At 42.8% G+C, this 138,492-nt stretch overlaps 6 protein-coding genes across 6 annotated transcripts; 4 read left to right on the forward strand and 2 right to left on the reverse strand.

The window, feature by feature from the left end:
* Positions 1-3,102: 3,102 nt before the first annotated feature.
* LOC111967896 (protein NYNRIN-like) lies at positions 3,103-5,939 on the reverse strand. The gene is made up of 2 exons (XM_023993332.3): positions 5,888-5,939; positions 3,103-5,849 (listed from the first exon to the last, which is right to left on the reverse strand). Exon 2 carries the CDS (start codon positions 5,272-5,274, stop codon positions 3,202-3,204), a length of 2,073 nt encoding a protein of 690 aa, XP_023849100.1. The 5' UTR covers positions 5,275-5,849; positions 5,888-5,939; the 3' UTR covers positions 3,103-3,201.
* A 34,997-nt stretch (positions 5,940-40,936) lies between these two features.
* LOC111967899 (zinc finger CCCH domain-containing protein 7B-like) lies at positions 40,937-54,006 on the forward strand. The gene is given in 16 exon segments (XM_070444934.1): positions 40,937-41,060; positions 41,686-41,727; positions 41,879-42,118; positions 43,034-43,322; positions 43,586-43,657; positions 43,953-44,039; positions 44,232-44,393; positions 45,148-45,177; positions 45,180-45,346; positions 45,423-45,523; positions 45,739-45,920; positions 46,054-46,130; positions 46,362-47,397; positions 47,526-47,659; positions 49,091-49,128; positions 49,624-54,006. Coding segments are annotated over 10 exon segments (993 nt in total). The 5' UTR covers positions 40,937-41,060; positions 41,686-41,727; positions 41,879-42,118; positions 43,034-43,312; the 3' UTR covers positions 46,467-47,397; positions 47,526-47,659; positions 49,091-49,128; positions 49,624-54,006.
* A 4,293-nt stretch (positions 54,007-58,299) lies between these two features.
* Positions 58,300-83,570, forward strand: LOC111967898 (thyrotroph embryonic factor-like). The gene is made up of 5 exons (XM_023993334.2): positions 58,300-58,556; positions 67,376-67,735; positions 68,917-69,137; positions 79,391-79,602; positions 80,079-83,570. Exons 1-5 carry the CDS (start codon positions 58,481-58,483, stop codon positions 80,098-80,100), a joined length of 891 nt encoding a protein of 296 aa, XP_023849102.1. The 5' UTR covers positions 58,300-58,480; the 3' UTR covers positions 80,101-83,570.
* Positions 83,571-84,116: 546 nt separating this feature from the next.
* On the reverse strand, positions 84,117-94,221 carry phf5a (PHD finger protein 5A). Its single transcript, XM_023993337.2, has 4 exons — positions 93,962-94,221; positions 93,544-93,567; positions 86,076-86,242; positions 84,117-84,307 (listed from the first exon to the last, which is right to left on the reverse strand). Exons 1-4 carry the CDS (start codon positions 94,011-94,013, stop codon positions 84,218-84,220), a joined length of 333 nt encoding a protein of 110 aa, XP_023849105.1. The 5' UTR covers positions 94,014-94,221; the 3' UTR covers positions 84,117-84,217.
* A 186-nt stretch (positions 94,222-94,407) lies between these two features.
* Positions 94,408-111,162, forward strand: LOC111967901 (aconitate hydratase, mitochondrial). Its single transcript, XM_023993336.2, has 17 exons — positions 94,408-94,507; positions 95,738-95,880; positions 96,072-96,330; positions 97,899-97,991; positions 98,219-98,377; positions 98,510-98,660; positions 98,911-99,015; positions 99,254-99,345; positions 99,431-99,536; positions 99,753-99,910; positions 100,174-100,247; positions 106,100-106,211; positions 106,332-106,613; positions 106,785-106,976; positions 107,260-107,392; positions 108,918-109,039; positions 109,215-111,162. Exons 1-17 carry the CDS (start codon positions 94,472-94,474, stop codon positions 109,344-109,346), a joined length of 2,349 nt encoding a protein of 782 aa, XP_023849104.1. The 5' UTR covers positions 94,408-94,471; the 3' UTR covers positions 109,347-111,162.
* Positions 111,163-128,639: 17,477 nt separating this feature from the next.
* On the forward strand, positions 128,640-137,482 carry csdc2a (cold shock domain containing C2, RNA binding a). The gene is made up of 4 exons (XM_023993338.3): positions 128,640-128,867; positions 135,456-135,828; positions 135,997-136,119; positions 136,323-137,482. Exons 2-4 carry the CDS (start codon positions 135,638-135,640, stop codon positions 136,483-136,485), a joined length of 477 nt encoding a protein of 158 aa, XP_023849106.1. The 5' UTR covers positions 128,640-128,867; positions 135,456-135,637; the 3' UTR covers positions 136,486-137,482.
* Positions 137,483-138,492: the final 1,010 nt, after the last annotated feature.

Here is a 138,492-nt window from a genome sequence, read left to right on the forward strand (position 1 = left end):
CACAGACGTTGTGAATTTTGAGTGAGAGAAATAGATTTGTAAGAGAGGGGGAGAAATAAGAGGCAAGAAGTATTATTTCATAGGGCAAAGCCTGTGTGTGTCAATGTCCCCCCCCGGGGATCAGTCATTCAGACTGCAGGAACGCCGGCTGCGCACAAAGTGTATTCACGCCTGGGCATCATTGCCGAACTCATGGCTGCCGATTATCTCCTGTAAATAAACCAGGAGGAATGGTGGAACACAGGCCCTGTAGCGGTTTCCTACCGTTAGCTGTCTAATCCACGAAACATTACCCACGTCTGTGTTTGCTGACAGAAAAGCACGACACTGTCCCACAGCGGCGTAGCTACGGGTAGGCCGGCCTACCCAGTTTGATCTCAGGCCTACCCCCAAAAAGTTATTATTAAATATACATTTTAATTTATTTTATTACATTTTTAAAAGAAATGCATGTGGGATTTATTTTCTATGGGTAATTTTAATATAATGTAACAAAGAAATAGTCCGCGACAATCAAGTTGGCTTCCGACTATTGGTTACATTGTTTTAAAAATCATACGGTGGTTTACCTGAACAACGTAACGTGGATAAACTTTMTAGCGCATAAACTAGCAAACTCTACCACGCTAGTTTACTCGAATTGACTCACCAGCTAAAGTAATTTAGTAGTTCTAGCAATGGCAAACCAAATGTCGATCACTATGTTTTTCAAAAAAAGACGTCTGGAGGAAAAAGAGTGTGTGCCAGAAATAATTTGGATCAATCCACCGATCGCTTCCAGAATGAGACATTAACAGGTGGCGCCAGGATAGAAACAACCGCCAATGCCACATTGAGCCAGGCATGCTTGCCTACCCCACCGTCTCCTCTCGTTCTTGATGCGGCGGGCGGGGGTGAACCTGCAGTAGGTCCACCGACAGATTTGTCTGCCGTTGATGAACCAGCCTGTCAACCAAAGCTAGCAAAGTTCCCTTCAAGTATGATAAATGGCAAATCACGCTGCTTCTCTTCAAGGTGGTATGACCAGTTCGTGTGGATTGAGTATAGTAAAGCAAAAGATGCAATTTATTGTATGTTTTGTAGGCACTTTCTTGGGGCAAATGTCGAATTCAGATTTGTACGAGATGGATTTAAAAACTGGAAACTCACAAGAAATGCTTGCTGCAAACACGAGAATAGCAAATTACATGCTAGTGCCCTTCCAAAATGTGAATCATATGGACCTAGAAGTCGTGGGACTGTGTTGAATCAAATACATGGTGATGCAAACATGGATTTTATAGAAGGAACCCGTGCACATGTTAAAGTGGTCATAGATATTGTTCTGTGTGCAAAGCAGGATACTCCACTCAGAGGGCATAAAGAAACCCAAGAAGCAATCAACAAAGGTAACTTTTTAGAAATCTTCAATTTCATCTCCAATTATGACTCAGAAATACAAAACAGGGTTACCTCGCAATGCCACGCTTATGAGCCGCGAAATTCAGAAGGAGTTGCTGGAGTGTGCAGCATCATTGTTACTGTGCAGGATACAAGATGGAAGTTCATTCTGCGCCTTCCACGTATTTTGCCATACTAGCAGATGCAACCTCTGGAGTTGAATCACACTGCGTTTTTGTTTCGATGGCGCTTCAGTCATGTCAGGGAAAAGGGGTACATGTCCTACTAAAGCAAACATTTAAGCAAGCGGTATAGGTGCATTGCAACACCCACCGTGTCACGCCCTGGCCATAGAGAGGGTTTTAGTCTCTATTTTGGTTAGGTCAGGGTGTGATTAGGGTGGGCATTCTATGTGTTATATTTCTTTGTTTTTGGCCGAGTGTGGTTCCCAGAGGCAGCTGTCTATCATTGTCTCTGATTGGGAATCATACTTKGGCAGCCTTTTCCCACCTGTGTTTCGTGGGTAGTTGTTTTCTGTTTTGTGTCTGTACCAGACAGAACTGTTTCGTTTTTGTTCTACTTTGTTATTTTGTTTCAGTGTTCAGTTTTAATAAATTATCATGAACACGTTCCACGCTGCACTTTGGTCCTCTTCTTCAGACGAGCGTGACACACCGTTTGAATTTGGTTCTGTGCACCGCGGCAAAAGTGTCGGGACATGTAAGTACTTTTTTTGACACAGTAAACCAGCTACACACAGTTATGAGTGGATCCCACAGACATGCTCGATTCATAGAAGTACAGAGTTGCAGCCCGGTTGACCATGTATCGAGAAAGATCCACAGATGTATGTTGGAGTTCAAAATCAGGGTCGGTGAGTCAAATCAAATTTTATTTGTCACATACACATGGTTAGCAGATGTTAATGCGAGTGTAGCGAAATGCTTGTGCTTCTAGTTCCGCCAATGCAGTAATAACCAACGAGTAATCTAACCTAACAATTCCACAACTACTACCTTATACACACAAGTGTAAAGGGATAAAGAATATGTACATAAAGATATATGAATGCGTGATGGTACAGAACGGCATAGGCAAGATGCAGTAGATGGTATCGAGTACAGTATATACATATGAGATGAGTAATGTAGGGTATGTAAACATAAAAGGGCATAGTTTAAAGTGGCTAGTGAATACATGTATTACATAAAGATGGCAAGATGCAGTAGATGATATAGAGTACAGTATATACATATGTAACAGATGTATAATGTACTCTCCATGCGTTGTGTTTTCTCAAAATAAATCACTTCGGCCAGTGGTCCAGTTGAGCATCATTTATTTCTGTTGTTAAATGGGAAACAGCACGTTAGTTGTGCAGGGCTTAACGGTATTGATGGCTGTCGATGGCAAAATCCCTTGCATCACATTTTCCTACTGGGAAGACCTGACGTTCGATCTCCCCCTATCTGCAAGCGGGGCCAATCACAACACACCTTATTGTCATCAGAGTTGAACTAACCAATAACAATGCTTGAACATTAAATACACATTTCTTTAGAGGCAAGTGGAAACATAACCAACCCTGTTACATTCTCCCCTGCTGAATTACACTTGAATACTACAAATAAACTAAATGAGGTATGCAATACCTTGCAATACATATGTCACCAAATATTCCAGTGCAAAGACTATTCTCTAAAAGAGAATTAGGGGAATTCAAAGACCCCGTAGGAAAACATCCCTGTTACATGTTCAGTACACTCAGTGACAATAAGAACCTCAGACAGAAAAACCTTGGCCTACATGACCCCTGACCCATTACCTCCATGGGGTCAATGGAAAGTTAAAAGTAATAAAAGAAATGTGGCTACAGACTTGGATTCTAATCCTACACCCACACAGGTACTCTAATGAATTCTGTATGCAAAACCCTCTGTGTCTGCATAGTCTCACTGGGCGTTTCCTAACCCGACCAGCCCCCGACCTGACAGTCCTAACAGAGTTATCATTACGTTTAACCTGTTCAACTACAACCACCATTGGTGGGTCACTGTCCACAGTCGATGGGTAGTCAAGGTCAAGGGTTCTGTGACTGTTGCTGGAACTTGTGCCACCAGTGGCATCTTCAGAATGCCTTTCTTCCTCAGAGGGTRCGGACWTTTCRTCTCCAAAGGTTACCTCTGACATGCTTGTGCCACCAGTGGCACCCTCAGAATGTGGTGAGTTCTGAGGGTCCCTCGCCAGTGGCCCATCTTCCAGCACATCTGGGGTCTCTTTTTCAGAGGGCTCCGACTGTGTTTCCTCCGAGGTCTGTTCTGATACCCACACACTAGTCCTCTCACCGATGTCCATTTCTGGTATATCGTTCATGGATGAGTCCTCCATCTCCTCACGGTCTACCGTATTAGGTGTCTCTAAGGCAGTGTCAGGGAGAGGCAAGAAGTTTACAGGCATTATCAGATTACGGTGGACCGTTTTCTCCTGGCCAGTCGACATGTTCTGTATCTTGAAGATGTGGATGTCACTATTCTTCTCCGTAACAATATAGAAGTTGTTCTCCCAGCGATCCGCCAGCTTCCTCTTTCCACGTTCACCCTTATTCGCCAGCAGCACCCGATCACCGACCTCCACTGGAGCTCCTCTGATCTTCCTGTTGTAGAGGCCCGCATGCCTCTTCAGCTGTTTGGTTGACGACACCTGTACAGTCTCCATGGCCTCCCTCAGGTCTCTCGTCAGGGACTTGATGTACTCGTCATAGTCTACAACATCTGAGTCTTGTAGCACCGTACCAAACATCATGTCGACAGGCAGACGTGGGGTTCTCCCAAACATCAACTGGAAAGGGGCGTGGCCCGTGGTTTCATGGACTGTACAGTTGTAGGCGAAGGTCAACGACTTCAGCTTCTGGGGCCACCTGTGCTTCGCTCTCGTAGGTAAAGCCCTGGTCATGTTTCCCAGCGTTCTATTGAACCTTTCGACTCCCCCGTTCCCCATCGGATGGTAGGGAGTTGTGTGCGACTTCTGGACTCCTGCAGCACTCAACAACTCCGCAACCAATTTACTTTCAAAGTTGGCCCCTTGGTCGGAGTGGATACGACGAGGAAAACCATACACACAYAAGATGTTGTTCCACAGCTGAAGGGCCACTGCTTTAGCTGATTGGTTCGGACACAAGAAGGCATGGGCCATCTTAGTAAAATGATCAGTGACGACCAGAACATCCAAGGACTTGTTGTTGGAGTCTTCAGCAGACCAGAAGTCCACACACACCAACTCGAGGGGCTCAGTCGTGATGATGTTCTCCAGTGGAGCTCTGGCCTCTGGCTCGGGGGCCTTACTGAACACACACCTCTTGCAGGTCTTGACATACTCTCTCACATCCGACACCAGACCATGCCAGAAGAACCTCTGTCTCGTCAAGTACAACYTCCGCTGTTGCCCCTGATGACCGGCTTCATCGTGGACACCCTTCAAAACTGTCGCCCTCATTGAGGTGGGTACTACATACTGGTACGTCTTCCTCTTTGACAGCAAACTTTTGGTAACGCGATATAGTACACCCACTTTCAGAGTGAGCTTCTCCCAGGTCTTCAGAATCCGCAGAGCCTCGATTGGTTCATGGCCACGTTCCCTCCTAGAAGGTCTACGGCCCCTGTCCACGTAGAAGACAACTCTGGCGAGTGCATCATCCTGGCGCTGCTTTGATATCAGGTCGTCACGGGACAGCACTCTCACATCTGACATCTCAGATGGCACCAGTGACTGAGTGAGCTGAGGCAGTAGCAGCGCACAGTTCTGTAGACCAGCCTCCTCTTGCGACCTCAGGACTGCTGACACCGCTTCCTTTGACAGAGAACCAGGAGAAGGATAGGAGGTAGTTTGGCAGTCCATGACAATTTCACAGGCATCTGCCTCAATTGACGATGAGCAGCTTTCGAGGTCGAATGTTTCGACCAGCGGAACACATCTTGCACCTTCTCAGCATGTACTCCCGCAGCTTCTTCCAGCAAGGCCTTGTACGGAACCCTTGTGATACGGTGGAGAGCGCTCGGCTGCACAAATGGCTGTCTACTGAGTGCATCAGCAATGACATTTTTGGGACCGGGGATGTACTTCATGTCAAACTCGAATGGAGCGAGTTTAGCAACCCATCTCTGTTCACAGGTGTCCAATTTGGGCTTGGACAGGATGTATGTTAATGGGTTGTTGTCTGTCCATACAGTAAAAGGCTTGCCCCTTAGCCAATGACTAAACTTCTCACAGACTGCCCAGCGTAAAGCAAAAAACTCTAACCTATGGGCAGGATACTTTGACTGTGCATAAGTAAGAGATTTGCTAGCGAATGCTACGGGCCTGGCTGCAGAACCATCCTCTGGCACTTGGGAGAGAACAGCACCTAATCCATTACTAGATGCGTCTACAGACAGCAAGAAAGGTCTACTAATATCAGGGTGGGCTAGCATGACCTGATCGAGGAGAGCTTGTTTCAACTGACTAGCATGACCTGATCGAGGAGAGCTTGTTTCAACTGACTAAAGGCCTGTTTGCACTCACCAGTCCAGTCTGCTGCTGTGAGTTTCCTATGTATTCCTCTTTTCCTCTTTCCTTTCCCATGGCGTGGTGCCTTCGTCCCAGTTGTCAGCCCATGCAGCGGCTTAGCGATGGTGGAGCACCCCTCAATGAACTGCTGGTAATAGACTATCATTCCGAGAAAGGACCGAATCTTCCCCTGGGAGGACACGTCCATGTTATCCTCCATGAGATCCTTCTGTCATCCCTGCAATAGCCTTCACTTTTTCTGGGTCTGTGGCCACACCTCCTTCACTGATGACATGCCCCAAGAACCGCACTGACCTCTTCATGAAATGGCATTTCTTTGGAGACAATTTCAGATTATGGGCCTTGAGACGCTCAAAACTGACTCCAAGCGTTGCAATCCAAGTTCTTCAGTCGGGGCAAAAACCAGCACATCGTCCAGGTAGCATAGAAGGCTAGAAAAATGTTGATCCCCAAAAATACTCAACATCATCCTCATGAATGTAGCTGGGCTGTTGCATAGTCCTTGTGGAAGACGGTTATATTCATATAACCCAAAAGGAGAAGTGAAGGCTGTAAACTTCTTGTCGTCTTCATGCACCTCCACATTGTAGTAGCCTGAGGTCAAATCCATTGTAGAGAAGAAGGCATTGCCACCCAGGGCCGCCAGAGCATCAGCTTGGTGAGGTAGAGGGTGAGCATCCTTTACGGTGCGAGCATTGAGCCATCGGAAGTCTGTACAGTCTCAGATCGCCAGACTTCTTCCAGACCAGCACGAGCGGGAAGGCATACTCACTGCTGGATTTCCTGATTTATCTCTCGCTCTTCCATCTCATCCAAGGCCTGCCTGAGCTTGTCATAATGGTTAGGGGAGAGCCTACGGTAAGGTAGCCTAAAAGGCTTAGTGTCACTGAGTCTGATGCGATGGACATATCCAGTAGCCTTCCCGCAATATAGTTTGTTCCGGGAGAAGATACACTCATAGCGGGCTATTAGCTGAACTAGCCGGGCCTTACACTGTTGCGACAACTGAGTGGACTCAATGTCAATGTCACCTAGCCCTAACTCGTGCAACACCTCTCTTGTCACTCTGTGCGGTTTTACGGCACTGTCAACAGTCAAGCTATCTCCACTACCATTGTCAAAGTCTTGATTGTCATCCATTTTGTGTGTCTGCTGCATCAGGGGGGCCGGTTCGACAGTGGGCCCATCTATGTAGTCAGTGTCAAAGTCCTCTAGTGCCATGCAAGGGAAAACGTCCGCTATCTTGGCATTGCGTCTCACTGTTACTGGCTTTGGTGAGGGATTGATAACTTTGACAGGGACCCAGCCATCGCTCCACAATATCGCTACTGTTCTTCCCACTAGAATGTTTTTTGGTCTTGAGCGTGCCCTCGTAGGCTCAATAACGACAGCACTGCCCGCAGATACATTTTGAGGCGTACACAACCGGCCCCAGACTAAATGTTCCTGCATGGGCTCCAATGTGACCGCTCTCTTCAGCCTTACCGTGCCCACTCTTTCCGGCACTTCTGTCCCTTTCCATCTCTCTACATTAGCCAGCAGACGGAACAGTTTGTCATCTCCATTGTGTTCAGATGATGACAGTTTGCAACAGCCGACACTGGCCTACTTACTTCCTGCGTCAGTGTGGTGACCAGTGGGGCCAGCCGCAAGGGACGTGGAGCCTTACACTTCCTCTAGTACTCCTCCAGCCTGCCATGGACCTCCGCAGCCGTCCACTCATGCAATGGTTTGCACATGAATATCAATGACAGCTCTGGGTTCGGACAGTGCTTGATGAACATGACAGTCAGAACACGTGATGGATTGTCTAGCTCCTTGTTCTGCCTCTTCAAACAGTCCTCTGCCACCTCTATGGCTCTGTTCAGTCTGATCCAGTAATCAAATGGAGTCTCACCTTCCATTGGCAACATAGAATAAACATCAGCTAGGGGCATGTCAGAGTTGATTGTGTCGCTAAAGTGATGCTTCAGAATGTCAAAAACCGGTCTAGGGCCCTGGCTTAAGTCAACTGGGTTACTGCGTAGGCATACTCTTACCACGTCACGTGCCCGCCCTGTCAGCTTACCCAAAACTTCACCTGACCACCATAGCCCTTCTTTTGCATGTACACTAACATGGTCTCCTCCCACTCATGCACTGTGCATTCCTCTGGACCATCCCCCCTGAAACACACTGGTTCCCTGACAATTTTTCACCACTACATTTAGACTAGAGCTGGCCCCAACCTTGGTACCACCAACATAATCAACCTTCTGTCCCACCCCATCTCCCATAGCCTTTGATTCCAAACAAGAGACAATATTTTCACCTATGAGGAACCTATCTGCTTAACAATGCCCGCCAGGAAATCCACAGACACATCCTCCTTCCTAGGATTAGGTGAAACTGGCTCGAATGCACTGAGTTGAGGTAGCTCTAAATCATGTGGAAGGTGCACACTTGCCTGCGTAGTTGGCCTGGCCAGAGGTGTGGAAGTAACTGGAGAAATAGCTGCCCCCTACCCACTGGCAGTGAAGGGTTAAACATGAAAACTCCCCTACCTCTCCCAAAACTTTCAATTTTTTAAATAAAAAAATATATATTTTTGTTAATATTAAGTCCAATTTTTATTTTTTATTATCACAATCAATATGAACACTTCTATAAAATCAGCTTGAACATAATGCACTCAAAATAAAAGTTAACAAGACCAAGAATCAACACAGAAAAGTAACAAGAAACGCCTTAATAATAGTTGTCGCCACTGTGTGGTAGAAAATGGCATCACCATCACGTTAATTGGCTTCCGAAGGTTACTACGTAACAGCACAATTACATCACTAAATAATCATAACATCACCACATACAACTAATAAACAGTATATTATATTCCCCACTCACTCATGCTACCAGGAGCTCCCTGAGAATTCACTTGTGCAGAATGCGAAACCTAGGCCTCTGGCGTGCATCAGCAACCACAGTACTTCTTGAAGCCGGGTCTCCGATCTCCGATCCGATCCGATCCGGACGTGACGTCCGGCGAAGACAAGTCACGGCACCAGTGTAACAGATGTATAATGTACTCTCCATGCGTTGTGTTTTCTCAAATAAAGCACTTCGGCCAGTGGTCCCAGTTGAGCATCATTTATTTATGTTGTTAAATGGGAAACAGCACGTTAGTTGTGCAGGGCTTAACGGTATTGACGGCAAAATCCCTTGCATCACATTTTCCTACTGGGAAGACCTGACGTTCGATCTCCCCCTATCTGCAAGCGGGGCCAATCACAACACACCTTATTGTCATCAGAGTTGAACTAACCAATAAGAATGCTTGAACATTAAATACACATTTCTTTAGAGGCAAGTGGAAACATAACCAACCCTGATACACATATACATATTATTAAGTGGCATTGTTTTAAAGTGGCTAGTGATAATTTTTTTTATTAATTTCCATTATTAAAGTGACCTGGAGTTGAGTCACTATGTTGGCAGCAGCCACTCGATGTTAGTGGTGGCTGTTTAACAGTCTGATGGCCTTGAGATAGAAGCTGTTTTTCAGTCTCCCGGTCCCTGCTTTGATGCACCTGTACTGACCTCGCCTTCTGGATGATAGCGGGGTGAACAGGCAGTGGCTCGGGTAGTTGTTGTCCTTGATGATCTTTATGGCCTTCCTGTGACATCGGGTGGTGTAGGTGTCCTGGAGGGCAGGTAGTTTGCCCCCAGTGATGCGTTGTGCAGACCTCACTACCCTCTGGATAGCCTTACGGTTGTGGGCGGAGCAGTTGTCGTACCAGGCGGTGATACAGCCCGACGGGATGCTCTCGATTGTGCATCTGTAGAAGTTTGTGAGTGCTTTTGGTGACAAGCCGAATTTCTTCAGCCTCCTGAGGTTGAAGAGGCGCTGCTGCGCCTTCTTCACAACACTGTCTGTGTGGGTGGACCAATTCAGTTTGTCCGTGATGTGTACGCCGAGGAACTTAAAACGTATTAAAGTGCTGTTACTGCTAMATGTCATTTTAGAGGTTCTTGCAGATTTTTCAGAGGCTTGTGGACAAACCAAATTAGAAGCCCGATGCCCTCTTACAACAAATCCAGAACAATACTATAATGAAACAGCAGGGGGCAGATCTCGAACCCGCAACCTTCTAGCCCGAGGTCCGGCGCGCTATCGACTGTGCCGCAAAAGCATGCTCGTGRGGTAATTTCCGCGCTTATAAACGCAGGGTCGTTACAATACGTTTTTTTTCCTGTTAGTCACYTTTAGTAAATTGTTTGACACTAGTGATTTTGCTACGAAGGATTTACAAAGCTCTACAGTATCTGTGACGGACTGTATTGGTTTAATTGAAATGCTCAAAAGCAACTTTTCTACTTTCAGAGATCTCAGGGGGAGACGTTGATAAAGTTCTCAAGCTAATTGAAGAGATGATGCTTAAGCATGATATTAGTAATTGTCCTATCACAGCCATTGTAACTGTTTATAAGTCACCATTGGCCTCATGGTGAAATCCCTGAGCAGTTTCCTTCCTCACCGGCAACTGGGTTAAGAAGGACGCCTGTATCTTTGTCGTGACTGGGTGTATTGATACACCATCCAAAGTGTAATTAATAACTTCACCATGCTGAAAGGGAAATTCAGTGTCTTTTTATTATTTTTTTTACCCATAGTTGCACTTTTTTGTGAGGCATTGGAAAACCCCCCTGGCCTTTGTGGTTGAATCCTTTTACATTTTAGTCATTTAGCAGACGCTCTTATCCAGATCAACTTACAGGAGCAATTAAGGTTAAGCGCCTTGCTCAAGGGCACATTGACTCGCCCGTAAGACTCACAGCTGTAATTGCTGCCAAAGATGCTTCTTAKAAAGTATTGACTCAGGGGTGTTAATACTTAGGTACATTTGATATTTCTGTATTTCTTTTTCAATAGATTTGCCAGAACTCCGAAACACATGTTCTCACTTTGTCATTATGGGGTATTGTGTGTAGATGGCTGAGAGAAAAAAAATATTTAAACCATTTTGAATTCAGGCTGTAACACAACAAAATGTGAAATAAGTCAAGGGGTATGAATACTTTCTGAAATCACTATCTGATCCTGTCTGGTCAAAAATAGTATGATATTGTTGGCGCCCGTAGCATTGAATGCAAGGGAAGCCAGTGAGCATTTGGTGTCCCTTGATATAATAATAATAATAAATAGCCAATCAGCATTGAGAAACTGAGCGAGCTCAACTGTGAATGATCCTCACGCATCAAAAAAAAGTTTATTTGGCTTCACACCAATCACATCACTTCAAAAACCAAACGTCATTGACAGAAAAAAGGTTAATTGTTGCATCTCGGGGCCTCCCGGGTGGCGCAGTGGTCTAGGGCACTGCATCGCAGCGCTAGCTGCGCCACCAGAGGCTCTGGGTTCGCGCCCAGGCTCTGTCGCAGCCGGCTGCGACCGGGAGGTCCGTGGGGCAACGCACAATTGGCCTAGCGTCGTCCGGGTTAGGGAGGGTTTGGCCGGTAGGGATATCCTTGTCTCATCGCGCACCAGCGAGTCCTGTGGCGGGATGGGCGCAGTGCGCACTAATCAAGGGAGCCAGGTGCACTGTGTTTCCTCCGACACATTGGTGCGGCTGGCTTCCGGGTTGGAGGCGCGCTGTGTTAAGAAGCAGTGCGGATTGGTTGGGTTGTGTTTCAGAGGACGCATGGCTTTCGACCTTCGTCTCTCCCGAGCCCGTACGGGAGTTGTAGCGATGAGACAAGATAGTAATTACTAACAATTGGATACCACGAAATTGGTGAGAAAAGGGGGTAAAAAAAWWAAAAWAWAAAAWAAATTGTTGCATCTCGTTGTGTTGTCCTCCGGTGGCTAGCTAGCCCTTTTCCTAAATTAGCCATGGATGGAGATAGCGATTTGGACTCGTGGATTTACGTAATTATCCATACTGGCCAATGATTATAACGTTGATTCTGATCCAACCATAAATTCATACATTGCCTGAGAGTATGGAAGTTCAATATGTAGCTAGATGTAGTAGGCTAACATTAACTAGCTGGCTCATTYTTGCCTATGAAAGGGAGTTAGACTAACGAGCAAGCCAAGTAGGCTAGGACAAACTACAAGCGTTTACTGTATAACAGAGTTATAGACCGTTTCGGCAACATAAAATACAGCAGGACAAGTAGGGTGAGTCAACATGTTTTTTCTACTTGTGCACACACACAAACACAGAGAAAGAAATCAGTACCATAGCCACGTCATACTGTATTTACATACAGTTGATTGGACTAAATAGTTTTGGGGATTTTTTAGTTGCCACTGTATTAGACTAAGTATAGGTGATTTGATGATGAAATGGATATCAGTCAGCTAACCATTTTTACAGTAACAGCAGTTAAGTCAATACACACTGAATGGTTTGCAGAAAGAGAAATCCTACTTATCTTGGCACGGTATGGGCAGCTATTAATCGATTCATTAATAGAATGAAGTAAGAAGAGTGAACTCCTACTTTGAAAGAATAAGAAGTGTTGGCTGTGCACTTAACCAATAACAGGCATTCCAGATTTAACCTTTTCATGTGTGAGTTCCAAATATCTCTTATGTCGCCCCAGCTGAGTTTTTTATGAGTGTGATGTCAGAATGCACTTACTGTTGCAAAATGTGATTGTTACGCAACAGGACAGAACTTCTTATGGCTGAGATCCCGCTAAAGGGATCGATATGACAACAGCCAGTGAAAGTGCAGGGCGCCAAATTCAAACAACAGAAATCTAATACTTACAATTCCTCAAGCATACAAATATTTCACACCATTTTAAAGATACACTTCTTGTTAATCCCACCACAGTGTACGATTTCAAATAGGCTTTTCGGCGAAGCACCACAAACAATTGTTAGGTCAGAGCCAAGTCACAGAAAAACAGCAATTTTTCCAGCCAAAGAGAGGAGTCACAAAAATCAGAAATAGAGCGAATGAATCACTAACCTTTGATCTTCATCAGATGACACTCATAGGACTTCATGTTACACAATACATGTATGTTTTGTTCGATAAAGTTCATATTTATATCCAAAAATCTCAGTATACATTGGCGCGTTATGTTTAGTAGTTCCAAAAACATCCGGTGATTTTGCAGAGAGCCACATCAATTTACAGAAATACTCATAAATGTTGATGAAAATACAAGTGTTATGCATGGAACTTTAGATATACTTCTCCTTAATGCAACCYCTGTGTCAGATTTCAAAAAAGCTTTACGGAAAAAGCAAACCATGCAATAATCTGAGTACGGCGCTCAGAGCCCAAACAAGACAAAAAGATATCCGCCATATTGTGCAGTCAACAGAAGTCAGAAATTTCATTATAAACATTCACTTACCTTTGATGATCTTCATCAGAATGCACTCCCAGGAATCCCAGTTTCACAATAAATGTTTGTTTTGTTCGATAATGTCCATTTATGTCCAAATAACTCCTTTTTGTTCGTGCGTTCAGTACACAATCTAAACTCAAGACGCGCGGGCAGGTCCAGGCAAAAGTTCAGACAAAGTCATATTACAGTCCGTAGAAACATGTCAAACGAAGTATAGAATCAATCTACAATAATGTTCCAACTGGAGAATTCCTTTGTCTTCAGAAATGCGATGGAACAGAGCTCGCTCTCACGTGAACGTGCATGTTCAGCTCATGGCAGACCTTACTCAATCCCCTCTCATTCGGCCCCACTTCACAGTAGAAGCATCAAACAAGGTTCTAAAGACTGTTGACATCTAGTGGAAGCCTTAGGAAGTGTATCTTCAATCGGGAATGAGTTGAAAAACGACCAACCTCAGATTTCCCACTTCCTGGTTGAATTTTTTGTCAGGTTTTTGCCTGCCATATGAGTTCTGTTATACTCACAGACATCATTCAAACAGTTTTATAAACTTCAGAGTGTTTTCTATCCAAATATCCAAATAATATCATATTCACAACTGGGACTAAGGAGCAGGCAGTTTACTCTGGGCACCTCTGGGCACCTCTGGGCACCTCTGGGCACCTTATTCATCCAAGCTACTCAATACTGCCCCCAGCCATAAGAAGTTAACTCACGCTGCCCTCAAACCAAGGCACACTGCCTGCTAATTATCTATAGGCTATGTTTCAACTTCAATTTATTTTCTAACAGTTTGAATTGAGGTGTGTTCCACCTCATTAATTAACATAGAAGTAGGCCATTTCACTGTTGCGGACAATTTACATTTGAGGCATTACTGAGAGGGAAAACCAAGGAGAGCTCAAGCACAAACTTTTCCTCCCTGGTACATTTTCTGGCTGGTGCCCGTATTGCCTTCACTATTAATAATAACTTTTGACATGTGTGCCTTATTGTTTTATCATAGTTTCTGTATATCGTGCTGTCGTTTCTACTGTAGCACACATATGTATGTATGGAGCATAATGTATTTACTGTTTAATTCACGGTTTCAAGTACTGGTGACAAATCATTCTGATTCTTACATAGATTGTAATGGACACATGATGTGTGTAAAATACTTTTTTTGAAGGTTGTACTGATTATGATGAGATAATGCTAAGCTAATTGCCAGCAATGTGTGGTGCCATGTTTGTTGACATCATACAATGCATTCTGGTTGTCACGTAAACGTCTGTCAGACCAAAGATGTTACAACAAAACGAGGTGAAGGGATGGTTCACTCGTCTTTCGAGTAAACCTCCGGAAGTGAATGATGGTAGACGACATACCCCCTTCAATATGCATACTACAAACAGACTCAACTCATCTTGTAACCAATTATCTTTGGTTGACGATTTTTCTTTTGTGGCAAAGTGCATTTTTAGAAAGTGTTTTACTCAATAATTTTTTATCACTGGTGAGGTCACCCGTGATGTGATGAATTGTAAATAGTAATTGCTATTAGCTAATTCATATTATGGTTTCTGTCAGCCGAGAAATGTGTTATATTGTCGCTACTTCTGTGAATGTCTGAACATTTCATCCAAAAATAATCTGCTCACATAACGTTGCAAAGACTGTGTTTGTGCAACATTTTTCTGTGAAAAGAGGCCAGCCCAAATGCCGACTGTTGCATCAATCGAAACTGGACGTTCTAAATAAGTGTTATAATCACATCTACAGGGACCACTGTAGAACGATCACAACCGTGTGTTCGTACGTGTCAAAGGGTTAATGGCCATGTACCTGGCACAGCCAGAAGAGGACTGGCCACCCATCAGAGCCTGGTTCCTCTAGGTTTCTTCCTAGGTTCCTGCCCTTCGAGGAAGTTTTTCCTAGCCACCTTGCTTCTACACCTGCATTGCTTGCTGTTTTGGGTTTTAGTCTGGGTTTCTGTATAAGCACTTTGCAAGGAGTCATCATGCCAGGTAGTCCTGAGGCATGGTCCTAGGGCTCAGGTCCTCCGAGAGAAAGAAAAAGAAAATTAGAGAGAGCATACTTAAATTCACACAGGACACCGGATAAGACAGGAGAAGTACTCCAGATATAACAAACTGACCCTAGCCCCCCGACACAAACTACTGCAGCATAAATACTGGAGGCTGAGACAGGAGGGGTCAGAAGACACTGTGGCCCCATCCGATGATACCCCCGGACAGGGCCAAACAGGAAGGATATAACCCCACCCACTTTGCCAAAGCACAGCCCCCACACCACTACAGGGATATCTTCAACACCAACTTACCATCCTGAGACAAGGCCGAGTATAGCCCACAAAGATCTCCGCACGGCACAACCCAAGGGGGGCGCCAACCCAGAGGAAGACCACGTCAGTGACTCAACCCACTCAAGTGACGCACCCCTCCTAGGTACGGCATGAAAGAGCACCAGTAAGCCAGTGACTCAGCCCCTGTAATAGGGTTAGAGGCAGAGAATCACAGTGGAGAGAGGGGAACGGCCAGGCAGGAGACAGCAAGGGCGGTTCGTTGCTCCAGAGCCTTTCCGTTCACCTTCACATCCTGGGCCAGACTACACTCAATCATATGACCCACTGAAGAGATGAGTCTTCAGTAAAGACTTAAAGGTTGAGACCGAGTCTGCGTCTCTCACATGGGTAGAGGCAGACCATTCCATAAAAATGGAGCTCTATAGGAGAAAGCCCTGCCTCCAGCTGTTTGCTTAGAAATTCTAGGAACAATTAGGAGGCCTGCGTCTTGTGACCGTAGCGTACGTGTAGGTATGTACGGCAGGACAAATCGGAAAAATAGGTAGGAGCAAGCCCATGTAATGCTTTGTAGGTTAGGAGTAAAACCTTAATCAGCCCTTGCCTTAACAGGAAGCCAGTGTAGGGAGGCTAGCACTGGAGTTAATATGATATTTTTTTTTGGTTCTAATCAGGATTCTAGCAGCCGTATTTAGCACTAACTGAAGTATATTTAGTGCTTTATCCCGGTAGCCGGAAAGTAGAGCATTGCAGTAATCTAACCTAGAAGTAACAAAAGCATGGATATATTTTTTCTGCATAATTTTGGACAAAAGTTTCTGGTTTTTGCATGTTACGTAGATGGAAAAAAGCTGTCCTTGAAACAGTCTTGATATGTTGTCAAAAGAGAGATCAGGGTCCAGAGTAAGCCGAGGTCCTTCACAGTTTTATTTGAGACGACTGTACAACCATCAAGATTAATTGTCAGATTCAACAGAAAGAGCTTTGTTTTTTGGGACCTAGAACAAGCATCTCTGTTTTGTCCGAGTTTAAAAGTAGAAAGTTTGCAGCCATCCACTTCCTTATGTCTGAAACAACAGGCTTCTAGCGAGGGCAATTCTGGGGTTCACCATGTTTCATTGAAATGTACAGCTGTGTGTCATCCGCATAGCAGTGAAAGTTAACATTATGTTTTCGAATGACATCCCCAAGAGGTAAAATATAGTGAAAAAATAGTGGTCCTAAAACGGAACCTTGAGGAACACCGAAATTTACAGTTGATTTGTCAGAGGACAAACCATTCACAGAGACAAAATGATATCTTTCCGACAGATAAGATCTAAACCAGGCCAGAACTTGTCCGTGTAGACCAATTTGGGTTTCCAATCTCTCCAAAAGAATGTGGTGATCGATGGTATCAAAGGCAGCACTAAGGTCTAGTAGCACGAGGACAGATGCAGAGCCTCGGTCTGACGCCATTAAAAGGTAATTTACCACCTTCACAAGTGCAGTCTCAGTGCTATGATGGGGTCTAAAACCAGACTGAAGCGTTTCGTATACATTGTTTGTCTTCAGGAAGGCAGTGAGTTGCTGCCCAACAGCTTTTTCTAAAATGTTTGAGAGGAATGGAAGATTCGATATAGGCCGATAGTTTTTTAGATTTTCTGGGTCAAGGTTTGGCTTTTACAAGAGAGGCTTTATTACTGCCACTTTTAGTGAGTTTGGTACACATCCGGTGGATAGAGAGCCYTTTATTATGTTCAACATAGGAGGGCCAAGCACAGGAAGCAGCTCTTTCAGTAGTTTAATTGGAATAGGGTCCAGTATGCAGCTTGAAGGTTTAGAGGCCATGATTATTTTCAWCATTGTGTCAAGAGATATAGTACTAAAACACTTGATTGTCTCTCTTGATCCTAGGTTCTGGCAGAGTTGTGCAGACTCAGGACAGCTGAGCTTTGGAGGAATACGCAGATTTAAAGAGGAGTCCATAATTTGCTTTCTAATGATCATGATCTTTTCCTCAAAGAAGTTCATGAATTTATTACTGCTGAAGTGAAAGCCATCCTCACTTGGGGAATGCTGCTTTTTAGTTAGCTTTGCGACAGTATCAAATTTTGTTTTTGGATTGTTCTTATTTTCCTCAATTAAGTTGGAAAAATAGGATGATCAAGCAGCAGTGAGGGCTCTTCGATAATGCACAGCACTGTCTTTCCAAGCTAGTCGGAAGACTTCCAGTTTGGTGTGGCGCTATTTCCGTTCCAATTTTCTGGAAGCTTGCTTCAGAGCTCGAGTATTTTCTGTTATCCAGGGAGCTAGTTTCTTATGACAAATGTTTTTAGTTTTTAGGGTTGCAACTGCATCTAGGGTACTGCGCAAGGTTAAATTGAGTTCCTCAGTTAGGTGGTTAACTGATTTTTGTCCTCTGACGTCCTTGGGTAGGCAGAAGGAGTCTGGAAGGGCATCAAGGAATCTTTGTGTTGTCTGAGAATTTATAGCACGACRTTTGATGCTCCTTGGTTGGGGTCTGAGCAGATTATTTGTTGCGATTGCAAACGTAATAAAATGGTGGTCCGATAGTCCAGGATTATGAGGAAAACATTAAGATCCACAACATTTATTCCATGGGACAAAACTAGGTCCAGAGACATGTTGGACAACACCCACTGAGTCGATGATGGCTCCGAAAGKCTTTTGGAGTGGGTCTGTGGACTTTTCCATGTGAATATTAAAATCACCAAAAATTTGAATATTATCTGCTATGACTACAAGGTCCGATAGGAATTCAGGGAACTCAGTGAGGAACGCTGTGTATGGCCCAGGAGGCCTGTAAACAGTAGCTGTAAAAATTGATTGAGTAGGCTGCATAGATTTCATGACTAGAAGCTCAAAAGACGAAAACGTCTTTTTTTTTGTAAATTGAAATTTGCTATCGTAAATGTTAGCAACACCTCCGCCTTTGCGGGATGCACGGGGGATATGGTCACTAGTGTAACCAGGAGGTGAGGCCTCATTTAACACAGTAAATTCGTCAGGCTTAAGCCATGTTTCAATCAGGCCAATCACATCAAGATTATGATCAGTGATTAGTTCATTGACTATAACTGCCTTTGAAGTGAGGGATCTAACATTAAGTAGCCCTATTTTGAGATGTAGCCCTATTTTGAGGTATCACGATCTCTTTCAATAATGACAGGAATGGAGGAGGACTTTATCCTAGTGAGATTGCTAAGGCGAACACCGCCATGTTTAGTTTTGCCCAACCTAGGTCGAGGCACAGACACMGTCTCAATGGGGATAGCTGAGSTGACTACACTGACTYTYCTAGTGGCAGACTRCACTAAGCTGGCAGGCTGGCTAARAGCCTGCTGCCTGGCCTGCAKCCTATTTCATTGTGGAGCTAGAGGAGTTAGAGCCCTATCTATGTTGGTAGATAAGATGAGAGCACCCCTCCAGCTAGGATGGAGTCCGTCACTCCTCAGCAGGCCAGGCTTGGTCTTGTTTGTGGGTGAGTCCCAGAAAGAGGGCCAATTATCTACAAATTCTATATTTTGGGAGGGGCAGAACACAGTTTTCAACCAGCGATTGAGTTGTGAGACTCTGCTGTAGAGCTCATCACTCCCCCTAACTGGGAGGGGGCCAGAGACAATTACTCGATGCCGACATCTTTCTAGCTGATTTACACGCTGAAGCATGTTGCGCTTGGTGACCTCTGACTGTTTCATCCTAACATCGTTGGTGCCGACGTGGATAACAATATCTCTATACTRGCCAGTTTTAGCTTTAGCCAGCACCATCTTCAGATTAGCCTTAACGTCGGTAGCCCTGCCCCCTGGTAAACCGTGTATGATCGCTGGATGATTCGTTTTAAGTCTAATACTGCGGGTAATGGAGTCGCCAATGACTAGGGTTTTCAATTTGTCAGAGCTAATGGTGGGAAGCTTCGGCGTCTCAGACCCCGTAACGGGAGGAGTAGAGACAAGAGAAGGCTCAGACTCCGACTCGCTGCTTAATGGGGAAAACCGGTTGAAAGTTTCTGTCGGCTGAATGAGCGACACCGGTTGAGCATTCCTACAGCATTTCCCTCCAGAAGCCATGAGAAAGTTGTCCTGCTGCGGGGACTGTGCGAGGGGATTTATACTACTATCTGTACTTACTGGTGGCACAGACGCTGTTTCATCCTTTCCTACACTGAAATTACCCTTGCCTAACGATTGCGTCTGGAACTGGGCTTGCAGCACAGCTATCCTCGCCGTAAGGCGATCGTTCTCATGTATATTATGAGTACAGCGACTGCAATTAGAAGGCATCATGTTAATGTTACTACTTAGCTTCGGCTTTTGGAGGTCCTGACGAACCATGTCCAGATAAAGCGCCCGGAGTGAAAAAATAGAAGAGAAAAAAAAGTTGAGGGAAAAACTAAAAATATAAACGATAATTAAAAAGTAAAAACCGTAAAGTTGTCAGGTAGCAAAGTAAGGTATTCACAGACAGTGTCACCACAAAGCACCATCACACCTCCTCCTCCATGCTTCACAGTGGGAACCACACATGCGGAGATCATCCGTTCACCTACTCTGCGTCTCACAAAGACACAGTGGTTGGAACCAAAGAATCTCAAATTTGGACTCATCAGACCAAAGGACAGATTTCCACCGGTCTAAATGTTCATTGCTCAAGCAAGTCTTCTTATTGGTGTTCTTTAGTAGTGGATTCTTTGCAGCATTTCGACCATGAAGGCCTGATTCAGGCAGTCTCCTCTGAACAGTTGATATCGAGATGTGTCTTACTTGAACTCTGTGAAGCATTTATTTGGGCTGCAATCAGAGGTGCAGTTAACTCTAACGAACTTATCCTCTTCCTTTCCAGTGGCAGTACTCATGAGAGCCAGTTTCATCATAGCACTTGATGGTTTTTGGGACTGCACTTGAAGAAACTTTCAAAGTATATGACATTTTCTGTATTGACTGACCTTCATGTCTTAAAGTAATGATGGACTGTCATTTCGCTTTGCTTATTTGAGCTGTTCTTGCCATAATATGGACTTGGTCTTTTACCAAATAGGGCTATCTTCTGTATACCACCCCTACCTTGTCACAACACAACTGATTGGCTCATACACATTAAGGAAATAAATTACACAAATTAACAAGGCACACCTGTTAATTGAAATGCATTCCAGGTGACTACCTAATGAAGCTGGTTGAGAGAATGCCAAGAGTGTGCAAAGCGGTCATCAAGGCAAAGGGTGGCTACTTTGAAGACTATAAAATATAAAATCCATTTTGATTTGTTTAACTCTTTTTTGGTTACTACATGATCCCATATGTGTTATTTCATAGTTTATGTCTTCACAATTATTCTACAATGTATAAAATAGTAATAATAAAGGGAAAACCCTAGAATGAGTAGGTGTGTCCAAACTTTTGACTGGTACTGTACACATGTTAACTAACCATTTTAACATTGTTAAGCTTGTGTGTGTCTTACAAACAAAGTGTGCCGCTGCCCTGTTGATGTAGAGGTTCTCCAGAAGCTCAGGGGGATGACCAGTGCCTCTGCCTGAGCATAGCGGGCCACTTTGACCCCCCCACTGTCATGCTGCGCTGCATGCCTCCTTTCCCTATCCCAAAACACTGTTTCCCTCATCCAGCAAGTTACACACCAACTGGGTCAAAAAAGCCTGCGAAGAATAGGAGATGGTCTGAGGGAGAGAGATTGTGAGGATGATAACTCATAACTGAGAAAGTGCAGATTTGTGGACCGATACATTTGATGACAGGCAGGTGGCTTCATAAATTTGGGTAAGGCAAGAGAATAAACATTTTATGAAACAAATTGGTACCTCATAACCCTCAGAGTCCGGGAAAGGCAAACAGGGGCCTGTTGCACAAAACTAGGATAAGGGATTAAGCCAGGATATCTTGGTGATCCTGGCTCAATTGATCCGTAATCCGGTTGCACTAAAGATGGATAGGGGGCAGGAGGATATGTTATGGTATAAATTACCATGGAGATTTATTCTGTGGAGCTAGCCTGCTCCAGACCAGGCTAAATTCCAGGATCTATTTAATCTCATCCCTAATGTCAGTCAGCAGTCACCACAAATGGAAACCAATAGTTATTTCACTGCTCACTATACATTGTTATCACATATAACTAGACCCACCTGTTTTAATTTAAACGTTTTGTGATCATTAATTTCAATGATTTTGGATAAAAATGATTTTTAGATGATGTTGCTATCATTAGATAATTTAACAGTTTCCCATAGACTATAAGGCTATATAAAAATGATAGAATATTAGGGCCAAGAGGGGAAAAAAACACAAGTCATAATATTGTAACCAGTTGTTTTAAAGGAGGACAGTTGTTAAAATGACAGATGTGGGGCATTTCGTGAAATTGTACTTCAGTATGGTTTCATAAAAAAGACATGCTGATGTGCCAGAATATTAAGTATCACATTGTCATAAGTATCAAACTGTAAAAACAATATGTAGCTTTTCTGCAGAAAGAACCAGCCTCATAAATTTATGACTTTATCCTTTTTCTTCAGTGTGGGCCTAGTACTCTGTCATATAACAAATACACATTCCATATGAATATAAAAACACAATGTGTAACATTATGTTCCTTTATTGAATAAGGACAAAACAAAGCAGGTAAACCATCAGCTCCTTTCGAAACTGAAGTCACAGTGACTCTACAAGATGGAAAGCACAGAATCCAAGCATATTATACAAAATGATACATACACATTCAAAGGTCTGTATATAACCCACCCTGCATGTCTGCACACTAAAATAAATGCAGAACAAATCCATACACATCAACTGACACAGACAAATGAATGGATGCAGTAGCCTCCCTGCAGCCTTGTATTACACCACAGTATACCGCACAAACATCATAAGAGGCCAAATTCGTCAAAAAACGAACCCAAAAAAACCGAAATTCCTCTGCCACCGCAGGACATATTTAACCAAAATTGAAAGCACACATACTAACTAAAATAATTCAACACATATTGGTCCTCAGCAGCCGACCACTGTCGTCATCAGGGAGATTGCCGGATTGTCCCAGTCCATGGCTGGTGCACTCTGGGGGCCCTCTCCTTCCTCAGGCAGGCACATTGTGGAGGACAGCACAAGCCACAGTAATATCACATGCCTCAAGGGCTGACCCTTAATTTGTGAAGGCAGGTGAAAGCGTGCCTTCAGGAGGCCAAAGGTCATTTCAACCTCTGGCCCTGGTCCTGGCATGGGCATGGTTGTAGGCCTGCTGTGCTTCCTGGGGGTCTGTGAAAGGTGTCAGGAGAAAGGCTGGCAGCATACCCCCTGTCTCCCAGCAACACACCAGAGAATTCACCTGTCAACACAAAATCTCATCATTACTACCTCATAAACACAGTGATATTCTTGACACAGCCATGATGGTTATAAATAGGGGTTGTGTGGCTTACCTTGTGATAGGCACTGATAGTTTTCAGAGGCCCGAAAGATTCTGGAGTCATGGACTGAGCAGGCCATTTTGCCACAACATTGCTGATCAACACAGTCAGCATTGCAGACCATCTGAAATCATAAGATGAGGAATATTACACCAATCAAATGCACATCACTGGCAATGCAGAGTGTTCGTCAATGGACAATATCAAAAAGTTATGTTCACCTGAACATTAATGCTGTGAAAGGATTTCCTATTCACAAAATCGGCCTCATGGGCACCTGAGGGGGCTTTTATCCTTATGTGTGTGCAGTCCACTGCACCAATGACATTGGGGAAACCTGTCACACAAAGTAATGAGTATCCTACTATGTGTTAACAGTTGTCCTGTAATTTGTAGATCCTCTTACCTGCAATCCTATAGAACTCCTCTTTGATGTCACAGAGTCTTCTGTGCCAGGGAAGGAGATGAAGACATCTGCTAATGCTTTGATAGCCAGACACACACTCCTTATTGTGCGGCAAATTGTGGCCTTGTTCAGCTGTTCTGCATCCCCCACTGAGTACAGGAAGGCTCCACTAGCAAAAAAGCGCAAGGCCACACACAACCATTTGCTCCACACTCAGTGCATGGCTCCGTGCAGTGCGGTGCTTAATCCTGGGACCCAGTAGTCTGCATAGATACCTGATGCCATCTGCAGAAAACCTGTATCTTTCATATAGATGGTCATCAGGGAAGGCCAGTGGGTCCACCGGTCCCTGAAGACCCTTTCTCGCTTGAAGGCTCTCCTCAGCACAAGTGCTTCTTCATCCACCAATCTCGCACGAATGGGCAGCCATTGTCAGAGCAGAAAGGAACACACAATTTTGGGCCTTCATATAGGCTAGTGGCCACACCTGGTGCTGGGGGGGTGGGCAAAAGAGGGCGATGCCTTATAACGATGACTTGGTTGTACTGATTGCTGGGAAAATAAAAAAAAAACTTAGAAGATGCCACCGTCCTGTGTGCTCACAATAAGAGCTCATATGTCATGGCTCACTTGACTTTACGAGAATATACCTAATTTTTATTTTGAGCTGTGTCATCTTCTTGGAGCTGGGGGAGGAAAGAAAATTATGATTAATACATTTGTGTTACAGTTAGCATACAGTGTACATTGAAGGCATATCTCACCTCCCTCTCAAGTTTTTTTATTTCAAGGTCCAGTTTCCTAATTGTCCTCTTTTTTATTTCGGACTCCAGTGCAAGATTTTCCATCTTTTTCTTCTTGTACTGAATGTCTATGTCTGCCAGTTCTATTTGGCGCCGGAGGTGGTTGCCATACAACTTTCTGATAGCTTGTGAGCTCTGTGAACACAATACAATTAGCGCAGCTGGAATTTGGCAGGATGTGGTGTCCTTTTTTAATACGCACTATGTTGCCAGGCTGGTTTTCCCACTGTATAGCATCTGGGTCCTGTAAAATAAATTAGATTTTTTGATTTTGATGAGGACTCCTCACCATTGTAGAGTAAATAGTCCTTTCACAGTCTTAACATGATACCTCATGCCTTCTGGAATCCAGAGAGATGGTCTCCTCCTCATCATCGTCTCCATCATGTGCTGTTGCTGCTGCACTGGGGCCTTCACCCTATCACATTTAATCGGATTCATTTGAGCTAGTAGACAGACATGCCAGGCCTACAGTATGCCTTTGATGGAGTACTCACTGGATCAGCATCGTCTGGTGCTTGTGCTGGTGGCTCTAACAGGAACACAGTGCTGCCAGACACTGCAAGGCAATAGGTAAACCAAGTCAGACAGTCCAAATTGATTCAATATGAATGTGGTTGTATCCCATGTAGAGATGGAAGGACATACCTTGAATGAGGCGGGTGGCATCTTGGGAGGAACCTATGCTCGTCTCTTTCCCCCCAGGGATCCCCTCTAAGACGGGCCTGCCTTTATTTAGCTCCAAGGCCATTGCCTCTGCTGGGTAAGGTCAGCCTTTGGTGACCCACCACCCGTGCCTTGTCTGTGGGTATTCTTTTTCACTGCTAAAACAGTACGACAATGTGTGAGCAGGCACCTTCTGGGTACAATATATGCTTGTGCTTTGTTAAATTTAGTCAGGGACCATACCATTCTGCAGAATGTTCTTGTATTTGATTTTGACCTGCTGCCATGTCCGTTTTGGCCCGTTCATGTTTAATCTCACACACACACACATTTAATGGAGTCACACTGCAAAAAATTACTTGGTATTTTTGTCTTGTTTTCAGTAAAAATATCAAAAAATTTATCATAGCTTTATACAGTGTGATGGAGTTACTTTACACAATTTCACTCATATCTGCAGTGCATTTCAATTAAAATTTAACCGTTTCATAATTACAGTACAACTGCATTTTTGGAGATGTGAATTAAATATTTGAATTTGTAATTGTGGATGTTCTCGCGGAGCGGTGAGTGTGTAATTGTGCACTACTTCCGCATTCAGGCGGTCTGGCAATACTTTGCCACGCTTTTTGTCTTTGCTTTATCACTGTGGCGGTGCTTGCCTTTCTTCTTAATTATATATTTTACCTCCTCGTATGCCTCCATGAGGATTTGTGCTTCCGACGGGGAAAAGTACGCGGCTCTAGTTGCCATGGTAAATCAGTTAATCTGTGATCTGTGGCGGGGTCTATTTGAGTGAGCCGTGAGCGCGCACCTATCCAGGATTGGTTTCACCTGGCTTAATGAATCCGTGTCTGCTCATCCTGGCTTGGTCTTTGTGCAACCAATTAAGCCTGGACGCACATGTTTTGGCTTCATTGAGCTCAGCTGAGTCATTTATCCCGGATGTCTTAATTCTACTTTTGTGCAACAGGCCCCTGGACCTGTATAGAAAATGTGAGATATATTAAATCAGTGCAACCACATTTACTTTCTGTGTGCTTATACATGTACTGAGAAAAAGAGAAAAATCTCAGATGCCTTACTGAATAAAGCCTATAGCTTTCTGGATTTCCTCCGTTTCTGTCGTTCCATATCCATTGCTAAAAAAAGGAGAAGGTAACAATAAAAAAATAACAATCATAAACGTGCAATATTGACAAACACAAAGGATGCTGTTGTCAGACCTAAAAGCCACAACCAACCAAAGCAGTGTATTATACAGACACGACGAGAACCCAAAGCTTTCTTCCATTTTGAGGCCTACTAGTTAATAACAACAACAACAACCTGCAGGTCTAAGTATCCCCGCGTTCGCCTAAAAATAACTCGGATCAGAGTAAGGTTAGCTGCAAATACAGCAGAATAAGCATGATTTAGCGAATCAAAATAACTATTTGGGTATCTGAGCTAAGCATAAATAATATAAATGAATTGTTCAAATGTCATTTTTAGATAGCAAAAAGTAATACCAAAGATTTCGGATGAAAGTTACAGGATAACTCCGAGTGACTAACGTTAACGTTATCTACCCAGCTAGCTTTAGCTTGTATCTAACGTTAGTTACTCTTTGGTCTGTTTACCTACGTCTGATCTGACTTCAACCAGCAGTGACACTACTTTATGTCACTGCTGGTTGAAGTCATATATATATATATATAGCCGTTAAATAAATAAAATACATAACAGTAGCTAGCTATATCAGCTGGCAATTCAGTTTACAGAACATATTTTTGATTAACGTTATTTATGGAGAGCCCATTTGCCTGCACCAGGGACAGTATCGTAACACCGGGGCTAACTAGGTAGCCCAGAGTTAGTTAGCTGGCTAGGTCAGTTCAAAATAACAGTGACAACTGACTAACAGATATACAGCTTCATAACTGTTATTTTGGAAATTCGTAAGGTACCTAAACTGACTGTACATTAACATGCTAGCTAAAGTTAGCTACTCACCGAAAACAACACCTCATCCCGACCTTGTTCTTCTCCAAAAACTGCTTACGGCAATAAATACACTTGCATTAAAGTGTTATCTAAATAACTTATAAAATATTAATCATCCAGACACATATGTGTCCAGGGTAAATGGTTGCTGTATCTGAACGGAACATGTGAGAGTTTTTACTCAAAATTCTACACAGTTCTTCCCCAATTAAGTTGCGCTCAAATCAAGAGATTATGAGACGCTTGGTCCTGTAGAACTGCGGGTTGGTTGATAGTGGCTATTTTCAATGTGACCACTAGGTGGCAGTTGCATTGATGAGCAAGCAGAGTCAGAGTTGACAAGAGTTTGTAAATAAATGTTTATCATGTTCATAAATTCCTTTTTGATTGATGAACACGTTTTGAAGTAACCTGTGGGAAAAGTATTGATATTACGCAAAAAGAGATGATGTAGGCTGGAAGCTGTTTACCGAACCAGGGCGGAGGAACCAGTGTCTTGCTCTGTACCTGTTTTACTGAGCTTCCTTCAGAAACTATTGCACTCAGGTCGCTCTGCCTCAACCTTGAAGGTGTATGCCTCAGCCATATCGGCTAACCATTTACTCATCGATGGAAAATCGTCAGGGGCCCACTTCCTCATCTGACAATTCGTACAAGGTGTCCGCCAGCTGCATCCCCCCCGGGCTTGTATTGGCGGCAATGACGAAATCGTATTTCGAGCATACGGAGGAGCCGCACATAAAATGGTTCTCGGAAATTGCTTTCCTCTTGGCTATTTCGTCAGCAAAACGTGTAAATTAACTGCACATGCTCTCTATGAGCCCTATCTGCATACGATGGAAGACAGACGACCTTGGCGTGACTTTATGGCCCAACCAGCCTTTTTGCCTAATGTTTTATCACTCCTTGACATCAATCAAGCCATCAAACTGGCAGCCTACTGCCCCCCTCCTTTACAGAATGTGGAGGAGCAAGCAAATCTGCCATTTTTCCAGTGGCACTGGTGCAATAATCAGAGATTAGTAGTGCTATTCCTCGTGACCTTGTTGGTACTGTATGAGTCAGCCAAAGGTTAAACCGCAGTGACGGTGTGAAGTAACTATGGTTCTACGAAGACCGTCAGTACTTTCCTGTCACTCGGAATCTTTAAGGGCAAGAAGCAGTGTTGCCAACTCCTCAGTAAGGAAAGTAGTTATTGGCTGTCCTAAAAGTCGCTAAATGACATCATCATCTAATTTGCATAACTGGCCATGTGCATGTAATTGTGATGTACGCTGTAGGAGAGAGGAATAACGTCGTGGGAGAGACAAAAAGTGAGTAAAAAACACCCTAAATATGTTTAGAACTACAAATTAACGTTCTTCTGTCGATTCTTGTTTTTTTTTTATGTCACATTTCCAACCCTCCTCCTTTATCCGGGTTTGGGACCGGAAAAAGTGACCCAAAAGAGACACTCTGGCGGAGTTACTTAGTATTTTTTTCATTTTATTTTCATTTATTTTTTCTTAATTTGGTTTGGTTTTTGTAAGAAATGCTGTCTTCATTGACCTTAACACATAGCTATAATACTGTTATAATGCCTTCCTTATTAAAGCAGACTTTGTTGCAAATATCTTGCTACACCCCACATTTAAACACCATCTGCCCGTAACAGATACAAACCTCACTCCCCCACGCAGGGGAGGATGGCTGACTCAGACCTTTTATTACCACTGATAAGGGAGGCATGCCATTATACGAGCACGCACACGCACACGCACATGCACACACACACACACACACACCCTTGCTTTAGGCTGGGTTTCCAGGAACAAAGAACAGTGCCAGGAACCAATGAGGCATGGGCACCAGCGTGGAGGGAACGGGCCTCCACTTACAGCGACCAGTCAGGAGCACGAACTACAAGAATCTACCTACGTCATTTACTGTATAACTTGAACTGCGCAATATGTTTCTCTTCCGATAGTTCCCTAAGAACTAGACGAACGGGGCCGTGCAGCACGCTTTGCCAGATATTTTTACCTTTGAATAAACTGTCTTACTATACAGTAATCCCTCGTTTATCGCGGGGGTTACGTTCCGAAAATGACCCGCGATAAGTGAAATCCGCGAAATAGAAAACTTTTTTTTTTTTTTACAATTAGCAACTATTACATGTATACAAATACAGTGACTCACGTGTAGGCCGTTTCGTCGACATTATGGGTTTAGGAGATGTTCGAAATTACAAGATAATTTGGCCAACTTAATGTAAATTTGCCAAGCTGTTTTATGTACGTACACATAACTGCACGAGACGACAAAATGATAGCACAATTCGTAGCATGTTTTGATACAAGAAGCGGGAGTGAGTTTTTAGCGAATCAGAATGCAGAGCACAATGCACCAAAAAAAAAAAAAAAATGCATTATGAAAATCCGCGAAATAGCGAATCCGCGATAAGTGAACCGCAAAGTGGCGAGGGATCACTGTATACCGATCCACCCTGGCCAGCGTCTTGACTTGGTCTCATTTCTCTAGTAACGAATCATCAACATTTTTAACCTTATGGTCCACCTAGGAGCCTACAACAAGTCACAGTAAAACATGAACATTTTTAACCATAACATAAAAATAAAAACATTTGTATACAATCTAAATGGACCAAAAAGAGACAATAGAAATAAACTGTCAATGGCAATGTGAGAAAATTATGGTAACTAGGCTGGCCCTAATTCAGGTTAATTTTTTATTTTTTTTTCAGATCCCCCTCCACCAACACACAGGCTGTGCTGGCTCACAGAAAGAGTGGGTCATTGTCATTTTGGTCAAGGCTCTCTATGGCAGGTTCAGCAACTGAGGGAGCTGACTTAAATGAGTAAGCAGCTGATGTGCCAAAAAGCTGCAAAACATTATCAGGCAGCTGGTGCTCATCTTGCTACCAAGATAGCGTAGCAGTGAAGACGTGTTTTTGTTCGTCCTCTCGTGTACTTTCGTATTTTTCTTATTTTTTGTATATATTTCAATTTTATTTTCACTCTTTTCCATTTTAATTCGATTATACCTTCCGGTAACCTGCCTCACCCAATGTGATACGGAATCGCTATTATTTTTAATTTTAGAACACATTCAAGAACCACCAGAAGCTAACAAGCTAATTAGCTACAAGCTATTTAGTCATTGTTAGCCACTGCTAGCGGCTTTTACCTTTTACCTTCTGCACAGATACCAGCCCTGTTTTTAGCCTGGATAATACTCGCCAATCTACCAGTATTGGACTGTCTCTCCACTACAACGCCGGATTCCTGCCGTAATCCCTGGACCACTACTTCTGATCTTCACAGCTAGCTAGTGGCTAACGCCCCTGCCATGAAGCTAGCACCAGTTAGCCGTGAGCCAGGCGCATCTCCCGGCTAGCAAACTAAATTCTACAATACCTCTTTCGCCATCTGGCTTGGATCCTTTGTCGACACGGCGCCCCGCCGCACCACCACGACTGGTCTGCCGACGAATACTCCATCTGCTGTGCCTTCAACCGGCCTCCGTCGTAGCAGACGCTCCTACTAGCCCTGGGCTACTAACTTTAAACGCTGTGTCGCTAGCGTAGTGGCGACTACTCCGCGGCTTCCCTGTTCCACCTACTGCTGCCCCCTGGACACTATGATCACTTGGCTACATAGCTGATGCCTGCTGGACTGTCCATTAATCACGGTACTCCATTCTGTTTATTTATTTTGTCAGCCCCAGCCGCGAACTCAGGCTCTGGGTGTAGTCAATCCAACCCTCTCTGCCTAGTCATCGCCATTTTACCCGCTGTTGTTGTGTTAGCTGATTAGCTGTTGTCTCACCTGTTGTCTTAGCTAGCTCCCCCAATCAATACCTGCGATTACTTTATGCCGTCGCTGTATGTCTCTCTCAATGTCAATATGCCCTGTATACTGTTGTTCAGGTTAGTTATCATTGTTTTTAGTTTACAATGGAGCCCCTAGTTCTACTCTTCATACCTCTGACACCTCCTTTGTCCCATCTCCCCACACATGCGGTGACCTCACCCATTATAACCAGATGTCCAGAGATACAATCTCTCTTATCATCACCTGGTGCCTGGGCTTACCTCCGCTGTACCCGCACCCCACCATACCACTGTCTGCACATTATGCCCTGAATCTATTCTACCACGCCCAGAAATCTGCTCTTTTATTCTTTGTCCCAACGCTCTAGGCGACCAGTTTTTGATAGCCTTTAGCCGACCCTCATCCCTACTCCTCCTCTGTTCCTCGGTGATGTGGAGTAAACCCAGGCCCTGCATGTCCCCAGGCACCCTCATTTGTTGACTTCTGTGATCTAAAAAAGCCTTGGTTTCATGCATGTCAACATCAGAAAGCCTCCTCCCTAAGTTTGATTTACTCACTGCTTTAGCACACTCTGCCAACCCTGATGTCCTCGCTGTGTCTGAATCCTGGCTTAGGAAGGCCACCAAAAATTCTGAGATTTCCATACCAACTATAAACATTTTCCGTCAAGATAGAACTGCCAAAGGGGGAGGAGTTGCAATCTATGCAGAGATAGCCTGCAAAAGTAATGTCATACTTTCCAGGTCATACCCAAACAGTTGCGAACTTCTAATTTTTAAAAATTAATCTCTCCAGAAATAAGTCTCTCACTGTTGGCCGCCTGCTACCGACCCCCCTCAGCTCCCAGCTGTGCCCTGGACACCATTTGTGAATTGATCGCCCCCCCATCTAGCTTCAGAGTTTGTTCTGTTAGGTGACCTAAACTGGGATATGCTTAACACCCCGGCAGTCCTACAATCCTAAGCTAGAATGCCCTCAATCCTCACAAATCATCAAGGAACCCACCAGGTACAACCCTAAATCCGTAAACATGGGCACCCTCATAGACATTATCCTGACAACTTGCCCTCCAAATACACCTCTGCTGTCTTCAATCACGATCTCAGCGATCACTGCCTCATTGCCTGTATCCGCTACGGGTCCGAGGTCAAACGACCACCCCTCATCACTGTCAAATGCTCCCTGAAAACACTTCTGCGAGCAGGCCTTTCTAATTGACCTGGCCCGTGTATCCTGGAAGGATATTGACCTCATCCGTCAGTTGAGGATGCCTGGTCATTCTTTAAAATAACTTCCTCACCAATCTTAGATAAGCATGCCCCGTTCAAAAAAATGCAGAACTAAGAACAGATATAGCCCTTGGTTCACTCAGACCTAACTGCCCTCGACCAGCACAAAAAACATCCTGTGGCGGACTGCAATAGCATCGAATAGTCCCCGCGATATGCAACTGTTCAGGGAAGTCAGGAACCAATACACGCAGTCAGTCAGGAAAGCAAAGGCTAGCTTTTTCAAGCAGGAAATTTGCATCCTGTAGCTCTAACTCCAAAAAGTTCTGGGACACTGTAAAGTCCATTGAGAACAAGAGCACCTCCTCCCAGCTGCCCACTGCACTGAGGCTAGGTAACACGTTCACCACCGTAAATCCATGATAATCGAAAACTTCAACAAGCATTTCTCAACGGCTGGCCATGCCTTCCACCTGGCTACTCCAACCTCGGCCAACAGCTCCGCCCCCCCTGCAGCTACTCGCCCAAGCGTCCCCAGCTTCTCCTTTACCCAAATCCAGATAGCAGATGTTTTGAAAGAGCTGCAAAACCTGGACCCATAAATCAGCTGGGCTTGACAATCTAGACCCTCTATTTCTGAAACTATCCGCCGCCATTGTCGCAACACCCATTACCAGCCTGTTCAACCTCTCTTTCATATCGTCTGAGATCCCCAAGGATTGGAAAGCTGCCGCGGTCATTCCCTCTTCAAAAGGGGAGACACCTGGACCCAAACTGTTACAGACCTATATCCATTCTGCCTGCCTATCTAAGGTCTTCGAAAGCCAAGTTAATAAACAGATCACTGACCATCTCAAATTCCACCGTACCTTCTCCGCTGTGCAATCCAGTTTCCGAGCCGGTCACGGGTGCACCTCAGCCACGCTCAAGGTACTAAATGATATCATAACCGCCATCAATAAAAGACAGTACTGTGCAGCCGTCTTCAATCGACCTGGCCAAGGCTTTCGGCTCTGTCAATCACCATATTCTTATCGGCAGACTCAGTAGCCTCGGTTTTTCTGATGACTGCCTTGCCTGGTTCACCAACTACTTTGCAGACAGAGTTCAGTGTGTCAAATCGGAGGGCATGTTGTACAGTCCTCTGGCAGTCTCTATGGGGGTACCACAGGGTTCAATTCTCGGGCCGACTCTTTTCTCTGTATATACAATGATGTTGCTCTTGCTGCGGGCGATTCCCTGATCCACCTCTACGGCAGACGACACCATTCTGTATACTTCTGGCCCTTCCTTGGACACTGTGCTATCTAACCTCCCAAACGAGCTTCAATGCCATACAACACTCCTTCCGTGGCCTCCAACTGCTCTTAAACGCTAGTAAACCCAAATGCATGCTTTTCCAGGGTGGTGACTAGCATACCACCCTGGACGGTTCGACCTAGAATATGTGGACATCTATAAATACAGTGGGGCAAAAAAGTATTTAGTCAGCCACCAATTGTGCAAGTTTCTCCCACTTAAAAAGATGAGAGAGACCTGTAATTTTCATCATAGGTACACTTCAACGATGACAGACAAAATGAGGGCAAAAAATCCAGAAAATCACATTGTAGGATTTTTAATGAATTTATTTGCAAATTATGGTGGAAAAATAGTATTTGTCACCTACAAACAGCAAGATTTTCTGGCTCTCACAGACCTGTAACTTCTTCTTAAGAGGCTCCTCTGTCCTCCACTCGTTACCTGTTTAATGGCACGTTTTGAACTTGTTATCAGTATAAAAGAACACCTGTCCACAACCTCAAACAGTCACACTCCAAACTCCACTATGGCCAAGACCAAAGAGCTGTCAAAGGACACCAGAAACAAAATTGTAGACCACCAGGCTGGGAAGACTGAATCTGCAATAGGTAAGCAGCTTGGTTTGAAGAAATCAACTTGGGAGCAATTATTAGGAATGGAAGACATACAAGACCACTGATAATCTCCCTCGATCTGGGGCTCCACGCAAGATCTCACCCCTGGGGTCAAAATGATCACAAGAACGGTGAGCAAAAATCCCAGAACACACGGGGGGACTAGTGAATGACCTGCAGAAGAGCTGGACCAAAGTAAACAAGCCTACCATCAGTACACACTACGCCGCCAGGACTCAAATCCTGCAGTGCCAGACGTGTCCCCCTGCTTAAGCCAGTACATGTCCAGGCCCGTCTGAAGTTGCTAGAGAGCATTTGGATGATCCAGAAGAAGATTGGGAGAATGTCATATGGTCAGATGAAACCAAAATAGAACTTTTGGTAAAAACTCAACTCGTCGTGTTTGGAGGACAAAGAATGCTGAGTTGCATCCAAAGAACACTATACCTACTGTGAAGCATGGGGGTGGAAACATCATGCTTTGGGGCTGTTTTTCTGCAAAGGGACCAGGACGACTGATCCGTGTAAAGGACAGAATGAATGGGCAATGTATCGTGAGAGTTTGAGTGAAAACCTCCTTCCATCAGCAAGGGCATTGAAGATGAAACGTGGCTGGGTCTTTCAGCATGACAATGATCCCAAACACACCCCCGGGCAACGAAGGAGTGGCTTCGTAAGAAAGCATTTCAAGGTCCTGGAGTGGCCTAGCCAGTCTCCAGATCTCAACCCCATAGAAAATCTTTGGAGGGAGTTGAAAGTCCGTGTTGCCCAGCAACAGCCCAAAAACACTGCTCTAGAGGAGATCTGACAGGAGGAATGGGCCAAAATACCAGCAACAGTGTGTGAAAACCTTGTGAAGACTACAGAAAACGTTTGACCTCTGTCATGCCAACAAAGGGTATATAACAAAGTATTGAGATAACTTTTGTTATTGACCAAATACTTATTTTCCACCATATATTTGCAAATAAAATCATTAAAAATCCTACAATGTGATTTTCTGGATTTTTCTTCCTCATTTTGTCTGTCATAGTTGAAGTGTACCTATGATGAAAATTACAGGCCTCTCTCATCTTTTAAGTGGGAGAACTTGCACAATTGGTGGCTGACAAACTACTTTTTTGCCCCACTGTACCTAGGTGTCTGGCTAGACTGTAAACTCTCCTTCCAGACTCATATTAAACATCTCCAATCCAAAATCAAATCAAGAATCGGCTTTCTATTTCGCAACAGCCTCCTTCACTCACGCCGCCAAACTTACCCTAGTAAAACTGACTATCCTACCGATCCTCGACTTCGGCGATGTCATCTACAAAATAGCTTCCAATACTCTACTCAGCAAACTAGATGCAGTTTATCATAGTGCCATCCGTTTTCTTACTAAAACACCTTATACCACTGCGACCTGTATGCTCTAGTCGGCTGGCCCTCGCTACATATTCGTCGCCAGACCCACTGGCTCCAGGTCATCTAAGTCCATGCTAGGTAAAGCTCCGCCTTATCTCAGTTCACTGGTCACGATAACAACACCCATATACGCCCATATACGCGCTCCAGCAGGTATATCTCACTGATCATCCCAAAAGCCAACACCTCATTTGGCCACCTTTCCTTCCAGTTCTCTGCTGCCAGTGACTGGAACGAATTGCAAAAATCGCTGAAGTTGGAGACTTATTTCCCTCACCAACTTTAAACATCTGCTATCTGAGCAGCTAACCGATCGCTGCAGCTGTACATAGTCCATCTGTAAACAGCCCACCCAATTTACCTACCTCATCCCCTTACTGTTTTTATTTATTTACTTTTCTGCTCTTTTGCACACCAGTATCTCTACTTGCACATGATCATCTGATGATTTATCACTCCAGTGTTAATCTGCTAAATTGTAATTATTCGCTCCTATGGCCTATTTATTGCCTACCTCCTCATGCCTTTTGCACACAATGTATATAGACTCATTTTTCCCCTACTGTGTTATTGACTTGTTTACTCCATGTGTAACTCTGTGTTGTTGTCTGTTCACACTGCTATGCTTTATCTTGGCCAGGTCGCAGTTGTAAATGAGAACTTGTTCTCAACTAGCCTACCTGGTTAAATAAAGGTGAAATAATTTTTTTTTTTTTTTACAAACAAAAAAAATTGCAAGCCTCACCAGTCAGCTTCAGTCCATATCGAATGTACAGGATGGAGTTAAGGGTCTGCAAGGACATCTGATTTCTAAGTTTGATTTTTACCACACTCATCTGGCTGAATACTCTCTCGACTTCAGCATCCTTTGACTCAAAAAGGTAAGCAAGGTACGGTTTGGGACTGATGTGTATCCATCTATTGGCCCTTTGAGTACATCAACATTTGCCAGTGGATTCAGCACCCTGCTGCTCACAGACTTGATCAGGCTAACCAAGCTGTCAAGTAGCTTAAGAGGATCTCCCTCAAAAGCCTTGATTGCCAACTGTACCTCACCCAGCACTGACTTCAAAAAGTCAGATACAATATGTTTTGAGGATCACTGTACATGGAGTATAAAACCTCAGCCTTGTAGCAGTGTTCACTGGACTTGGGGACTGCGAAATGCAGCCTAAGCTCCTCCCACTGGTCCAAAATGCGTGAAACCGCAGGTTCAATAGAGAGCCAACTTGTGGCACACACCTTGGTTATCTGTAAAGGTTTCTCCCCACAGTTGATGGTCTCATATATATGGCCTTGTAGGCCTCCCTGCGCTTTGGAGACACTGAAAACCAGTTATAAGTCTCTCGTACCAAGTACTCCACACTACGGGGGATGGTGTCATTAGAAGCATGACTTACAGCAAGCTGCAGAGAGTGGCACACAGCGAATAAGAACCAGATATTTGAGGCCATACTCCTCCTTCAGCACTTTATGGACCCCATTGTTAATCCCCGTCATAGTAGAGGCATTGTCAGTCCCTATCCCCAGGAGTTTCTCTTTTTTAAGACAACACTTCGAGGAAAGCCTCAACAGCACGGGCTATAGATTTGGCATTTCCTCCCTCCAACTCAACAAGCCCCAGAAATGTTGATACAATTGTCTGCTTGGTGTCACTAAAGTACCTTATCACAACCCCCAGGTACTTAGAAACACTTACATCCGTGGACTCGAGGAGGAGGCTGAAACACTGGTCACCCACATCTGCGACCAACTTTTTCAGAAAGTATGGTGCTAGAACACCATTAATAATTTCTGTGCACTTTGTCCTGTGCATTTTGAAGTGGGTAGCAGCAGTGGAGTCTGAGAAAGCAGCTCTACATGCTTCTCCAATGTGATCACATGCCAGCATGGAACAGTGTTCAGCGATAGCTAATGCCAAGGTGGCCTCAGACTTTTTTGCAGAGTAAAWWTTTTTTACCATAAATGGCAGCTTGTTTTGGGTGGAACCGTTATAAGGCTTTGCCTTTTGAGTGTGTTTTTGAGTTGTCATGTGTTTTTTTTTACATCACTAAGTTTGGTGTAGAAATCAGCTTTACAATACAGGCAGTATGCCCATGTATTATCTGCAAAAAACATCTTCAACCAGCCTTTGAATTCAGGGTTTGATTCCCACTCCTTTCTGTATTTTTGAGTGTACAGTTTAGACAGACATGATGAGCTAGCCAGCTAGATGTTTAGCTTATGTCACAGAGAGGCACACACACAGTGGACAAGGTGAGTAAGTGACTGAGGCTGTGTGAGTCAAATGCAGTGATTTATTTTTGTGCAGCGATTTATTTTAGACAAAGAACATTTTATATTTACATCCCGCCCTAAATGTAAGCCAGTGCGGGATCAGCCAGTGGCGGCTTCCCGCATGCGCAATTCATTTGTGGTCTGGACATGGAGGAGTGAACAGCTCCTGCTCTGACTGCAGCTGGGAGGGACTGCTGCGCGAGGACTGTGAGTGCTTTGGGATGGGGCCCACGGCAGCACGTTGAGAAGAGTAAGAACGTGCTTTCACGTCAGTCTCCAATAACACTAGATATGACGCTAGTCTTTTTTTTTTTTTATGTGTCGCTAGAGAGGCCTGAATACTCGCTAAATATAGTGACAAAGTCGCTAAATTGGCAACACTGGCAAGAAGGTTCTCTGAGACAGTGCGTGGTCTGACGTACGGTTTTATATGAACCGCGGGCACATCATCCCATGCTGTCACGTCACCGGCGTTACTTTGTTGTTAATATTACTCGAACTGCGCGGATCTCAAGGGATATAATCCGCACTTTCAACCGTACTGACGGTCTTCCAGGAATTCGTAGAACCATAGTTGCAGCGCATTCGGAAAGTATTCAGACCCCTTCACTTTTTCCACGTTTTGTTACATTACAGCCTTATTAAATTATTTTGTTCCCTTGTCAATCTACACACAATAACCCATAATGACAAAGCGAAAACAGGTTTAGACATTTCTGCTGATTTATTAAAAACTAAAAACAAATAACTTATTTACATAAGTATTCAGACCATTTGCTGTGAGACTCGAAATTGAGCTCAGGTGCATCCTTCTTCCATTGATCATCCTTGAGATATTTCTAAAACTTCATTGGAGTCCACCTGTGGTAAATTCAATTTATTGGACATGATTTTGAAAAGGCACACAAAATATAACTTGGCACAGTTTGACAGTTCATGTCAGAGCAAAAACCAAGCCATGAGATTGAAGGAATTGTCCGTAGAGCTCCGAGACAGGATTGTGTCGAGGCACAGATCTGGGGAAGAGTACCATGAAATTTCTGCAGCATTGAAGGTCCACAAGAATACAGTGACTTCCATTCTTAAATGGAAGATTTGAACCACCAAGACTCTTCCTAGAGCTGGCCACTCGGCCAAACTGAGCAATCGGGGGAGAAGGGCCTTGGTCACGCAGACAGAGCTCCAGAGTTCCTCTGTGGAGATGGGAGAACCTTCCAGAAGGACAACCATCTCTGCAGCACTCCACCAATCAGGCCGTTATGGTAGAGTGTCCAGACAGAAGGCACTCCTCAGTAAAAGGCACATGACAGCCCGCTTGAAGTTTTCCAAAAGGCACCGAAAGGACTCTGACCATGAGAAACAAGGTTCTCTGGTCCGATGAAACCAAGATTGAACTCTTTGGCCTGAATGCCAAGCTTCACATTTGGAAGAAGCCTTGTACCATCCCTACGGTGAAGCATGGTGGTGGCAGCATCATGCTGTGGGCATGTTTTTCGGCGGCAGGGACTGAGAAACTTGTCAGGATCGAGGAAAAAATGAACGGCGCAAAGTACAGAGAGATCCTTGATGAAAACCTGCTCCAGAGCGCTCAGGACCTCAGACTGGGGCCGACGGTTCACCTTCCAACAGGACAACAACCCTAAGCACACAGCCAAGACAACGCAGGAGTGGCTTTGGGACAAGTCTCTGAATGTCCTTGAGTGGCCCACCCAGAGCCAGGACTTGAACCCGATCTAACGTCTCTGGAGAGACCTGAAAATATCTGTGTTGCAAAGCTCCCATTCAACCTGACAGAGCTTGAGATGATCTGCAGAGAAGAATGGGAGAAACTCCCCAAATACAGGTTTGCCAAGCTTGTAGCATCATACCCAAGAATATTCAAGCCTGTAATCGCTGCTAAAGGTGCTTCAACTAAGTACTGCGTTAAGGGTCTGAATACTTAGATAAATGTGATGTTTTTTTGCAGAAATGTCTAAAAACGTATTTTTACTTCGTCATTATGGGGTGTTGTGTGTAGATTGATGAGGGGGAAAAAACAATTTAATCCGCTTTAGAATAAGGCTGAAACGTAACAAAATTTGGATAAGGTCAAGGGGTCTGAATACATTCCGAATGCACTGTATTCCAAAGATGGTATGGTTTGAAACTTTGGAATCAAGCTCGAGTTGACAGTGTAGCACTGTTAGCGTCTGGACTTGTTGAAATATCTTCACGCCTAGAAGAACCTCCAGGCCTCCGTCAACTGTAAATCTTTATTGGGAATCAATTATGAATTACTGGGCAGTTTGGAAAAAATGAATCCAGTCCGAATCGTCCTCTGGAATAAGGACATTCTGGGGTAATTATTACATAACCAACATTCTCTAATAATACTAGTCCCATGCAATAGGGCTTAGCCTAAATGTCTAAGAAAATTGAGGAGAGAGCAAACCACAATTTATTTAAGTCTATAATCAATAGCCTAACTGTTAAATGTGCCTGGCCTTTATAAATCATCCATATATATCTGCAGAAATAAGACAGATCCTGCTTCTGTTGCCTGTTTGACTTTGTTTAATAGCCTACTAATTCCGTGAGCAACAAGCCTCATGCAACGGCAAAATGTCATATAAAGCAATTTCACAGATTTGGCTGTTTTTAATCTTTGCAATGCTGTCATTAAGCCTTTATTTTCTTTGTTACAACAGACTGGTATTACTTATTTAATGTTGTTTGCACTGTTCCAAACAGGRAGAAAAATAATATTGTAATGTAACAGCACCTGTTTTTTACACATAATATGCATGCAGTTCTTGATCCCGTACCCTCCTTTTTCTTGGTCTCGTTGTTGTTATTATTATTTTGATCATTATAATAAATAGTGCCGTTATCATTAGTAGGAGTTGTATAACCACCATCGAGCAGTAGGCCTAAGAGCMTGTTTTGTTAAGTCTTAATACCTCAACTCATTATGCCTATACTTCAATATATAGGCTACTGTATCAATCATTAATTCGTTCCTGCCATCACACAGCATACAAGACATTCATGCTTTGAAATGGAATCAAGCATTTTTGTCTTAAAATTAAAGGGAGCTTTGAATAATTAGCCTGAACAATAATAAACCACAATTCACGAATACATACAACGGTTTTTAGTCTGGTGTAATAAAGGCTTTATAAATATTTTTTCCCCATTGGAACAGACTCTCTGGTACACTTATTTATTTAGTGTTTAGTCAGAAAACAATTATATTGTAATCTATCAGCAGCTGTTTGGCACACATAATACTAATACTGTTTGGCACACGTAATACCCTCCTTTGCTGGATCTCCAGTAGTTTCCACAACTAAGMCAAAGGTCTTCCACCGATCTGACTTCCCCTTTTCCTCCGGAGCAACCAATATATTTTTTTGCACGTTTCCTGTTTCTTTTTCACGTCCTCCGCATCCATTTTGCTGTTGACATTACTGTGTTCGGAGTTTGTTATAACCAATTTATTGATGTGATTAGGATCGGCTAAAGGTCAGGCCCTGTTGGTTGCATGCAATGCGTACATGATTCACGTAAAGAGTGCAAGGGTTGAGGCAATGGGGAATGTTTTTCTTAAACAAATTAGGGATTTCAGGAACAACTTTTCAGTCAGAAACAAGTAAACTAAATGGCTCAAATAATGTTGCAAGGACAGCACAATAAACACTTGACTGCCGTTTTGCGTCTATCATGTCACCAGAATAAGAGCCTCAATATTTATTGGAAAGGAGCATCAAGGGCGCTTTAACCACCCTGTGAAGTTCATCATAACTTATTTAATATGTAGCCTAACTGCATGGTTTCCCGAGTCGTAMTGGGAGGACTTCAAGTTTACTTCTATATTATGGTTATTATATCAARATTTTTGCATAAAAGCGTTTCCACCGCCATTTCGCATTCATTTTACCGACACAAAAAGATCACGAATMAACAAATTATCTTKATTTATAACATTTTACCAAAACATTCTGTTTCCATCACAGCTGTCTTGATTTTTATTTATACGGTATGACTTTATTCGCATAAAAACTGTAGGTGAAAACGTGGTTATTGGTATTTTCTTATTACAGGTGAATGGTTAATGTTTTGATTAACCAAGCCTRGTCTCTTATTTTAGATGTCCTCCAATGGGCAGAATCTTTGACTGACATTGCATCAGGTATGTCAGCTCATCAGAAAAACATAACATTTAACTTTAACAATTTATTTGGCATTGTCATTAGCGTTTCTCTCAAATTCCCTTCTCTACATTCTCTCCATGGCTTGATCTCATCTTCCTCGTTTTTCTTTATCCCTCTCCTCCCTCCCAGTTGATCTATCCAACGCCCAGTGTATCCCTGCCCCTCTGGCCACACCCATCCCTGTCAGCGATGACCCCTCGAGCCCAGTGGCCACYCCCTGTGCTGACCTATCAGATAGCCCCAGTACGGGCCTGCCCCCCATGCCCTACTCTGTCCCCGTGTCGGAGCACATGGAGGAGTGCAGCGTGATCCCCAACGATCTGGACAGCCTGCTTGGGGGATGACTGCATCTCCGAGAAAGTCAGCGAGGTGAGAGGGTCGCTACAAAGGTCACGTCAAGGAAGGATGCTGACCGTGCTGTACCGTCCCTCTGTTGACCAGTAGACATTTGATGAGAGAGGATGTACAGACATTAGTAAGTAGAATATAGGTAGTAGACATTTGATGAGAGAAGAGGTACAGACATTAGTCATTAGAATATAGGAACATTTAAGAAAGTATTTCCGGGAGTTGCATGACAGCAGTGGTGTAAAGTACTTAAGTAAAAATTCTTTGAAGTACTACATAAGTCGTTTTTTGGGGTGTTTGTAGTTTACTATTTATATTTTTGCCAACTTTTACTTACTACATTCCTAAAGAAAATAATGTATTTTTTACTCCATACATTTTCCCTGACACCCAAAAGTACTTGTTACAGTTTGGCAGGAAAAAGCTCAAATTCACCCCCTTTCAAGAAAACATTTCTGGTCATCCCTACTGCCTCTGATCTGGCGCACTCACTAAACACAAATGCTTAGTTTGTAAATTTAATATCTGAGTGTTGGAGTGTGCCCCTGGCTATCCGGGAAAAAAATAAAACCACAAGAAAATATGCCGTCTGGTTTGCATAATATAAGGAATTAGAAATTAACTTTTACTTTTGACACTTAAGTATATTTTAGCAATTCCATTTACTTTTGATACGTAAGTATATTTAAAACCAAATACTTTTAGACTTTTACTCAAGTAGTATTTTAATGAGTGACTTTTTTACTTGAGTCATTTTATATTAAGGTATCTTTACTTTTACTCGTGTATGACATTTGCATACTTTTTCCACTACTGCCTGACGGGTTGCACATTTTAGTAGTTTAATTTCCACCACTGAAGTACCTTACATGGAGCACAGAGCTATGCATTTCTGGTCTAGAAGGAGATCTACAATAATATGTCTCTCTCCCTCAGTCACAGAGCCCAGTCCAAGGCGCTATCCCCACCATCCTCCCCGACACAGCTGTGGGCCTGCACCCTCCATACTCCTCCAGCCTCTCCGCCCCCTCGCTCCAGCTACCCACMGACTTTTTCAGCTTCACCAGACCTCCACACAGGCGCTGGATGCCCTGGGGGCCTTTTCCCAGGAGGCTAGGGACACAGAGGGCAAATGAGGATCTGGAATTGGAGGGCTGGACTCCCTCGCTGAGTACACCTTGCCTGGTGAGTGGATGAGACATATGAACAAGGTGTATGCGTCCGGGTGTGTGTTTGGTGATGTCAATTATATTTAAAACAGCAAAGCCATTGTAGCAGGCTTCTTTTTTTTCTTTTCTTTTTTGCCACTATCCAGTCTTATTTTGCAACCATACAGTTTAAACCTGCGTCAGCTGTTACTTAAACCTTCCCGGAACTGCCCAGTGACCCTGAACAGTCCTTGGGGAATGCGTTAGTTGTTGTTGAAGCTAGTCCGTGTCAGCGGCACTGCTGTATGGCCACATGGTGTCTGATATCCTTGTGTTGCAGTTCTGTTCTCCAGGGGGAAGAATTTCTCACAGCTTCATCCCTGGGATCTACAAACACAGCTCCCCTCACACAGTAAGACAGCGGCATAACGCCTGAACACTCCGATCGATACTCTCAACTTCTTTCTCCTGTCTTCTGAGTTTATCACAACATGGATGTCTCTATACATTATACTCTATACTTTATACTCCATACTATACTTGTTTTTTTTTTAAATCCCAGGTTGCATTTATTCTATTGTTGTTATTTATGCTTTTGGGATATTCCTTGTTCTGATAACACCATGTAAATTGTGGTTTTTCATAACGAAGACAATGTATTTTTAAATCTGGTGATAGATTGGTTTGTCTTTGTATTCACCCCTCAGAACCAGCAGGTACTCTGCTCTCCCGAAACCCACTGGCTGCCACCTACGAGTTCAGACAGGCTTGCAATGCCTGTTTCAACCGAATAGGTACAAGGCTACCTTGACCATTCTCTTACCCCTCSAGAATATGTTACGTTGAGGATTTATTTTATACTAAGCAGTTTTAAGTCAATGTTGTCTGTTAAGTCAATGTCTGCATAATTGCACCTTGTGGGATGAATAAAGTATTTTGAATAAAAATGAATTGAATGGTAAGTCCCCCTACTCTTCTCTCTGCAGGTTTGCGGGATATGGACTACCAGTACCAGGCGGAAGCGGCTCACCGCTGTAAGAGGGACCTGCTGCTGTCTCGCTTCAAGAACAAAGAAGATCCCACCTGGAACAGGGTCAGCCCTCGCCCCACCAGAAATAACTTCCTGGGGGCCTTTGTGCTCTGCAAAGGTACGTACAGTACAGGTCTCAAAAGTTTTAGAACACCTACTCATTGCAGGGTTTTTCTTTATTTGTACTATTTTCTACATAGTAGAATAATAGTGAAGACATCAAAACAATGAAATAACACATATGGAATCATGTAGTAACAAAAAAATTGTGAAAGAAATCAAAATACATTTTAAATTTGAGATTCTTCAAAGTAGCCACCCTTTGCCTTGATGACAGTTTTGCACACTCTTGGCATTCTCTCAACCAGCTTCACCTGGAATGCTTTTCCAACAGTCTTGAAGGAGTTCCCACATGCTGAGCACTTGTTGGCTGCTTTTTCTTCACTCTGCCGTTCAACTCATTACAAACCATCTCAATTGGTTTGGGTTGAGGTCGGATGATTGTGGAGGCCAGGTCATCTGATGCAGCACTCCAGCCCTCTCCTTGGTCAAATAACCCTTACACAGCCTGGAGGTGTGTTTTGGGTCATTGTTCTGTTGAAAAACAAATGATAGTCCCACTAAACGCAAACCAGATGGGATGGCGTATCGCTGCAGAATGCTGTGGTAGCCATGCTGGTGAAGTGTGCCTTGAATTCTAAATAAATCAGAGACAGTGTCACCAGCACATGCATGTTCTCTTACTAAAATAATCACAGAAGTGCTGGCAGTAGTTTTAATGTTGCTTAAACAGAATTTGCCATCAGTGATAGTAAATATTATGTACTCTCTACCTCATACCTCTTTCCTGCTCCTCCTCTGTCTCCCTGAAGAGGTCCAGGAGGGCAAGGAATGCCAGTACGGGAGAACTGCACGTTTGCCTACTGCCAGGAGGAAATAGACCTGTGGACCGAGGAGAGGAAGGGAGCTCTGAGAAGGAAGCTGCTGTTTGACCCGCTGGGCAGCACCGAGAGACGGCCACTTAGCGTCACACGCCTGCTGCACATGGGCATGTTCATGTTCCTCTGTGAGGTAGGGTGTGATGCACATAGACCTCCACATGGTGAACTTTGCAGTATTCTGTATGTACACACACACTCCGTTTCGCTCTCGTTTTGACAGTAAGCCTCGCATCATCAGCAAGCGCAGCAAAGAGAACTTGGCTGTCTGCTCAAACCCCACTGCCAGGCATCCCTTTGATGATAACAAGTGAGTCTCCTAGACCTTTCTGTACTTTTCCGTCGTCCTCTTTCTGTCCTTCATTGTATCAGATCCAAGTAAGCACTTTGTCTTGGTATAATGGATTCTAAATCCAATTTCCCTCAGACAATATTCAAGTCAGCTATTTGCACCCTGTCCCCTTCTGCCCTCTCCTTCTCTCTCCTCCTCCATCTCTCCCCCCTCTCTCATCCCTGTTTTCTCAGGTGCCTAGTGCATGTGGTGTGTTCTGCCAACGTGCGCTATAGTAAGGTGCGCCCGCTGCACCCCCTCTGCCAGTTTGACATATGTCGCCACGAGGTGCGTTACGGCTGCCAGCGCGAGGACAGCTGCTCCTTTGCCCACTCCGTCATAGAACTCAAGTACTGGATGCAGCAGCAGGACACCGGTACAGAAGTACTCATTTGTTTGCAAGCATGGCTGCACACACAGACACACTCCATGAAGGATTGCAGCAAAATAACCAAAGTTCACGCTATCATCTGTTACTTTGTGTGTCTTAACTTCCCTCTCTCTCCCAGGTATCACCCATGAAGAGATGGTACAGAAGTCCAAGAGGCAATGGTACAGGCTAGAGCAAAATGCTCAGAAACAGAAGGTGAGCATGAGATGGGCACGATGCCCTTGTCTCCTAAAACAATACATAATTTGGGTTATTGTTTTAAGGGCCTGATTTACAAAATCTCTCTCACTCATGCTCTCAGCCTGTGCACGTCACACACCAGAGCTATAGTGGAGGGGTGGGGGAATAGGGGGAGTGGGAGACAACCTCAGGGGTGGAGGGGATGGCAGGGGGTTAAAACTGAAGATGAAGTTTGTTTGTGGCCAGTGCTGGAGGGATGGACAGGTCCACGAACCAGACAAGGCCCTCAAGTACTGCACGACAGGTGAGAGACTATATCAAACTGACATCTGCACTCATGGTAAGTGCTGAAGTTCTCGTGTCAATATGAGGCTGCAGGGGCTACCATCTGTTTCATGACCAGGCCTGAACTGATAATTAATAGGATAAAAGGAATGTTAAAGAAATAGGCCCATTAAAGGATTAACTCTATAGAAATGCATAATACCTTGTTCTGAATGGTCAATTTCACTAACTTGATGATTGTAGTCCATAGTCATGTTCTTTTCTCCCTCTTTCTCCCGCCCATCTCTCATCTCTCTTCCTCATCTGTCATCCCCTTTCCCCCTCTCTCCAGCTGGACTAAGGAGCGTTGGCTATTGCTGATGAAGTCTTTTGAGAAAAATAAGTGGGTCGTTGTGCGGCCGCTTCCCTTCTCCCGTGCATACCCACAGCAGTATGACGTAAGTCCATCCCCCTTCTCTATCCCTCCATCACTCACTCTCTATCTCCCTTCCCCTCTCTCATACACAGTCACACCCACATAAGTATGAACTGAGCCACCCCTCTCTACTAATTTTCTCCATCCCTCCCTCCCCTCGGGGTCTGTTTTAATCTCTCCAATCAGGCAATCATTTCCAGCAGACCTCTCACATGCTGAATACAGCTGATGTTGTTTACAGCTCTCCTCCTCTCGTCTATACATCTATAGGCAGCTTGGCCTTTGTTCCACAGTAGGTTAGCTATCTGTCTTGCTTCTACTTGTGAAGGAAAAGGGTTTCTGTAAAGAAGGGCCAGTATGTCAGCATCCGTTTCAATTGTGTTTTGACATCCGATTATAAGGATTGTCAAATAAAATCACAGGAAAATATACAATCAGGACATGCAGTGCAGTAATAAAGCAGTCTCCCTAGATGTGTGTCCATGTGATGAAGCAGAAGAAGTGCCACTGACATCGGGAACTGTTCCTTCGCCCACAGTTGGGAAGAGAGGGACGTCTGGACGTACATGAAGAACAACAGCTGTAAGATTCTGTCTTTGTTGCTTTTCCTCTCATTATTTTCCTCTATTTGTGTGTGTCATGGCCAAACAAATAATGTATTTACAGTGTATTTGTTTGCGACGCTAATCCCTGTCCCCTCCTGTCCACAGTGAGGGACATGCAGCAGATGTATGACATGTGGCTCAGGCTGACCAGTCAGAATAGACTCACTGATGCAAGCCTTATGGCCCCGCCTCTGGAGGAGAAATTGGTTTCCATGACGACAGATTACACTGAGTCATTGGTGAGTGGCTTAAGTCATAGGGGGGGGGGGGGGTACTAAGGTAACATGGAACTGTTTTAAGATGGTCATTAGCTATTTGATTTGGAATTTTACGACCCCTTTAGGGATCCCCCAAAAATAAAAATACAGGATTTTATCAAATATAGAATTTGGCCTTTACTACTATAGCCCATATAAACACATTGAGTAACACATTCATAAATGGCAAAAAAGACAGTCAAAAAATAAATCATAAGGTTTTGAAGTGCATGTCCTATATCTAGGAGATATGAGAAAGCTCAGGAAATATTTAAGTTTTTTGGGACACATTTAATCCCTTATTTTTGTTGGCACAACTACCTCCTTTCTTCCATTCCTTTTTGTATGGGTTACCGTCAGACGACACTTGTGAGAGTCTCCCCTTTCCATAGAGTGGAATAATAGTTTCTAGGCCAAACCGTTCGGACGCTACATAGGTTTTTGTGAGATTCCTCATGGTCTGATAAACAAGGCTATAGCTCGGCCATCTTCTGCAGATGCTCAAGGCCGACATGGGCGGATACAGTGGATTGAGACGCAGCCCGTGCAAAAAAACTGATAGCTCTAGCTTAAACTGATGGATTTTGATGGATTTTTTAATGATACTTAGATTTGATTCACGGCTGTGTCAGTAGACTCCTTAAGGATTAAAAACAAGTGGTATATTTCTATACTAGCCTTTTCTGATGTTGGATGTGGAGAGACSATTTTGTGTGTGTCAGTCTGGGCGGAGGTTGTCAGAAGGAGGAGATATGTGAGTGTTGTCAGGCTGAGGAGGAGCTGGCCCTGGAGCTGTGGATAAGTGACCCTGCTCCCACTACACCAGAGACCAGCTACAGTACCTACCACCTGTGACGAGAGTCTGAATGCAAACACACACACTCCCCTTACAGTACGACAAACTGCTGATGCAACAGGCACCGCCTTGTGCGACGCACACACAGAAAGTAATGTATAAGAWAATGCGCGTCCATAATCTGAGGGGTTTGACTAAGGTTTGGCTGTTATTAACTTCAATCTGAACCTCATTGCATTTCTAGCACGCTGCAGATGTCACTGTACTGGACGTGTCTGCCCTTCCCCTATATTACAGCCCTCAAAGTCGCCCCTTTACAAATACGGAGTGGCTGCATGGGCGAATTCTCTTGATGCCTCTTCGCGATCGCTAAACAAATTAGGCTACAAAATATATATATTTTTGAAATGTTCTTTCAAATCGCTGCGGGGTTTTTATTTCAGCTGTTCAGAAATGAGGTAGAGAAATGCACAGAACGTGTTCAGGTTGTTTAGCTCTGGGGAAGAGGTGTCTAAGGGGGTGAAACTGGGCAGTCACTCAGCCTTACAAATAAGCCCCCTATATATCTTGCTAGGGACAAACTTCTTCAACCAAATCCTACCCTCCTTTCCTTGTAGGAACGTAGAAAGATGGAGAGTGAAATAGGACAGAAATTGTGAGTACGCCATTTTGTTTGTCCATGGTAGTTAGTGCTTCACTCTATTTGTCTGCCATATTGGTAGAGGACTATGAATGTAAAGCCAGTCAATGCCATAATGAGAAAGCCATCAAATGATATATGGTTGTGGAATGTATTCGGAATACACAAGACAAATCTTATATAACATTTAAAATGAACCCCTACCCCACCTATCCTCCCCTTTATTGATAGAAGTTGAATATGCAGTCTTTTGGTTACATAAGCAAGCCAGGCAGCCCAACCTGTGTTCAGCACTGACATGTACACGCATTCACATACGTATGCACTGAGCAGGCTCATAATGGAACAGTGTTTCATAATATGGCATTGACATTGGAGGACTATAGAGGACCATGTAATAAGGGCATTAGATATAGTTAGAATAATCTGGGTTTTATTAACCGAACTGCAGTAAATATGGTAACATATAAAAACACATCAGGCATTAGTGTAATTAATCATATTCAACAGGTTTCATCAGAAAAGTTCAGCGTGCCATCAAACTGTAGGAACATTTTCCAAGTGGATTTTCCAACATTTTCCCACACTGGATTTCATCCACAGGTTGTGGATTTTCCTCATTGGCTGGCTGTTCTGGAGCAGCCAGGACCTTCTGCCTGAAACTGAAGTGCTGTGTGTTAAACCATGCACAGTTTAGGTCCTTCTTTGTTGAACAAGGGTGATGACCTGGTGTATTCTCATGGTGGAGGGCACCGCTTTTATCGAGCTTGGCATCATCTCCATCGCATGTTCAACATCTGGACTTTGTGGAGGAGTGGTCAAGTTCCTCAGTGCTCCTTTCCTCTCCTTGCTTCTTTTGTATACTGTTCTCCACTGTTTACGCTTCTGACGCTGGTCTCTCACTTAAATCACTGATATTTTTATTTTTCCCTGCTTCAACATTTATTTTCCTTTGATGCTTTTTCTCAAGGTATTGTTCCCTTTTTTCGACACTGCCTTTGTCTTTCTGCTGCTGATGTGGGTGCCARCATTCCCTAGATGTTTCAATGGATAACGTTAAATCAAAGATTCTTAGAATATATACATGTCTACACTATAATCCTTGAGTAATTTAGGCTCTAGAGCGACTTAAAGGAACAACTGAAGTTGAGAGTCTTGCCCAACTCTCCTACCACTAGGATACCTGCCTCACATTGAACACATTACAGCATGTTTTATAAGTGAATATAAACCATGTATAATATATTGATTAATTCATTTGTTTAGATGCAGTAAGTTACTCAACCCTGTCACAGGTTTACAACCCCGTTACAATGAAACGTGATGGTTTTTGGCTCAAAATGGCCTCTGCTTCTCATGTGAAGGACAGGAGACCACATTGTGTGCATGAAATTAATAGATTGTATATTTTTATGGGTTCAAATATAATTTTGATAGGTACTAGTTTTCCATGTTTGTTTAATGTAACGGGGTTGAGTTGTTCAGGTTGACGATCCCCACCTGACTTAAAAAAAATAAAAWAAATAAATACAGATATAAAAGGATGTGATTACTTGCCTGTTTCTGTACCATGCAGTCGAAAATTGTTGAATGATGTCAGTTCCTGTTAATGATGGCACATAAGGGTGGACTGACCATTTTTTTATAGGCAGAGTTTGGTAGGCGTGACGGGGTTGAGTGTAGACTGACGGACAGACCTAAATTGTGTGATTTGAATCAATAATCATGCATTTATTTGATAAATACTTACTCAACAAAAGAACACATGTTTGCATTAATGGCAAAAGTGATTAATTATGTGCACATTTTAATATTCATTTCCCAAGTAAAAATTAAGTGAAATGCCTGGGGTACATGGCACAATTCTTAATTATTTAAAAAATCTTATTTTTTAACTGACTAAGTTAAAATMWATGCTATATTTATTTCAATTCATTATACTGGACATTTTCAATTTATATACAAAATCTTTTAACATTTTTATTTTGGTGACCCAATACTTGAAATATAATATAAAAAGTCAGAGGGGCTGCAATATTACCCGAGCCCAAGAATGTCCCATATAAACTAAGCAAAAAAAAAAGAAACGTCCTCTCACTGTCAACTGCGTTTATTTTCAGCAAACTTAACGTGTAAATATTTGTATGAACATAAGTTTCAACAACTGAGATGTAAACTGAACAAGTTCCACAGACATGTGACTAACAGAAATTGAATAATGTGTCCCTGAAAAAAGGGGGGGTCAAAATCAAAAGTAACAGTGTATCTGGTGTGGCCACCAGCTGCATTAAGTACTGCAGTGCATCTCCTCCTCATGGACTGCACCAGATTTGCCAGTTCTTGCTGTGAGATGTTACCCCACTCTTCCACCAAGGCACCTGGAAGTTCCCGGACATTTCTGGGGGGAATGGCCCTAGCCCTCACCTCCGATCCAACAGGTCCCAGACGTGCTTAATGGGATTGAGATCCGGGCTCTTCGCTGGCCATGGCAGAACACTGACATTCCTGTCTTGCAGGAAATCACGCACAGAACGAGCAGTATGGCTGGTGGCATTGTCATGCTGGAGGGTCATGTCAGGATGAGCCTGCAGGAAGGGTACCACATGAGGGAGGAGGATGTCTTCCCTGTAACGCACAGCATTGAGATTGCCTGCAATGACAACAAGCTCAGTCCGATGATGCTGTGGCACACTGCCCCAGACCATGACGGACCCTCCACCTCCAAATCGATCCCACTCCAGAGTACAGGCCTCGGTGTAACGCTCATTCCTTCGATGATAAACACAAATCCGACCATCACCCCTGGTGAGACAAAACCGCGACTCGTCAGTGAAGAGCACTTTTTGCCAGTCCTGTCTGGTCCAGCAACGGTTGGTTTGTGCCCATAGGCAACGTTGTTGCCTGTGATGTCTGGTGAGGACCTGCCTTACAACAGGCCTACAAGCCCTCAGTCCAGCCTCTCAACCTATTGCGGACAGTCTGAGCACTGATGGAGGGATTGTGCGTTCCTGGTGTAACCTTGGCAGTTTCCATCCTGTACCTGTCCCGCAGGTGTGATATTTGGATGTACCGATCCTGTGCAGGTGTTGTTACACGTGGTCTGCCACTGCGAGGACGATCAAAAAGGGATGGTTCTTTTTTTGCTGAGTTTATTTCAAAAGTTTGGGGTCACTTAGTTATGTCCTTGTTTTTGAAAGAAAAACACTTTTTTTGGTCCATTTTTAAAATAACATCAAATTGACCAGAAATACAGTGTAGACATTGTTAATATTGTAAATGACTATTGTAGTTGGAAACGTCAGATTTTTTTTAATGGAATATCTACATAGGTGTACAGAGGCCCATTATCAGCAACCATCACTCCTGTGTTCTAATGTCACGTTGTTAGCTAATCCAAGTTTGTCATTTTAAAAGGCTCATTGAACATTAGAAAACTCTTTTGCAATTATGTTAGCAGAGCTGAAAACTGTTGTTCTGATTAAATAAGCAATAAAACTGGCCTTCTTTAGACTAGTTGAGTATCTGGAGCATCAGCATTTGTGGGTTCTATTACAGGCTCAAAGTGGTACATGCATACATACAGTAGCAGTCAAAAGTTTGGACACACCTACTTATTACAGGGTTTTTCTTTTATTCTTACTATTTTCTACATTGTAGAATAGTAGTGAAGACCTCACAACTATGAAATGTTGTGATATCCAGGAATGTGGGTTTGTGTTACTATAAATGTTGGCTTTCAATTAAAATCACAAGGTTCAATTAAAAACAGGACACATCCAAGGTCACTTGCTCGATGAATGGTTATGTAGTAACCAAAAAAGTGTTAAACAAATCAGAATATATTTGAGATTCTTCAGTAGCCACCCTTTGCCTTGATGACAGCTTTGCACACTCTTGGCATTCTCTCATCTGGAGTGCATTTCAATTAACAGGTGTGCATTGTGAAAAGTAAATTTGTGGAATTTCTTTCCTCAATGCGTTTGAGCCAATCATATTGTGACAAGGTAGGGGGGGTATACAGAAGATAGCTCTATTTGGTAAAAGACCAAGTCCATATTATGACAAGAACAGCTCAAATAGGCAAAGAGAAACGACAGTCCATCATTACTTTAAGACATGAAGGTCAGTCAATCTGGAAAATTTGAAGACCTTTGAAAGTTTCTTCAAGTGCAGTCGCAAAAACCAAGTGCTATGATTGAACTGGCTCTCATGAGGACCGCCACAGGAAAGGAAGACCCATAGTTACCTCTGCTGCAGAAGACAAGTGGCTTGTCACCTCTGACCGCTATCTTTAGAAGTGTTCAATAAACAGCCATAATACATTTWAAAAAACTCATGTTTGTAAACAAATGGTTATATCAGAATGGTTAATAATAATGTGTCTGGCCTTGTGCTTAGAGAGGATTGGAGGAATAGAACAGTGGTCTGACCTGACAGTATCAATACCCACCAGAGAGAACTGCATTTGATCATGACTGACTCATTTGTTTTGGTTTAAGAAGTGGCTTTGACCCCAAAAAGCAGTCAGATGTTTTTTTGTTTTTTCCTGTTAATCTTTTCAAGTAGAAGTCCAAATACGTGCTTGTAAGCCTCAGTTCACACCATTTTCCCTGTATTAAAAGAAGAAAAATAAATGTGAATTGACATGCACACCCATATCCACACACACAATTTGCTGATATCAGTTATGGATTATTTTCAACAACATGGAATAGGAACCAGGATTATAAGAAGTGAAAAAAACAAGGCCTCTTTTTGTACTGTATTTTTACATTTGTTGTTTTGTTTGTCTTAGTTTTGACCTTTTCTCACCCTGGTTTGAAGTGAATTATGACCACAAGTGGACCAAATCTCTCAAGTGTTTAACAATAAACAGAGACTGTTTTAGAGAAATGGTGTGACTTTGATTTTCTTATTCACCCCACCCCATAAATTAATTTAAAGGTGTAGTATGCAGAATTCTCTCCGCCATTTATTGGTTGCTAAAATTATAATAGTTAGCCTAATTTCATTTTGTGACCATCTAAACCACTGTGAAATATCTTTTCAATATCAACAAAAATTATATTTTCAGCTGTTTTAAGCTGTTTTAAAAAACAAAGTAAAGAACGGGAAGCATAGAAATTATACACACAGAACAGATCTGATGCTTATTTTAGACCTGCTTTCAATGATAATGACAGATCTATAACTCACATTTCTATGTGAATTTGGTTGGGACGCTCACAAAGTTACATATTGCAGCTTTAACAGTATATTGAAAGTATGAATTGGAATATTTAAGTTTGGACACAGCAAGAATATTTACCTAAATGATAATTCGAAATGTGTCTTTACTTCTCTGTTTGATTTGTTTTATTGGACTCAATAGGCTCCCAGTGGTTCTATGAGATTCTAATGGCGAACGTGCATAAAGATGGTAGAATTCAGATATTACTTGATTTTCTTTTAGCATTATCGACTGAGTATGAACCATGTCTCGCGCCATAGTTTACAATGTGCAAATAAATCAGCACAATCTACCCTTTTGGTTTTTAAAATTGGGATCATTTATACTGTGCTTAAAAAATAAAGTAGCGCAATGTAGGCTACAATACCTTAGCAATGTACCTCAGCAAAACGAGGAATTTGTGGTAAGTGCATGGGGGCCGCTATCTTTATGCACCTCTGCTATTACTGGTGGGCAACGTAAACGCTGAAACAAAAAAAAAACTGATGTACTGGATCTACAATGATCCTAGGATTCTAACCCACTCAGATCCCAGCCTAGAAGTATGACCTTGCAAGAGGTCTCCATGGTTATGACTACTCCTATAACGTGGCTGATGTTGACTGAAGTGAAAAGTGTTTTACATGTGCCCAAGATAGGACAGTGTGCCAGCCGAAAGAGATGCACGAGATCTAGCGTGCCCAATTTGACTGGAGCGAGATTCCCAAAGGCTGGAGCATCAGGCTTTTCGCCCGCTCATATTTCGCTTCATTAGCGCTCCACGGTCTCAGGGCATGCCCGCCCCAGCATGCATTTGTAGTCTACTTGTGTGCTGCTAATAGACTCTTCCTTTAGCTGCTGTCTTGGAGTTAGCTATATGTTTTCATAAAGAAACTGATAAACACATGTTATGAATCAAGTTGACTTACAGAGATGAGGACCAAGAGCAAGGGAGGGAGTGCAGTGATATCCACAACTAAAGAATCATTGTGGAATCTGAAAAGACTCTTATACCAAAATGATGATGGTTTACTTGGCTACTATGTGGACATGCTKAAAGAAATGAATGAGGTGGGTAGATAACTAAGTGTCATTGTAGCAAAGTATTTATAAACTAAGTATCAGATATTTTAAACGTTTAGTTCATTTTCGTTCTAGTATCTATACAATAGGCCATTGATTTTTGGCCCAATAGACCTGGCATATTCCCACGTCAAAGGAGTTTTCTGTTTTGATTTCGTTTTTTTGCCAAAAAATCTTTTACCTTACCAATAGAAAAATCAGAAAACAACTCTGCATCTCTGCCCAGCCTGGCACGAGTGGCCAAAAGGGTGTTTAGCATCCTGGCTCTGCAAGTGTGGAGAGGATATTCTCCGCTACTGGCCGGCTATCCAGGCACCATCGCACTAATAAGTCATTTTTCGTTTAATTTGTATTTAATTCTAAGTCACAGCCTATTTGCGCAATTTATAGACTATAATGATTTAATACATTAATACAACATATGTGTTTAAATGCTGCGCGCTTTATGTCCTTACAAGCCTATTGTGTCGCACTCGCAAATGCTTCACAATGTATTTATTTGTAGGCTATAGCCTTGAAATAATTTAAATTAATATAGCCGAAATTAATTTTCGTTCCTTCTTAGGCTCCCTATTTAGTGTTTATGTTCTGTTTAATATGACATGTAGCCTATTTGAAATGATGTTCGCTTCTTACAGTACATTCACCTTTTCATGTTTATTCAAAACTTTTCATTCAAATCCACGTGGTTTGGTTTCAATACTTGAAAACCAATTAGTAGGTCCAGGTAGTCACAAAATAGATTCCCTGTGAGAATGGAGCGGTTTTTAGCGTAGCAAAAGGAAAGGACATAGAGCGCCGCAACGGTGAGCGTGATTTCCAACCGCTCAAATCCGCTCACATACTCTGATGGGTCTGGACCAGTGGCGATTTTAGCATGTAAATCTTATCTTGGAGGGGCAAAAAAAATACAAGTGGGATGCATGCCAGCAAAGCCACAACACAAAAATATACATTAATTGAACTATTAATGGTGACAAACGGTGCCCACAAACTGTTAGGGCCTACATAAAGCTGGCTATCAGCAGCGCCTTGTCTGGCAGCGAAACAGTTAATTCGGCCTCATTTAAGGCCTTTAAAAAAAAACATAGCTGATATGGCTGACTCGCTTAAACAAATGTGGTTTCTACTGACAATTGAGATGTACAAACTATGGCATAAGGGAACGGCGAGCGGATAAGAGGCAATCCGTAATTTCGATTAAGACATTAATGAGGAGCTAGGACTTTTGCAATGTACAGCGACAGAATTCAGAACATGGGCAGTTCTTAGTGTTCTCCCTGTACACCAAGTCAGAACCGTAGGATAAGTAAAGGGGCCATATAAGCAGACAATGAAAGCTCTTACAATATTCGATGATTACATTTCTCGAAAACAGGTTATAGGCTACATGTGCACCACCAAGTAAGAACAGTAGGCAAAATTAAGAGGGGTAAGTATACCAAATGATTAGGGTGAGGCACGTGGGCTACTAACATCTTACGACACAACATACACTTCGTATTACTTTCTTAGCTCTAGTATACTTATCTCCCTGGGTATATTACATAATTTATGCAGCAGCATACAATACATTTTTGGATTCATTTGAGCATGAAGGTGGCGCGGCGGTCCTTCGTGGGCAAATTTTGTCATCAAAGRCTGGCATTCTCTGGATTTATTGTGCTTTCAAAACAACTGGAGGCCGGAMTTACAATTTTGAGTTGGATGACCGTTCAAAACGTATTTTCCCAGTRGGAGCTTGTTTATTCCCGACTTCCCAGTTGTCCTGAAGTCAAGTTTCCGCAGTTTCGAGTTAAGTTGTTTTGAGTGCGGCACAAATCATGCTTCATTGACATGGCCAATGTTGTATGATTATCATTTTAAACTTGGAAAAAAGCTCCTTAATCCCAGATTTGAGACCACACAGCCACTGTCACTGATTGTTTCCAAACCACTCATTGTTGAATTTGCTATTTCCAACTTGTTGTGTAATGTTTATGGCTAATGGCCGATGAGCACCAATCCGTTTTATCTATCATTTCTCTTCATTATTTCTCTTCATATGACAACGATTAAAAAGGATTTGTGAGTAGATTGTCGACTTGATTCGTGATGATGACTGCTAGCTAAGATTTTGAAAGTATGATGTTGACATGATCAGTCCAATCAATGCTACTGTACATATAACGTGATTTAACATAATTGTATCTGTGGCCAATGACCTTGAGCCTTCTTGGATGGGCACTTGTAATGTAACTCTATGGCGGCACCCAAGGGGCTAGAATTTTTTATATCCCCCCTTGGGGGTGATGTACTGTCCCCATGAGTGACCGAACACTGAGCCAATCACAGCGCAACGCTCTGTATTTTCTGCTGGCTTGCCCCACCACAGAAAGCAGTAAACTTGGCTGAAACACCTGCATTTTGGAGCTACCTTACTCAAGAAAACAAAAAAGAGACAATGTTTGTATGTAACTTTATTAACTCAATGATATATATATAATTTTTTACATTGTTTGCAAACTGATATGTGACAAAACAGGCAAGCCCCCCCCACACACACACAAAAATGCTATGCCCCATAAGCCTCTGCATAATCCTATTTTCTGTGCAGATAACAATCCGATAGCCAATATAATTTACCGTTTACATATCTATAGATCAGTGACCTATTTAGGAAAGACAAACGGTAAGAGGCAACTAATTCGTTTATTTTGTTGCCGAGCACGTAGACTTATTTCGTAACAACGTATTTTGGTTTCTTAGGTAATACTGTAAACGCTTCCGATTGGCTTTCCCTATTTTGTCGGACAACAGGAGAAACCTATCACGACTCTTTCCGTAGGTTTCTAGCAGTGATTGGCTAGATCAGCTAGGCATCATTGGGAGAAAAAAACGTTAAGGGGCGGGATACAAACCTTGTGGTCATAAAAACGASGTTTACAATTTCGTAAAAATTTCAATCTCGTTTTACATGTGGCTATTTTTTCTGCTGTTGAATTTGGAAGCGTTGATAAATCTTGTCAATTTCATATCTGCTCCAGTTTTTAATTGATAGTCAGACCAGGAGATCTTTAAAAACTTTTAGAAAAGATGTCTTCAGAGATTCCGGAGATTTTCAAAGCTCTGCTAGAGGACCCCTTCACTGTTCCTACATTTGATTATAACGGTAAGAAGAAGCGAAATAATCGTAATATCTTTGTGAAAATTGTCAATAAATTGCGCTGTCTGAATGATAACGAATAATGTTTCCCCAGCGCTATAGTAAACCACGCGCGACCGACCCTATGTTCCAACCATAAAACGTATTTGATACATTTGTTGCAAGCATAAACAATGTCCTGTCTGTGAACACTCTTCGACTATAAATACAAAATGTTGGACTAATTTCTCACTGCATGTCCTATATATTGCGTAACCTCAATAAAACCCTGGTGCCATTTTGACAGCGTCTCGGTTTAGTTAGCCTAGGCAATTTGATCACAAGATTGACCTCCGATTTAATCAACATGCCAGCATCATGTGGTGTGGGGGTTGTAGGGAGAAGTAGGATTAAGGTTTGTCATCGTTAGAGGGCTCTATTCACTTGTTCTGTTCTGGATGTGGTTGTGGTTGTGTTCTCTCATTTGTGAGATTGGATTGGATGTGATTTATGTAAACAGTCCAAGCAGATGTTGGCAACACTTAACCAGATTGTAAAACAAGATTAGAGTAGATATGATTTTTCACTTAAATTCACGAGACAATTGAAACATGGACAGTTGCAAAATGCATGTGGTGTCTGGTACTCCTAAACGTACTGATCACACTCAGGATACAAATTACTCAGGGCATTCACAACACTTGAACCACTGACATCAACTCCCAATAGCCAAATACCACTGGACAGGACTTGTCACCTAAAACCTAATGACGCAACCTGTCCACATAAGAGCTGTCCGGTATGCACTTGGTAAGGAAATGGTGGTAGTCTAATAATATGAACTGTAAACACAGAGCTCACTAATCTTGTGATATCCTCTTCCCAAACCAATTGCTGATAATTAGCCACATTCACACAAATGTTTGTAAGGCGGTGGGAGACACTTAAGTACACACATTGGTGCCCTTGGCTGCGTAGTGCGATCAAAGCCAAGTGCGTCATAGAGGAACCCACACACAATCGTGCCCAATGTTTGAGCTGCTGCCCTGAGGAAAGAGATTAAGGGCCCCACTGTTAAGCAATAATATAAGCCAGGCGAGTTTCATTCCATCAGCCATCAGACTGCTGAACAGTGGGACATAGGACAGATGCGTGCCCATTACAAGGTCGGAAAGTAGGTCGCAGAGGCTTTGAATAGGTGAAAATGTAAATGTGTGACTTGTACAAACTTTCCAGTTTTCTGTACTGCATGTGTATTTATATTGTGTTGTTTGTGTATTTGTATACTGACGTCATACTTTATTGTCCATTTACATGGAAATTCATTTAGTATCTCTCACATGAGGGGAGGAGGACAAAATGTAAGGTCATGCTGGCAGCGCCAGTAATTCCCTGGAGGTCCATCCCCTCGTCTTGATGGTGACAGATAGATACACTCTTGTCTCTTTCATACCATATCACCCCTTTGGATGGACCTTTTTAAGGCCTTCATAGATGCTTCACAAATTATTCAGAAGCAAACATCCAGAGAGTGAAAAAAGGTGATGACACATTTGCCAGATGTAAGGAGGACCTGATACAATAGCTTTTATAATGTATAGTAGGCCAATCAATAGCTTTTACATTTTTGAAGCATCTATGTAGGCCTTGTAAAGGATTTATGAAGGTGTCATAAAGACAGTAGTGGATGGCATCTATATTTTTCCCTCTTACTGTGGTGAGGATGCTAGACTGGCTCTGTATACAGACAGAACAGCACACTCTGTACTCTTGCAGTAATGCCCCCTAAAAAAAACGATCTTACTCCTCAGATTACAATACAAGAATGCTGTCTATGCCTCTGCTTGATCTGTAGAAAACAAATGTTTGACAACTTGTATATCATGTCTGTCCCTATATCTAAATGTTTTGAGTAAGGGCTTAGTATGTTGTGCATTTGGCTGTTATGGTATATACAGTGGGGAGAACAAGTATTTGATACACTGCCGATTTTGGACAATAGCCAAGCAGCTTGGTGAGAAGGCAACAACTGTTGGCACAATTATTAGAAAATGGAAGAAGTTCAAGATGACGGTCAATCACCCTCGGTCTGGGGCTCCATGCAAGATCTCACCTCGTGGGGCATCAATGATCATGAGGAATGTGAGGGATCAGCCCAGAACTTACACCAGGACCTGGTCAATGACCTGAAGAGAGCTGGGACCACAGTCTCAAAGAAAACCATTAGTAACACACTACGCCGTCATGGATTAAAATCCTGCAGCGCACGCAAGGTCCCCCTGCTAAGCCAGCGCATGCCAGGCCCGTCTGAAGTTGCCAATGACCATCTGGATGATCCAGAGGAGGAATGGGAGAAGGTCATGTGGTCTGATGAGACAAAAATAGAGCTTTTTGCTCTAAACTCCACTCGCCGTGTTTGAGGAATAGAAGGATGAGTACAACCCCAAGAACACCATCCCAACCGTGAAGCATGGAGGTGGAAACATCATCTTTTTGGCTTCAAAGGGACAGGACGACTGCACCGTATTGAGGGAGGATGGATGGGGCCAGTACCTGGAGATCTTGACCAACAACCTCCTTCCCTCAGTAAGAGCATGATGATGAGGTCGTGGCTGGGTCTTCCAGCATGACAAGCACCTGAAACACCAGCCAGGCAACTAAGGAGTCTCCGTAAGAAGCATCTCAAGGTCCTGGAGTGGTCTAGCCAGTCTCCAGACCTGAACCCAATAGAAAATCTTTGGAGGGAGCCGAAAGTCCGTATTGCCCAGCACAGCCCCGAAACCTGAAGGATCTGGAGAAGGTCTGTATGGAGGAGTGGCCAAAATCCTCCCGTGTGTGCAAACCTGGTCAAGAACTACAGGAAACGTATGATCTCTGTAATTGCAAACTAAGGTTTCTGTACCAAATATCAGTTCTGCTTTTCTGATGTATCAAATACTTATGTCATGCAATAAAATGCAAATTAATTACTTAAAAATCATACAATGTGATTTTCTGGATTTTTGTTTTAGATTCCTTCTCTCACAGTTGAAGTGTACCTATGATAAAAATTACAGACCTCTACATGCTTTGTAAGTAAGAAAAACCTGCAAAATTGTCAGTGTATCAAATACTTGTTCTCCCCACTGTATGTGTATGAAGGCCCATGTCTAATATAAACAGTAGCAGTCAAAAGTTTGGACACACCTACTCATTCAAGGGTTTTCTTATTTTACTATTTTCTACATTGTAGAATAACACATGGAATCAATAACCAAAAAAGTGTTAAACAAATCAAAATATATTTTACATTCTTTAAGATAGCCTCCCTTTGCCCTGGATTCTCTCAACCAGCTTTCATGAGGTAGTCACCTGGAATGCTTTTCCAACAGCTTGAAGGAGTCCACATATGCTGAGCACTTGTTGATTGCTTTTCCTTCACTGCGGTCCAACTCATCCCAAACATCTCAATTGGGTTAGGGTCGGTGGATTGTGGAGGCCAGGTCATCTGATGCAGCACTCTCCTTCTTGGTCAAATAGCCTTTACACAGCCTGGAGGTGTGTTTTGGGTCATTGTCCTGGTAAAAAACATAATATTACCCACTAAGCGCAAACAGATGGGATGGCGTATCGCTGCAGAATGCTGGTGGAGCCATGCTGGGTGAGTGTGCCTGAATTCTAAATAAATCACAGCAAAGCACCATCACACCTCCCGCTTCACAGCATGAGAACCACACATGCTGAGATCATCTAAAATCAAATTGTATTAGTCACATGCGCCGAATACAACCTTACAGTGAAATGCTTACTTACAAGCCCCTAACCAAAAAATGCAGTTTAAGAAATAAAAGTAACAAATAATTAAAGAGCGCAGCAGTATAATATAGTGAGCTATAACAGGGTGGTTGGGTGGTACCGTTACAGAGTCAATGTGTGTGGGGCACCGGTTAGTCGAGGTAATATGTACATGTAGGTGGAGTTAAAGTGATTATGCATAGATAATAAACAGAGTAGCAGGACCGTAAAGGGGGGGGGGGGGGGCAATCTGTTAAACTACTCTGCGCCTCACAAAGACACGGGGTTGGAACCAAAAATCTCAAATTTGGACTCGTTAGACCAAAGGACAGATTTCCACCGCTCGTGTTTCTTGGCCCAAGCAAGTCTCTTCTTATTGGTGTCCTTTAGTAGTGGTTTCTTTGCAGCAGTTCGACAATGTAGACCTGATTCACGCAGTCTCCTCTGAACAGGAGGAGAGATGTTGTTGACAAGATGTTGTGTCTGTTACTTGAACTCTGTGAAGCATTTATTTGGGCTGCAATCTGAGGTGCAGTTAATTGCCGATTTTCTGAGCGAGGTTGGTAACTCTAATGAACCTATCCTCTGCAGCGAGGGAACTATGGGTCTTCCTTTCCTGTGTCGGTCCTCATGAGAGCAAGTTTCATCGTAGCGCTTGATGGTTTTTGCAATTGCACTTGAAGACACTTTCAAAGTTCTTAATGTTCTGTATTGACTGACCTTCATGTCTTAAAGTAACGATGGACTGTCGTTTCTCTTTGCTTATTTGAGCTGTTCTTGTCATAATATGGACTTGGTCTTTTACCAAATAGGGCTATCTTCTTTATTCCAACCCTACCTTATCACAACACAACTGATTGGCTCAAAGAAGAAGAAAAGAAATTCCACAAATTAACTTTTAAGGCGCACCTGTTAATCGAAATGCACTCCGGGTGACTACCTCATGAAGCTGGTTGAGAGAATGCCAAGAGTGTGCAAAGCTGTCATCAAGGCAAAGGGTGGCTACTGAAGGATCTCAAATTCAAAATATATATTGATTTGTTGAACACTTTTTTTGGTTACCAGATGATTCCATATGTGTTTTTTCATAGTTTTGATGTCTTCACTATTCTTCTAAACTCAGCAAAAAAAGAAACGTCCTCTCACTGTCAACTGCGTTTATTTTCAGCAAACTTAACGTGTAAATATTTGTATGAACATAACAAGATTCAACAACTGAGACATAAACTGAACAAGTTCCATAGACATGTGACTAACAGAATTGGAATAATGTGTCCCTGAACAAAGGGGGGGTCAAAATCAAAAGTAACAGTCAGTATCTGGTGTGGGAGATCCGGGCTCTTCGCTGGCCATGGCAGAACACTGACATTCCTGTCTTGCAGGAAATCACGCACAGAACGAGCAGTATGGCTGGTGGCATTGTCATGCTGGAGGGTCATTTCAGGATGAGCCTCCAGGAAGGATACCACATGAGGGAGGAGGATGTCTTCCCTGTAACGCACAGCGTTGAGATTACCTGCAATGACAACAAGCTCGTTCCGATGATGCTGTGACACACAGCCCCAGACCATGACGGACCCTCCACCTCCAAATCGATCCCGCTCCAGAGTACAGGCCTCGGTGTAACGCTCATTCCATCGACGATAAACACAAATCCGACCATCGCCCCTGGTGAGACAGTGAAGAACACTTTTTGCCAGTCCTGTCTGGTCCAGCGACAGTGGGTTTGTGCCCATAGGCGACATTGTTGCTGGTGATGTCTGGTAAGGACCTGCCTTACAACAGGCCTACATGCCCTTAGTCCAGCCTCTCTCATCCTATTGCGGACAGTCTGAGCACTGATGGAGGGATTGTGCGTTCCTGGTGTAACTCGAGCAGTTGTTGCCATCCTGTACCTGTCCGGCAGGTGTGATGTTCGGATGTACCGATCCTGTGCAGGTGTTGTTACACGTGGTCTGCCACTGCGAGGACGATCAACTGTCCGTCCTGTCTCCCTGTAGCACTGTCTTAGGCGTCTCACAGTACAGACATTGCAATTTATTGCCCTGGCCACATCTGCAGTCCTCATGCCTAAGTCACGTTCACGTAGATGATCAGGGACCCAGGACATCTTTCTTTTGGTGTTTTACAGAGTCTGTAGAAAGGCCTCTTTAGTGTCCTAAGTTTTTAGTACTGTGACCTTAATTGTCTACCGTCTGTAAGCTGTTAGTATCTTAACAACCGTTCCACAGGTGCATGTTCATTAATTGTTTATGGTTCATTGAACAAGCATGGGAAACAGTGTGTAAACCCTTTACATTGAAGATCTGTATGGTTATTTGGATGTTTATGAATTATCTTTGAAAGATAGGGTCCTGAAAAAGGGATGTTTTATTTGTTTGCTGAGTTTACAATATTGAAAATAGTAAAAAATAAAGAATAACCCTGGAATGAGTAGGTGTGTCCAAACTTTTGACTGGTACTGTATGTCGGCTATTTAGTGTCTAGACTGGTCTAGTGTTTATAGCAAGCGATCATGCTTAATGCCAGTGGCACAATAGTCTCGTATGGAGATGCGCTTGAGATCTGACTCTAAAGTGTCAATAAATACATTAATTTAAAAGTGTCAAGGCAAAATGCCAGTTAATAAAATAGTGACATCTGTCTCAAATCGCACAGCTCCACGCTTCCAGCAGAGCAGACCCGTCCTTCACGTGTGCGAAAGTTGCAGCATAGGTGCTCATCGCGCAGTTTTATTTGGTCTCGGTGTGTTTGGGGCATATGTTGACGGCACGTGTTGCCATGTGAGAATGAACCGAATGAACCAGGCCAACTGGAGACAATGGGAACAATTGTTTATCAGTGTTTAAAGGGCAGAAAATAAATAGAATGGCAAAATATTGCTCACATTTACTATATGGCATAGGCTAGGCAATAAAAGCAAATGTTATTTTCAGAAACAGTAGACCCTACCACCTGTAGATTCCAATGATATACACTGTACCCTCTGTAATTATTGGGACAGTGAAGCATTGTTGTTTTCTTTTGGCTCTATACTCCAAAAGTTTGGATTTTAATCGCCTGATATGGATAAAAATACCGTCAAATCAAAGCTGACTGTCTGCACTTTAACGTCATTGAGGTTAAAGTGCAGACAGTCAGCTTTGATTTGATGGTATTTTTATCCATATCAGGTGAACTATTTAGAAATTACAGCTTTTTAGGGCACAATACGTATTGGGACAAATTCACTTATGTGTAGTGAAAAGTTAAGTATTTGGTCCAATATTCATAGCAATGACTACATCATGCTTGTGACTACAAATTTGTTCATACATCTTCTGTTTGTTTTGATTGTGTTTAAGATTATTTTGTGCCCAATAGAAATGAATGGTAAATAATGTATTGTGTAATTTTGGAGTCACTTTTATTGTAAATGAGAATAGAATGTTTCTAAACACTTATATCTTTAATGTGGATGCTACCATGATTACGGATAATCCTGAATGAATTATGAATAATGATAAGTGAGAAAGTTAGACTCTCAAATACTGTATCATAATAATAAGTGAGAAAGTTAGACTCTCAAATACTGTATCATACCTCCCTTGTTATTGTAATGGTAAGAGGTTAGCATGTCTTGGGTATGATGTTTGTGTCTGTAACTTTCTCACTTATCATTATTCATAATTCATTCAGGATTATCCGTAATCATGGTAGCATCCACATTAATAGGCTATAGGCTACTTTTTTCACGGACAGGAGATTGTTAGGGTAGTCCAGGATTCATTGTTGAAGTAGCCTATCTTTAAATTTAGTTGTTGCGTAATTACCAGCAAAAATGTCTGGAGAGACGATCACCAAGATTGAAACCTTCAAGGGGTCACCGGGTGCGTTTCCCGTGGTATTGGAGAAAATAATGGAAATGCCCCCACCGAATTTACTCGAGGGCGACGATGGTAAGTCTATATGCTTCTGTGTGGGGTTTACACACACGGTTTGTTATAGGCAACAAACTGAGAAGAGGCCGAATTGTACCGGGTGAAGCCGAATGCGAATACAATTTATGCAAAGTAGTAGCCTAAAATTGATAGGCTTACACAAAATCACATCCTGTCTGTTTGTTTCTATAGTGTTATGATCAACCAAGCATTCAGGTATCCCTTCATCTGAATTGTAACTAAAATTAGGTAGCTGCACTTCAGTCCTGTGGTTCTGAGACTACACAGTTGACAGTAAATTATTCTCTCCCCACTCCCTTCAACTCTCCTCCTCACCACTAACTAGGAAGGTTTCCATTTACTCATCTCTATTCGACAAAAGCAATGTCGCAAAAAAGAAAATGCGACATATGTAATGGAAACGGCAGATATAGTAGACATTTTCTAAAGATATACTTTTTTCCCCCTTCCGTTCGATAGGGGTGGATTATTCTTCTGACGAACTTTCTTTATTGCAACAAATGATGATTGAGACAGTGTTTTTCGAATGAACGATGATTTCCGTATCATTATGAAGGAATGCGGGGCGCTGTTGTCATACAGGCTTAAGCCAATTTATTTGCTCAAATGTGTAGTGGAAACACTTACACCACTACATTTCCCCCCCGATGCTGTTAATGGAAAATGGATAGTGATTTTCAGGTCACAAAGTCCGAGTTGGATGACCGTTGAAAACGATTTTCCCAGTCGGAGGTCGTTTCTTTTCGAGTTACCAGTGGTCTTGAACGCATTGAAGCAGGAGGTTTTTCAGTTCCCAGTTGTTCTGAGAACTGCATATATTAGTAGGCTAGGTCACATATTCGTCTGGTTAGTGTCAAGGTCCCCTTTCCACCAAATAGTGATGTAGGCCTAATATTTCATCATATCTCTTCCATTGGTTGAAATATGGTGCTTGCGTGATCAGATTTGTGGGTTTGGTTCTCACATGGACCACTTATATGGAATATGTCCTGAGTGTAAATGGATAAAACCATTTACTGAATGACCATGTCAAATAAACCCATTTACAATGCTCGTCTTCTCTCAACTTGTTTTATCATGCTTGCCATAACCCATAACATTAAGCAAGGCTCTTCTGTTTTGATGCCACAGACAATGACAAGGATAAGCTTTTTACGGGGGACAATGTGGACCTTGGAGGAGGGAGCGGGATGGGTCCGTCGGCCGCCCTGACCCCCGCCATCTGGGACAAGACCATCCCGTACAACAGGGAGACCTTCCACCTGGAGTACATGGACCTGGAGGAGTTCCTCATCGAGAACGGCATCCCCACCTCGTCCCTGGACAATGCTCTCAACATGAAAATTGCAGAGAAGAAGACAAAGAAGCCAACCAGCACCGCGACAGCCCCAGACGCCCCAATCTCCCTGCTGCCGGTCCTGGAACTAGACCAGTGTGAAGAGGAGGTGGTCACCATCACCCTCAACAGTGCTGATATCACAGGCAACACCGGTAGGCTACACCTGTGAAATCATTAGAGCCTTATGCCCTAATGGTCTGTTAGTGTTATTACATAGAGAATTACCCTAGTAGTTACATGGTATAATACATAATTAATACAAAGCGTGACTCGTGTGTTTTAAGATCAAAGTAAACCAAGTAAGTTGTTCTGCCATAGACAGTCAGACATGTCTGAGCACCAAGGGCACACATGACACATGTACGGAGAAACACATACTGGTTTGTTTGAATGTCATTCAAGGCTGTATGTACTGTTGTGTGTCCTGCTGTAGATGGTGGTAAAAATAGATCCTAGCTGTTGTTCTGCTGAGTGGTCAAGACAACTGTGGTGTTTATTACGAGCTGACCAACAGACGTGGGCTGGGCTACATGAGGCCATCTTTATCGAATGTAGAAGCCTGGATTTATTTTAATATTCTCCAGTTCAGGATATAAACAGGTTAGAGCCAAATGTATGTTTCTACAAGAATTAAATTACTTGCAGTCTCACCGAACAGAATGTTCCATTTACATTGGGAGAATTTATTTAATCAACCTGTTAAGTTCTGAACAAATAGCAATGACTCAAACGGACGACTAGAAAAAGCTCAAGCCAAGTTTATTCATCCCATTGGGTCATACAGCTGAAAAGACAAGATATGAAGACACAAGTACATATTTTAGAACCTCCTACTAGGCGGGGTCAACTCCTTACACATCTAGACAGCCAGTACATGTCTGTTGCTAGGCAGGAACTTAATTGGTTCCTCTTACTGGTGTAGTCATGGCCCTGCCTGATGCTAGAACCTTTGTGGGCGTGGAAGTGTATGTGTGTGAGATAGGACTGTAAGAGGGTCGTTGTGGTGGGCCCCTCTGGACCCCCTTCCAGAGGTTTCTTCTCACTTCTGTTGACTTGACCTCAAGCCGAATTCCTCGCTCTTCTTTAGTTCCGCAGCTGGCTTGCCTTATCAGAGATTAACMTTTGCCCTTTGCCTCCCTCAGTAACTTTCGATACACATTCCTTATTCACCCTTCATTGTCACAGAATATAGACAGTTATCATACATGTAATGAAATCCATATGTTCTTATATAGTGACAGGAATAAGTATATTTCAAGTTAGAACCCAACAAACCAAAACGGTATACTTGAAACCTTAACCTAATGCTTGGTCACCTGTATCTCCCCCACAGAGGTGGTGACAGACAAGGACAGGCTGACCCCTGAAACCATCGACCCGGAGGAGATTGAGGTGAACGTGAACTTTGATCCGGACCCTACAGACCTGGTCCTGTCCAGCGTTCCTGGAGGAGAGCTGTTCAACCCACGCAAACACAAGTTCTCAGAGGAGGAACTCAAACCACAGCCCATGATCAAGAAGGCCAAGAAGGTGTATGTACCTGAGGATTCTAAGGTAAGTCAGAGACATGGAGGTCGGAAACGATGATAAGGGTGTGGTAGGTAGCTGTATACGTTTTCTTTTCAAATTCCAAGAAGAGAAATAGGATGTTTTAAAAAATAGTTATTTAATTGTGGTTTATAGTACCACCAGTTAGTTCATAGAACAGTGGTCACCAACTGCGACTGGTCGATCTTCAAGGCATTCCTAGTCGATCACCAAACATTTCTGTGGAAAAGCCAATGATTATAAGGCCTGCTCCTTTTTTTTTTTGCCACTGTTGGGAGATTTGTGGCTAAATCGAGTGTCACCGTGCCTACAGCTTCCAGCAAAGTTTGATACTAGCCTACATGATATTTCATAACTTTTAAAAACCATGACCTGAGAGATACTGTAAAGAGCTGCTGTTTTTATGAGTGAGTTCATGTTTAACTTTTTATTCAGCACTGTCAACACTGTTTTTATTCAACACTATTACACAACATAAAATGCGCTTCTTCGTACTACCGCTCGCGCTGCAGCTGCTTTGAATTAGTAGCCAAGTGTATTGATAGCCCTGCGTTTTTATTATTAGCAGCTTGCCGTGTCTATTTTAATATCGAGAAATATTTCACTTTCTCTGGTCATAGGAACATGCATGAGGCAGATGCTGATGCGGTGCGACTCGAGTTTTGCCATCAGGTGGAAGACTGTCCGCTCTCTCTGGTCAGTCTCACCGGAGGAAAGGGAGAAAGGGACCGAGAGAGGCGGACCCTCTGCTGCTCTCTCCCTCCCTCCGCTGAGACTAATGCCTTGTTCAAGACAAATGGGAACTCCGGAAAAGAAATAGATCCGGCTGGGGAAAAATCTTTTTGAACGGTCATCCAACTCTGAATTCCAAGTCGGAAACTCGGGACTCTTTCTAGCACTCCGACCTGAAGATCACTGACTTCATGATTTATGAGTTCATGAGTTCCCAGTTGTCTTGAAAGCACCATGATCATCAGATGCAGGTACAAATTATTTAAATTTATGCTCAGCTGTGCCTTGCAAGTGCTACACAAACTGATCTATTTTGTTATCAAAGCTCAAGTGTTAAAATATACTGAACAAAAATATAAATCAGTCAATTGAAATAAATAAATTGGGCCCTAATCTATGGATTGGGCAGGCCCACAGCCATGGATGGGTCTGGGATGGCATAGGCCCACCCACTTGGGAGCCAGGCCCACCCAATCAGAATTAGTTTTTTCAAACATAAGGACTTTATTACAGACCGAAATACTCCTCAGTTTCATGAGCTACCCGGGTGGTTGGTCTCGGACGAAGAAGCCGGATGTGGAGTTCCTGGGCTGGCGTGGTTTTACGTGGTCTGCGGTTGTGAGGCCGGTTGGACGTACTGCCAAATTCTCTAAAATGACATTGGAGGTGGCTTATAGTAGAGAAATTAACATGAAATTATCAGGCTACAGCTCTGGTGGACATTCCTGCAGTCATCATGCCAATTGCACGCGCTCTCAAATTGACATCTGTGGCGTTGTGTGACAAAACTAGACATTTTAGAGTGGCCTTTTATTGTCCCCGGCACAAGGTTTAATCAGCTACTTGATATGCCACACCTGTCAGGTGGATGGATTAACTTGGCAAAGGAGAAATACTCCTAACGAGGATGTAAACTACTTTGTGCACAACATTTTAGGGAAATACGCTTTTTGTGAGTATTGAACATTTCTGTTATCTTTTATTTCAGCTCATTAAACATTGGACCAACACACTACATGTTGCGTTTTATATTTTTGTTCAGTGTATATAATATGGTCTGAGAAGAACAATATTGCCAGGCATATAGCTAATGTGCTGTGAGAATGTATTCGGCCTACCTACTGCACAAACCTCATTCCTACAGAACTGTTTTTATTAGGTTAATGTAAAAAATGCAACAACAACAAAATTATAATCTGAGCAGTTGATCTCTGCTTGCTTTTTGACTATAGCTCAGCCTTCAACACCATAGTACCCTCCTAGCTCATCATTAAGCTTGTAGCCCTGGGTCTGAACCCCGCCCTGTGCAACTGGGTCCTGGACTTCCTGACGGGCCTCCCCCAGGTGGTAAGGGTAGGTAACAGCACCTCCACTTCGCTGATCCTCAACACGGGCCCCACAAGGGTGCTTGCTCAGCACCCTCCTGTACTCCCTGTTCACCAATGACTGCGTGGCCATGCACGCCTCCACCTCAATCATCAAGTTTGCAGACGACACAACAGTAGTAGGCCTGATTACCAACAATGACGAGACAGTCTACAGGGAGGAGGTGACGGCCGTGGTGGAGTGGTGCCAGGAAAATAACCTCTCCCTCAACGTCAACAAAAATGAAGGAGCTGATCGTGGACTATAAATCAAATTTTATTTGTCACATTCGCCGAATACAACCTTACAGTGAAATGCTTACTTACAAGCCCTTAACCAACAATGCAGTTTTAATTTTAAAAAAAGTGTTAAAGTATTTACTAAAATAAATAATAATAAGTAAAAAAAAATATATATTTAATAATAATTAAGGAGCAAGAATAAATAACATTAGCGAGGCTATATATATATAGGGGGTACCGGTACAGAGACAATGTGCGGGGGCACTGGTTAGTTAAGGTAATTGAGGTAATATGTACATGTAGGTAGAGGTAAAGTGACTATGCAAGGATAATAAACAGAAGCAGCAGCATAAAAATGGCAGGAGGGGGGGGTGGACAATGCAAATAGTCCGGGTAGCCATTTGATTAGCTGTTCAGGAGTCTTATGGCTTGGGAGTAGAAGCTGTTAAGAAGCCTTTTGGACCTAGACTTGGCGCTCCGGTACCACTTGCTGTGCGATATCAGGGAGAACAGCCTATGACTAGGGCGGCTGGAGTCTCTGGCAATATTTTGGACCTTCTTCTGACACCACCTAATATAGAGGTCCTGGATGACAGGAAGCCTGGCCCCGGTGATGTACTGGGCCGTACACACTACCCTTTGTAGTGCCTTGCGGTCGGAGGCCGAGCAGTTGCCATACCAGGCGGTGATGCAACCAGTCAGGATGCTCTCAATGGTGCAGCTGTAGAAATCTTTGAGAATCTGAAGACCCATGCCAAGTCTTTTCAGTCTCCTGGGGGGGAATAGGTATTGTCGTGCCCTGTTCACGACGGTCTTGGTGTGTTTGGAACATGATAGTTTGTTGGTGATGTGGACACCAAGGAACTTGAAGCTCTCAATCTGCTCCACTACAGCCCCGTCGATAAGAATGGGGGATGTGCTCGGTCCTCCTTATTCTGTAGTCCACAATCATCTCCTTTGTCTTGATCACGTTGAGGGAGAGGTTGTTATCCTGGCACCACACTGCCAGGTCTCTGACCTCCCTATAGGCTGTCTCATCGTTGCCGGTGATCGTCCTACCACTGTTGTGTTGTCGGCAAACTTAATGATGGTGTTGGAGTCGTGCTTGGCCATGCAGTCATGAGTGAACAGGGAGTACAGTAGGGGACTGAGCACGCACCCCTGAGGTGCCCCCGTGTTAAGGATTAGCGTGGAGGATGTGTTGTCAACTACCTTACCACCTGGGGGCGGCCTGTCAGGAAGTCCAGGATCCAGTTGCAGAGGGAGGTGTTTAGTCCCAGGGTCCTTAGCTTAGTGATGAGCTTTGAGGGCACTATGGTGTTGAACGCTGAGCTGTAGTCAGTGAATAGCATTCTCACGTATGTGTTCATTTTGTACAGGTTTCTGGGACAATGGTGTTGATGTGAGCCATGACAAGCCTTTCAAAGTGGGATTTCTTATAAGCGTCCGGATTAGTGTCCCGCACCTTGAAAGTGGCAGCTCTACCCATTAGCTCAGTGCGGATGTTGCCTGTAATCCATGGCTTCTGGTTGGGGCACGTACGGTCACTGTGGGGATGACGCCATCGATGCACTTATTGATGAAGCCAGTGACTGATGTGGTGTATTCCTCAATGCCATCGGAAGAATCCCGGAACATAGTCCAGTCTGTGCTAGCAAAACAGTCCTGTAGCTTAGCATCTGTGTCATCTGACCACTACCTTATTGAGCGAGTCACTGGTACTTCCTGCTTTAGTTTTTGCATGTAAGCAGGAGTCAGGAGGATAGAGTTATGGTCAGATTTGCCAAATGGAGGGAGTGGGAGAGCTTTGTACGCGTCTCTGTGTGTGGAGTAAAGGTAGTCTAGAGTTTTTTTTTCTTTTTTCTGGTTGCACATTTAACATGCTGGTAGAAATGAGGTAAAACAGATATAGTTTCCCTGCGTTAAAGTCCCTGGCCACTAGGAGCGCTGCCTCTGGATGAGCGTTTTCTTGTTTGCTTATGGTCTTATACAGCTTGTTGGGTGCCGTCTTAGTGCCAGCATCGGTTTGTGGTGGTAAATAGACAGCTACGAAAAACATAGATAAACTCTCTTGGTAAATAGTGTGGTCTATAGCTTATCATGAGATCCACTACCTCAGGCGAACAAAACCTTGAGACTTCCTTATTATTAGATTTCGTGCACAGCTGTTATTTACATGTAGACACAGACCGCCACCCCTTGTCTTACCGGAGGCAGCTGTTCTATCTTGCCAATGGACCGAAAACTCAGGCAGCAGTATGTTATTCATGTTGTCGTTCAGCCACGACTTGGTGAAACACAAGATATTACAGTTTGTAATGTCCCGCTGGTAGGATAGTCTTGATTGGAGCTCACCCATTTTGTTATCCAATGATTGCACGTTGGCTAATAGGACTGATGGTAGAGGTGGATTACTCACTCACCGTCAGATACTTATAAGGCACACTGACCTACGTCCCTGATATCTCCGTCTCGTCTTCATGCGAATGACGGCGATTTGGGCCTAGGGAGCACACCCCAATCCACATCGACGGGACCGCAGTGGAGAAGGTGGAAAGCTTCAAGTTCCTCGGCGTACACATCACTGACAATCTGAAATGGTCCACCCACACAGACAGTGTGGTGACGGCGGTGCAATAGAAGGCTGAAGAAATTTGGCTTTGCCCCAAAGACCCTCAAACTTTTACAGATGCATAATTGAGAGCATCCTGTTGGGCTGTATCACCGCCTGGTACGGCAACTGCACTGCCCGCAACCACAAGGCTCTCCAGAGGGTGGTACGGTCTGCCCAACACATTACCAGGGGCACACTGCCTGCTTTCCAGGACACCTACAGCACCCGATGTCACAGGAAGGCCAAAAAGATAATCAAACCACCCGAGCCACGGCCTTTTCACACTGCTATCATCCAGAAGGCGAGGTCAGTACAGGTGCATCAAAGCTGGGACCGAAAGACTGAAAAACAGCTTCTATCTCAAGTGACTCAAAAACAAGATGGCGACCGGCAAGTTCGGCATGGTGGCAGCACTTTTACTTTGTTTGTTTTAAATGTTACTGGAAATAATTGCATCTGCTATTTAAATGAAAGAATAGTAAATTCTCAGCAACTTCTCAGTCATGCAAACACTTTTGATGGCATCCAGCACTTCGGATTTGGAAGGAATGTTATATACCAAACTTTCATAGCACCTTGGCACAAACCAAAACGATCATCGAAATCCAGTCTGAAATCACAAATTAATGGTGGAGATCTTATAATAACTCTATGCCTTCTCTTATCGGGTGATATCCATCAATGCCCTGGACCTCACTTTATCACGAACCCCATCAAACGGCCTATGCACCCATGCTACTCTTGCGAACGGTGGATATAGAGTAACGGCAAAGCTTTGGTATGTTTGGAATGCGCGCAGTGGATTCATTTAAAATGCAGCGATTCTAGGTTTGGGCAAGGGGTCAACGAAGCTTACCGTTGCTGTCGGTGTGCTGTACCCGCAGGTTGTGTGAGCATTGAAGGTGGAGTGGGACCAAAGGACTTACCGAGGGTGGAGAGTGCACCGGAGGAGGGGGGTTCCACAGCGGAGCGGAGGCAACCAGAGGCGAGTGACGGTGGACACGGTGGTGAGGACGATGGATTGGCACCTGGGGAGGGGTGCTCCATGGCGACAGAGGCCACCGGAGGCAGGGCAGTGGGAAGATGGCAGCGCAGTGGGAGGCGTGTTACAAGTAGATCTGGAATTCAATGAGGCCTTTGGGAAGAAGGGCTTACATTTTGTGCACTTAAACGTCTGAAGCCTCCTACCGAAGATCGATGAGATACGCCTGTTGTTTTTGCAAATCAGAGGTGTCTTATGTTTTACTGAGACATGGTTGGATTCATCTGTTTGTGACTCAGAAATTGAGATATGTAATTACTCTGTTGTCAGGAAGGATCGGAATCGGAACGGTGGGGGAATATGTGCGTTTGTAAGATCAGACATTGCTTTTAACATCAGATCGGATTTAACCGCTAATCTAGAGATTGTCAGGCTGGATATCTGCCTTCCCAAAACCAAGCCGATTTTGTTGGGTGTGTGTTATAGGCCGCACAAGCAGAATGCATTCTATGAAGGTCTTGTATTTATGCACTTTTGTAGATCACTTGCTCCGACCCAAATGATTAAACATCCCACCAGGATATGTGAAACAGTACAATTGACTTAATATTGGTGTCTGATAAATCTAAAATATACTCCCATTAGACGGGTCAGGGTAAAGCAGAGATCTAGCCCTTGGTTTAATCATGAGATTCTAGAATCTATCCAAGCAAGGAATAAGGCCTTTAAGAAATTTAACAACTCTCAAGAGCCACATGATTTTGTCCTATATAAACGTCACAGAAATGAAGCACAGAGCAGCAATAACCCCCCTAAGAGGGGTAACTTTACTGAGTAAAGCATTGAAAACAAAAATTACCCTAAAAAGCTTTGGAAATCATTTAAGGAACTAGGCTGTAGTAGTACTACCAAAAACAAACTGAACATCAAAGGGGAGATGGTATATGAAAAAGCAGAGGTTGCCAATGAATTCAACTTTTTTTTTTACTTCTGTTGCCAGCAAGCTGGTTAGCAAGCTGCCCACCAGTTCTGGTTTGTATGGAAGCAACCAAGTCAAGAAGTATTATGTAAAGTTAGGGGTTCAGCCAAACTCTTTTTCTTTTGCAAAGACAGACAAAATAGTCAGTATGCTGACAGAGCTTAAATGTTCCAAAGTCACAGGTCTAGATAATATTCCTGCAAGGTTTCTTATAGATTGAGCAAATTGGCCCTTGTATTACACATATCGTTAATCTCTCTCTTGAACAAGGCACCTTTCCCAGGGACATGAAACAAGCTAAAGTTATACCTCTGTATAAGAAGGGGATAAAGTCTGACCCTGGGAATTATAGGCCTGTATCTATCCTCTGTGTAACAGCAAAGATCCTGGAGAGAATTGTACATGAGCAAATGTATGAATATGTTAACAAACAGGGTCTAATGTATGATTTTCAGTCGGGTTTTTCGAAAACATACTCCACTGATTCATGTCTACTTTACTTGACTGACTTCATCAGGAAAGAGATTGATGAGGGAAATCTGTGTGGAATGCTACTGCTTGACCTACAGAAGGCCTTTGATACTGTCTCCTAATTTCCAAACTGGAGGCACTGGGGTTAAGCAGTATCTCTCTATGCTGGGTAAAGTCCTATTTATCAGGGAGGGAGCAAGTAGTAGAGGTTAATGGTTCACTGTCTCAGGCAAAACCAATGAGTTGTGGCGTTCCGCAGGGGAGCGTGCTTGGGCCTCTGCTGTTTTTATTGTATATTAACGATATGAAAGATGCTTGTTCTTGCTGTCTTTTTCTTTATGCGGATGACTCTACACTTCCGGTGTCTCACAAAAGTAAAACTATGTTGGGGAGCATACTTAGCACAGAGCTTACTAACATTAGCAAATGGCTTGTAGATAATAAGCTATCTCTGCACTTAGGGAAAACTGAAGCAATTATTTTTTAGATCCAGACCTAAATTGTGTAGGTCGTCTGAAATCAGAGTGGAGTTAGGGGTGAGGTGCTGACTACTAAAACCTCTGTTAGCTACTTGGGATGTATCCTTGATGGAAGCATGGGAGGTGTGAGCATGGCCAATAAGGTGCTAGGGAAGGTTAATGCCAGGACTAAGTTTTTGGATAGGAAGTCCAAGCTGCTTGATAAGGACTCCATGAAAGTGCTAGCTACTGCCCTCATTCAATGCCATTTTGACTATGCTAGTACTTCCTGGTTTGGGAGCTTATCTAAACTTATGAAGGGGAAGCTTGTCGTGGTAATTTCCTGTATTACTAAATTAGGAGAATTATAAACCACACACCAGTCAGAGTTATACTTAAACTTCAACTTTAATTATACGAGCTTCACCATAGCCCTTTGACTCTCAGATCAATTCAGTGTCGATAATTAATTCTGAGAGTGCCTATAAAAGAATACCAGTATCTTTTATAGCCAAGATACACCCCTCTCAACTTACATGACGAACAACAGATCTTAGGAACAGTTCACAAATAAAGACTTTTACTTGAGAGAGGAGAATCCCATAGCCAGATAGCATTAGCTATAAATTATCATTCAGTTTGGTCTCTAAGACGAGGTTCTAATCTCGTTCCTGGTACTTCATAGTACCAAAACATCAACTCATCCAATGGCATATATCAATTGTCAACTTTAGATACTCCCATCTCAAGAACACCCCACTCCTGGACAAGCTCACTGAGGGCAGTGACTTGCGCACAGACATTGTGGAGCCAAGAGATAATTGGTTCCCACTTAATCACGCCATCCCTTCACATGGTTTAACAGATACATTCACATATGAAGACAATGTTCCATTCTGACCTCTTCCCCTTCTGATATTCTGCATAGCACCAGATGGTTTAACAGATACATTCACATATGAAGACAAGCCTGACCTCTCCCCTCTCTGGGCCCCAAGTGACTTTTCCCTAGCTGAGAAGGGAAAAGTTTAACTGCCAACAGTATAGTCCAAAAGGAGACATTCTAATGACAAGTATCTCACATAAGCATATTATGTAAATCAAACATCTTATTTATCTATGTTACCTAACTAATTCTGATTCAGCTCCCACAAGCTCCAGATAGCCCAGAATAAGCTGATCAGGGTAGTAATGCAGGTGAGTCCACGTACTCACATAGGCAGCAGCTGCTTTCAGGAACTAAACTGGCTGCCTGTTGAGGCTAGGGTGTCCCAGATTAGACTAGGTTTGGTTTACGGTCCTGCGCCCAGATATCTAAGTGATTATTTTCCTCGTGTTAGGGATGCACACAATCACAGCACCAGATCAGGTGTTGCTGATGTGTGCTTATACAGGTTCAGGAGTAATGCTGGGAAAGGTATTTTCTTGTATACTGGAGCCTCAGAATAGAATGAGTTGCCTCTGCCTATAAAAACAACGTCCTCTCTGGACAGCTTTAAAAATAAAGTAAAAATATGTTTGATGTCTTCTGTGCCCATATGAATAACCCCTATGATGTAACTGGAATGATGAGATGGATGTTCTTCTATGTTTTTGTTTTATTATTTCACTGCCATACTGTGTTTGGTCTTGTATAGCCATCTTGTCTCAAGAGGACCACAATGGAAATAAGTCCCAGACTTTGTGTGTTATCCTCGATGAGTTTATTCATGTGCATGTATGGCTTTTAAGTTTTATGTGTGCTTGTTTTTTTTAAATGGTCGAATTAATAAACTAAACTAAAATCAGACTGTTAAATAGCCATCACTAGCTGGCTACCACCCGACTACTCAACCCTGCATCTTAGAGGCTGCTGCCCTATATACATAGACATGGAATGACTGGCCACTTTAATTATGTAACAGTAGTCACTTTAATGTTTACTCATTTCATCTGTAAAAACTGTATTCTATTCTCCTGTATTTTAGTCAATGCCACTCCGACATTGCTCGTCTTAATATTTATATATTTCTTAATTCCATTGTTTTACTTTTAGATTTGTGTATTGTTGTGCATTGTTAGATACTACTACACTGTTGGAGCTAGGAACAAGCATTTTGCTACACCCGCAACATCTACTAAATATGTGTATGTGACCAATAAAATTTGATTTGACTGCGAAAGTGATCTTGACTCAAACGTTGGTGACCACTGTCAAAGAGCATTCAGTCATTCTGAAGGTCTTTTTAAATTACCTAGCGCCAGTGAGGGGACAACTAGCTTTTGCTTTTTAACAAAGCTTTCAATAACTTAGCGACATTGGATGGTTTTAATAACACTGCAGTGACATTGAATTGAAAGCTTGCTCTCATCATCAAGGTCGCTTTCAATAACAACCTTGTTCTCTCTGCTCTTTCTCTGTCCCCCTCCTCACAAGGATGAGAAGTACTGGCAGAGGAGGAAGAAGAACAACGTGGCGGCGAAGCGTTCCCGGGACGCGCGCCGACTCAAGGAGAACCAGATCACGGTGCGGGCGGCGTTCCTGGAGCGTGAGAACACGGCACTACGACAGGAAGTGGGCGAGCTACGGAATGACTTTGCCCGCAGCAAGAATGTTGTGGCCCGCTACGTGGCCAAATTCGGAGAGCTGTAAGGGACCAAACACAGACAACTGCCGGCCGTTGCACACAGATTGCATCAGCTAGTCACTTCATTTTGGTCAGATCACTAAGTAGCAACATCCTTTGTCATAAATCAATTGTAAATACCCACTGTTGCACTACTCACATTAGCTGCATACGAAACAATGAGAGACAGTGATTTGCGGTAAGTATGAGCTCCTCAGTGAGACAGATAAGAAAACAATGACATCACGTTGAGGTGGAGAAAGGCAGGCATATTATTGCAATGAATACACTACAAAATGTTCAAATACAAAATAACCAGTGAGACATGACCTTGTGATTCGCTCCTTTATAACACAATACTCCCTGTATAACACAAGTTTGATGGGTAAAATTGATGAATAATGTGGTAATGAAACATTAACTTTCCCTCATCACCTCATGTTAACTCCCCGTCTTCCTTTCCTGGTAAATAATCTACTTTTTCTCTTCTCTTTCAAGTGCATTGCTGGAAGACCAGTAGACTATTGTTGATTTACAGTGGGGCAAAAAAGTATTTAGTCAGCCACCAATTGTGCAAGTTCTCCCACTTAAAAAGATGAGAGAGGCCTGTAATTTTCATCATAGGTACACTTCAACTATGACAGACAAAATGAGAAGAAAAAAAATCCAGAAAATCACATTGTAGGATTTTTTTATGAATTTATTTGCAAATTATGGTGGAAAATAAGTATTTGGTCAATAACAAAAGTTTATCTCAATACTTTGTTATATACCCTTTGTTGGCAATGACAGAGGTCAAACATTTTCTGTAAGTCTTCACAAGGTTTTCACACACTGTTGCTGGTATTTTGGCCCATTCCTCCATGCAGATCTCCTCTAGAGCAGTGATGTTTTGGGGCTGTTGCTGGGCAACACGGACTTTCAACTCCCTCCAAAGATTTTCTATGGGGTTGAGATCTGGAGACTGGCTAGGCCACTCCAGGACCTTGAAATGCTTCTTACGAAGCCACTCCTTCGTTGCCCGGGCGTTGTGTTTGGGATCATTGTCATGCTGAAAGACCCAGCCACGTTTCATCTTCAATGCCCTTGCTGATGGAAGGAGGTTTTCACTCAAAATCTCACGATACATGGCCCCATTCATTCTTTCCTTTACACGGATCAGTCGTCCTGGTCCCTTTGCAGAAAAACAGCCCCAAAGCATGATGTTTCCACCCCCATGCTTCACAGTAGGTATGGTGTTCTTTGGATGCAACTCAGCATTCTTTGTCCTCCAAACACGACGAGTTGAGTTTTTACCAAAAAGTTATATTTTGGTTTCATCTGACCATATGACATTCTCCCAATCTTCTTCTGGATCATCCAAATGCTCTCTAGCAAACTTCAGACGGGCCTGGACATGTACTGGCTTAAGCAGGGAAAAGCAGAAATCTTGCTTGTTTGTAGGTGACCAAATACTTATTTTCCACCATAATTTGCAAATAAATTCATWAAAAATCCTACAATGTGATTTTCTGGATTTTTTTTCTTCTCATTTTGTCTGTCATAGTTGAAGTGTACCTATGATGAATTACAGGCCTCTCTCATCTTTTTAAGTGGGAGAACTTGCACAATTGGTGGCTGACTAAATACTTTTTTGCCCCACTGTATTTGTGCCGGGGGTGAAGTAGTTGAATCAAATACAATGGATAGATGGATCAGAAGATGGAGTGTGGAAGAGTGTGAATGATGTTGCCATGTAGATACTGTGGAATTGTATTAGTGACCCCTGCTTATTGTTTTTATTTGACTTTTTATTTTTTTAAATTAGGGGGTAGATCAGCTTTAACATTGCAGATAGATTGTAGCTTCCATCAATATGCATCATTTCTAATCCCCCATATATTTGTTTTGTAAATATATATTTTCCTTTATTATTTTCCCTTAACCCTACCACCACTCCCCTAATTTGAGTAAACTAATGGACAACAACACTTGGGCCTTTGATGGACACAGTGTATTTTACAATAGTTATCTTTTGTTTGTTTTTAGTCCCATCCTTCAGCTCCACTCAACCCCTCCCATCTCTGAAGACCATCCAGTTTTAATTTAATTTTACCATATTTTTAACTGTGCTGTTTCACAAAAGTTCTGAACCTATATACATTTTACGGACACAGTATATTTTACATTAGTTATCTTGTTTTTAGTCCCACCCTTCAGCTCCACTCAACCCCTCCCATCTATCTCTGAACACCATCCAGTTTTGATTTCTATTTGCCATATATTTTTCTGTGATGTTTCTGAACCTTTATATTCTCATAGTTTCTACAGCTTGTAAATTAAAGATACATTTTTTTGCTAAAAGTATTATATTATTGATGGATTGATTGACTTTTCAAATCACCCAGTAGTGCTATTTGCAGAGTTAGATCCAGGTAAATGTTGCTATTCTTCAGCCATTTATTTAACTTTGTTTTAACTTGGAGTGCTTCTTTCAATACACTACAATGAGAATGTGTATTCTGATCATGTTTTGTACAACATTTGCTGGTAAAGAGATTGGGAAAGGGGATAAGGGTGGATGACATTTTAGTAAACTGAAAAGGGCTTTTATTTTGGGGAGACTTTAGTCTAAACTAGCATGGCTTGTCCAGAAGCAGTTCTGGTTTCACAAGTTTGCTTCCAAGTCTCCCACTAATGTCAAATGTTAATTAAAATATAATACAATAACTCAAATTAATCCAGGCACTAATACTGCTTGGTAGTGGTTTTAAGACCTTCAATACAAGTCTATTCCTGTACATGTTAACACTTGCTTCAAACTGTGCACAATGCTTGGTAATATTTCAATCTCTGTCTTGTCTATTGTTCAATGGTCTTGAATCATTGTCATTTCCAGGAAAGTTCTTTCTTCAGCTTCTGTGTTTTGTGTTATAAAGAAATGCTTAAAGTTAGCTTTATTTTCTGGACTTTTTCCTTATTTTCAAATAACTCCATACAAAAACCTGTTGACTTATCTATGACATTACTGTGCAATTTACAAGTTTTCTGCAATTGTGTTCTCAACCAAATGTAAAACTCCAACCGCTCTCCTGTTTACTACTATGGAAAGTGTTTTTTCCAAGTTCTCTGGGACCTTGATCATATGGACAGTTGCCACACAATGTAAAAAGGTGACCGATTCTGTGCTCTGTCTGCAATGAGTACAATACATTGTAGTTACCTCATGAAACTGGAAAACAGGCTACGTCAGAACTATGGGGATGTTTGTATGTTGCATTCCTTTTGATAAATGTTGTTTTTAAATTCCTTTTGTCAAAAATCAATGTGGCTTGATCTGGGCCTGTTTCAACAAGGACCTTCAGCACAGTGCCCAGTCAGGGCAATACCATGTTAACTACTACTATATCATACACTGAAATTCAAGCCTCCTTTTAGGGTTTCTGTCTCCTGAGTTTTTTCCCCTTTGGTCCATCAAGCCTGCTTGTCACTTTCCTAATTCCTGCTGATGTAACTAGAGGAAAATAAGTGATTGCAGTGCTTTCAGCTCGTTTTGGAATTTATCTGAAGATTTACCTTGAAGGTAGTCTGGATGTGTTATATTTGAAAGTTGGTTTTGTGCATTGAGGTGAGAACCTTGTTCAAATTGACAGCTTCATTTACTGGTTTTCAAAATCTGGAGACAAGACCTTCGTGTGATTGTAATTCTTCCAGTGCTTTAACTATAGATCAGTGCTCAAACATGTTGGGAAGTAGATGATTGAGAACAGACAAATCAAGAATTTGATTCAGATAAACTATGTACATTTTGATTAAACCAAACAGTGAACGATGTAAGGGAAACCGACTGGATTGGGTGGGGCACCCTAAACACTAGCACAATTACTTTCTTAGGCTACAACCAAGAAAATGTTTACAACTGGTGCAGGGGAAATTCTTAACTGAGAATTATCTAGACTTAGTTTCTACATTGTTGTATGTCCTGTATATATAAATAAAGCATTGAAAACAGTGGTGTTTTTGGACTGAAGTACCTGCCTGTGTAAATATTAGACAGGACAGTTGAAACCATCCAGAGAAAGAAACACACCAATAGCTTTAGGAGAAAGCTTTCTCAACTTAGCCATTGGATAAACTGGACTCCTTTTTTTTGGCCATGCCAGGGGTGTAATCATCAGTCGACAACCTTTCGCACCAAAAGTTTCGTTTGGATCCTTGTGAATACACCCCTGGTGTAGCATAAGCCACTGAAAAGATGCCATCTGGGGGTGGAGGTATGGAGGAGGAAGTGGCTAAGACCAACAATGTATGTGTGTTAGGGGCTGCACAAATGTTTATCAAATGTCAATGTAGAGATGCTGATTAGATTTGCGAGTGGGGATAGAACACTGAATCACACCTTAAATCCACTGTTGAGTCAGGTGAGAGTTGTTAGTCAATCCTTCCTGCTGGACATTCCCCGTTCATGATATAAAATAAGAATTTTAATGTCTAACGCTCAATTCAGAAGTGTGAACACTAGATCATTACCCCTATAACTAAATGGAAATACATACATTGCACTAATATAAAAGCTTTATTGTATTGTCAAAACATGTTTACAAAAAGAAAAGTAAAAACAACAAAACTGAAGCAAAGCATGTTGGACTGTCCTGTCTTCACCTCTTCTTGAAGCCATACTTCTTCCGTTCATAAAACAGGTCCGTTTTTGAGCTGCCCAGGTTCACAATCTTGGGGCATCCGTCTCGCTGTAGGGTCAAACCAAGAAGTGTAGAGAGAGTAGCAACTGGTTAGAGCAGGTATAAACCAGAGACTGTGTGAAAAAAAATAGCTTAACGGGTAGTACATATTGGGAAGATTTTATGACAAGCCGAACATGTTCTGAGCCCAGAAAGTATTCACACCCCTTGACTATTTCCACATTTTGTTGCATTACAGCCATAATTAAACATTTAGTGAAATTGAGTCATCACTGGCCAACACACAATACCCCATACTGTCAAAGTGGAATGTTTTTTTTTTTATGTTTACAAATTAATAAAAAAATAAAGCTGAAATGTCTGGAGTCAATAAGTATTCAACCCCTTTGTCATGGCAAGCCTAAATAAGCAAATTTTTACTCCTGAACTTAACAAGTTGCATGAACTCACACATTAAATGTGAAATAATAGTTACATGATTTTTAATGACTACCTCATCTCTGTACCCCACCCCACACATTGATCTGTAAGGTCCCTCAGTCCAGCAGTGATTTTCAAAAATATAAGACCAGGGACGTTTTCCAATGCTTCAAATGGCAGTTATTGGTAGAGGGYWAAAAAAAAAAAATGAATTTAACTAGGCAAGTCAGTTAAGAACAAATTCTTATTTACAATGACGGCCTACACTGGCCAAACTCGGACGACGCTGGGCTAATTATGCACCGCCCTATGGGACTCCCAACCACGGCCGGTTGTGATACAGTCTGGATTCAAACCAAGTTGGCTGTAGGTACGCCTCTAGAACTGAGATGCAGTGTCTTAGACCACTGTGCCACTTGGGCAATGAAATTATACAATGTATCAACATTGCCCGCTGCTTCAATTGAACAAAATGTACAAATCTAATAACAGAAGACTCATCAGGGTCTGCATCCCCACTAACCATCGCAAATTTAAAAAAAAAAAAAAAAAACTTTTTTTTTTTAAACGGACAGAGGAATAGACATGTGAGGAGCGGACGGGGAGAAGCAGATGAGTGAGGGCTGGTAGGGATGCGGCTACATCTGATATGTGAATGAAAGTGAAGTGGATATTATTGAACCTGCATACAATAGACTAGTGGCTGTTGATTAAATTCAACTAAATTCAACTGACTTTATAAACATTGCCTACACCTGAAACCCCACCTCTTTAAGGAATACCTAGGATAGGATAAAGTAATCCTTCTAACCCCCCCCCCCCCCCCTTAAAAGAGTTGGATATCATAAGGTGAATGCACCAATTTGTAAGTCGCTCTGGATAAGAGCGTCTGCTAAATGACTTAAATGTAAATGTAAATAACAGGCGCCAGCACATTCTTTAGATCGGTCTGGCAGAAAAAGTTGCTAGTATCATATGAAACGGTACTAGGGTATTCTAAAATGTTGGTATCATGGTGTTTTGGTACCGGTATACCTGTGCAACACTATTAGAAAGCATGCCCACTTTGACAGACAGGAATCTTTATAATCCCTTTCCATGGGAAAATGTGGATATGCTTTCCTCTAATATTTATGGTACACTATTGTCTTCTGACAGGTGGTATTACTCCTATGCGATGCTCATCCCTCAACCGACAGAATCGTTGCTGGAATTAAGAAATAAATATTAGGTTGAGCTTGTAAAATAAGTACCTGCACACACTGTTGAATTATCCCATATAGTTTATTCCAATGTAGTTTATATTAACTATACAGGAGCATTCAACAGTGTGCAGATCTTCCTACTCCTTTTACAATCTGAGTGTGATAAAGGGGTGAGAGGGTAGGACACCTACATCTTTCTCCTGGATGGTGCACTCCTTGCAGTAGTAAGCATCAGACACCCCGGGACCTCCACAGATGACACAGCGCCCCTGGTACGACCCGTAATTGCATTCGTCACAGATGCGCACCAGAGTGCACGGCCTCACATACGAATCACAGATCACACACTTTCCATCGCCTGGGAGAGTGGGGAAAGAGGGATGAGTGTGTTAATGCAATTTTGAACTGAGCCATGCACATAAACAAAGCCATCAAAGTGTTGAAAATATATAACCGTTCAGAAGTTTGGGGTCACTTAGAAAGGTCATTGTTTTTTAAAGAAAKTCAACTTTTCCCATTAAAAAAACATCAAATTGATCAGAAATACAGTGTAGACATTGTTAATGTTGTAAATGGATATTGTAGCTGTTAACAGATTTTTCATGGCACAGAGCCCCATTATCAGCAACCATCACTCCTGTGTTCCAATGGCAAGTTGTGTTAGCTAATCCACGTTTATCATTTTAAAAGGCTAATTGATCATTAGAAAACCCCTTTGCAATTATGTTAGCACAGCTGAAAACCGTTGTGCTGATTGATTAAAGAAGCAATAAAACTGGCCTTCTTTAGACTAGTTGAGTATCTGGAGCATCAGCATTTGTGGATTCGATTACAGGCTCCAAATGACCAGAAACAAAGAACTGTCTCCTGAAACTCATCAGTCGATTCTTGTTCTAAGAAATGAAGGCTATTCCATGCGAGAAATTGCCAAGAAACTGAAGATCTCGAACAACGCTGAGTACTACTACCACCTTCACAGAACAGCACAAACTGGCTCTAACCACAGTAGAAAGAGTGGGAGGCCCCGGTGCACAACTGAGCAAGAGGACAAGTACATTAGAGTGTTTAGTTTGAGAAAAAGACTCCTTACAAGTCCTCAACTGGCAGCTTCATTAAATAGTACCCYCAAAACAGTCTCAATGTCAACAGTGAAGGCGACTCCGGGATGCTGGCCTAGGCAGAGTGCAAAGAAAAAGCCATATCTAAGACTGGCCAATAAAAATAAAAAATTAAGATGGGCAAATTAACACAGACACTGGAACTCTGCCTAGAAGGCCATCATCCCGGAGTCGCCGCTACACTGTTGAAGTTGGATTAGCTAACACAACGTGCCATTGGAACACAGGAGTGATGATTGCTGATAAATGGGCCTCTGTACACCTATGTAAATATTCCATTTAAAAAATTTGCCGTTTCCAGCTACAATAGTCATTTACAACATTAACAATGTCTACATTGTATTTCTGATACTTTTGATTGTAAAAATGGACAAAAAGTAGCTTTTCTTTCAAAAACAAGGACATTTCTAAGTGACCCCAACTTTTGAACGGTAGTATATATATATATATAACTGCAGGGTGTATGGGGTTAATCTGAGGAAGTGGAGAAAAAAGTATTAACTACACAGTTTGGGAGAGGGGGACATTGACTTCTGTCTATTGGGTCATTCCATAGGAGTTCAATACCTCTCTGACTGCACGAAACCTTCCATACATGTTAGCCTGAAGTAGTCTAAAAATGACTTTTTAGACCTGAATGTCAAAACATCCAGGAGATCAAGATGCTCAAAGTTGACCTGTTTTGCATACCCCACCCTACCATCACAAAGTCTTCGTCGCTGAAAAATATAAAACGGTTGATTTTGATATAATATGAAAACTTACAAACAGGGTTGTTTGTCAAACTTGTATGTTTTTGTCACTCCCTTTAAACATTGATGATATTAAAACGCGTAAACTCAATGTTTTTTGTTGTTCATACATGTAAAAATAGGGTCTAAGCTACATCATCTGTGGTATTTGTGTTGTGCCTGCCATCGTTTGAGACACAGCATACTCTTGAATACAGGGTGGGTGTCATGCTTTGGCTGATAAATGTACTAAAATGTGAATTAAGTTGAAATTTCTACTTTCAAATGGTACCACAAAGATGGTTGAGGTCCACTCATTAAATAATGCTGATTTGAGTGGGAATAGATGTCAACTTGAATGGGAATGTCTATTCTGACGGTGGGTGGGCCATCTTACTGGTAGTAATTAGGGGTTGAAACCAATTGTTATTCTCTGTATTTCTTTTCCCCTTGACATGGTCAAATAACTCAAGCATAGATTGGTAACTTTTTTACAGAAACTAGAGGCCATGAGTAACTTTGTCAAAAATAATGGCACCAGTTCGCCTATAGTTGGCACTGTTATAAGCAGTCTCACTTAAACCCTAATATCCATCACCCTGTTTGACAGAGACTTGAAACGTAATTTGTACGTGTCTTTCCTCATGCTCAACAGATTTGCCTTAAGGATTCACAATGTCCACCAGGATAGATTTTCCTCCATCTTGGACATTTTGGAAAACTTCTCATGAACCATAATTTAAATAACACAAAATAGGCCATGGTACATCTCTTAGTTTGAGAAAAGTGAAGGGATTGGTTAAGAGATGGCCGAGTTATGGATAAATCAGGAAATGCAATAATCCTCTCCACAATGGCCTATCAACTTACCATGTTAAGTTTGACATCGATATCTTAAAGTGGCAATCAGCAGTTGAACAAAGCGTTCTCCCCACCAGTTTTGGTAAAAAGCTGAGGGATGGGGCTGCAGAAATGTATAGACCGAGCTATGGAAGCAATGATTGACCATCCATGATATTAAAATTAAAGTCCAACCACGTTGAGGCTATTTAGTGTTTGTTTACATTTTCTGTAAATGTTTGTTTACAAACATTGGAGTAAAACAAGATTATATTTTGGGTTCTGATGGGTTACGACAGTTGAACTAAGCTCATGAGGCATTTAATCAGTTATAAAGGATGAATGGGTACTTATCATTAATTTATAAATCCAGGAAAAGGAAAATATTAACAATTCACTTTGACTATGTAACGCTAATGCTTAAAATAATAAAAACCTACTTCTCATGGACCTAGTCAGAATCACTCCATATTTGTTTTTGGGACTCATCAAAATAGTCCTTAAAGAGTTTGAGAAAATAACATTGATGCATTCAAAGATGGCCACACTACACCAGTAGATGCACATTAGCACATACGCTAAAATGTTAAAAACACTTCATCTTCTTCTCATGAACTATAGGACCAAATGACACAAAATTCAGAATGTAGGCCCATGGTACATCTTAACTTGGTTTGAGAAAAGCTAAGGGATTGTTCAAAATGCCTGAGTTACTGACAAATAAAGAAATTTTGCGTGTCCATTTAAACCAATGTAAATCCACTTCACAGTTGGCAATCAACTTTAAACTTGACATCCCTAAGATGAACCACACTGAATTTGGTATTGATATCTAAAAAAAAACAAGGAAACTATTAGCAACTCATTCTTTGCATTTGTAATGCTAATGCTCAAAATCATCTTCTCAATGAACCATACTTCAGATTCACTCTAGATTTTGCATTTAGACTCATTATATCAGTCTAATCTTTTTGAGAAAGAATTGTTACTGCACTCAATTATGGCCACACTGTACCTATAGATGCCTGTTAGCACATATGCTAATGATAATAATACCTTTTAAATCTTCTGCATTCAAAATCAGCCACGCTACACCACTAGATGGCACCCTATCACACCAGGGCTATAAGAACTGAACCAATGGACATTGGACAATGAAATGTGGCATGTAAACCTCATACGTCCTTAGAAGCTGTGTGAATATAAAGTCACTGCAACCTTAGATGGCTGCCCCAGACCAGTTGGTGGTCAGTGGCATCATAGGATACTAGCGCAAAAACTATTGATCAAGTGGACTTTGTCTCATGCAAATTAATGTTAGATTTAAATTATGTAGATAAACAATGTGAAATGTCATGAATATAATTCATAAATCTTAACACAAACCATTAGTTTATACCAATTCTGGGGTTAATTTGACTAAGTAATGACCTTAAGAATGATTACCTGCTGCATTCAAAGATAACCAACCTACCAGTAGGATGTATTCATGGATACCAAGGGAAGGCAAGCTTCCCCCCAAAATTGACGACAAATAATTTATCTTTCATATCTCGGTTTCATACATTTCCTTCAATTCGCAAGAGGCTGAATGTATCTCACCAGTAAAAGCAACCGAGCAAACAAAACAGTGCCCCTCAGTCTGTGTAGCGTATCTATCTGATGCTGTATGGTCAGAAAGAGTATGACATTGTTGCCGCCCGTAGCATTGAACGCAAGGGAAGCCAGCGAGCATTAGCCCACCCCTTCCCCCCCAAAATCTAAAATAATAGCCAATCAGCATTGAGCTAAACCGAGTGAGCTCAGCTGTGAATAGTCCTGAGGCACCCCCAAAAAAGAACATCAAGGGAAGCCAGTTTGAATTTGGCTTCACACCAATCAGCATCACAAGCCAAACGTAATTATTGACCAATTTTTTTAAATGATTGTTGCATCTCATTGTATTGTTGTTCTCCGGGGGCTAGCTAGCTAAAAATCGTCCCATTGCTAAATTAGCCATGGATGGTGAATAGGATTTGGACTTGTGGCTTTACTTAATTCTCCGTACTGGCCAATGATTATAACGGCGATTCTGATCCAACCATACATTCATGCATTGTGCCCCTGGCCTGAGAGAATGGAAGTTCAACATGTAGCTAGATGTAGTAGGCTAATGTTAACTAGCTTCCCTGGCGCATCATTGCCCATTAAACGAAGTTAGGCTAGCAAATCAAGTATTTTAGCAAGGTAGCCTAGGACAACACAAACTAAAAACGTGAGTCATAGACCATTTAGGCAAAATGAAATCACAGAAATCAGTACCATGGACAGCCACGTCATATGTCGCTTACGTTGATTGGACTAAATAGTTTTTGTTATCAGTTAGTTGTCACTGTATTAGACTATGCATCGGTGATTAAATGAAGTTGAAATGGTGCTGGAATAGTGGAGGCAGCTCGTTTTCTTTGCGATTTACTTTAGAACCACGGAGTTAACGCAAGTTGTGTAGTAGTCCAAAAATGTTGTAAACATTACCTTGCTTGACCATGCTGTCGGTCATGTAATTGTTGTTACATGCAATATGTTTTGTGGACTTCACCGGACAGATGTTGCTCACCGGTTTTGTAATGAAACAAGTGTGTGGTTTAATTTATTCTGCCACTGTCTTCTTATTGTTATTGTCTCAGCCTTATGCCTATATAGCCCGGTGTCAAGGCATATGAACTAACAGGTTATAGAGCAAATACAATTATCACAACACATTGGTTGCAATATGGCTATTTTTGGGGGGGGGGGAATTGGCCTCCCCGATGGTTTTACCCACACACCGCTACTGCAACCTACAGCACTAGACTAAACTTCACTTACGTATTGAGAGATAAACATGGTAAAGCTTTTACTGATTGGGTAACCCGGTATTTCCCGCCAAAACCAGAGGTGTCATTCAAAAGCATTATAAAGCATATAAATATCTGGATTTGATTAGAGCGTTAAGCGGCATGAAAATTCAAACCCGATGCTACCTGAGCCGCCATATATCAAATACTGTAACGACCCTGGGTTTATAAGCCAGGGTCGTTTATGAGCATGCTTTTGCGGCACAGTCGATAGCGCGCCGGACCTCGGGCTAGAAGGTCGAGGGTTCGAGATCTGCCCCCTGCTGTTTCATTACAATACGTTTTATGAACCCTACATTAACAACATGTAATGAGCCCAAGCCCAAATGATTGTGCCATTATCCAATACATATATGATATAGGCACATTGCACATGACAGAAAAACCATTAACGCCCATAGATGTTGCTAGCTATAGGTGCTCTTGGGTAAATAAATTAAACTAGCTCCAGTAGGCAAATCTTTGAGAGTGAAACATATTACTGAATTGTACTATACTGTTTTATATGGACTGGAATTACACACATTGTTTAAACAATGATAAAGCTGAAGAAAACATGTGATTCTGGTGCAGCACACGRGGCCTACAAAGTTATAAGTATAGGCTAGCGAATTTGATTTTGAAATAATAGGGCCTCTTTGTATAACTATTAGGCTGACTCATATATACTGTACCTTCCATAATATTTCCTCAAATGTTAGCCTACCACCTTTTTCTCTCTATTGTTGCTTCATTCCTTCCTCGCTTTCAACAGTTAAATGAAATAAGTTGTCCTTYTCTTCATCATTCTAATGTCATCCTTTAATAATATAGGACTAGCTTTAGATGCAGAAGGCTTTCACTTCTCTTTACAAATATCAAATGGTTATGGGTCTGAATAAATAACTGCTGTACCCTACCGCGTTCACACTTCTTTCAAACTACCTGTGAGTTCTATTGSGCTGCTGTATTTAACATTCAGCAACAAAGAGCTTGCGTCCCTCTTCGAATAGTGTATTGGTATAAGAAATGCAAAAAATTTAAATGTCCAGCAAGCTATTCTAGTCTAGCTATTCCTGCATGGGACTCCAAGGGCTAATGAGCGGTTTTTGAGGAGAGGCCAGCGGAGCACAGGTGCTTGTGTATTGCACAAGTGACAGAGGCTATAAGTTAGAAGCTTATTAAGATGGCGAGGAACCTCCTCGCGCAGTACAAAACATGATTTAATATTTTCCTGAGTTCTCTGGTTTTTGTAGAACCACCTGCAACTGGACACGGACATTTAACCTTTCCCGAGTTGAGAACGAAGAAGGTATCGCCAAGAGCAGGTTAGTTTAAAAATCTATGGTGATGTTTTGTATAAGCTAAGCTGTATCCTCGAGTATGGAAACACAGTTGTCACATATCTTGCGTAACAAACTATAGCTAGGTAGGGTATGTAAAATGGGGTCAACATTGAGCACCTCTATCTCCTGAATGCCAAAAAGTCACCTTCTGACCACTTCGGCCAACCATGTACGAAAGGTTTTATTTAGCCCAATATTTGACTAAATGAGCCTGACGTTACTCATTAYTGCAAGGACCTTATATGTTGTTTAAAGGTCGAATTGGCTCTGGAAGCCAAACCATCCAAATACACCATCTAAACGTGAATCGATTCTCAATTGTGATACGGCTCTACTTTCATATCAAATCAAAATAATTTCACAAATGCAAAATACACACTGTTTTAAGACAGCTGCAGCRTACAGTCTTTTTCGGTGACAAAACGTTTGTGGCGTTTGTCTTCCATTTACACACAGGTGTTCGGAGATGCAGATAGCTAACGTTAATTAGCACAGGTAGTGCACCGTCTTCAATCTGCTTTCCTTAAACAAGCGCTGTAACATGGAAATATGTCTGCTTGGGAACCCTAAACCTATAAAAAGGTATCAATTAAACCTTTTATTTATTGCCAATATGAAAGATAAAGCCCTTATGCTTTCAAAACCGTACCGCAAGCGATATGTGTTAATGTTCAAACCGAGCGTCGCGGCCCTTAACAGCCCCCGAGACATGACCCTATTTGAGACAGACATAGATGTAAAGTTGTGAACGTTTTATATTGAAACTTACATTTCTCGCACAATCTTCCAATAGCTGAAAAGTAAACAGAAATCAGTTATTGAACATGATTGTATAGTAACTTAGCCAACAAATAATTGTTTCATGAAGCTGGCTACGCGAGTAACGTTATGTAATCAATAACAAAGTTGAGTAAATTTAGCTTCAATATAGCTAACTATAACGTTAGAAGGCAAGTCAAAGGGTTGACGAAGAAGCAATTTATGGTAACGTTAACTAGCTAAATGAATGAACAACATGTGCTAACTGCCCCTAATAGCATGTTAGTTACTGTACTAGCTTAGCTAGCTAGCCACTATCAACAAAAGGCTTGAGCACAGCAATAACCCATTCACAGCACGGATAATTGCTGACAAGAAGTTAGTACTAATACAATCATATGCAGTAAAAAATAAAACGAACAGCTTACCGACACCGGCTTGTTTTCTACAAAAGATCAAATCTGGATGATGTTTAGCCATTGTCGTCGAACGCAGGACATGCAATGGCTATGTTGAACTTTGACCCTTTCTTCTTTTCTTTTGGTTTAGTTTCTTTTTCGGATCATATTATTTTAGATTATTTCACGTTAGTTAAAATATTATAGTTATGGATATGTTAGTGAATTAATCTGGCTAAATTCAAAGGGAGAATAATAAATATGAACTGCACATAATTCATCCCGGGGTCCTTGCAGCTAGGTATACAAAATATTAGATACAAAATAGAAGGATTTAATGTTTGGCATTCATGTCGCATATTAGTTAAGAAAATATATTATATATACATTTCTGATTTCAAAATTAGAGTAGGACACAGAAAAGCTATATTTCTAATACAACTTTACACGTGCGTTCTATTTTCCTGCAAAGACACGCGACCTAGACGGCTACAAAACCTGACGTCACCTCTGCTCGACACATCTTTGTCAGTGAACAAAATGGCGATATACTGTCTTACCGTTGCCCGGCTCCAGGTAGGTGACAGTTTTTCACACATTTTATCACATTTATGTACCATCGATGTGTGAGAGTTCACTTTCAAATATAAGTGAATGCACTTTGTATGTGGACCTGATGTCTATATATGATGTTTGTTTGAGAGAGTACGATCAGTCTTGCCGACTACCCAGGTCATCTTGTCCTGAGTCAAAGCTTCGTCATGAACTCAAGTTTGTCATTTCCACACAAATATGGCTTTTTAAAGCCATTTGTAATGTTGAAAATTGGATGAAGGTGCCCTAATGTAAGATGTCTTGCGCTCTATATGTCATTTCAACCGAGGACACGTTTGTTGGTCGCAAGGTTAACGCAAGGTTAGTGCGCATAGCAACCGCACAAGGCGCTGGCAAGCACGACGCAGTATGTTTGGTGAAAACACGGTTAGACTAGAGTCCGGAGAGAGGGGTGTCATTAGAAAGCAGTTTGTCATACGAGACCTTTCTGGTCTATTTTTTTTWTTTTTTTTTTATCTCAAGTCAAAATGGATTTATTGGCGTTATGCTAAGATGTTTTTATTTTATTTTTTATCTGATCTCTAGAGCTGTTTGATGTTCATAGGTCTGGTTTCCTCCCCATACCTTTGAGTGACAGTACCTCCTTGGTGACACGGAAAGAAAACAATACCTGTTTATTGCTGTATGTCTCAGCTGTATGTCTTAGCTGTCAGTTGTATGCCTGGGTTCAGGGATTTTAATTGAAGGACTCATTTAGTGCTGATTAGTGACTAAACATAAAAAAAATCCAGATAACGTTCTGTCTTTGTATTTGACGTTGGCATGCTGGCAAACACATTCATATATTCTCGAATGCTTGTTAACCTCACATTGTGCCAATGATCTCATCTGGTTCCATACAATGGAAGTTCTTAAAGCCATCCAATTCCACTGCTCCCATCTAGAGGCACGGGAAGAGCTGTTTCACCTTGAGCTAGAATGAGTCTTTATGTGCTCAACAAGAAAATGTTTACGTTTTTATTGGCAACTCCCAGCCACATAGTGCTCTCTATACACACACACACACATAACTTTGTAATAAACCCACCCTTCCCTTTTTATGATTTATTTCATTGTGGGTACAGGCACACTTTTTCATCCAAGTTGTTTACTCATGGGCTATAGTACAGCAACCAAATACTTATRTAACTCTAGGCCCAAATTATTTTTATGTTCACTTTTTTAAATTATTATTATTATCTCTGTCCCCAGCTTGCCCTGGGCCAGGGTGTGCGGCGCATGCACGTGTCTGCAGCCTTCAATGCCAAGGCCAAAGTGTCAATGAGCCGCTTTGAGCCCAGCAACTACGTCAACTATGAGAAGCTCAATGAGAATGTCAACATTGTGCGCAAGAGGTCAGTATGCCTCTCTGTTTACACTAGAACATGTGCCTGTTTCACTATGTTTACAGTGAGATGGGTGGCAGGCCTGTTCTAGTGTGGTGCCATTCTGTTTCTTACTTAGCCAACTTCAATGTCAGCTGTACAATTAGAGCTACTTGTAGCCCTTAACAGTAACTCTGCACACTCTCTGCCCTCCCTTTCAGACTCAACCGTCCCCTCACCCTCTCAGAAAAGATTGTCTACGGCCATCTGGATGACCCTGTGGGGCAGGACATTGCCAGGGGCCGTACATACCTGCGTCTGCGGCCGGACCGCGTGGCCATGCAGGACGCCACAGCCCAGATGGCCATGCTGCAGTTCATCAGCAGTGGCCTGCCCCAGGTGGCTGTGCCCTCCACCATCCACTGTGATCATCTGATCGAGGCCCAGATTGGAGGAGCCAAGGACCTGGCGAGGGCAAAGGTGAGAGGTCAGGGGCAGGCCTCYAATTTCCCGGTGACAGCAACGGCCGTCTCCCCCCTTTGTGGCCATAATGCCCCCTAAAAAAATCCATGCCTCGCGGCCAAAGTGGCTYAATATAATAATCTCCCGGCTGCCAATCGCTGTACTCCTAAGCACCTCACTCACATGGCTCTCTCATATCTCAATTCTTATTGGCCAATGTCCATCAAGTCATCTGGTCCTTATCACAGGCCTCGCAGCTCTGAAGTAGGCTACAAGTGAAGACCCACACATTGGGGATGCAACGGTGTGTGTCATTCTTATTTAATGTTGAGGCACACATTGAATAAGTTAGAACTGTCCACATTTACTTTTCCTCAGTCAACAAGATGCATAACATTTAGCAAAAGCAATAGACTATGTCAATCTACTATCCTCCCGTAGTACGAAAATATACCTTTTCTATTGCTCAGCTTGTTTTGTACGATAAATAAATATTCCAAACAGAATCTGGAACAGTTGTGGGATGATAGATCCCAAATTCATAAAAAAAAAAAAAACRTTTAAAAGCAGTTGGGCTGGTGCAACAGATCAGATTTTTTTGCTTAATATGTTGATAAACTGTTATTTCTTCACAGTATACGTGCACAAGACAGTAGGCTATATGTGCGACTCTTCCAAAATGCAATTAGCGGGAAAATGTGGCAAATGAAAATATCCTTTAGAAAGAGGGAAGATATTAAGCTACAGCTAGGATTGTGTCTGGCTGCTGGACAATGGAAGTTGAACWTGAGAGAAATAGCCTACTGGTTTCAATGATATGAGGAAGGGTTTATAAAATAATTCCCTCAACATTCCTATGGCCAGAATTTGACTAGGCTATTTTGAAGTAAGGTAAGACATGCCTCATAAAATAAAAAGTCCAGGTTTGAAACATTTTATGGTTAAATGGCTTCAAAATGCTGACTGACTCCGCTCAGATTGCAAGGTGGGTGACGTTGTGGTGCGCAACAGGCACTGGCCTATCTTGAGTATGTTGACAGAATCAAGCCTATAGGCGATAATATTAATTATCCTACATTATATTTTTCATTCAAGTTTGGCTACATTTTCTGGTYCCTCATGTTGGTGTCGACATGAGATGCTGTAGCCAATATGCATAGCCTATCACCTACACTTTGACATAGCTAATTATTTTAGTACTTTTTTCTTAACCAAAAAACACCAGCTTTTATGTTTTCAAATGCATTTATTGTCTCTTTTGGTTAATGTCCTTGGTGACCTAGCAGGTTGGGCACCTCTGCAAGGCCAAATGACCTTGCCCCTAAAATCATGATATTTCAGTCCTGGTCAGGGGGATGGAGGCAGGTAGCCTAGCTGTTAATGGCTTTGGGCTAGTAACGGAAAGGTCGCTGGTTCAAATACCGAGCTGGCTAGGTGAGCGATGCACTTAACCCTAATTGTTCATGTAAGTCACACTGGATAAGAGCGTCTGCTCAATGACTAAAATGTAAAATCATCAGTCCTGGGGGATGGACTAGGGAATAAAGTACCAGTAATAATATTTGTCCTTTTCTCTTGGTCCTTAGGATATTAATGCGGAGGTGTATAACTTCCTGGCCAGTGCTGGAGCTAAATATGGAGTGGGCTTCTGGAAACCAGGCTCTGGCATAATCCATCAGGTACAGTAACAAGGCTAATCTGAAATTACACTTTTGAAGGCACTATTTTTCCTAGTGTTGATTTATGGTAATGCATTCACTTGATTATAGAATTACATTCCAATAAATTGTTTATGAATGTATGTCCAGAATTTCATTATGTTAACGTAATGTTAACAAGATATTGCACATTTATAATGAAGAGCTATGTTTGCAGTGGTAAGTACCATATTTGACTACCATTTCAGATCATCCTGGAGAACTATGCCTACCCAGGGGTGTTGCTGATTGGCACAGACTCTCACACACCCAATGGTGGTGGACTGGGCTCCATCTGCATTGGAGTGGGAGGGGCTGATGCTGTTGATGTCATGGCTGGCATCCCCTGGGAGCTCAAGTGTCCCAATGTAAGTGTGATTCCCAGTTTATATTTAACACAAACCTTATTCCTGAAGTCCCAGTAATATAGTACAGTGGTATAATGCATTTCTACAACTGATACTACATAAACATCACTTAACCATGTTCTCCAACGTCAGGTTATTGGAGTGAAGCTGACAGGCAAGCTGTCAGGATGGACATCCCCCAAGGATGTGATCCTTAAGGTTGCTGGGATTCTGACCGTAAAGGGAGGTACTGGAGCCATTGTGGAGTACCACGGACCTGGGGTGGACTCCATCTCCTGCACAGGTCAGAGAGAGGGAGGACTTGGTTACCTCTGCAGTCTACTGCACACTTCATAGGGGTTATGTAGTCAATAAGACAGTTCATAATCTATCTAGGATGGTGACCAGCTGATCTCTGGTCTAATATACTGTACTTCTGTTTTTTTTGTGCTCCTCACACCATATATAATCATCAAGTGTTTACTATCAAGCCACATTGGGATTTTGTGTTGTAGAAATGCCTATAGTAACCTACAGACCATTGTGGGTTTTAGGAATGGCCACTATCTGCAACATGGGGGCTGAGATTGGAGCCACTACCTCTGTGTTCCCCTACAACCACCGCATGAAGACCTACTTGGAGAAGACTGGCCGTGGAGGTCAGTCAGTTCATGTCGTCAAACACGTCTATGTGTGTGATGTGCAATGATCTCTGGTTATATCCTGAATATGTTTGTGGAAGTCCTGGGAATGCGTCTCAAATGGCACCCTATTCCCTATATAATACACTATAAGGGGAATAGGGTGCCATTTTGGACACTCCCCTGAAAGGGTTGTCATTTCTTTTTAAAGAGCTGTTTGATCCATTTATCTGACCCGTTGCCCTCCCTATCTCAGACATTGCTGCCCTGGCTGACGATTACGCTGATCTGCTGGTTCCTGACGCGGGCTGTGAGTATGACTCAATGGTCGAGATCAACCTAGATGAGGTGAGTGCCCTCCCCTGCTCTTTCTCTCTCTCACACACCTCCACGCACCCAACCTAACCATGCTACTTTTCTTTGTCCCTCCTAGCTGAAGCCCCACATCAATGGGCCCTTCACCCCTGACCTGGCCCACTCCATGGCAGACATTGGGGCCACGGCAGTGAAAAATGGCTGGCCCCTGCAGGTCAAAGTGGGTCAGTGCAGCCTTCAGATCCTTTTGACCTCACAGCTGGCCACTGGCTCTCTCAACCATGTCTCTGTTTAGAGCTATTTTTGTGCTATTGCTGTGCTATTACTATATTATTAACTATACATCTGGCTTTAGCCTTGTATACTGATTTATAGATGTTCTACTGAGAAAGTAGACATGCAGCAGGTGGCTCCTTAAGCTCTCTGTCCCCTCCCCTCAGGTCTGATTGGCAGCTGCACCAACTCCAGTTATGAGGACATGGGCCGCTCTGCCTCCGTGGCCAAACAGGCCCTGGACAAAGGTCTGAAGTGCAAGGCTGCGTTCACCATCACCCCCGGGTCTGAACAGATCCGCGCTACAATCGAGCGAGATGGATATGTGAGTCCCTGGGCACGGGCAGATGTCTAGTATAGGGGAAGGGGATATGATCAGGGATGTCTTGGGTGCTGGTCAACAGGATAACTGTTGTAAAATATTGTTAACATCCTTGACTCTTAGGAGGATGTCAACTTTGGCACAACTCTGCTCTAGTTTTAAGGGCATCATATGTAGTCAATTTGTAATTGGAGCCTTGGATGTTGATATCTTCAGCAGGAACTACTTCTACTAGCTGCTCCTAATTGAAGCTGTATGTTCTGTAGACAAAGATCCTTGGTGATGTTGGTGGAATGGTCCTGGCCAACGCCTGTGGACCCTGCATTGGACAGTGGGACAGGTAATAATTAGTTGACTTACTCATTTATGTTAAGAGCTGTTAGGGTGATCTTATTACTGGCAGTCATGAGTCATGACAGCAGTAAAATTCAATGTGACAGTTGAGTCACGGTAATCTCCTGTTATGCACTCTGGACATGCATTAGTAGTACGATCATCAGGTTGCTAATGGCCTGGTACTCAGGGCTCTACTGTCCTTCAAACCACTCTGACATCAATGCAAATATAATCGCAAATTGCATGAAAACGGAATACGCTTTTAAAACTCACCTCACTGTGATTGATCAATTTGAAGAAAGAAGTTCAACAGATTGCAACTTAGTGGAAAACAGTTGTGGATGTCTCAAAGCCTAACACAATGAAATGGACAGCGTTTTTCTAAGGTGATGATTAATTCAAAACAGCCATATGCTGTAAGCATAGGCCTATATTTGAGCCCAAGAACACTGAATTAAAATAATGATTGTGTCTTTATACAATACATGGCTTACCGCATAATATACATGACAGGAAAAGATGTGTATATAAAAATATATATATAGGCTGACAATACCTTTTAGCTACTATCTCCTTCATTCCTTTCTCCAGTGTGCAGAGAGAGGGGCTGTCAACAGTTTAATCAAATGTTTCGTTGTGAAAATATGTTACTGTTCACTTTCCCAAATTAAGCACTGGGTATCTGCAGGAACCGGTTTGGGTGGAATTTCACCTGTCGTGCAGCGAAATTACTCAAGTAGCCTATCCAACAGAGTGAAAAACATACCTGCAGGAAAGTGGCATCTTCGCTATTCCAGTATATACGGATGACATGTCTTTTTTTATTTTTTATCTTGCCAATTTAATAATGGGCCGTTCTAAATCAAAACTAATTTTACATGAGTAAAGACTAGATTAAATGGAMWATAGTCTGATGGGTGAAAATATGAGGAAACGGCATGTGCAGCCTGAGGCAAGGTAGTGGCAGCTTTTTTTTTCTTTTTCTCGACTTTCTCAAATCATCAATGCCGATAGTCGCATCATGTACAGTGTATTCGGAAAGTATTCAGACCCCTTGATTTTCCCCCCACATTTTGTTACATTACAGCCTTATTCTAAAATGGATTAAATAAAACCAATTCCTSAATCTACACACAATACGCCATAATGACCAGGAGACATCTGTTTTTTAGAAATGTTTGCAAMTTTATAAAAAAGATACCTTATTTACATAAGTATTCAGACCCTTTGCTATGAGGCTTGACATTGCGCTCCGGTGCATCCTATTTCCATTGATGTTTCTACAATACAACTTGATTGGAATCCACCTGTGGTAAATTCAATTGATTGGACATGATTTGGAAAGGCACACAACTGTCTATAAGGCCCCACAGTTGACAGTGCATGTCAGAGCAAAAACCAAGCCATGAGGTCAAAGGAATTGTCCGTAGAGCTCCGAGACAGGACTGTCTCGAGGTGCAGATCTGGGGAAGAGTACCAAAAGAAATTCTGCCGCATTGAAGGTCCCCAAGAACAGTGACCTCCATTCTTCTTTAATGGATGAAGTTTGGGACTCCCCCTAGAGCTGTCCGCCCAGCCAAACTGAGCAATTGGGGGGAGAAGGGCCTTGGTCACTCTGACAGAGTTCAGCTTCAGAGTTCCTCTGTGGAGATGGTTGTCCTTCTGGAAGGTTCTCCCATCTTAGCAGCACTCCACTAATCAGGCCGTTATGGTAGAGTGGCCAGATGGAAGCCACCTCAGTAAAAGGCACATGAAAGCCCGCTTGGAGTTTACCAAAAGGCACCTAAAGGACTCTCAGACCATGAGAAACAAGATTCTCCAGTGTAACGAAACCAAGATTGAATTCTTTGGCCTGAATGCCAAGTGTCACGTCTGGAGGAAAGCTGGCACCGCTCATTACCTGGCCAATACCATCCTTCCGGTGAAACATGGTGGTGGCAGCATCATGCTGTGGGGATGTTTTTCAGGGGCAGGGACTGGGAGACTAGTCAGGATCGAGGGGAACGAAGAACAGAGCAAAGCACAGGGGATGCCTGATGACAACCTGCTRAGAACCTCAGACTGGGGTGAAGGATCACCTTCCAACAGAACAACAACCCTAAGCACACAGCTAAGACATCGCAGGAGTAGCTTCGGGACAAGTCTCTGAATGTACTCGAGTGGCCCAGCCAGAGCCCGGATTTGAACCRGATCGAACATCTCTGGAGAGACCTGAACATAGCTGTGCAGTGGCTCTCCCCATCCAACCTGACAGAGCTTGAGAGGATCTGCAGAGAAGAATGGGAGAAACTTCAAAATACAGGTGTGCCAAGCTTGTAGCATCATACCTGTCACGTTCTGACCTTTTATTTCCTTTGTTTTTGTCTTTAGTTAGTTGGTCAGGGCGTGAGCTGGGTGGGTGTAGTCTATGTTCTGTGTTTCTATGTTTAGGTTTGTCATTTGGCCTGATATGGTTCTCAATCAGAGGCAGGTGTTTTTCATTGTCTCTGATTGGGAACCATATTTAGGTAGCCTGTTTTCACTGTTGGTTTGTGGGTGTTTGTTTCCTGTGTCAGTGTTTGTGCCACACGGGACTGTTTTCGGTTAGGATTACTTTGTTATTTTGTATTTGTGTCATGTTCAGTTGTTTCTATTAAAACATGGACACTTACCACGCTGCGTCTTGGTCCGATCCCTGCTACACCTCCTCTTCAGACGAAGAGGAGGAAATCTGCAGTTACAATACCCAAGAAGAGTCGAGGCTGTAATCGCTACCAAAAGTGCTTCAACAAAGTACTTCAAGGGTCTGAATACTTATATAAATGTTATATTTTAGTTTTGTATTTAATACATTTGCAAAAATTTCTACAAACCTGTTTTTGCTTTGTCATGGGGTATTATGTGACAATTTAATCCATTTTAGAATTATGCTGTAAAGTAACAGTGGAAAAAGTCAAGGGGTCTGAATACTTTCCGAATACACTGCTTCTTTTGATTTCTAAGGTTTGTATCCATTCACAACTAAAGTAGCAATTAACTCTAAATCTAGCATACAGAACCATTTTCTAATGATCATTTTTACACTCAATATAGCCACTTATGCACATGCTCCTGAATGGGGAAAAATATCCTTTTTATTTTATTCAGCTAAGTTCAATTATATTCTTCTTACTGTAAAATAATGGCACAGAATTTATAAGCATATCTTGTCTGCAAAATGAACAATCCTACGACATGGTGCATAGCCAGATAACTTACAGTAGGCCAACACATATTCTGTTTTTCAGAAATACGTTATGATATGAAGAAAATGTATCTTTAGACCTGCCTAAAATTGATGGATATAGGGCGGACCCCATTTAGTCGATAGGCTTTTGGTCGACAGATTTCTTCAGTCATGCATATAGCAATAAAAAAAAATGTGTACAAGACACTTGTCTGATTCACACCTGTATGAGTGGACTAATCCATTGTGGAGGCCGTGGGGATGGCACGGTCCATCACTAAGACGTGCTACTGAAGTTGTATAGGGTTATTATATAAGAACAATGGTGCAACACGATAACGATGCACTTTCTCCCGCGTTAGATAGCGTTCGCTGTCCGCGGTTCTGAAACATCAGTGCGCTTTTGAATTGGCACCTTTTCCTAGACCATGTTGCTATGTGCATAATAGCAATGTTACCCAGCATATTGGTGGTGAGAACCAATGCGGAGGCAGCAGTGGAGTTAGAAGACGGCATGGTTTGCACAAGGTGCTTAAAGTACTTGAATTTGGCGCTCTGAAATTCAAGTACTGGAAGGCCTTAAATCAGACATTTTCTGAGTTGGTACTTTAAAATTAAAACCGAAAATGATCACATGTTTATGAAAAATATTTGTAATGTATTGGTCTAGCGAATCCACTTTCAGGCAGACTACAGAGTTTGCTTTTCTCAGGTGTTTCACCCACACTGCCACTGAGCAAGGCAGTTACATAACTGACTTAGGTGCCTGCCGAACCTCACACCGATAGCTAAAATGCCGGGAAAATGTAGATGCCTCTTTTTTATTCTGTAATGAAGGCTTTACACTTTGTTGTTAGGGTATTGTTTATTTTGTGTTGTTCGAAATTGTCTCAAAATATTTATAATAACCCATTTCTTGGTCTTATTGTTATTATAATGTTCATAATAATACCTGTCATTAACATTAGTAGGCTTAGTATAGCAGCCTTAACCACCATCGAGCTGTAGGCCTAACACGGAACCCAAACCGGCTGCACGCGTGCCCTATCGTGCATAAATATATTTTGTCCCCCTACACCAAACACGATCACGACACACAGGTTAAAATAGCAAAACAAACTCTGAACCAATGACATTAATTTGGGGACAGGTCGAAAAGCATTTAACATGTATGGCAATTTAGCTAGTTAGCTTGCACTTGCTAGCTAATTTGTCCTATTTAGCTAGCTTGCTGTTGCTAGCTAATTTGTCCTGGGATATATACATTCGAGTTATTTTACCTGAAATGCACAAGCTCCTCTACTCCGCCAATTAATCCACACATAAAACGGCCAACCGAATCGCTTCTAGTCATCTCTCCTCCTTCCATGCTTTTTCATCTTTGAACTTATATGGTGATTGGCATCTAAACGTTCATAGTATTACCACGACAACCGGCAAAACGGTTCGTCTTTCAATCACCCACGTGGGTATAACCAATAAGGAGATGGCATGTGGGTACCTGCTTCTATAAACCAATGTGGAGATGGCAGGACTTTCAGCGCGATCTGCGTTGAAAAAGTCTGGTACGCTTATTTATTTAGTGTTTACATTGTTCCAAACCATCAGACAAATTATACTGTAATCTAACAGCACCTGTTTGGTACACATGCACACAGCGCTTGCTCCTTACCTTTTTCTTGATCGCAAGTATTTTCCACAACTAGTCAAATTTATTCCACACATCTGACTTCCCTTTTCCCTCCTGAGGAAGCAGTAAACGTTCCCCCGTTTTCAAGTTTATTTGTCATGTCCTCTGCACCCATTTTGCGATGCATACATGTGTCACGTAACGAGAGGAACGGTTGCTGGAATAGGGCATGTTTTTCCTAAACAAATGAGGGATTCTGCAACAGAACTTTTGTCATGGCTGTTATTATTTTGCAGGTTTAGTAACACGGACAGCGCAGTAAACACTGATGTTATGTGCTGGTCGCTGCAGCAGGGAGGAGAGAGGGAGAGACAACGGGTGCTCGTCAGTCTCTCGATGTGTTTATTTATTTTTTAACACTGCGCAGGAAGTCTAAGCCCGCCCAGCACAATCAAATCTACTGCGGTCGGACTCCCTCATGTCTTTTTAATTATTTCATCAAACCGTGCACTCAAAGCATAAGACAAGCTCAGTGCATATAGTTGATTATGTTAAAACACATAGGATGTGTCTAAAAATGAAAAATACACGTTTTAAACATTTCTACCAATTTATTGGTAGAACAGATTACTCTCCTCACCCAATATTTTTTGTTTTGTTTAGGATAGTCCTAAAGGGATATATTGTGATGGTGTATATTCCATTGATTTTGTTCCAAAGGCCCAAGACCTGCATCAGTAGCTTTTGTGTGGAGGCCTGGAGATGCTAAACGTGTTTGTTAATTAACATCAATTACTGTGAGACCGGCAGACTTTTGCATGACAATAACCAACTGACTAAATTTCATGACTGCCACAGCCCTATTTATGTTCATTCTGTTATTCATTTAGACMTAAATGTGTCTTAAGATATTGGATGTGTTTTAAATAGCATCCCCGTAGAGCTTTGGTCAAAAGTAGTGCACTATATAGGGAATAGGGTGCCATTTGGGATACAGTGTTAAGTTGATGTTTCTGTTCAGGCGTGATGTGAAGAAGGGAGAGAAGAACACCATCGTCACATCTTACAACAGGAACTTCACCGCCAGGAATGACGCCAACCCAGCCACACACGCCTTTGTCGCCTCCCCTGAGGTACTTTTAGGACGCTAAATGCACCTTATTTTGTGACTTTCTCTTTTCTCACTCGCATATAAATATTATACACTTGCGCACACACACCTTGCCTCTCTCCCTTGTCCTCTGCTCCTCCAGATCGTCACAGCCCTGGCCATCGCAGGAACCCTGGATTTCAACCCCGAGGTTGATTACCTTACGGCCGCCAATGGAGAGAAGTTCAAGCTGAAGCCCCCCAGTGCAGACGAGCTGCCCAAGTTGGACTTTGACCCCGGTCAGGACACCTACCAGCACCCCCCTGCCGAGGGTGGCTCAAAACTGAGGGTGGACGTCAGCCCCACCAGCACCCGGCTGCAGCTGCTGGAGCCCTTTGACAAGTGGGCCGGAGGTGACCTGGAGGACCTGCAAATCCTCATCAAGGTCAGGGGTCAAAGGACAAACTGGGGTCTGTTCAGGAGGGTGCGACATTATAGAACGTACAGATAGAAATGTATTTTGTAACTGAAGACTCCTTTTAAAAATGTGATCCTTTCCAGTCAACCTTACTCTTCTTCTCCTTTTCCCATTCCACCATTCATGCTCTCTCTCCAGGTGAAGGGGAAATGCACCACAGACCACATCAGCGCCGCTGGTCCATGGCTCAAGTTCCGTGGTCACCTTGACAACATCTCCAACAACATGCTAATTGGAGCAGTCAACATCGAGAACGACGGCGTCAACAAGATCAAGAACCAGCTGACAGGAGAGTACGGCGGTGTGCCTGACGTCGCCCGCCATTACAAGGTAAGCGCCCCGGATGATGACCCTTGACCCCTAGCTCAAACCACATCCTCATTTGAGATCAACAAGTGTACTTTTCGCTCTAATTTCCCTTTGAAATTCTGTCTCGTTAAGATTCAGACCCTTTTATACATTTTTTCAAGAGGGATTGATATCGATTAGGCATTCCCTTAAACATTTGGCCATCAATGTAAGAAATGGAAATTGATTAGGGATTTTAATGGTTTCCCTTTTCTTTTTTTTCTCTTTTAAAAAAAAAACTCTCCTCACCTTCCTCCTCTCCCAGGCCAACGGTCTGTCGTGGGTGGTTGTGGGAGATGACAACTACGGTGAGGGATCCAGCAGAGAGCATGCAGCCCTYGAGCCCAGACACCTGGGAGGAAGATGCATCATCGTCAAGAGCTTTGCCAGGATCCACGGTAACTTACTACAAGATCCACGTAGGGCTGGGCGGTATACCGTATTTTACTATATACCGGTATTGATGCACGGACCGGTTTGGGTTTTTACTATACCTTCTGTAACGCTATTTGAATGTTTGTTAAATGGTCAATGCAACACAATGTTGATGACGATGATGTTTCCACTTTGATCTTAATATAAATCCACAAGCGTTCTATAATTACTATTTGTTTGCGTTTCTTACATCTGCAAACAGCTAGTTTGTATTTTCTCAGCAAGTTAAGCTAAATTGTGTTAGCCATTAATGCTAATCGCTAACTAGCTAATAAAAGTACTGAGTCAGAGCAAACGTAGCTAGCTAATACAGCCTGATACCAGTGCTGGTGGAGGCCTAAATCCGCATGTTTGTGCAACAGTATTTTCTAAATCAGAGGAATAGGCGAAGCATGAATATGTTGACTACATGAATAAAGATTTAATGTAGCCAAAGATTATGGGGTCCCCTAGGAAACACTGAACATCACTTTGGTTACTACCCTGTCACAATAACTAGTCGAAGGCATTTTCATTCGTTGTCATGTCAAACAACACTGTATTCAAAGTGACCACTATTATTTATATTCTAACTATAAAATAAACATTCTATTTCCATGATTCCAAAAGTTCACCCGTGTTTTGATCTAAATCGKAATTGCAACATTTGGTTAAAAATGAGGCCTAGGGGCCTCCCGGGTGGCGCAGTAGTCTAAGCTGTGCCACCAGAGATTCTGGGTTCGAGCCCAGGCTCTGTCACAGCCGGCCGTGACCGGGAGTTCCATGGCCCGACGCACAATTGGCCCAGCGTCGTCCGGGTTAGGGAGGGTTTGGCCAGGCAGGGATATCCTTGTCTCATCGTGCACTAGTGACTCCTGTGGCTTATGGTGTACGGTGGTTCCTCCGACACATTGGTGCGGCTGGCTTCCGGGTTGGATGTGCGTTGTCAAGAAGCAGTGCGGCTAGGTTGGGTTGTGTTTCGGAGGACGCATGGCTCTCGACCTTCGCCTCTCCCGAGTCCGTACGGGAGTTGCAGCGATGAGACAAGACTAACTACTACCAATTGGATACCACGAAATTGGGGAGAAAAAAGGGGTAAAAAAAAAGAGGTTTCTTTTCTTTTTTCATACTGTGGACATTTTCAAATGAGTGGAGAAATTGATGTAAATGCAGGAAATTGTTTTTGTTGAATTGAACAGTATAAAACGATCAGAATGGAGAAAGACCCATTGAAATAATTTAGAATAGGTGTTGCGCACTACTCATAAAGCAAATGTAGAACTTTTATTAATCAATAAAATAAACATTTTATTAATCAAATACGTTATTTTGGCCATATCGCCCAGCCCTAGATCCACGATAACTTACAACAGGATCCACGGTAACTTACGTACAGGCTAAAAGGAACAGTTTGTGTGTAAGCAGAACATTGCATCTACATTGCTTCCCTCGCCAACTTCTTTTTCAACATCCACCCAACTAACCTTTTTTCTTTCCTTCTCTCTACAGAGACGAATCTGAAGAAACAGGGAATGCTGCCCCTGACCTTCCAGAACCCCGCTGACTACGACAAGATCCGCCCAGACGACAAGATCTCCATCAAAGGACTTGCAACCTTCGCCCCAGGAAAGGTGAGTGGCACTTACACCAATCTGTAGGCTTTTGTTCCAGCCTATCATGAACTAATCATGGTCTAAATGAGACTGTCCAGGATCAGAATCGCCCACCTCCAGATTAGGGTCTGGGACTTTGTTTCCAGAAGGTTCACATGTCTGTATCTCTAATGGTGTATCCCTGCCCCTCCAGCCCCTGTCTACAGTAGTGAAGCACAGTGACGGCACCAAAGATGAGTTCCAGCTGAACCACACCTTCAACGAGACACAGATCGAATGGTTTCAGGCTGGCTCGGCCCTCAACAGAATGAAGGAGCTCCAGTAACTTGAGAGAGGGAAGAAGAGCTACGAAGACAGGGGGAGGGGTTGAGAGGACAAGGGACATGCTGTGTTTTAAAGATATGGGGTGTCTCAATAGTCTTGAATGGCTTCCTCCCTCTCCTTATGTTTATCACTGATCTGTAAGGTAAAAGTACTTTTTAATATGAGCTCCGTTTAACCAATCAGTGATGAGGGAGAGGAGGCGACTTAAGAGTTTTGAGACGTGGTAAAGAATAAAATATATGACGATTCCGGTCCAGTACAATCATCAACCACTGCATGTGACATCCACTGCCCTGCACTGTATATACAAGTCAAGCACAAACCACAGAACTTTTCATATGTAAGAAACGCATCAAACTTTGCAGTACAGATAGGAGTGCATACATACAGATGGGTACTACTGTAGAGTTGTTTTAAGGTACTGTGAGTTGCTGTGGTAGACAGAGAATTAACTGTCTGTCAGGCATGAATGTTGTCTCGCAGATACTGTATTCAAAGGGACACTTACCATTAAGTGTCATATGTACACACCAACACGCTCTACTTTGAGCGGAACAGTAACCTAATACGCTGCCAATTGCAGCGCCTCCTGTTATCAGTTCAAACCGATTGGTGAGGCTTGAAGTCTGTTTCAGTCAGTCCTGTAGTCGCTCACCTTGCCTCTGAGTTGCACCAGTCTAGCACTGTATCTGTTGCAGGCGGCACGATCTATCTGCGTTAGTGATCGAGTGTCTGCTTTGTCCTTTCTGCTCTATCCACACGCCGTACGATGTGTTTTGTTAATTTTGTTGTAGATTCTCCAAAATACAAAGAATAGAATACACATGCTGGTTAATACAAGGCGAATTGATTTTTCTATATGTGTATGTTACCTCCTTGTAACATCCCCCCACCACTGAATAATAATACAACACAGGTCAAAGCTTCAAATATTTTAGTGATTGTATTTTTTCTCTCTCAAAGCTTGGATGTGCATTGACATGTTTAATGCGGTCTCCTCATAGAGAACAGTGTTGATTGGACTACCAGACTCTTTTGCCCTGTCTTGTGTGTTTTTTTTATTTATTTTTTGCACTCTTATCTAATTTTACATGTTAGTGCCCAGAGTTTGTCTGAGTCAGGTAACTTGGCCAGGAAAAAAAATCCTTGTCTTTACCACTGAAGTGAACCTGGTGTCAAAGACACCTAAAGCACTCCCATTGCTTAGCAGTGTATGGGAACTCTCTCAAACATACTAGCTAACTCTGCATAGAAACATATCCGCAAGGAATTACACAGTTTATGAATTTTTCTGTATTTTTATAAAACACATTTGAACATCGAATCCCAACTGCATTAAAGTTGAGTGACGAAGTGCAGCAGCTTTCCGAGTCTGCTGTGCAATGGGAGAAATGGTACCATGGCCTCAATGTCTGTTCGATATAATTCCCTCACCCCCCCAGACAGGTCATGGCTAGAAAGGATCCAGCTTTTGTCAAATTAACATCAGATTTGACTTTTCGTAGCAGGTCCTGAGAATTAGGTTAGGAAAAGGGTTAGGGTTAGTTAAAATGAAGGGGGAAAAATATACTTTTGATTTTTAATTTGACAAAGCTGGATCCCTTCTAGCCTTGACCCCCTAGACAGGATACACACTCATGCCAAACAATCTCGATCTCTACTACTATCATCACCCCCCTCCTGTCTACAGTATGGAAAGTGTCTGGATCCATGTGTATTTAAATGTCTTCTTCGGTGTTCTTTTTTTCTGTATTGCAGAAATGAGTGCTATCCAGTTGCAATGGGTTGTAAAATAAACTGACATTTCAATGACTATAGACCACTGCCTCTGTGCCTCTGTGGGTTAAGTTGTGCTGTCTGGAGTAACTTTTCTATTCATTTTTTTCCTGTGTGAGGGAGGGAGAGAGACAACCCTCTAGGACAGTTTATTTTTTTGCACTATGTGATTATTGTGTTTGAGTATTTTCCATCTCTATGCAGCATGATAGACAGTTGGTCACACTTCTCCAAAGCCACTGAGCCGAGAGGGGTGTAATTGCAGACCGCAATTCGGGGTGTTTACTGGTATGGGCGTTTCTTAGTGTCAAGTTATACCCATTGATGCTATCCATTTGGACAGCTGACGAAGAAAGCTGCAGTCATTAGATTTTGACACTGTCTGTACATTTCCATATAGCAACCCCTATCTTTGTTCTCAACGTGTTCAATTAGATGCATTGCCTAACCAATTCTTTATTTGAAGGTGACAATTGGATAGCTACAGATAACTGGGAAGCTGTAGATAGCTACTTGATATTGACATTAACGTTCCCGACGAGTATACGTGACAAGCTTTCAAGTTAGCATAAGCAAAATGCCACGATGCTGTAATAATTGCTAGCCAGCTCCAGCCATTCAGCTGATGTACTCCAGAACTTTTAAACTGGTTTCAACTGTAGCTAATTAGATGAAGTTGTTTTGTGCAGACTGTACTTTGTATTCGCTACAAGTTAAACTTATGGAATGCTAAGGCATTTGTTGTATGCATAATTCTGACAATGCTTTGACGTGTGCAAATTGGTCATGTTTACATCCCTCAAGTCACTCGGCAGCATGCTATGGTACTAAAGTCGAAAACACAGGACTGTACAGCTGCAACTTGTGTGAAGAACAATAAAACAGTGGTGAGATGAAAGTATGTGATCACGTTACATAATATGATGTGTAGTCCTAAAGCTATTTTACTGTGTTTGTTTAAAGGGACAATATGGGATTGGTACTACCAATTTGTGGACTGTAAACTGATTGATAGTGGGGAGAACAAGTATTTGATAACCTGCAAAATCGGCAGTGTTTCCTACTTACAAAGCATGTAGAGGTCTGTAATTTTTATCATAGGTACACTTTTACTGTGAGAGACGGAATCTAAAACAAAAATCTAGAAAATCACATTGTATGATTAAGTATTAATTTGCATTTTATTGCATGACATAAGTATTTGATACTAAGAAAAGCAGAACTTAATATTTGGTACAGAAACCTTTGTTTGCAATTACAGAGATCATATGTTTCCTGTAGTTCTTGACCAGGTTTGCACACACTGCAGCAGGGATTTTGGCCCACTCCTCCATACAGACTTCTCCAGATCCTTCAGGTTTCGGGGCTGTCGCTGGGCAATACGGACTTTCAGCTCCTCCAAGATTTTCTATTGGGTTCAGGTCTGGAGACTGGCTAGGCCACTCCAGGACCTTGAGATGCTTCTTACGGAGCCACTCCTTAGTTGCCCTGGCTGTGTGTTTCGGGTCGTTGTCATGCTGGAAGACCCAGCCACGACCCATCTTCAATGCTCTTACTGAGGGAAGGAGTTTGTTGGCCAAGATCTCGCGATACATGGCCCCATCCATCCTCCCTCAATCGGTGCAGTCGTCCTGTCCGCTTTGCAGAAAAGCATCCCAAAGAATGATGTTTCCACCTCCATGCTTCACGGTTGGGATGGTGTTCTTGGGGTTGTACTCATCCTTCTTCCTCCAAACACGGCGAGTGGAGTTTAGACCAAAAAGCTCATCAGACCACATGACCTTCTCCCATTCCTCCTCTGGATCATCCAGATGGTCATTGGCAAACTTCAGACGGGCCTGGACATGCACTGGCTTGAGCAGGGGGACCTTGCGTGCGCTGCAGGATTTTAATCCATGATGGCGTAGTGCGTTACTAATGGTTTTCTTTGAGACTGTGGTCCCAGCTTTCTTCAGGTCATTGACCAGGTCCTGCCGTGTAGTTCTGGGCTGATCCCTCACCTTCCTCATGATCATTGATGCCCCACAAGGTGAGATCTTGCATGGAGCCCCAGACCGAGGGTGATTGACCGTCATCTTGAACTTCTTCCATTTTCTAATAATTGCGCCAACAGTTGTTGCCTTCTCACCAAGCTGTATGCCTATTGTCCTGTAGCCCATCCCAGCCTTGTGCAAGTCTACAATTTTATCCCTGATGTCCTTACACAGCTCTCTGGTCTTGGCCATTGTGAAGAGGTTGGAGTCTGTTTGATTGAGTGTGTGGACAGGTGTCTTTTATACAGGTAACGAGTTCAAACAGGTGCAGTTAATACAGCTAATGAGTGGAGAACAGGAGGACTTCTTAAAGAAAAACTAACAGGTCTGTGTGAGCCGCAATTCTTACTGGTTGGTAGGTGATCAAATACTTATGTCATGCAATAAAATGCAAATGAATTACTTAAAAATCATACAATGTGATTTTCCTGGAGTTTTGTTTTAGATTCCGTCTCTCACAGTTGAAGTGTACCTATGATAAAAATTACAGACCTCTACATGCTTTGTAAGTAGGAAAACCTGCAAAATCGGCAGTGTATCAAATACTTGTTCTCCCCACTGTATATAGACATTGATTCTTGAAAGATGTAACGTACACACTTATCAACCGTCTGACCCCATCAACCCAAAATATAAGCTTGTTTACGCCATTGTAAACTATGTATAGCTTCAAAACATGGTTAAAACTATCATYTTGATGTCATGGATGGTCAGTCCTTGTATCCATAGCTCTGTCTATGAATTTGAGTGGTTACATTTCTCCAGGCTCATCCCTCATCTTCTAACAGAGGCAAGGTTATTGTATCAATTAAGGACTCTGGCTTTACGGTTAGGATTTAGTGAAGATCCTGTACATTCTCACTGTGAAGACTACATTCTCAATGTGTGTGTGTGTCTACAAGTTCCATTGGGGGTAGGTGTGGCCCTAGCCTGTCAGTACCAGGGCAACAACCAGGTGTGTTTGATGCTGTACTGAGATGGAGCAGCCAACCAGGTGACATTTGTTCTATCTACACTAAACCAAAATATAAACACAACATCTAAGGTGTTGGTCCCATGTTTCATGAGCTGAATTCAAAGATCCCAGAAATGTTCCATATGCACAAAAAGCTTATTTCGCTCAGATTTTGTGCAAACATCCCTGTTAGTGAGCATTTTTCCTTTGCCAAGATATGCCATACATCAGGGTAATGGATTATCAAGAAACTGATGAAACAGCATGATCATTACACAGGTTCACCTTGTGCTAGGGACAATAAAAGGACACTCTAAAATGTGTAGTATTGTCACCAACACAATGCCACAGATGTCTCCAAGTTTTGAGGGAGCATGCAATTGGCATGCTGACTGCAGGAATGTCCACCAGAGCTGTTGCTAGATAATTTAATGTTAATTTCAAATAAAATGTTATTGGTCACATACACATGGTTAGCAGATGTTAATGTGAGTGTAGCGAAATGCTTGTGCTTCTAGTTCTGACTATGCAGTAATATCTAGCAATTCATCTAACAAATTCACAACAACTACCTTATACACACAAATGTAAAGGGATGAATAGAATATGTACATATAAATATATGGATGAGCGATGGCAAGCGGCATAGGCAAGATGCAGTAGATGGTATAGAATATAGATATGAGATGAGTAATTGTAGATTATGTAAACATTATTAAAGTGGCGTTATTTAAAGTGACTAGTGATACCTTTAAGTCCATTTATTTAAGTGACCAGAGGTTTTATTCTTTATGTTGGCAGCAGCCTCTCTATGTTAGTGATGGCTGTTTAACAGTCTGATGTCCTTGAGATAGAAGCTGTTTTTCAGTCTCTCGGTTCCAGCTTTGATGCACCTGTGCTGACCTCACCTAGATGATAGCGGGGAGAACAAGCAGTGGCTCGGGTGGTTATTGTCCTTGATTATCTTTTTGGCCTTCCTATGACATCGGGTGCTGTAGGTGTCCTGGAGGGCAGGTAGTTTTCACCCGGTGATGCGTTGTGCAGACCGCACTACCCTCTGGAGAGCGATGCGGTTGAGGGCGGTGCAATTGCCGTACCAGGCCGCGATACAGCTCCACAGGATGCTCTCGAGTGTTTTAGATGACAAGCCAAATTTCTTCAGCCTCCTGAGGTTGAAGAGGCGCTGTTGCGCCTTCTTCACCACGCTGTCTGTGGGTGGACCATTTCAGTTTGTCCGTGATGTGTACGCCGAGGAACTTAAAAATGTCCACCTTCTCCACTACTGTCCCGTGGATGGGGTGGTGCTCCCTCTGCTGTTTCCTGTAGTCCARGATCATCTCCTTTGTTTTGTTGATGTTGAGTGGAGGTTATTTTCATGACACCACACTCCGAGGGCCCTCACCTCCTCCCTGTAGGCCGTCTCGTCATTGTTGGTAATCAAGCCTACCACTGTAGTGTCGTCTGCAAATTTGATGATCGAGTTGGAAGCGTGCATGGCCACGCAGTCATGGGTGAACAAGGAGTACAGGAGAGGGCTGAGAACGCACCCTAGTGGGGCCCCAGTGTTGAGGATCAGCGGGGTGGAGATGCTGTTTCCTACCTTCACCACCTGGGGGCGGCCTGTCAAAGTCCAATTTCTCTACCATAGTCCGTCTCCAACGGCGTTTTAGAGAATTTTGCAGTACGTCCAACTGGCCTCACAACTGCAGACCACGTGTAACCACGCCAGCCCAGGACCTCCACATCTGACTTCTTCACCTGCGGGATCATCCGAGACCAGCTACCCAGACAGCTGATGAAACTGAGGAGGACTTCTGTCTGTAATAAAGCCCTGTTGTGGTGAAAAACCCATTCTGATTGGCTGGGCCTGGCTCCCCAGTTGGTTGGCCTATGCCCAGTCATGTGAAATCCATAGATTAGTGCCTTATGAATTTATTTAAATCAACTGATTTCCTTATATGAACTATAACTCAGTAAAATCTTTGAAATTGTTGCATGTTGTGCAGTGGTGTAAAGTACTTAAGTATTACTTTAAAGTATTTTTACTTAAGTCGTTTTTTGGGGGATCTGTACATTACTTTACTATTTATATTTTTGCCAACTTTTACTTTTACTTCATAATGTACTTTTTACTCCATACATTTTCCCTGACACCCAAAAGTACTTGTTACATTTTGACAGGAAAATGGTCAAATTCATYCWCTTATCAAGAGAACATCCCTACTGTCTCTGATCTGGCACACAATTGCTTCATTTGTAAATGATGTCTTAGTGCTGGAGTGTGCCCCTGCAATTTGTCAATTAAAAAAAATGAGTAAATTGTGCCGTCTGGTTTGCTTAATATAATGAATTTGAAATTATTTACACTTACTTTTCATACTTAAGTACGTTGTAGCAATTCTATTTACTTTTGATACTTAAGTATATTTAAAACCAAGTACTTTTAGACTTTTACTCTTGTATTTTACTGGGTGACTTTCAGTTTTTCTGGAGTCATTTTCTATTAAGGTATCTTTACTTTTACTCAAGTATGACAACTGAGTACTTTTTCCACCACTGATGTTGCGTTTATATTTTTGTWCAGTATATATATCAGATAATAAATCAGCATCGATTTTCTTCCACTTATCCAATTTTGGCCAGATCTTTGAGTCTTTCAACATGACCGCTCTGTGGAAGCTGCCATGTATCTTCATCTGTGAGAACAACAAGTTGGGTATGGAGATGTCTGTAGAGAGGACTTCTCCTAGCACTGAGTACTTCAAAAGAGGGAGACTATATTCCTGGCCTCAAGGTAGAACACACACGGTCAGTGAGTGTACAGTATAGTATCTCTGCTATATTGACCTTCCTGGCTCTGGGTGTAAGTGGAAGGCATGGATGTTCTGTGTGTGAGGGAGGCCATCAAGCTCGCAGCAGACCACTGCAGAGCCTGGAAGGTGCATAGATGAGAAAGTTATACCACTCGTCAAGCTCTTAAACCAGTTAAGTACAGTATAACTTTGTCTCAGACAATCTAATCTCAGAGGGATGATCAGCTTCTAGTATCACACCAGTGTCTCTTCCCTGACAAAGGGAGGATATGTGACCAGCATAGAGACACTCTGTGGAAGAGACTCCAGTACAGAGCTGCATCTCGTCCCAGTTTAACCACTCCTGGTGTGGTGCAGAGCTAGAGAGCATAAATGCTGAGAAACTCCCGCTCCAATAGAAATCCCTGATCAGGCTATTCAGCAGTGTCATGGCGGCGATGGCTACCTTGTTTGAGTCTTTTTGTTTAAATACTACTCTGGCAGAGTCTTATTGTCACGTGGAGCTGGAGACCAAACGTTACCATGGACACAGCATAGGTGAGATGATATTTCTGACCTGTGACCGTTACCTGACCTCCGGTCCCTCTGCGCCCCTTAACTATCCACCCACACCTCCTCTRTCTCGCTCTTTCCTCACTCTGTTTTGTTTTAACCTTACCCACCTCTTTGTGTTGCCACTCTTCCTCACTCCCTATTTTAGCCTGTCTAGACACCCTTCAGTGTAGTGCAGTGTTGGTTTGGGATGCACAGCTTCCTTTCCAGGGCTCTGTGTTTTTCTCTCATCGACCAAGGGCTAGAGCTGAACCCTGCTAATCAGGTCTAAACCCTCTTAGGCTTGTGTGCGTGCGGCTGCTCGACCATGGAAACCCATTTCGTGAAGCTTTGGACAAACAGTTCTTGTGCTGATGTTGCTTCCAGAGGCAGTTTGGAACTCGGTAGTGAATGTTGCAACCGAGGACAAAAAATGTTTTACATGCTTCAGCACTCGGCAGTCACTTTCTGTGAGCTTGTGTGGCCTACCACTTCGTGGCTGAGCCGTTGTTTCTCCTAGATATCTCCACTTCACAATAACAACACTTACAGTTGACCAGGGCAGCTCTAGCAGGGCAGAAATTTGATGAACTGACCATCCTATGATGGTGCCACATTGAAAGTCACTGAGCTCTTCAGTAAGGCCATTCTACTGCCAATGTTTGTCTATGGAGATTGCATGGCGGTGTGCTCGATTTTATAAACCTGTCAGCAACAGGTGTGGCTGAATAATCCACACATTTTATGGGGTGTCTACATACTTTTGTGTGTATATAGTGTAGCTGTTGAGATCAGGAAGGTGATCGAGGATGTGGTCCAGTTTGCGATCTCTAACTCTGAGCCGCCATTGGACGAGCTCTGCAACCACAACTTCGCCAATGAACTGCCCATGGAGGTCCGTGGGACTACCCCTGGGTCAAACTAAAGTCTGTCAGCTATACACACACCTGAACCAAACTACAGGCCATCAGCATCCTCTCCGACCCTTTGAGACACCAACCCCTACGTTAAAGTCTGCTCCCCCTCTCCTCCTCCTTCTCTCATTAGCACTCTAAACGCACAATAGGATATGAGATTGTGACCCTGTAGGTCAAAGTCCAGTCTGTAGCAGCATTCCAAATTAGTTCATCAACTCTGACCCTGTGATGTCACTGGTATTTATTCACAATATGTACCATATAGTGTATAATATGTAGTTTTAGGTTAGAGTTGGTATGTATTCTCCTGATACTGAGGGATCTGTCTGAATGGGAGGTGAATTGCATTGGGCAGGCTTTTGTTCCAGCCCAGCACTAACACACCTGATTCAACATATCAACCTCTCATCAAGACTTTGATAAGCTTTATCAGGTGTATTAATGCTGATATGTAACTTACAAAGCTTGTACACCCTATAGCTCTACAAGGACCAGAGTTGGGGAGTGTGTGGGGGGTCTGGGTATGTCTGTCTGTTTTTAAGGTTTATTACTGTTTGACGGTATTACGTTCCTAGACTAGATAAACTTAAGAGACACCGCCAGACTGCAAGTAATAACGTCATCATAGGAAAAGGGAATGGAAATGGTAGTCTATTTGTCTCTTCTCCTGCTCTCTTCCTCTCCTTCTCTTTCTCTGACTCCCTCCCTCTCTCCATGAGGAGAGGATACTGATCCAAGCCCTATGAAACTGAAGCATCTGTGTGAATTGAAAGATTGTAATACAGTTTGACGTGATTTGACTTGATCATTAAAGTTGGCTGAGACTTTGGGTGTTTTGAAAAGCTCTTAAAATAAAATGTATTATTTACTATAATAACAACAATAATAGTGCTTGTTTCTGATGACTCTGTAGAGGCCCGTATGCATGAGAGCTAATAATGTACCATGCCAGGTAGGTGAGTGCATTTTCCTGCTCCTGCGACACCACGAATCTTAGTATTAGTCAGAAGTAGTGCTTATAATTAGTGTTTATATACAGTGCCTTCGGAAAGTATTCAGACCCCTTGACTGTTTCCACATTTTGTTACGTTACAGCCTTATTATAAAATAGAATAAATTAAAAAAAGTCCTCAGCAATCTACACACAATACTCCATAATGACAAAGCAAAAACAAGTTTAGAAATTTTTGCACATTAAGAATTAAAAACAAAAAAGCCTTATCTACATAAGTATTCAGACCCTTTTCATTGAGACTCGAAATTGAGCTCAGGAGCATCCAGTTTCCATTGATCATCCTTGAGACGCTCCTACAACTTGATTGGAGTCCACCTGTGGTAAATTCAATTGATTGGACATGATTTGGAAAGGCATACACCTGTCTATATAAGATCCCACAGTTGACAGTGCATGTCAGAGCAAAAACCAGGTCGAAGAAATTGTCCGTAGAGCTCCGAGACAGGATTGTGTCGAGGTATAGATCTGGGGAAGTGTACCAAAACAATGTAAGGTTCCCAAGAACCACCAAGACTCTTCCTAGAGCTGGCCGCCCAGCCCTGAGCAATTTTGGGACAAGGGCCTTGGTCAGGTAGGTGAAAGAGCTCCAGAGTTCCTCTGTGGAGATGGGAGAACCTTCCAGAAGGATAACCATCTCTGCAGCACTCCACCAATCAGGCCTTTATTGTAGAATGGCCAGACGGAAGCCACTCCTCAGTAAAAAACACATGACAGCCCGCTTGGAGTTTTCCAAATGGCACCTAAAGGACTCTCAGACCATGAGAAACAAGATTCTCTGGTCTGATGAAACCAAGATTGAACTCTTCGGCCTAAATGTCAAGCGTCACGTCTGGAGCAAACCTGGCTCCATCCCTACGGTGAAGCATGGTGGTGGCAGCGTCATGCTGTTGGGAAGTTTTTCAGCAACAGGGACTGGGAGACTAGTCAGGATTGAGGGAAAGCTGAACAGAGCAAAGTACAGAGAGATCCTTGATTAAAAACCTGCTCCAGAGTGCTCAGGACCTCAGACTGGGGCGAAGGTTCACCTTCCAACAGGACAACGACCCTAAGCACACAGCCAAAACAATGCAGGAGTGGCTTACGGACAAGTCTCTAAATATCCTTGAGTGGCTCAGCCAGAGCCCGGACTTGCACCCAATTGAACATCTCTGGAGAGACCTGAAAAATAGCTGTGCAGCGACGCTCCCCATCCAACCTGACAGAGCTTGAGAGGATCTTCAGAGAAGAACGGGAGAAAAAAGCACTCCGTCACTCTCCTTCTTTGTCAAATAGCCCTTACACAGCTTGGAGGTGTGTTGGGTCAGTGTCCTGTTGAAAAACAAATGATAGTCCCAATAAGCGCAAACCAGATGGGATGGCATATTGCTGCAGAAGGCTGTGGTAGCCATGCTCGTTAAGTATGCCTTGAATTCTAAATAAATCACTGACAGTGTCACCAGCAAAGCACCATCACACCTCCTCCAAGCTTCACGGTGGGAACCACACATGCAGAGATACTCCATTCCCCTACCCAATTCATCTCTCCCAAGTGGACATTCTCTCTTTCTCCCCTGACCCATCTGTCTATCGCCTCCTTTGAATTCCATGCTGTCACAGTTACCAGCCCTTTCAAGCTTAACATCCTTATCATTTATCGCCCTCCAGGTTCCCTTGGAGAGTTCATCAATGAGCTTGACGCCCTGATAAGTTCCTTTCCTGAGGATGGCTCACCTCTCACAGTTCTGGGTGACTTTAACCTCCCCACGTCTACCTTTGACTCATTCCTCTCTGCCTCCTTCTTTCCACTCCTCTCCTCTTTTGGACCTCACCCTCTCACCTTCCCCCCTACTCACAAGGCAGGCAATACGCTTGACCTCATCTTTACTAGATGCTGTTCTTCCACTAATCTCATTGCAACTCCCCTCCAAGTCTCCGACCACTACCTTGTATCCTTTTCCCTCTCGCTCTCATCCAACACTTCCCACACTGCCCCTACTCGGATGGTATCGCGCCGTCCCAACCTTCGCTCTCTCTCCCCCGCTACTCTCTCCTCTTCCATCCTATCATCTCTTCCCTCTGCTCAACCTTCTCCAACCTATCTCCTGATTCTGCCTCCTCAACCCTCCTCTCCTCCCTTTCTGCATCCTTTGACTCTCTATGTCCCCTATCTCCAGGCCGGCTCGGTCCTCCCCTCCTGCTCCGTGGCTCGACGACTCATTGCGAGCTCACAGAACAGGGCTCCGGGCAGCCGAGCGGAAATGGAGGAAAACTCGCCCTCCTGCGGACCTGGCATCCTTTCACTCCCTCCTTCTACATTCTCCTCTTCTGTCTCTGCTGCTAAAAAAACCACTCTAAATTCCAAGCATCTGCCTCTAACCCTAGGAAGCTCTTTGCCACTTCTCCTCCCTCCTGAATCCTCCTCCCCCTCCTCCCCCTCCTCCCTCTCTGCTGATGACTTCGTCAACCATTTTGAAAAGAAGGTCGACGACATCCGATCCTCGTTTGCTAAGTCAAACGACACAGCTGGTTCTGCTCACACTGCCCTACCCTGTGCTTTGACCTCTTTCTCCCCTCTCTCTCCAGAATGAAATCTTGCGCTTTGTGACGGCCGGCCGCCCAACAACCTGCCCGCTTGACCCTATCCCCTCCCTCTTCTTCTCAGACCATTTCCGGAGACCTTCTCCCTTACCTCACCTCGCTCATCAACTCATCCTTGACCGCTGCTACGTCCCTTCCGTCTTCAAGAGAGCGGAGTTGCACCCCTTCTGAAAAAACCTACACTCGATCCCTCCGATGTCAACAACTACAGACCAGTATCCCTTCTTTCTTTTCTCTCCAAAAATCTTGAACGTGCCGTCCTTGGCCAGCTCTCCTGCTATCTCTCTCAGAATGACCTTCTTGATCCAAATCAGTCAGGTTTCAAGACTAGTCATTCAACTGAGACTGCTCTTCTCTGTGTCACGGAGGCGCTCCGCACTGCTAAAGCTAACTCTCTCTCCTCTGCTCTCATCCTTCTAGACCTATCGGCTGCCTTTGATACTGTGAACCATCAGATCCTCCTCTCCACCCTCTCCGAGCTGGGCATCTCCGGCGCGGCCCACGCTTGGATTGCGTCCTACCTGACGGTCGCTCCTACCAGGTGGCGTGGCGAGAATCTGTCTCCGCACCACGTGCTCTCACCACTGGTGTCCCCCAGGGCTCTGTTCTAGGCCTCTCCTATTCTCGCTATAACCAAGTCACTTGGCTCTGTCATATCCTCACATGGCTCCTCCTATCATTGCTATGCAGACGACACAATACATCTTCTCTCTCTTCCCCCCTCTGTAACCAGGTGGTGAATCGCATCTCTGCATGTCTGGCAGACATATCAGTGTGGATGACGGATCACCACCTCAAGCTGAACCTCGGCAAGACGGAGCTGCTCTTCCTCCCGGGGAAGGACTGCCCGTTCCATGATCTCGCCATCACGGTTGACAACTCCATTGTGTCCTCCTCCCAGAGTGCTAAGAACCTTGGCGTGATCCTGGACAACACCCTGTCGTTCTCAACTAACATCAAGGCGGTGACCCGTTCCTGTAGGTTCATGCTCTACAACATTCGCAGAGTACGACCCTGCCTCACGCAGGAAGCGGCGCAGGTCCTAATCCAGGCACTTGTCATCTCCCGTCTGGATTACTGCATATCGCTGTTGGCTGGGCTCCCTCCCTGTGCCATTAAACCCCTACAACTCATCCAGAACGCCGCAGCCCGTCTGGTGTTCAACTTTCCCAAGTTCTCTCACGTCACCCCGCTCCTCCGCTCTCTCCACTGGCTTCCAGTTGAAGCTCGCATCCGCTACAAGACCATGGTGCTTGCCTACCAGACTGTGAGGGGAACGGACCTCCGTACCTTCAGGCTCTGATCAGGCCCTACACCAAACAAGGGCACTGCGTTCATCCACCTCTGGCCTGCTCGCTCCCTACCTCTGAGGAAGTACAGTTCCGCTCAGCCCAGTCAAAACTTTTCGCTGCTCTGGCACCCCAATGGTGGAACAAACTCCCTCACGACGCCAGGTCAGCGGAGTCAATCACCACCTTCCGGAGACACCTGAAACCCCACCTCTTTAAGGAATACCTAGGATAGGATAAAGTAATCTTTTATAACCCCCCCCTTAAAAGAGTTAGATGCACTATTGTAAAGTGGTTGTTCCACTGGATATCATAAGGTGAATGCACCAATTTGTAAGTCGCTCTGGATAAGAGCGTCTGCTAAATGACTTAAATGTAAATGTACTCTGCGTCTCACAAATACATGGCAGTTAGAATCGAAATCTCAAATTTGGACTCATCAGACCTAAGACAGATTGGCTACTTTGAAGAATGTAAAATCTAAAATACATTTTGATTTGTTTAACGGTTTTTTGGTTACTACATGATTCCAATTATGTTATTTCATAGTTTGATGTCTTCACTATTATTCTACAATATAGAAAAAATTAAGAAAAACCCTTGAATGAGTAGGTGTTCTAAAACTTTTGACCGCTTGTGTGTGTGTGTATATGTGTGTATTGTAAAATAAAGGGAACACTAAAATAACACATCCTAGATCTGAATGAATGAAACATTCTTATTAAACACTTTTTTCTTTACATAGTTGAATGTGCTGACTACAAAATCACACAAAAATTATAAATGGAAATTAAATTTATCAACCCATGGAGGTCTGGATTTGGAGTCACACTCAAAATTAAAGTGGAAACCCACACTACAGGCTGATCCAACTTTGATGTAATGTCCTTAAACAAGTCAAAATGAGCCTCAGTAGTGTGTGGTGCCCTCCACGTGCCTGTATGACCTCCTACAACGCCTGGGCATGCTCCTGATGAGGTGGTGGATGGTCTCCTGAGGGATCTCCTCCCAGACCTGGACTAAAGCATCCGCCAACTCCTGGACAGTCTGTGGTGCAACGTGGCGTTGGTGGATGGAGCGAGACATGTTGTCCCAGATGTGCCCAATTGGATTCAGGTCTGGGGAACGGGCGGGCCAGTCCATAGCATCAATGCCTTCCTCTTGCAGGAACTGCTGACACACTCCAGCCACATGAGGTCTATCATTGTCTTGCATTAGGAGGAACCAGGGCCAACCGCACCAGCATATGGTCTCACAAGGGGTCTGAGGATCTCATCTCGGATCCTAATGGCAGTCAGGCTACCTCTTGGCGAGCACATGGAGGGCTGTGCGGCCCCCCAAAGAAATGCCACCCCACACCATGACTGACCCACCGCCAAACCGGTCATGCTGGAGGATGTTGCAGGCAGCAGAACGTTCTCCGCGGCGTCTCCACGGCGTCTCCAGACTCTGTCACGTCTGTCACATGTGCGTGTGAAACCTGCTTTCATCTGTGATGAGCACAGGGGCCAGTGGCGAATTTGCCAATCTTGGTGTTCTCTGGCAAATGCCAAACGTCCTGCACGGTGTTGGCTGTAAGCACAACCCCACCTGTGGACGTCGGGCCCTCATACCCCCTCATGGAGTCTGTTTCTGACCGTTTGAGCAGACACATGCACATTTGTTGGCTTGCTGGAGGTCATTTTGCAGGGATTTGGCAGTGCTCCTCCTAATCCTCCTTGCACAAAGGCGGAGGTAGTGGTCCTGCTGCTGTGTGTTTGCCCTCCTACGGCCTCCTCCACGTCTCCTGATGTACTGGCTGTCTCCTGGTAGCGCCTCCATGCTCTGGAACACTACGCTGACAGACACAGCAAACCTTATTGCACAAGCTCGCATTGATGTGCCATCCTGGATGAGCTGCGCTACCTGAGCCACTTGTGTGGGTTGTAGACTCCGTCTCATGCTACCACTGAGTGAAGAGCACCGCCAGCATTCAAAAGTGACCAAAACATCAGCCAGGAAGCATAGGAATTGAGAAGTGGTCTGTGGTCACCACTGCAGAACACTCCTTTATTGGGGGTGTCTTGCTAATTGCCTACATTTCCACCTTTTGTCTATTCCATTTGCACAACAGCATGTGAAATTTATTGTCAATCAGTGTTGCTTCCTAAGTGGACAGTTTGATTTCACAGAAGGTGTTGATGACTTGGAGTTACATTGTGTTGTTTAAGTGTTCCCTTTATTTTTTTTAGCAGTGTATATGTGTGTGGTGTGTGTGTGTGTGTGTGTGTGTGTGTGTGTTGTTGTGTGGTGTGTGTGTGTGTGTGTGTGTGGTGGTGTGTGTGTGTGTGTGTGTGTGTGTGTGTGTGTGTCTACACACACACACACACAGTTGAAGTCAGAAGTTTACATACACTTAGGTTGGAGTCATTAAAACTCATTTTTCAACCACTCCACAAATTTCTTGTTAACAAACTATAGTTTTGGCAAGTCGGTGAGGACATCTACTTTGTGCATGACACAAGTCATTTTTCCAACAATTGTTTACAGACAGATTATTTCACTTATAATTCACTGTATCACAATTCCAGTGGGGTCAGACGTTTACATGCACTAAGTTGACTGTGCCTTTAAAAAGCTTGGAAAATTCCAGAAAATGATGTCATGGCTTTAGAAGCTTCTGATAGGCCAATTGACATCATTTGAGTCAATTGGAGGAGTACTGTGGATGTATTTCAAGGCCTACCTTCAAACTCAGTGCTTCTTTGCTTGACATCATGGGAAATCAGCCAAGACCTCAGAAAAAGAATTGTAGACCTCCACAAGTCTGGTTCGTCCTTGGGAGCAATTTCAAAGCCTGAAGGTACCACGTTCATCTATACAAACAATAGTACGCAAGTATAAACTCCATGGGACCACTCAGCCGTCATTCCGCTCAGGAAGGAGACGCGTTCTGTCTCCTAAGAGATGAACGTACTTTGGTGCGAAAGGTGCAAATCAATCCCAGAACAACAGCAAAGGACCTTGTGAAAGATGCTTGAGGAAACAGGTACAAAAGTATCTATATCCACAGTAAAAGGAGTCCTATATCGACATAACCTGAAAGGTCTCGCAAGGTAGAAGCCATTGCTCTAAAACCGCCATTAAAACTTCAGACTAAGGTTTGCAACTGCACATGGGGACAAAGATCGTACTTTTTGGAGAAATGTCCTCTGGTCTGATGAAACAGAAATAGAACGTTTGGCCATAATGGCCATCGTTATGTTTGGAGGAAAAAGGGGGAGGCCGAAGAACACCATCCCAACTGTGAAGCACGGGGGTGGCAGCATCATGTTGTGGGGGTATTGCTGAAGGATGGACTGGTGCACTTCACAAAATAGATGGCATCATTAGGATGAAAAATTATGTATATTAATATATTTATATATTATATATATTGAAGCAACATCTCAAGACATCAGTCAGGAAGTTAAAGCTTGGTCGCAAATGGGTCTTCCAAATGGACAATGACCCCAAGCATACTTCCAAAGTTGTGGCAAAATGGCTTAAGGACAACAAAGTCAAGGTATTGGAGTGGCCATCACAAAGCCCTGACCTCAATCCTATAGAAAATGTGTGGGCAGAACTGAAAAAGCGTGTGTGAGCAAGGAGGCCTACAAACCTGACTCAGTTACACACAGCTCTGTCAGGATGAATGGGCCAAAATTCACCTAACTTATTGTGGGAAGCTTGTGGAAGGCTACCTGAAACGTTTGACCCAAGTTAAACAATTTAAAGACAATGCTACCAAATACTAATTGAGTGTATGTAAACTTCTGACCCACTTGGGAATGTGATGAAAGAAATGAAAGCTGAAATATATCATTCTCTCTACTATTATTCTGACATTTCACATTCTTATAATGAAGTGGTGATCCTAACTGACCTAAAACAGGGAATTGTTATTAGGATTAAATGTCAGGAATTGTGAAAAACTGAGTTTAAATGTATTTGGCTAAGGTGTATGTAAACTTCTGACCTTCAAACTGTGTATGTATGTATGTATGTATGTATGTATGTATGTATGTATGTATGTATGTATATGTTTATGTATGTATGTATGTATGTATGTATATATATATATATATAGTCTATACACACTCATACTACATTGACACAGCCACACATCCCACATACATTCACATACACAGCATACACACACGCACTCATAACACACATACCGACACAACACTAACATGCACACTCACACACTTTTAAACTCATTATTTGCTGCTGATACTCAGTTCTTTATTTTATTCTTATTATTATCTCTCCTGATGCCTAGTCACTTTACCCTGCCTTCATGTACATATCTACCTCAAATACCTCATACCTCTGCACTGTGATCTGGTACTGGTACTCCTTGTATATAGCTCCTAATTGATCTGGTACTCCCTGTATATACTGTAGCTCCATTCTTGTGTTTTTTATTTTATTCTTCGTGTACTATTTTATTTGTATTATTTTTAAACTCTGCATCATTGGGAAGGGCTCATTTCACGGTAAAGTCTGCACCAGTTGTTTTCAGCACATGACAAGAAAGATTTTATTTTAAAATCCGGCCCCCCTAGTCATAGACTGTTCTCTCTGCTACCGCACGGCAAGTACCTGAGCGTCAAATCTAGGTCCAAAAGGCTTCTTAACAGCTTCTACCCTCAAGCCAAAGACTGAACAGCTAATCAAATGGCTACCCAGACTATTTGCATCGTCCCCGCCCCCCTTACGCTCCTGCTACGCTCTGTTTATTATCTATGCATAATCACTTTAACTCTACCTACATGTACATATTACCTCAATTACCTCGACTAACTGGTGCCCCTGCACATTGACTCTGTGCCAGTACCCCCTGTATATAGCCTTGCTATTGTTATTTTACTGCTGCTCTTTAATTATTTGTTACTTTTATTTTTTACTAAACACATTTTTCTAAAAACTGCATTGTTGGTGAAGGGCTTGTAAGTAAGCATTTTACTGTAAGGTCTACCTACACCTGTTGTATTCGGCGCATGTGACAAATACAATTTGATTTGATTTGAAGTCTCCTTGATACAAATAGCGTGGAACTGACCAATGGCACGTATCAATGGACCGACCAATGGCATGCACTAACGGGCGTTTCCTGATATCAATGGACTGACGAATGGCGTGTACAAATGGGTGTTACCGGATAATCAAGGAATATGATATGATATGGCCATATCAAGAAACGCCCCCAAATTYCGGTCTGCAATTAGACTATATTGGCTGAGCCGGAGGAGCGCGAATTCATCTTGCTGTAGAATACATTGCGGCCAGCAGGCCAAACAAACGACTAAAAACGAATCATGACTCTCGAGTCAGTAAAAAGAGTCGTTCAAAAAGAACGAATCGTTCCCGAACTGCCCATCACTAGTACCCCCGCCCTTCTCTCTTTTCTTTTCATTTTGCGCCCTCATCATCCAGACAGACCAGTTTGTGCAGCGAAACCACATAGAAGAGGAAGGTATTCTCTCCACATCTGTGTATTTGTATTGTTATTTCATTTTATAATTATCGTCATATAACAGTTAAGAGTCAAGACATCAACACGTTTGACCGAAAACAGAGTACAATTTTACGGTAAGAGCACGATTAATCAATAGCCTACATTTTGATAGTGCGCTTTAGGCTATAAATATTTTATTTTCGGAGCTATTTTTGTACAAGTTAGCTACCACCATCCAGGGGAAAATGTTATATTCTATAAACTTATCTGGATAAATATGTATTGTGTGAGTAGCCTAGCCTTTAAACTGTGTAGTCTCGTGCAGATTCTACCTTATTTTGAACGATCAATGTATTCTCCTGTTGTCTCAGCTGGTTCACATAAGAATGTTCTGGAATCAAGATGCCGGTGGCCTTGATTTGGGGAGTGAGTGAGAGAGAGTCAAGACACCACATGTTAGACCGCTATTAGACAACTCTTAGGGTATTTTAAAGTTAAAAGGGATTAGACAAAGGCCGCCAAAAAAAAGCAGCGTCGTGAGTGACTGTCTGTGTGTAGCCTACTGAATATTTACGTGTCTCCCATGCTGATAATGCTGAGGACAAGCAGCCACAGTGCCCTGCAGATTTTGGGAAGTGCATGGTGGTGTTGAGACAGCCTTTGTCTAGTTGACGGAGCCCAGTCGGCACTGGTGTTTACACTGCTCCAAAACTAGCTAAAAATAAATGTACAGCCTATAATAATCCCATTATTTTTWAAATCGGTTTAGTCACTCACTACTTTTACAAGTAGTATATATAAAATGAGACAGATTAGATGGATAAACTGTATTGTTGGATTAAAGTACTTGTCAGTGTATGTAATAGCCAATAATTCAATATTAGTTTTCAAAGTGTCTTTTTTTTCTGTGCAAAATTGTGACAACAGAGGTGTGTATAAGAGTGGAGGCTGCTGAAGGGAGGACGGCTCATAATAATGGCTGGTACGGAGCAAATGGAATGGTTTTTGATACCATTCCACTTATTCCATTCCACTTATTCCGCTCCAGCCATTACCACAAGCCCGTTCTCCCCAATTAAGGTGCCACCAACCTCCTGTGGTGTACACACAATCAAGTAAAATTCCACCAGCGTGTGATGTTGTCATCAGGATAAAACCTGCCACCTTTCTTTGACACATGGATGTGGGACATTTTATTAATCCATTTCTCTTAAATTAGTTTTGGGATAAGAGATTACACTGCCMCTTACCAATAAAAAGTGTATTTTCCTCTTTATTGGATCATTATGGTTCCCTACCGCCCTGAACCCTCCTCTCTAAACTCTGGTCGCAACCCTGTCTCCACCCTGACCCTCCAGTCAATAAAGGGTAAACTCCACTTTACTCCACCATGCAGGCAGCTATATTTAGATGGTGCCACTTGTCACATAGAGAGAGAGCAGCCCTAGGGATGCAGTCTGCCACACATTTCCCTCATCTATCTTTTACATAGAAACAGTGTTGGGGAAGCTACTCTGATATCTGATATGTAAGTCGCTCTGGATAAGAGCGTCTGCTAAATGACTTAAATGTAAATGTAAATATCACAGTTGACCAAACTACCAATTACTTCACACTGGAAGAAGTTAATCTACACTAAAGCTACCCTTAATAAAAAATAGTTTACTTAAKTAAAGCTACTTTGAAAAAGTGCAAAAATGCTTTTTAAATGAAAATTCCAAAGCCTAAAATAGTGAACATTCAATTGCCAAAATGTTGAAAATATTCCATTGTCTCTGTCAAGTCCACATTGGGTAGATCTCCTATTTAGATAGCTCTACAGCATACTTAGGCAGACTAGCCTGTCTGACTAAATCATTTTACTAGTTCTTCAAAGTAGATAAGGCATAGGCCTACTTTCACAAACTGTCTATCCATCATCTCCTTGTGTTGTGTACATTCCTCTCTCATGCAGTCAGTCTGTATCTAACCTATGTATGGGGCAACCTAACCTAACATAGCAGGCATAAAAGTGTATCCATCTCTGTCGGAACCAGAATGAARTGGCGCAATGGATTATGGGCATTGTAGATAATGACCACGTTTCTGTGCTGAACTAGGTTGAATATTTGCTTAATGAAAACTACAACTCCCTTCAGCCCAGCGTCCCACATAGTTCTTGACTTGATTTCTCTTGTGATTTATTWGATTTTTCTAGAGAAACAGTGCTTTGGCTCACACAAAAAAAACGAAGTAAATGTAAATCAAGTAATTGATCCGATGTCTAAAAAATAAACATTTTGGTTAATCGCGCAGTTCTAGCAAGAACAGATCCCTCTGGAGTCGGATGTTCACAGAATTTGCAATTAAGCCTATTAAACACAAAAAATATGTTTCAAATGAGAATTAAGGCCTGATTCCAAAAAAGAAAGCAAATTCTTGCCTACTTCACCCATATTCTATTTTAGCAAAAAAAAGTAGTGTGTTCCAGTATTAAGCTACACTGCTACATGGCAAACAAAGTAATTAACTACTGAAAACACTACCAAGATTTGAATTCTGTTGAACTACCATTAAACTACTGCAAAATGTAGTTTCATTACTAGTTGAACTACATGTAGTTCACTACTCCCCAACACTGCATAGAAAGCCATTAGTATGCAGTCTCTAAGAGGGGAGGGCTACTGTGATAGGTCTCAAAGACACAATTCTCTTCAATGGCAAAATAATTGGATATTGTCTAGGGCTTTTTCTGTCAAAATAATCTGCTGGTTGCACTGCCTSTTCAAAGCGTTTGACGTCTGAATACACAATACACGGGGGGTTAATATGATGTATTAAATATCGAACCTAAGGCTCTGCTCGGCGAGACTGGTTTATATAGACATTCTTGGGATGATTTCAAAGCCAGTGACATCAGTGCTGGTGCTTTAAATCAAATCACTTTCTTCAGTGTTGGGGAAGCTACTCTGAAAATATAGTTTACCAGGCTACCAATTACTTCAAACTGGAAGAAGTTAAGCTACACTTAAGAAAAATATTGTTTACTTAACTAAAGTAACTTTGAAAAAACAGTTTTTGTACAAAATTATCATATCCTAAATTTGAAATGTCAAAGACTATAAATTGCAAGAACATATAATTCTGGAGTCAGATGTTGCCAGTGTGTAATTTAGTCTAACTATAAATCTAACTATAAATCAAGTGAAAATTAGGTAGGTCTGAGGCAGAAAAAGAGGATATTCTTGCCCATTTCAGCCATATTTTCTTACATTTTTGCAAAAAAGAGTAGTGCGTATGTCACGCCCTGGCCATAGAGGCTTTTATTCTCTATTTTGGTTAGGCCAGGGTGTGACTAGGGTGGGCATTCTAGTTTCTTTATTTCTATGTTTTCGGTTTCTATGTTTTGGCCGGGTATGGTTCTCAATCAGGGACAGCTGTCTATCGTTGACTCTGATTGGGAATCATACTTAGGCAGCCTGTTTTTCCAGCTTAGTTGTGGGTAGTTGTCTGTGTTAGTGGCCTGTATAGCCCTAGTCAGCGTCACGTTCGTTTTTGTCGTTTCTTGTTTTTGTTGGTGACATTCATAATAAAAAGAAATGTACGCTTACCACGCTGCACCTTGGTCTGGTCATTTCCCTGACGACGTTCGTGACAGCGTAGTTCCAGTCAGTGGTGTAAAAATACTTGAAAGTACTACTTACGGTGCCTAAAGAAAATATTCATGACACTTGACTTGTTCTACATTTTGTTACATCCTGAATTCAAAATGGATGAAGTAAAGTTTATTTCTCTTGCCCATCTACCCCATAAAAGTGAAAACTTTGTTTTACATAATATTCACACCCCTGAGTCAATACTTTGTAGAAGCACCTTTGGCAGCGATTACAGCAGTGAGTCTATCTGAGAGCTTTCCTCACCTGGATAGTGCAACATTTTCCCATTATTATTTTTAKATTTCTTCAAGCTCTGTCAAATTGGTTGTTGATCATTGCTAGACAACCATTTTCAGGTCTTGCCTGAACTGTAACTCGGCCACTCAGGAACATTCACTGTCTTCTTGGTAAGCAACTCGTGTGGATTTGGCTGTGTTTTAGGTTATTGTCCTGCTGAAAGGTGAATTTGTCCCCAAGTGTCTGTTGGAAAGCAGACTGAACCAGGTTTTCCTCTAGGGTTTTTCCTGTGCTCAGCTCCAGCCTCAATTCAGAAAAAAAATGTATCTTGAAAAACTCCCCAGTCCTTAATGATAACATGATGCAGCCACCACTATGTTTGAAAATATGGAGAGTGGTACTCAGTAATGTGTTTCATTGGATTTGCCCCAAACATAACACTTTGTATTCAGGACAAAAAATTTATTGCTTTGCCACTTTTTGTGCAGTTTTACTTAAGTGCCTTGTTGCAAACAGTGTGCATGATTTTGAATATTTTTTATTCTGTACAGGCTTCTTTAAACTCTGTCAACTAGGTTAGTATTGTGGAGTAAATACAATGTTGTTGATCCATCCTTAGGTTTCTCCTATCACAGCCATTAAACTCTCTGTTTAGCCTCATGGTGAAATCCCTGAGCGGTTTCCTTCCACTCCGGTAACTGAGTTAGGATGGACGCCTGTATCTTTGTAGTGACTGGGTGTATTGATCCACCATCCAAAGAGTAATTAATAACTTCACCATGCTCAAAGGGATATTTAATGTCTGCTTTTTTATTTTGACCCATCTACCAATAGGTTCCCTTCTTTGCTAGGCATTGGAAAACCTCCCTGGTCTTTGGTTGAATCTGTGTTTGAAATAAATTTCTCGACTGAGGGACCTTACAATTATCTGTATATGTGGAGTACAGAGATGTGGTAGATATTTCAAAAATCATGTTAAAAGCTATTATTGCACACAGTCCATGCAACTCATTATGTGACTTGTTAAGCAAATTTTTACTCCTGAACTTATTTAGGCTTGCCTTAATAAAGGGGTTGAATACTTATTGACGTTTCTGATTTTCATTTTTTATGAATATTTTTTATTTCTAAAAACATAATTCCACTTTGACATTATGGGGTATTGTGTGTAGGCCAGTGACAAATCTCAAATGAATACATTTGAAATTCAGTTTGTAACAAGAAAATGTGGAATACTTTCTGAAGGCACTGCATGTAGTTTTTTTTGGGTATCTGTACTTTACTATTTATATTTGACAACTTTTACTCCACTATCTATATGTACTTTTTACGCAGATACATTTTCTCTGACACCCAAAAGTGCTCATTACATTTCGTATGCTCAGGTAGAATAACAATATGGTCCAATTCATGCATACAGTGCATTCAGAAAGTATTCAGACCACTTCACTTTTTTTTTTCTTTTTTTTTTTACAGTACAGACTTATTCTAAAATTGATTAAATTGTTTCCCTCAATCTATACAAAATAGCACATAATGACAAAGCAAAAGCAGGTTTCATTTTTTTTTCTCGCTAATGTATATATATAAAAAAATATATATAACATTTACATAAGTATACAGACCCTTTACTCAGTACTTTGTTGAATCACCTATGGCAGAGATTACAGGCTCAAGTCTTTTTGGGTATGACGCTACAGGCTTGGCACACCTGTATTTGGGGAGTTTCTCCCATTCTTCTCTGCATATCCTTTTCAAGCTCTTGTCAGGTTGGATGGGGAGCATCGCTGCACAGCTATTTTCAGGTCTCTCCAGAGATGTTCGATCGGGTTCAAGTCTGGGCTCTTGCTGGGCCACTCAAGGATATTCAGACACTTGTCCCGAAGCCACTCCTGCGATGTCTTGGCTGTGTGCTTAGGGTTGTTGTCCTGTTGGAAGGTGAACTTTCGCCCAGTCTGAGGTCCTGAGCACTCTGGAGCATGTTTTCTCTGTACTTTGCTCCATTCATCTTTCCCTCGACCCTGACTAGTCTCCCAGTCCCTGCCGCTGAAAAAAATCCCTACAGCATGATGCTGCCACCACCATGCTTCACTGTAGGGATGGTATTGGCCAGGTAATGAGCGGTGCCTGGTGTCCTCCAGACGTGACGCTTGGCATTCAGGCCAAAGAGTTCAATCTTGTTTGTCATGGTCTGAGATWCCTTTAGGTGACTTTTGTCAAACTCCAAGCGGGCTGTCATGTGCCTTTTACTGAGGAGTGGCTTCCGTCTGGCCACTACCATAACGGCCTGATTGGTGGAGTGCTGCAGAGATAGTTGTCCTTCTGGAAGGTTCTCCCATCTTCACAGAGGAACTCTGGAGCTCTGTCAGTGACCATCGGGTTCTTGGTTTGGCCGGGCGGCCAGATCTAGGAAGAGTCTTGGTGGTTCCAAACTTCTTCCATTTAAGAATGATGTAGGCCACTGTGTTCTTGGGGACCTTCAATGCTGCAGAAATGGTTTGGTACCCTTCGACAGATCTGTGGCTCGACACAGTCCTGTCTCTGAGCTCTACGGACAATTCCTCAGACCTCATGGATTGGTTTTTGCTCTTACATGCACTGTGGGACCTTTTKTATAGACAGGTGTGTGCCTTTTACTGAGGGGTGGCTTCCGTCTGGCCACTTTACCATAAAGGCCTGATTTGTGGAGTGCTGCAGACAGACATGCTTCTCCTTCTGAAAGTTTCTCCCATCTCCACAGAGGAGCTCTGTTATTTCACAGAGTGCCCCTCCTTGTTATTGTTTTGCAGTCTTTCGGATTCATTCATATATTTCTCTATTTCTTACTCTTTCTTTTCTTTCTCTCTCCAGGAAGCCACCAAGCTCCTCCATTATCCCGCCTTCCAGACGCATCCTAAACCACCACCACAAACACACCACCCATCATCCTTATCATGCAGACAGTCTAGGTCTGTCTCCCTGGCTGTGACCCACCTGAGGCTGAGGCAGCTTCTCCTACAGAGCTCCACACCCCCAGGGGGACCCCCACAGAGATGGCTGATTCAGACCCCTCGTCCCCCTCCGATCCCCCACGGCCACTGAGCTCCCCCCGCACCCCTCTCTCCCTATCCTTCCCCTTCCTCAGGGAGGGAAGTCGGGTGTGGGAGAGGGAAAGGAAACCCCCCCTGATGCCAGGCGAGTTGCCCAGCCCTCTGCCGACCAAACGCACCCGCACGTACTCAGCGTGAGTAGGAATAATCTCTGGTGATAGAGTGCGTGTGAGTGTATTTGTGCATGGCCTTGAGTGTGATCTATGAGGCTCTGGTCACTATCAGGAACTGCCCATTTTGGATGCAAGTCCAGAGAATAGCCTGCATGGGTTAATGTTGTTTCTCTCCTGTGTGTCTCTCAGTACGGTGCGGGCCAGATCAGGCCCAGTGTATAAGGGCGTGTGTAAGACCTTCTACAGGTCCCAGGGTCATGGCTTTATAAAGCCCTCCAACGGTGGAGAGGACATCTTTGTACACATCTCTGAGTGAGTGATTCTGAAGCGTTAGGATTCAATTATAATCTACAACACACTTTGGGACTGAATATGCCAATATGCGTTGTACATAATATCATATTTTATAATCACAATACACCTTATCGCTTTATCATATATTCATCAACTTTAATGTCCTAGACCTAGAGAGGKCTGGATACTCTCATAACGTTCTCCCCCTCTCCCTTTTTTAGTATCGATGGAGAATACGTGCCGATGGAAGGTGACGAGGTCACGTACAAAGTCTGTTCCATCCCCCCCAAGAACCAGAAGATCCAGGCGATGGAGGTTGTCATCACCCACTTGGCCCCAGGAACCAAGCATGAGACCTGGTCTGGACAGATCATCAGCTCCTAGACCTCCACCTGCATCTGCAAATAGGCAGTGTGGGGAAGAGTGGAGGATGGGGGTTGGGAGGGAAGGTGGGAAGGAGCCTGGAGAGGTAAAGGGGGAGGAGGGAGTAGTGGAGTCCAGGGTAGGGAGATAAGGTGGGGGCGGAAGGAGCCTAGAGAGGTAAAGGGGGAAGAAGGAGGAAGTGAACAAGCACAGGGAGCAGTGGAAGGAGTGATTACGTGAAGGTGTAACCCTGGGGGTTGGAATGTGGTAATATAAGGCTTAAGACGGCGTTAAGTAGGTTTCAGTTGGAATGTGAATGAGGAAAAGTGAAATATTTAAGTTAGGAAAAGGGTCAAGGTTAAATTGGATTGAAGGTTGATGGTTTATTTAAGATGGCAGGATTCTAGTATGTTTAATAAGACACTGCTGTAAGGAAAACTGTGAAACAAAGAGCAACAAATCTTCCTAAATGTTTTTATTCATTACGTTTGATTTATTTATTTAATTTTTATTTGTTATGACAAGTGAGGTAGATATTATTGATAAGATTATACATTTGTGTTTTAATGCCAATATATGCCTGGTCTAACCCATCGCACAATTCACTCTGATGATACTGCCCTGGTAACGCCCACTCCTTCAGTCTAATGTTGAACAATGACCATTTATTAATCTTTGTAACAGAGTTATTGATGATTACTATATGAGGTTCAAAACTCCTTTTTTAAAATCATTAAAACACATGTTATCCATAGTAATAGACAAGAAATTAACATGTACTGTTGTCAATAGTCTCATACTTTCATCATGCAGTTTTAGCCTTTTGTAAACATAATTAGGTTTATATGCATTGTTAATACCATGTTTTATTTATTGTGACTAAATTATATAGTACTATGTCTCTCTTATGTTGGGAAACTGTTAGAAGTTTCATTGTGTTCTAGAGCACTTTTTATGTCGAATCAATGTGACTAGCGTGTTGTCATTAGGATAAAAAGTTACTACTGTATTATTCACATTCCTGTGTGAAATTGTGTTGATTATTTGCATGAATAAGTTAACCTGTGGTCAAAATTAGGTTATTAGCAATTCAAATATTGCTTCAGAAATTGCTTATTAGAACGGCATGTAACATCGACAGTCCATTAGAGGGCAGACAAGGACAGGTAATCTTCAACCAATTTTGGAGAAACTCGAAGGCACACACAGTACTTCACAAAACAGGTCAACTGTACTTCACAAAACAGGTCAACTGTATGGAAGTGTGTCAACCTCTTTAAAGTGGGGATGAAGTAATGGTTAACCCTGACCATATAGATATTTTGTATCATGCAGTATCTGGGCCGCTCCACTTCTTTGCATTGTAAACCCAAGATAGATAAGCCGTGATGACACAGCTTCGGTTGAATACATGGAAAATATCTAAATCTTTCATTTTTTATGGGGATGTCAACTTTGCAATCTATCTTCAAAACTGTCAACGATCCACCAAGCCAACATGAAAAAATGAATACACACATAAAGAGCTCAGCAGAAACAGCTGATGAGATGTACTGGTGGTCAGTAATCAGACTTAAACCTGCTATTATGCATTTACCCTAAAAAGGACATTGTGCCCCAGGTATACGATAACAACACACCAACGCACTACACACACAGACACACCTGGACACATGCATGAATGAACCTATAAATGCACGCGCACACACACCCGTGGACTCATGAATGAACAAACAAGCTAAGACAGAAGAACTAAGTAACGTTAAACCAAATGGTCTGTCCTCTTGACTTGTTATTTTTGATGTATGAGCTTTGTTTCTGCAGGTTACAGGGGTGTGGGAAATAAAGTCATAGRCAGACAGAATGATCTACAATGAGATGAGCTGATAATGAGTTCTCACCTTTTGGCAATAGCCGGGCATTTGTGAGTTCTGTGACTGAGTCAACAAGTGTGCGTATAATATGATCAATAGTGTTTGGGAGGGATTCAGGCCTCTGGTTGTACCAGCACAGTAGCCTTTAGGAAGC

This window comes from Salvelinus sp. IW2-2015, linkage group LG8, assembly GCF_002910315.2.
Source record: "Salvelinus sp. IW2-2015 linkage group LG8, ASM291031v2, whole genome shotgun sequence".
NCBI classification, from domain to species: Eukaryota; Metazoa; Chordata; class Actinopteri; order Salmoniformes; family Salmonidae; genus Salvelinus; species Salvelinus sp. IW2-2015.

Bases quoted from the DNA above. Each gene is read 5' to 3' on its own strand.
- LOC111967898 (XM_023993334.2), top strand. From the start codon at position 58,481: ATGTCTTCAGAGATTCCGGAGATTTTCAAAGCTCTGCTAGAGGACCCC. The intron at 58,557-67,375 runs GTAAGAAGAAGC...TTGATGCCACAG, and splicing joins TCCTACATTTGATTATAACG to ACAATGACAAGGATAAGCTT. The intron at 67,736-68,916 runs GTAGGCTACACC...TCTCCCCCACAG, and splicing joins TGATATCACAGGCAACACCG to AGGTGGTGACAGACAAGGAC.
- phf5a (XM_023993337.2), bottom strand. From the start codon at position 94,013: ATGGCTAAACATCATCCAGATTTGATCTTTTGTAGAAAACAAGCCGGT. The intron at 86,243-93,543 runs GTAAGTTTCAAT...CCACTCTCCCAG, and splicing joins TGGAAGATTGTGCGAGAAAT to GCGATGGAAAGTGTGTGATC. The intron at 84,308-86,075 runs GTAGGTGTCCTA...TTGACCCTACAG, and splicing joins GCACCATCCAGGAGAAAGAT to CGAGACGGATGCCCCAAGAT.
- csdc2a (XM_023993338.3), top strand. From the start codon at position 135,638: ATGGCTGATTCAGACCCCTCGTCCCCCTCCGATCCCCCACGGCCACTG. The intron at 135,829-135,996 runs GTGAGTAGGAAT...TGTGTCTCTCAG, and splicing joins CGCACCCGCACGTACTCAGC to TACGGTGCGGGCCAGATCAG. The intron at 136,120-136,322 runs GTGAGTGATTCT...TCCCTTTTTTAG, and splicing joins ATCTTTGTACACATCTCTGA to TATCGATGGAGAATACGTGC.